Source organism: Anastrepha obliqua, chromosome 3, assembly GCF_027943255.1.
Source record: "Anastrepha obliqua isolate idAnaObli1 chromosome 3, idAnaObli1_1.0, whole genome shotgun sequence".
NCBI classification, from domain to species: domain Eukaryota; kingdom Metazoa; phylum Arthropoda; class Insecta; order Diptera; family Tephritidae; genus Anastrepha; species Anastrepha obliqua.
In genome coordinates, this window is record NC_072894.1 from 82,862,915 (window position 1) to 83,007,093 (window position 144,179).

The 144,179-nt window shown below is 36.6% G+C and overlaps 1 protein-coding gene across 8 annotated transcripts; it reads right to left on the reverse strand.

Annotated features, from left to right (window-relative positions):
* Nucleotides 1-38,754: 38,754 nt before the first annotated feature.
* Nucleotides 38,755-100,785, reverse strand: LOC129242477 (protein spaetzle 5). Of its 8 annotated transcripts, none has more exons than XM_054879138.1 (9): nucleotides 100,658-100,785; nucleotides 99,735-100,050; nucleotides 66,872-67,003; nucleotides 62,323-62,474; nucleotides 47,145-47,462; nucleotides 46,743-46,994; nucleotides 46,490-46,686; nucleotides 46,353-46,419; nucleotides 38,755-39,256 (listed from the first exon to the last, which is right to left on the reverse strand). In XM_054879138.1, exons 3-9 carry the CDS (start codon nucleotides 66,926-66,928, stop codon nucleotides 39,088-39,090), a joined length of 1,212 nt encoding a protein of 403 aa, XP_054735113.1. In that variant the 5' UTR covers nucleotides 66,929-67,003; nucleotides 99,735-100,050; nucleotides 100,658-100,785; the 3' UTR covers nucleotides 38,755-39,087. The 8 variants fall into 8 exon arrangements, with proteins under 8 accessions (XP_054735113.1, XP_054735111.1, XP_054735112.1 ...); XM_054879136.1 differs by having other exon boundaries at nucleotides 99,735-100,179; XM_054879137.1 differs by having other exon boundaries at nucleotides 100,588-100,785.
* Nucleotides 100,786-144,179: the final 43,394 nt, after the last annotated feature.

Sequence of the window (144,179 nt, forward strand, 5' to 3'; positions counted from 1 at the left end):
ACGGGGAGAACGTAGGTTCGAATCTCGGTGGAACACCAAAATTGAGAAAAACATTTTTCTAATAACGGTCGCCCCTCGGCCATGAAAAAGCTCCTCATAAAAATATCTGCCGTTCGGAGTCGACTTAAAACTGGAACAACATTAAGACGCACACCACAAATAGGAGGAAGAGCTCGGCCAAACACCTAAAACAGGGTGTACGCGCCAATTAGTATATATATATATATATAAAGTCTAAACTGTTGCTAAATTACCAAAACGCATTTCAAAAATGGAAGGATTTTGACATACTAATTATCTTAATAAAGGAAGTGTGGATAAAATGTAAATGTTAAGGTGAATCTATTAAGGGGTTACATACGACAAGCAGCGCCAAAAATGCGCTAACAGAAAAACTTTTTTTAGAAGGGATACCAATAGAAATAAGTATAAAAAATAGTATACATTGTTTATTAGTACTTAAACTATATAAAAAAAATTATTTTAATTTTTGTTTACAAAAATTAGTATATAAAAAATCACGTGACCCAAAGTAAAATGAAAAACAAGTTTATCCACGGTCTACATCATTTCTCCTTGAAATGTTGATGGATCTGTAAAAAGTAAAAAAAATCTTGTAAAATAAAGTTTTGGTTATAGTCTGTCGAGCTGGATTTTTGAATTTCGAAAAATTTTGCAATTTACGGCATTTTAAAAAAAGTATGCGTGTTACGTCATAAATGCCAACCTTTAATTATGTTTATGATTTTTTTTTAATATAAATATTAAAAATCAAATCTATAGAGAAAAATAGTTTCGAGAAAAACGAGTTTAAAGTATGACGTGCAGGAGCGCGTGGACTGCTATCTACTTAGTTAATGGACTGTAGAAGTTATAGTATTAGGAATTTTTTAATTCATTTAATTTTTTGTTTTTTATTTTGCCGTGAAAATCAAACGTAAAAACATTGTTGTTGATCTAGTGCCACTTCCTTTAATAAATGCCCCTTGATATATGTATACCTTTACAAGTCATATGCCTCCATAAAAAATTCAACAAAAAAAATAGGAAAATTCTTGATTAAAAACGTTACCATGGAAATTTTTTTAATGATTTTTTTAGTTTGGAGATCGAACTTCTTAAGAAAAATGTAATGACATTCTGTAAGCGAGTTTCATCCTAAAATCTTTAAATACAACTGCCAGAATACAATGCCTTTATTTAGCACTGAGGAATTGTGGTATTATCGTAAATTGCGCAGAAGGCGAATAACTCTATCGTGTCAAGGCATTCCACATTTTTCGAAATGCTAACAAGTTATGGCTCAATAACAACAAAAACCTCAGTTTTTCCAATACCCGCAATACATGATTTTGGACTCTCAACCGCTAAATAGAATGCGCGGTGGCGCACTGAAGAAAATATCATTGCCGTTAAAATGAATATTGCAGAAAATCCAAATTCATAGATTCGCCATCGTAGGCAAGAACTTGGCTTATCTCTATTAACATTATTGGCGAATTTTTCGAAAATATTTCGGACTCAATTGCATGCATTGCAATCAACCAGCAATCATTTAAAATGACAGTTTTGTAAGTAACAAAAACGAGTTTGAAGTCGATCCACTTTTCCACTAACAAATTAAGTATGTAATCATTCTGAACACGCAAACCTTGGGTAACTCTCAGTTTCTGCAGACGTCCGCACAAACGTCTATACTCCCCGCGAAAATATCAATTGATCAAGTGATTTTAAGCTTCTGCAATATTTTGGAGAACTCACCACAAAAAAAGTGTTGTAGGAAACAACTATTGGCGCCCCATTCCTAGCGTAAGACCTCAAAATGGAGTTTCGAAAGTCCACTCTGACGTACTTAAGATGTAGCCTTGATAATCAAATACGTATATTTTTTTATTTATTTTTTATTAAAAAGAAAGTATCTTAAATACTAATAGATTAAATAGATTTAACGGATAACATAATAATATATAACATAAAAGTATATTTAATTTTCATGAACATCCTTTGCTGGTTATTTTTTAGAACAATATCGAGACACACACCACAAATTTAAGTAGGAGCTCGGCCAATCATGATTGGCATATACCCAGTCTAATTTTCCTTCACCTTTAAGGATAGAAGGCCCACAGAAGGTTTAGGTAGATGTTTCAATAGCTTTTTTTTGGAAAGTCCCTTGGAATTAATAGCAGCGAAAGAGTACTCGTAATCTAAAGCCTTTGAAATTAGTTCAGTGATTGATAAACTTAGAAATCGGTAGTAAAATATTCGCAATAAAATGGCCTGAAAAGGATTATTTAAAACCTACTACACAAACCAGAACATGGTAATAGGGTACAGAAACGGATTTCTCATCGAGGTGCAGGACTCTCGGAAGCGCTAGGCAAGAATACAAATATACGTTCCCGCAACAGTCTTTTCTACGTAACCGGAATGACCCATATTTATATTTGGTCAGGGACTGTCACTTCAGCAGCATTCCCATATATATGTATGAGGAATGTTTATGCTGCCACAAGAAGAATAATATAAATATATTTCAAACGGAGATATACGCAATAGAACAAGAAGAGGAAGCCGAAGCCGCCGAACATGTGCTGGCATTGTGCCCAACACTGATGCATAAACGATACAAACACCTGGCTAAACAGAGGTGGAAATAAAACTCAGTAAAATACAACCAGTATTAAAATTTACTGAGGAAATTTGCCTAAGAGAAATACTCTAAGCCAAAATCAAATTTTTTATTAATTTTAAATTACCATAATAATAATGATAATAATAACAAATGCAAACATGATTGACAAGAGATATTTAATACAGGTTCAACATTTGACGACACTCACTAACAAGTATTGTAATTTTTTGAGTTGATATTTTTGGTAAATAGAAGCCGAGCTCTTTAAATCCTTCAACAAAAAGGTGTAGTCTGTTATTTGACTAGTGTTTACTAGTGTTTACCCTTGACAATATCTCAAGGGAATTTTATCAAAAATTACAACTTCTGGCCGCTGTATTCATTCAAGCTTTTACCCAAAACTATTTTTAAAGATCTAAAAGTGTTAAAAATTGATTGATAGGCTTCCGTTCAGTAAGTTAATCAAGCAACGGGCGGCTTGTTGTCTCATGGGCGGTACATAAAAATTAACTACGACTGTCGTAAAATTTGCCTATCTGTTTGCAGTATGGGGGTCGTGGAAGTTTTTATGTATACATTTAAATAAAAATTATAAACCTTCCATGCTCCACATGGAACCTTCCATGATGCACTCTAGTCTAGCTTAAACGTGAGCTTTACTCCTTTGTAAGATAAACTCTGTGCATATTCATCAGCTTAAAAGTGTAAAAAATGCATTGTTTAAGATTGTTCCATTCAGCAAAAATATTTATTTTTTAACTAAAGTGTTGCATGACTTCTAAATGTACATATATACATACATACATATCCTAGGTCTACGTGTTGCTACAGTGGCGCTTGAGCCGTTCCACGCACATTTTTCGACTTAGGAAAAAGTTACCAAACTGTACTATATCTGCATGTTATATGTACATATATCCATATTGCTGTTCAAAAACTCAGACTTCTAAATTTTCCTTAAACGTTTCAGCCTCCTCAAATTGTCACCCAATGCACTAAGTACAGAAGTACACCTTGACAAAAAGTGATGCAGCCAAAGTGATCCGCCATTTCAGGAATATCATCATCTCTCCCACTTCTACTCATTCCCTTCATTGTCTTAAATGCCTGCATGTGTGAGGTAGACATTTGCATTCGAAAATTTTCTGAAGTGGAGGTGTTTATTTTTAGAGTTATGTACCGTTACTATATGCTGTAATGCGCCGCACGCACCAAAAGCATAAATTCCATTGGGGATGGCTAAGAAAAATGGGGTGCACTGAATGCGTATACAAATATTTGTGCATGCACTCCATTGCATAGCGCAACATAGTCATAGTAATATATAGATACAATATGTATGTAAGAATGTGTGTATCGATGCTCATCTCGAAGATGCATGCATCTGAAGTTTCTGTGCAACATTGTTTTCTATTTGCCCATCAGCCCCAATGCGATTACAAGTAACGCGCGTGAAGTGTCTATGTGTGTAGGTGTGTTCGCGCCACATTTGCAACTAAAAATAGTTGGCAACAAAATGGAGTTGCCTGTGGTGAAGTGGTGCAACTGCACTCTCATTGGATAATGTAAAGTTTCAACATCGAAACCGTAGCCATTTATGCGACAGACAAATTGTGGCAGCGCGCTTTGTCGACGCACACTTATTTGTCGTATTTATGTTGCTTTGTGGCATGTGGCACAGATGTGAATATGTATACATATGTAAGTATGGTGCAAGACAGCCCAAGATGCTGCTGAGAAAGCCCTGAAATTTAAAAATGTTTTGCAGTATACAAAATGTTGGAATGGAAAGAAGTCTGAGTAATTTTTTGTACAGAAATTATGAGGATTTGTAAAATTTGCAAGACGGCTGAATGATTCCATACACTCATATTCATACACACACACATAGAAGCACACATTGTAGCCGCATATTAATACAATATTTTTGTCTGTATTCGGAAAGTTGTTTGCTTCTTCTCTAATTTGTTTACAAGGCACTGATCTGCAGTACGATCAGCAACGCACACAATTTTATCAGATGCAGTTGAACTTGAACTTCAAATCGACTTTTGCTCTTGTTCTATTTTCTTGACGGCAATAGAAGTGCCAGCATAATTAATGTGTAGGCAAAGTTAAGAAAAATATCTTTGATATCTTCAGTAGTACGCATCTTATTCTTTATTGATTCAACACCTATGTATACATATATGGCTTTAACCAGGTTCAAAAACGGTGCCATGCATTTTTTCTTTCGACTACTTTAGGTGTAATTAAAAACATTACTGCGAAAGTGAGAGTTTGTAGGAGCGATTCTAGCACAAATTGCAAAGCTGCTGCTAATCAGTTGCTTTGTCAATATGCTACATAAATTCTTTCATTAATTTATTTATTTATTTGCATATTTAGAAAAACTGTTTTCGAATAATTATTTTTACATGAGAAAAGTGAAGACTTTCGCATATGTTTCTTCCCTCTTTGGTCAAATTTTAAGTTTAGCCACTGGCCTTTCAATTGCTGTTGAACATTTACTATTCTAATCAACGAGTTAATGGACATTTTTAATTTTTTCACAAGTGCAGGGTGGTACCAACTCAGATTTCTTGTCGAATCATTCTCTTACACTAACCGTTTTTTCGGCTAAGCTGTTGTTCAGTATATAAATAAGTCGCGTGACTCCAAACATATTCCTGTAAAGCTATTTTTGAAGAACTTAGTTCCAGAGAAGTTATGACTATAATAAAGTAAACATAGCGCCTGCTGTATCAAAATATGTACAAGTCTTCCGTGATAAGAGTTTGTCGGCTAAGAATTGCACAAGGTTGCTGCATTAGCCGGTTTCAAGCATACAAAATATGCCGTTTCTGGAGATTGGAACGCCTTGCGTGGTAACTGTCTGTTTGATATGGATTGTGGGCTGGTCCTCTTTTTTTGCACAATCTGGAAACACTGCTACAAAACATTGATTGCTGGCTTTTGCACATTAAAATTAAAACTTTGCTGTGGGATGGTCTTTAGTTTCAGCAAGTTAACTCAACATTCCACTGACCGCTTATTCTTAAATTCGACCACAATAATTTAGATTACAAAAATTATAATAATTATATAGGTAACCAGTCAAAATTTTTAAGTTGTGGCACAAAATCCATTTATCTCATTTTTTCCAGAGAATATCTTTTCTAGATGAAAGGAATTTTATATTTTGCTAAATATACCTAAATAAACTTACAAATAATAAGATGATTTTTACGTTTTTTTTTCAATACCCACATAAAACCTGTAAATTTTGTAGCCACTGTGGTCGAATGGCTACCATTCGGTAGTGCTCGAAACCCCGAACAGTGTAAAAACTCCGAGTATATTTCTGCCATGAAAAAACATTTTCTCAGAAAAAAACCATCTGCCTTTCGAAGGTGGCATAAAACTGTAGGTTCCCTATTTGTGGAAAACATCAGGAGACGCAACCCACCCATAGGAGAAGGAACTCGACCAAATACCCAAAAAGAATTTAAGCGCCGACTACGTATCGCGCTTTTCAGAAAAAAAGTTTTTAACTTACGAAGAATAAAATATGTACATTCTCTTCTCACGTGGAAACTACACAAGCTTTTTGCAAGCTATTACATATATTTTGCCAGCATACGAATAATACGAGCTTTGTCACAACGCGTTTTGAACGTTCTAAGAATGTTATAACCTATTTTGAACTTTAAAGATTATAGTCTATTCGGAAAATAAGTATTTGCAAACCTTTCATATTTTTATGAATCAGAGGCTTTAAGGGGTTAGGCGTAGTCAGAGGCCCGAAAAATTATGGTTTTCAATAATTTTTTTTCTAGTTAACTGCTTTATTTTACAAAAATAAAAACATAGCATAAAAATAGCCTGCTTCGACTTGACTTAAGCAAAATTAAAAAAAAAAATTAATAGTTGTAAAAGTCATCGGTGCTTGTGTGGAACCCGTTTCTCCAGAAGTCCCTTGATCATCACAAGAGATTCATCTAAAATCAATCGGACAAGCGAAATTAGTTTTATTAATAGATAATTTCGTGCCTGATCAAAGCAGTTTTTGTTTTCAAAATTAACAATATGGTGGCCTCAGGAAATATTTTTCAGATTTTCGATAAAAAAAACCGACAAATAATTGTTTGAAAAAATCGAAATTTTTCCTTCGATCAGGCACGAGTTTTTTATATTTCAAAAGCAGTATACATTTTATTGAAATCTACCAAGCGGTTTTTAAGTTACAGTGATCACCAGTTCAAAAAACATAGTTTTGAGAAAAACACATTTAAAGTTTTGTTATCGAGCTCCGGAGCGCCCGAGCGCCATTTGTTACTTGTTGGAAAAAATATAAGAAAATGCAAAAAAAAAATGATATATTTTTTTTTAAATCTGACTACCGGTTAAGAAAGAAAATACAAATTTTTGAAGTGAAACTTCTTAGGCGTCGATGGACGAGCGAGAATGGAGAGTAAAATTTCAAGGTCATGCAACGTTTTGGGCATTTTCGTTCTGCGAGAGAGAAAAAAGATATAACGTAGAGAAAAAGGAGAGAGAGAGCTATACCTTATATATATCTAAGATATACTTTAGACTATTTTTCCTTGTGGTTGCTAATTTCCAGTGAGAAATAACACTGCCTACTTTTTGGCGCTTGTTTGTTAGTGTAAACTTGTAGGAAATATATTTCTGGTGCCTACTCTTTGGCGTTATATTTCCTTGGTGCCTACTGTTTGGGCGTTTTTTGGTCCCAATTTTTTGGCGTTTTGTTTCTTTGGCTGGTGCTTCTGCGTACTATAAAGTGTTATCCATTCCGCCGGTGGATTTATTGGCATTGCCTTGCGGTAATTTGTGCCGCTGCTGCGGTCCTGGAATCGCTGCGTTTGTGCGGGTGATAATCGCTCGGAGTAGTGCGCGTTGTTACCGCGGTTTGTATCCGGCGTTTACCTACACCGGTCGACCCTTCTCTGTTTTTTGTAAATTTTGTCTGTTTATATTATCTGAAAATGTTGTGAATTTATTTAGATATATATTCTTTCTCTCTCTCTCTCATTCTCTTTCGGGTCTCTCCCTCTTTCTTTGTATGCCTTGGAAGTTTCACTTCTGTTATGTGTACTACGCTACACGCACTTTGTTTTTATTGAAAAAGGAAGCGCAGAAATAAAAAAGTTCAGAGCACTTTTCATCGATCTACGGAACTACCTTTTCTAATGATGAAAATTATGATATTTAAACTACTTCACTCAATTAGGTTCATAAAAAACTGAAGTCAGGAGGTGTAATAGTTTTTGTTATTTGTTTCATTAAATAATTCTACGTGTGGCGCTTTAATAAGATTCATCACATCTGGCTTCTTCACCTAGTCTTTCCTATGAATAGGAATGTTAGCAGCATCGCGAGCCGCCTTGTACACTTTCAGAGCTGGAACAGTTCTGCCCATGACATGAACAAGTCAGCGAAGCCATTGTATTTATTTGAATCCGCCGCACTATGTCTATATCGTTGTAAAGCTTACTCAACTCATGGTTTCATCGCCTGCAGGATACGCCATCGCCGATTAGCAACGATTCACGATTCTTGCGCTAAACCTTTCTCCAGAAAGAAAAGCCATCACATCAAATGTTTTCTTTGTCCATTCCCCTGAGCTATGTACCAGCTCTGGCAGGTTGAGTGACTTAAAGAATATGATTTTTGTACCACCCGAGATGAGTTTACTTCTTGTAGGCAATTGCTCAGTCGAGTTATAAGTATTACTATAACGAAATGAGATGATACCGAGGGTTTTTTTATCATGATATAATAATAACGAGACTACAGAAAAGCGATATTTTCAAATAAATCGCCAGCATTGCGTCAGCCTTCCAAGTCAACATAGCCTACTTCCTCGGCTATTGCTCAGGTTCAGCTGGATCTATGCAGCCTCATTAGAATTTAGATCTATTGGAACTATGCAAAGATCCAAGTTCTACACTCAAGCTTTACATCCCACACCATTTTTTTATAAGTAGATACATTTGTTTTTAAATATAGAGTCACTGAGTCACCCCAGTACCTCTTCTGAAGTTTAATTTCTTACTTTCGATTTGCATAGTGAGGTGAAGCTTGTCTGGATTCCCACCCAACCAGCACAACGTTGCCAACCTCGCTCGGTGTACGCACAGTACTGTTACTTTTTATTGATATTGTGGGAGCACATACACGTTCCATGCACGTTCTCCACACATAATGAATTCTTTCTTCGTCTTTTATAGTTGATGAAGTTCTTTAAATGTATTTATTTTACTTTTATGTCAGCTGCCAGCCAACTACTACTACAAGTATGATATACACGCGTGTGTATGTGTGCAAGTGCTCTTCTTTGGACAACATATTTACGCGCTGACTGGACATCCACAATGGTCCGACAAGCTACACTTGTACAAATGGATATATGCTTTTTTACTTGGTTATGCATTTGCGCATTTTCACAATATACGAATGTCTTGGGCGCCAAAAGTGCAATGCAGAGTTGAAGTTGGCGGTTGGGGGTGTAAAGCGTTGAGAGGGGATGGATACGAATGCTCACAATGGCGCTCACAGTTGTTAACTGTCTTCCTAGTTGATTTTTCACTGCCAGCAACGTCATTATTGTTGTTTTTAATTTTTTATATGTATGTGCTTCATGTGTTACACACACATGCGTTTGTAAGGTAATTTTGTTGTTGTCGCTTGCTACCGAAGAAGTTGCGGTTACTCAGTTTTATTATTGCCTTTAGCATGCACAACAAAACACATCGCTCAGTACGATTTTTTCATTGTCTTCTTCTTCGTTTGTGCCTTGTCTTTTGTCATCCACATCATTAACAAGAAGGCAACCGGCGCGCAAACTCACATTTATTCAAGAAACGGTAGCAAATTGTTTGATTATCTTTCAGTTGCAGTTGTTTCATGTTTTACGATTTTTTTCCTCGTTTCGTTTTTTTCTATGTATTTTTATGCCTTCTTATTTGCCTTTCGCCTTCATTTCAGCTTTTGCTTGCTCCAAAACCGTTTGTATTCATTTTCCTCTTCCTGTGTTCAGAACTTTGCGGCACTACAATCTTTTCCGCTTTTTACATTTTTTTTATTTATTTTTTGGAGCTTTTTCTACAAAGTACTTCTATTCTTTCGTTTTGCTTTATGATGCTTATTCATTTTTGTTTTTATTTATTTTTTTTGTTTTTGTTGTGCTACACTTCTGTCGCTAGCTTCACATTATTTTTGGACTCATTTTTGTATTTTTTTCTGGGGAATTGCGCCAACGCATGCGAATAGCCGTTCAGCCCTCAAGAGGCCTCTGCTTGTTTATGTTCAGTGCTTGAGCTCTTAATTTCTTTTTATTTCATTTTTCGATGTTTTATTATATAGAATATTTCATTTATTTATTTTTTGTGCAAATGGCAGTGGTTGTTGTTGGCTTGTTGTTTTTATTTCTGTCCGAAATGTGACTTTGATTGTTGCTTCAACTGCCTCGGACACAGAAACACATAAACGCGGATCTGTTTTTTTTTTGGTAGAGTGCGCGTGTGTGTGTACGAGTTGTGCTTCAGGCGATTGTTTGCCGACAGCTGGCTTCACATGTATGTATGCATGTGTTGGTTGCAAGTTGAAATGTGTCACATTGTTTATTTTTGCATGATTTAATACTTTTATATCATTGAAAGTGTTTTTATTTTATGGAAATTCTTCACATGTTTTTGTTGTATTCCGAGTAGATATTTAAGTTCTTTGAAATCATGTAAAGGACAACAAAGTTTATGCCTATTAAACCTTCATATCAGCGTAAGTACATGTGAATTAGACTTGCATATTTCATGCAAAGAGTTATTATTGCTTAGTTGAAGTTTTTAGAGATTTATTTTAGATGCAGCTTTTATAAAGAAGCTATTGCAGAATATGGCTAGAAACCTTTATGAGACAGATCCGAATTAAAAACGGTTTGTGTCTGATTTAAATTTGATCAGAAACCTGTGGCGCAGAAAATAATCTCTAAGCCGAGAAATATGATTTCGGGAAAAAACATTTTTTACACATTTCTGCGTATTATACTTATACAGAAGTCAGCAGGTTTTCTTAAAATTTTCTATTAATAACTCTTTAAATACACATTTCCATACTTTCCGCATTTTCACGTAGTTATACAGTTTTATAACAAAGTACGACGTACATATGTAGCTCATTTGTCTTTTTACAGCTTTAACTGTGGGGGGCAAGGAGTCTCACAAACCACTGTGATCTCATAACGAAGAGTACTGAAAATGCTTTGTACGTTTGTATGTTAACATTGATAGTATTTTTTGGTTCCTTACAAATAATAATAAGTTATTTCAATACCAAATCTCTTCTTGAAAGACTTATTCATCGCCTTTATAGATTTGGTACTTCATCTTTACACTGAATGCTTATGCTATGCTCACACGGCGCGTAATTCACTCTCTAAGTAATTTGCCTGTTTCCATGGCCATTCGTAATTCACTTTAGCAGCTTTCCTGCTTGTTCTTGTTGTTTGCTTTTTGTTATTATTATTATTTGCTGTGAACATCGGTGAAAGAGAAAAAGAAAGTTGGAAGCTAAGATTTTACTCAATTTATTCTTTTCACTTTCCAGCAATAAGAAAAAGTCCAGTAAATGCTAGCAGGTCAATATGCTGCCAGTCAAATAGCCATATATTTCTTCTTTTCTCCACTTCTCTGCTCGCTATCTATGGTATCTGCTCGTATCACGTGACGAAAAATTCGCAAATTTGCACAAAGTTACTGAGCAAGATTCGCCGCTAGCGAGTATAGTTATTCCTCGTAAAACTGGTATAACTCACTATTTTACAAGCAAAAGTAATTTTGGGCGGCTCTATTCCAGCGCACCCAAGATATGTTTATTTATACCTGTTGCTTCATCTAGTCGCCACTTGCTAAAAAAAAGAGGCCTACTATGAGAAATAGTAATAGAGTTAAGAAAACTAGAATAGAATTAGGTCTCCTCCGCAATTTTTGAGTTGTTCAACAACCTCTCCGACATAATAATTTTTTCACAGTTTCTTTTTTTGCTCTCATTACTAAAATTTACAATTTCTTTGGTTATTATGCAACGTTATTAATTAAGACTGAATTACTTACAAAAGAGGTAATTCCCACTCAAAATTCCATACGGCAAATTCGTATGGTATTTCGTAGAGTAATGGAGAAGTACATTACAAATAAGAGAGCGAATTGCAAATGGGAGAGTCACTTACGTATGTGGGCACTAGTGATCCGAAAAAGAAATATCTATACTTAAATTTTGAGCCAATTAATTTTTTTTTGCTGTGACCAGAAAATTGTTATTCAATTTGCTTCTTGAAAGTCCACAAAAATGCTTCGGAAATAGTAAACTTTTGTGACTGATGCATAAACGAAGCTGCATAAAATAAATTGGACTTCTTTACTTCTTCATAATAATTTGTTGTAATTCTACGTATTAGCAATTATGTACATAAGTACCTTGTTTGCAATTTGTATTTGGTTAGTGCCGAACTTAATTTTTTCAGAAAAATGCATTTCCCAGAGAAAGAGTAGTTTTTCTTGGGCGTAAAAGTCATCAAAAAGGCTTGCACTAACATCCAGAACTGCCACTCTGCGGACGATATAAAACACTCATTCGACTTGCTTTAAAAAAATGCAAATCGCTATATTAAATCGAAGACCGACTATTTTGAATACCAAACTCGTTTTATATAATTTGTTGTTAAAATATTTGCTGTTTCAAACCAATAGTTTTTGAGTATGTAGTAGTACGAACGACCCATCGACATGGGATTAGGGTTAAAAGTAAAGATGGCAGAATATAGCAAAACAAGTAAATTAGTATGAACAAGCAATTAACAAAATCTGGATTTATTTTTTAATTATTCCGAACTAGCATATCAATGCTTAAAACTAAATTTATTATGATTAAATTATTAAAATTATATGTACTGATCGTGCCTCAAATCTTACTGTATAAAACTTACATTTTGCGATTTAATTAGACCGATTAATGAATTAGCTGGTTAGGGCAATCGATATGTAATGTCGATATTGCCTTAGTTACTAATTTAATAAGAATTCTATTTAGAGATTTTTTCTACTGAAGTTTTTTTCATTTCTCACAATACAGGTACTTCGTCGAGAGCAAAGTAAAAAAAAAGAGCACCTAAAAACGAAAAAAATGACTGGAAGTGGGAGCACAGGTGAATATCTATCATTGTCGAAAATGTACTCAGTGGTTTGTCAGTTTTAATATTTCATGCGATATGTAAATTTCACGTCGTTATCAATACACACACAAAGTCTATGTCACTAAAACAGCACAGAATCTTACACACCGGTAATATTGTAATTATTAGGACAATAAACACCCGGGTCTAAAACATTAATTGATAGAAAAAAATTCGAATAGCGGTCGCGTCTCGCCAAACATGGCAAACCCTGAGTGTATTTCTGCTATGAAAACGCTTTTTATAAAAAACGATTTGCCGTTCGGGGTCGGCTTAAAACTTTAAGTGCCTCCATTTGTGAACAACATCAGGACGCACGCTACAAATAGAAGGAGGAGCCCGGTCTAATACCTCAAAATGGTATAAAAGCCAATTACAATATATATATAACACATGGGGTGAAAAGTCCCGAGCCTAACAAAGAAAACACGTTTTTTTTGCTCAAGATTAGCTTTATTCATCAATGTAATTTCCATCAGGAACAACGCAATCATTCCAGCGCCGTTCTTACATTTCAATACCACTTTTGTAGAACGATTTATCTTTTGCCTCAAAATATGTCTCAGTTTCAGCGATAACCTCTTCATTCGCGCGAAATTTTTTACCGGCGAGCATTTTTTTAGTCTGCGAACACCCAGAAGTCGCTGGGAGTCAAATCGCTCCAATAACGCTATACTCGTACAATTAGATCACAAAGAAAATAATAATTTTAACGTGCCATGATGGTGATTAATTGTCATCGTGCCGACCACTGGGCGTATAGTGCCGGGATCAGTAAGGTGTACGGATTATTAAAGTCTGAACTAAATCTCCCAATGAAAACAATTATCCAATACGACTTTGAAGCGGTATAACTTAAGTGGCCGTTAAACAAAAATTTAGTTTCAAAAACGGCACCCTGAATAGAGATTTCGCCAAGAGTAGTTAGTTGCAACCCATTAATAAATTAAGAGGTGGGGAACAGGATCGGAGTTTAGAGTAAATAAGAAGAAAGCAGTTACAAATATTCAATTAAAGTCGATTTTTACGACACCGGGCCATATTATTGATATTTATGAAAATCACAAAGAGTAGCGGATCTACGATATTACCTTGTGGAACACCGGAAGAGGCAATGAGTTACTGTAAACTAAGATAGTATGACTGACCTTTTCGAATTCTTTCGAGAAGTATGTATAAACAGTCTTGAATTCAAAATGATTTTTAAAGGCAGACAAACAAATTTGCAAGATTTGTAACAGTTGAGCTACCAGTTTTTGCTAAAGCTTTGCTTGATGTTTGTTCCTCGTGATAAAAACAGAACTTATCACTTCTTTAACAGAAATCTTATTGCAACAAAAACTTTATTCTGCAGATGATCCGATAGGATGAAGCTCATTACTTTTATTCCGCGATGTGATATTAACTATCCTCAAGAATAATGGCTCAGTAGCGCATATTCATATTACTGCGTTAAACCAGGTGTAGTCAAACTGCGACTAAATATTTATAACTGAATTTTTTTTTTACTACCACAGCCAATTTAATACTATGTTTTCTTAAGTACCAGCACAAATCGATTATATTCTAATGTCATCTAGCAAATGTATGCTTCAAAATTTACAGTCAAATATTTTGGTTTTCGTGTTTACTTTGAAAATTAAAAACAGGAAAAGGACAAAAAGTAAATTTTGAACATTACCTGAACGACCCGGATTTACTACTGTGGGAAAAAAGTAAGGTAAATTTGGTTGTAAAATGAAAAATCTTTATTTATTCTTGTAAATCAATTTCATCCCCTTCAAAATAATCCCCTCTCGATGAAATAGACTTATGCCAACGATTTTTCCAATCCCCGAAACATGCCAAATAGTCCATTTCCGGTATAGCCATCAGCACCTTCTTTGATTCAACTTTTATCTCCTCAATCGACTCGAAACGCGTTCCCCGGAGTGGTCTCTTGAGTTTTGGGAATAGCCAGAAGTCACACTTAGCCAAATCAGGCGAATACGGTGGTTGCGGAACAATATGCGTGGAATTTTTGGCGAAATGGTCGCGAAGAACGAGTGCAGTGTGAGACGGTGCATTATCGTGATGCAAAAACCAAGAGTTGTTGGCCCATAATTCTGGTCTTTTTAGACGAATTGCTTCACGTAAACGACGCATAACGCTCAAATAATATTCCTTATTAACAGTTTGGCCAGGTGGAAGGAATTCATAGTGCACCACACCACGTAAATCGAAAAAAACTCTTTTCGGTCTGGCCTCGCCTTTTGCACGATATTCGCTTGATTGGTCGGTTGTTTCAGGGTCGTAAGCATAAATCCAAGTCTCATCTCCCGTAATGATGCATTTGATCTTGTCCTGATAGTCTGAAAGCATTGTTTCACACACATCAACGCGACGACTTTTTTCCAAGAAATTGAGAGTTTTCGGTACCAAACGAGATTTGACTTTTCGTAGGCCCAAATGGTCTTTCAAAATGGTTTTCACAGATCCTTCTGATATTCCGATCATATCAGTAAGGTCTTTAACAGTCAACCGACGATTTTTGACCACTAACTCCTTCACTTTATTGACGTGTTGGTCATCTGTTGACGTCGATGGTCGTCCGGAGCGCTTCAAGTCATCAACACGTTCTCGACCCTCTTTGAAGTCTTTGTACCACTTATAAACATTTTTCTGCGACATGGTCGAATCACCAAATGCCTTCTGCAATATGCTAAACGTTTCCGCAGCCGAAATTTCGTTCCGCAAACAAAATTTGATGGCACTTCTCTGCTCAATCAAATCAGACATTGTAAAAATCGAAAAATGCACTCTTGGTCGTTTGGTAAACACAAGCGTAAATATATTACTGATAATGACATTCACATTAAAGTTGGCCCAGATGTTATTAACAGTGCTGCCAACTCATAAAAAAAATAACTAGAGCGAAATTTTAATCCCGCGAACTTTGTCAAATAAATTCACCTTACTTTTTGCCCACAGTAGTATATCGGGCCAAGGACTGTCAGCAGCATTCCCCATATATGTATGGGGAGTGTTTATGCTGTTACAACAACAAAAACAACAACAACAACAAAGTAAATTTTGAATAAAGTTAATAAAATAAATATGATGCAAAATTTTAACAATTTATTTACTTTATAATTTTTTATACAAAATATTTCATATTTCGCATATCGCACGAAAATTTTAAACATTTCAAAAACTTTCATTAAATTTTCCAACTTTTGAATCAAAGAAAAATGATATGTATGCATTTTTATATTGTATATATATATAATTCGTGCGTGGTGCGGCCCTTTTTGCGTGTTTGGCCGAGCTCCTCCTCCTCTTTGTGGTGTGCGTCTTGATGTAGTCCCACAAATATATGCATTTTTTTTGGCCATTGATTTTTGGTGTGGCTCGAAATTCGGGTTTATTTTTGATCATTTTTTGTGTTGATAAAAAGCATTTTATTCTAACTCAAATGGATTAGGGTGCCTTAAAAATCCTTCTTCGTTTATTATACCAAAATCCCTTCTTCGTTTATTATATCGAAATCCCTTTCAATATCTTCAAAATGAAGCATTTGTTTTAAAGATTTAGATGGAAAAACATTCTTAAATTTCTTTTGATTTTAATTTGCTCAAAACCAACTTTAGTATCAGCTTGTGGTGTATTTAAATTTAAACTCGGTACTAAGCTAAACACCAGGTACTAACTCGACTATTACTAAAATAAGCGATGGTTTTTCTTGAACCTCTGTTTCGCAAATGTGGTTATTATTATTAAGTGCTAATAAATACCTATGTGCAGATTTCTAGTTGAGCAAATTCCAAGTGCTGATCTTCAGTTATCTACTTGCCTTATCCGGTGCTGAACAGAGAAAATGAATCAGAGCACTGTGTTCTATACGTTGTCATAAAGGAACATTTATATTTTATTTTTATTTTTAAAGTTTTTAGGTTTTCCACACTCTCCATATTTTTTCAACATCCTTAGGTGCCCTAATTGCAAAAATAATACATTTTCAGAAGAGTGTACGGTATAAAAATACCTTTAGTAGCACTCAAAAAAATGTTTCCAGATAAATATAAACGCTTCATATGTATGTATATACATACATTAGTCTAATTAAGAATACGAACAGAATTGGTACTGTGTAATTTCTAATATCAAAGAAGCAACCTAATATTAGCAAATATTTCATTTGTTTTTGAATTCAATAAATGAGTTTTTGGCAATTCGACAAATGTTTCTAAGTAAAAATATATAATTTTATGGCCCTTTCTCTAAAAAGTTTTTTAACACTCACTATTAGATTATATTAGATTAGGTTGTATTGCAGCACGAATGGTAAGACGAAAAAACCGATTTGAGGTCACACTTCCGCAAATCTTTTGGATTCTTTGGTGAATCTTAAGAGATCCGAAAGAGGAAGAGTATGAACTTTATCTATACTTAGTACATCGCAACCCAATAGCCTAAGTCTGATTCTAGAAAACGCCGAACAGCTACAGAGAAAATATTCTGCAGTGTCCTCATACTCAAGACAGGATAGGCATATTGATTTGTTGAGGCGTTGTGCCCTCTGATTACACCCACCAGTACACTCAGGTCGTTCCTACTAAGTTTTAGAAGATGGGTCGCTAATATCCTGTTTGGTTCGTTCACAAAGCTTTTGGCTACTCTGCTGGAGCCCAACTCAATCCAACGTCTTCTATGGGGAGACCTCATGAAGTCGTCGATCCATAACTGAATCGATGCAGAATTGACACCTAGAAAGGATTCACGGCCTAGTGGTATGCTTGCAGAGCCTTCATTAGTCAGTTAACAGCCAACTCGTTCCCTGTAATACCACAATGTACAGGCACCTTAATAAGACAAACTTTATTGTGTTTTGCAATATTTTTCAGTTTTATCTTTCCGTCATCGACTAATTTCGAAGAGCAGCTTGGGTTAGCAAGGTCCTAGTGCAGCTTGATTGCCACTACAAATTCGATTACTACTCCCCGCCACTTTTTCTCAAATTAATAGATATTAACCAAAAATGAAATGCTTACCAAAACCAAATAGTTTGCTATAAAAAGTGTAATATATACACACATACAGACATATGTGGGTAAGGGTATACAAGTGTTTCTTGTTTTCAAATGAATCTGTCCCCTGAGTAGTCTACTGGCAAACCTAATGGGACTACTAGCGAATAATGGCGCCAATAACTCGAGTGTTGCATTCGTCGTCAATTATTGCCGGCGCTAACGCCGTTATGTGGGTCACTTGTGCACTCAATTTTCACAAATGTAAGTATCCTTTTATTAACGCATGCATATACATACATATGTATAGCTATGTGTGTGCTTAAAGGCTTCGCCAGTCATGAATGGAATTTCGAGCTTCAATTTTGGATTTTTCTTTCTTATTTTGACAAACGAAATTCTCAACTATATATAAGTCCTTTGCAATTTCCACATGACCATATCATCGACCATTGTGTTTAATGATGAATAAAAAGTTTAAATAAATTTAATGTAATAAATTTAAATAAATTTATTTCAATGTGACTGTACAAACCTTCGTTAATCCGTTTGATATTCAGTGGCAGCGTTGCGTAATTTTAATTATCCTGCGCGCTCTTATTTGTTCTTGGTAAAAACTTTTTTGCACCGAAATGTATTTTTCCGAAATTATTCATTAAAATAAACGAATTAGGCTTGTAAACGAAAACGAGGGAAAGGGGGAATTTAACACCGGTTTAGTTGGCCTTTAAGAACTTAAATTTTTTTTTTTCAACTTTGAAATATTGTTAAATTGTATGCAGTGAAATAAAATAAAAAAAAAACTTTGGCAGTCTATTTGCTGCTTTGCACTTTTGATTTCTGTGTGTTATCCTTCGATTTGTAAATTGATGTTTGTTTATAATTCTTGATACAAAGACGCTCACTTTATGGTTTCAATTTTGAATTTCCCAAAAACTTTAGATGTATGTAATGCACTTTCACTAATATGTATGTATGTGTGTACGTAGATTTGCTTGAACTTTCACAATTTTTCTACGTTTCGCTTTGTTTGCAAACACAATTTCTAATATATTTTTTTGTTATTGTTGTTTGCCTTTTTTCGTTTCAGTAACACTGCACAAAATTTTTTGCGTAAAATTTTCATCACAAAAACACACACACAACTGGTTAATAAACTATTATTTTTGCATCAGTTTAAATTTATTTATTTTTGTTTATAAAAAAATAGTTGACGAGAATAATCTTCCTATGCGTGTACGAAAGAGAGTGAGGAGTATGAACGGCGGCAATTGTTGTTAAAAAATTCAAATTCAAAAAACGACGGCCGCTTCGCTTGTACGGTGCAAAAGTGTATGAAAATAAACTTTTCACCCCTTCGAAGGATACACTACAACTGCTCGCAGCAAACGGTCGCACGTCAAAACCAACCCCTGTTCCACATGCCACACTGTGTCAACGCAGTGTAATGCGCCACAACCACATAGCCAATCTGAGGACGAACGTACGGTCATGTTGCATGTTGCATGTTGAATGCAGTGCAGTGTTGCACTCGGATATTCGTGCTTTCCCTTGCCCATCCATCCAATCGTCTTCCGTTTCAAAGTTGCAACGGCAAATGAATGCATGTGTATTTGTGTATGGGTGAGTATATTTAGTCACGATTGTTCCGTTTTCTCTTAAACCGTCATACCTCGCAACAACGAACATGCTCGCTTCAATGCATCCCCACTGTGCAACATGTTGCTACGTTGTGGTGTGTTGTGAAACATTTAAAACGCAGCTTTGCTTACTTTTCCGATACCGCTCCACATTTGTAACTGTGTGTGTGTAGATATGTTTCCTTTTTGTGGTTGTTAATGGTTGTTTTTGCTTCTTGGGCTTTGCTTATGTTTATTGTGTTCTTGTTTCGCATTTCTTCTTCTTCTAGTTGGGACAGCAAGCAGCAGTTGGCGCGTTTATTTTTGCATAGTGGGTTATTTTCGAGTTTGTTTATGTCTTAATGTAATACCAGTTTCAGACCACAATGACTTACTTGAGCCTTTGTTGCATTGTATTAGGATAAATAACAAAGGGTACAAACTAGAAAATGCCATTTGTCATGTGTGTTATAAATATATTGTATATAAATATTAGTTTCCAAAAATATTTATTCAAAGAGTTATCGACCCTCGACTCTCTCTCACGTAAGCGATTATTTGTCAATAATCTAATAGCGCGCGGTCCTCAGCAGACACTAGCAAACTTCCAAGAGCATTCTGTAGATGTATACCTTTGTGGAAAATATTAAGACGCGCACCAAAAACAAGACGAGGAAATCGGCTAAACGCCCAACAATTATGCAGGCAATAATTATATATGAATAAATACATACGAGTATGTATGTAATATTGATAGGAATAAGGTAGACCACAGTAGCCGAATGGATTGGTGCGTGACTAGCATTCGAAAATACACAGGTTCGAAGCCCCGCGCACGAAGCACCTGTTGCTAGAAACAGTTTTTTCTAATAGCGGTCGCCCGTCAACAGGCAATGGCAAACCTCCGTGTATCAATATGACCATAATACCATGAAAAAACTCCTCATAAAAAACCACCTTGTGGAAAACGCACACCACAAATAGGAGGAGCAACTCAGCCAAATTCCCAAACAGGGTGTAATTATGTATTGTAGCATACTTATATTTTATGAATTGTTAATGTATTTATTTCTATATGGTAATACCTTCTACTTGTTAAGATTTAATTTAAAGTTTTCTTATATGGCAATGCCCTAAAATTGTAATGACTACTAGATGTCTTTTTTCAAACTCTAAATTTGAATTTTATAACAGGATTGCCTTTGCCTATAAAAAGCCTGTACCCTCTTGGAAAGAACACATTCCGTTTAGTAACCAACGGTGAGCAGAGCTTAGGTACTTGCCAATAACTACCTTTGTAGTGTGGACAGCGTTGGCTGGCCGCTGCAAAACAGGTGTTACTCTTGCTCGCACAGCTTACTAAACGCATTTGTTTTAGTTTTCCGGCGTTTTTATTACGGTTAAAAATACAAATAAATTAAATTATATTTTATAATAAAATAAATACGACTTTACAGTATTATATTATACGTAAGGTATTTGCGATAACTCATTATCTCATTACTGATAACACTAATATCGTTAGTAGTTACTATATATACCTGGAACGAGCAACAACACAATGTTTTAATTTAAATAAGAAAATAGGGAAACAAAGATTTTCTGACGATAATGAAATGAAGGTGACCGTAGAAAACTAATTTGAAGATAAATCCAAAGAGCTACATATATTGGCATCGTATGGTAGTTGCGATGTGTTAAGTAGAAAAGGAAATACAGGGCGCGTACGGTATTTGAGGACAACTTGAGAGTAAGTAGCTTTTATTTTGGAAAAATTTTATGGAATTTCACGCATTTTCTACATAGCATTGATTTATTATACTTATATATCTATAAAATCATTCAATAAAATTTCTATTAACTGCAATAACCTAATCGATTCGGGTCCAGAAACGATTGCGCGTCCAAATCCAATGCTCCTTGTTCATATTGACCATAATGGTATTAGTTGCAGCCATCAGAGAAGTGGTGGTAGTAATCCATAAGGGCTGTCATAAGTTCAGTGTTATGTGATCATGGTCAGCCACCAATTTAGTGTCGCATTCGCTTTCAATGAAGGATCAACATCTTGCTGAATATTAATCAAGGGTTTCGCTACTGTCTATAGAGCAGCAGAATTCACTCGAAATACTTGAGTAAAGAAAGCTCGCTCGCAAGGGCCCACATTGATTATGAAGGGTACTCGTCAATGGTCGCGTGTACTTGCTGAATAAATTTTGTAGATCGGACAGTGGCAGAATGTTCGTATTCTGCAACGCGCCTGATGCTTTCAATTCACGGCGAGCCTTATGAACAAATGAACGAAACACTTAAGAAAATTCAGGATTTCTAAATCGGTGTTATTGGCATACATACATATATTTAGACGAAAACTGATTCTGCTCTTCATTTCTTGAGTGTCTTATCTGAAAAAGAGCAAAAAGAAAAGTAATGGTTTCGGGGAGTTATAGCCACATCTATGTATGCGCTCAATTACTTGTAATAAATGAAAATCTTCGCACAACTTTTTGACGAATATTTGGCCACACAGATAAATTAAAATCACACTTGAATATGTAAATGCAATAGTGCTTCGAGAGAATGAAATGCTATGAAATAGAGAATTGCATCAATTTTTTAAGACATAGTTAGCGAAACAAAGCACTGTCCACTGTTATTTCATCTATTCGCAAAATCGTCGGTTTATTATTGTATTTGTATACTCTGGTATCTAAGTATGTATGTATGGTGTTGTGCGCTGCTCCATTTTTTCTTCCTCTCTTCTCTTTCACCATTCACATTCCACTTTGTTCCCATTCCAGCTTGTGCGACACAATTCCCGTAACATCATCTTCACTCGCTGCCAACCACATTTGCCGGCGGCCAATTGTGTTGGTTCGTTTGCTGCGTCATTCGGTTTGGTGGAAGTTTGGTTGCTTGGTTCGAACGACACACATCAATGCTAAAAACATACATTTATACTTCCACCCATACATATGTACGTATAATTATTGGATCAACGATATTGGTGTCATCGTTGCTTGGTTTGGTTCGGTTCGGTTCGGGTTGTTCGATAGTTCTCCAGTTAGAATGCAGTGAGTTGTACTTTATTATGTTGATGGTGTTGATATTTGCTTGTACCGTTATTTCAGACTCTTACTGCACAGTTGTTTCATGCAATTCAACAAAATTATTGTTTTTTATTATTATAGCTTCTTGTGTTTCCTTGCACTCTTTACCTGTTGTTGTTGTAGCTGTAACTTCACCCCTTTGCCTCATCAAATTCGGTTGAACAACCAAACCGGTTCTTGTAGTAGGGAACATTTTTGCATTTATCCTTAAATTTGATTATTTTATAGCTTCTTGACATTTATCAAAATAATCTTTATTCGAAATTTCCCATCACTTTTTTGGCAGTTGCACGAAATTTAAACTCTATTGACTTTAGGAAAAATTTTATATAAAAAAATTACGAATTACAAGGTATTCAGCAATCGACCAACCGGCAAACGAACTTGCCATACAACCGCTCATACATTCCTTGCTAATTCTGCCAAATTTGAACTTTTGGTTTCTGTGGTGCCAATATTCGTGCTGCCAAATACAGTATGGTGCAAAAATTGTTCGATCTCATATGAAAATAAGTAACGCAAATATTTTTTTTTATTAATTAAAAAAAGATTTTTTTTATTTTATTGAATTACAATTAATTAGTATAAAGAAACGAAATCATTCGTAAAAAAAGACAAGAAATAATTTATATTTTTAATGCCTGAATTAAGAGTTTTTATTGTCACCACATACATAGGTACATACATATGTTTGTTTGAATGTATATAATGTTGCACATATAGCCCAGCACGTGCTCAACCAATGAACAAAATTTAGTTTATTTCCCTTTACAGCAGCGTTTAATAGATTTTGTCGTGGTGTTAAATTGAGTTATTACGGTATTTTTTAAAAAAAGATAGAACCTAAAAGAAGAAAAACAGGTATGAGTTCAAAACGAATGAATTATTTGCACATTCTCAAACATGGCAATATAGTATACACTTTTCTGCTAACATTAAGAAGTACACTTACATATGTATGCATGTATGTATGTCCTTAAACAGCATTGACTCATTTTTGCACCATACTGTATCTGAATTTTCCTCTTTGATTTGATTCTTCAATTTCAATTATTTTGTTGGTGCAAAAATGCACTAGAACTGCAACTACCCTCTATGTTGGATTCTTTTGCTTTTGCATCACTTTCATCCCCTCCAGCGAAGCTATTGTATTATTCCTATTACTTTGGTAAGCAAGTTATTTTTGTTGTTTCCTTTTTCAATGGTATTCGAATTTTCCATTTTATTTTTCGTTTATTTTGCTCGTTTCCTTTGCATCCACTAGTTTGTGCTGGTTGTATTGTTTGTTGGTTCTCTAATATTTTTTATACTAAGCTCCCTTCTCTTCTCCCGTACAGTACATAAATATGTATGTATGTTTGTGTGTATGAATGCATATGTACGTTTGTGCATCACCAGTTGGCAATTTATTGCTTCTTTTATATCAGAACAAATACATAGGACTGCATTTATTTACGACTTCATACATACTCGTATATCATTCAATGTGGGCGTGGTAGTATATGAGTATGTTTCAAAATCATTAACGCTAACAATTATCATTTCATCGCTTTATCAGTTGCTTATATGACGGTTTAACGATACTTCCATTCAGATGCCTTAAATTAGTTCCCTTAATTACACCGACTGCGATTGCGTAATGTGATTGATTTTGAAAACTTGTGGTTTTTAGTGCTAGAATGGCTCAACAGGCCCGGGAAACAGAGATTAAAGTGGGCCGCAGGAAGGCGTAAGGCGTACACTTACAAAGTAAAAGTAAAATGTTATTAAAATATTAGTTTCAAATAAAAAAAGTTTTTGAATACTTTAATAAAAAAACATTTTAAATATATTTAAATACAAATATATAAATTTAAAAAGTTAAATAAGAAAAATAAAATAGAAATATTTCTGTTGGGTATTGCGCTGTCTGTACTCTTCTTAATATTGAGTTGGGGAATAACTTCACAGCGGTTTTTATATTTTCTTTGATTTTACAACAAACAAATCGTTTGCTGTTTGGCAAAGTGTAAGTATTCACTCGATAGAACTCTTTCCGCTCTACTATGTTCATTGTATTTTTGAGTTATTGTATTTAATTTTTTATTATTTATTAGTTTTGAGGGTTAGAAACTGAATACCCAGAAGACAAAAATCAACATTTTCGACATCTGCTCTTCTTTGCTTTCCATCGAGGTCAAAAAGTTGCCGAAGCAGCCCACGTCATTTGCGACGTGTATGAAAAGGTGTCATAGGCGAGCCTATAGCACGAAAATGGTTTGCAAAGTTCAATGGCAACTTTGACATCGATGAACTCGACGAACTCGCTGAAGTTTTGAAGGAAAATGGTTGGCAAACCAGTCGTGAATTGGCGCCAAAAATGAACTGCGTTCATAAGACTATCCTCAATCACCTTCATTCAATAGGATTTGAAGAAAAATGGGGAGCCTGGGTACCTCACGAGCTCAACGAAAAAACAAAGAAAGTTGCCTTCAAATTGGTTCTCAGGATCTCGCGCGCCATCGAACAACACGCGGTCATAAACAGTCCTTTTTGTACCGAATCATCACGGGAGATGAGAAATGGTGCCTATACATCAATATGAAGCAGGGTAAGGAGTTGTTTATTGTTATTATTATTATTTTTTTTTTTTTTTCAATAAATTCCTTTATTGCGATCAGTTTTATTCTTACTTAAAGCTATTTAGCTAAATTAAGAGACATTTATGGAATTCACCCAGTGATGCAACTATTTACTAATTTTATGATACATAATAGTATAGACTAATTTATTACGATATGAGGTTTGTTGTAAACTTTCTCTTGAGACTGGCGAAGGTTATAGGATTTGCAGTTATTTCTGTGACAAGGGGGTTTGAGTGCATTTGGAGTTGAGATTTGTGTGATTTAGCATACTTTCTTATTTCTTCAATTATTGTAGTTACTTTAAGATCATGATGAATTTGTGCATTTGTGATATAATAAGGAGTGTTTGAGATCATTTTGAGGGTTTTCGACTGGAATCTTGAAAGTATTTCGATTTTTGAGTCAGCTGCAGTGCCCCCAAGTTGGATGCCATATGTCCATAGCGGTTTCAAGATAGCTGAGTAAAGTGAGAGCTTACTTTCGAGAAAAACATGAGAATTTCGATGTAGTAACCAATATTGGTTTCTGAGTTTTATTCCTAGAGCCTTCCGTTTGGTGAAAATATGGGTTTTCATGTAAGTTTGCTATCAAAATGCATGCCTAGATATTTTGTGACGTTGGTTTATGGTATGATTATATTACTGAGCTTAACTGGTGAGCCAATTTTTCTATTTAGTGAGTGGTAGTGAGTAAAAGTGACTTGGGAAGATTTTATCTCGTTTGGCTAAATGCGCCATTCTTTCAACCAATGAGTCATTTTATCAAGTGCTTTCTGTAGTTTTTGGGAGGCTACATGGGAATGGGAGTCCATTGTGAGTACGGTAGTGTCATCCGCGAACGTTCCGTCTATTATTTTTTCAGAAGCTGGTAGATGGTATGACGCCCATAATAATGTATTGGGGTACACCAGCTGAACTTTCACTTAATTCAGACTATTCTTCGCATTGTTTTACAAGGCAATATCGATTTTGTAGGACTTAATAAATATGCAATAAAGTATTAGAAGAGTGTCTTTTATTTTATAGAGTAAGCCACTGTGTTTTTTCCTGAAACCGAATTGGTGATTTGGGATTATAAAGGGTGGTTAAATTTCAAGGGCCGATATTGAATGTGAACCACACCTAAACGTCAACGACACCGTTGGACTTCTTTCTTTGGGGTTATTTGAAAGAAAAGGTGTACGTCGACCAGCAACATTCCAAGAGCTAAAGGATAAGATAATTCGGCAAATTAACGGCATAGAACCTCAATTATGCCTCAGCGTCATCGAAAATTTGGACCATCGGATAGAGGTGTGTACCATAATTTGTTGCATACGTAATTGAGCCATACCAATATTATCATAATGAAGAGAAGTGATAATAATTTTCTAAAAAATTGTGTTTTATTCAAAATCAACACTGGCCCTTGAAACTTAACCACCCTTTAGATAAGGAACTATTTGCATTTCGTGGTCTTTGAAGGTATGCCGCCGAGACCACGGCGCTCATTTGGCCGATATTTTATTCCATACATAGTGGAAATATACCAATATTATCATAATAAAGAGAAATGACAATAACTTCTTAAAAAAATTGTATTTTATTCAAAATCAACACCGGCCTTTAAAACTTAACCACACTTTATTTCGATCTTCAATTATAGGCATCATTTTTTTGAGAAAAAGGGAGTGGGTGGCTCCAGGAGATACGCCAAAGCCGCGAGTCAAGCCGGATTTTGATCCAAAGAAGATCATGATATGTGTTTGGTGGGTTTGGGAAGGCACAGGAGAGGTCTCTAAAAGCTGGCTCAACATGCTAGGCGATTTTTGGCGGAACGGCATCAACAATGGGTCGGGAGGTGGGAAGAGGTTGTAAACAGCAACGGCGAATATATAATAGATGTAATTACTGTTTTTTGTTTAAATAAAAGTCTTCGGTAAAAACGATACTAACTTATTCCCCAACCCATACATCCCCCTTATTTTTTAATGTTTCCTCCCCGATTCGCTTCTTTAAATCTCCCCAAAGGTTTTCAATGGGGTTTAGATTGTGTAACTGGATTTGCTAATGCATAACTTTGACATTATTCTGTAAAAATCATTCACGTACTAATCATGAGGAGTTTTTTGGGTAATTATCTTGCATAAAAAGCCACCGAAGTAGCATATGAGGTGAATAGGTTCTACCCTATACCAAGAGAAACATTCCCAAATCATTTTGCTGCCGCCACTGTGCTTGACTGTGTTTTTGTTTTGTGAAATGTGGTGAGAGCTCTTGTCCGTTAGCTCTCTGACAATTCTTCCTTCAATTTGCTACGAGGAGCTACGAGCTATTATGCCTGGTTCATGCTGTATAATCGACGCCGTACAGTTGTCGCTGATACTACGTTTTTGGCTTCAGCTGCAATGGCTTTTGATGACTTAAAGAGATCCCACTTTTGGCAAGAGGCGCAACTAAATTATCAGTACAGCAAGTCGTTTTCTTAAAAGTGGGTAGAGCCGTCGCGGAAATTTAAAAATTTTTTTTTTTTTCATTTAATCAGTTTGCCAAATATGAGTTTCGTATTTCCGATATATCTATATTTAAATTTCATTAAGATATTACGCCCATAAATGGAAAAGTAGCGGGTACAAAGTTTATTTTGAAGATTTACAAATAATGTTATACTTGCATGCTCATTGGGATCCAAGTGATCCGTTCGATCAGTTGAAAAATGAAATGTCAAAACTTAAAATAAAAATATTAATATTTTACTAAATGTTAAAAGCCGTTTATGTATCATTTCATTTCTTTATTAAGTCTACGACTACCTGTGAAGGAGCATAATAAACTGCTCAGCAAGCAGTTCCTGTTAGGGTGGTACCGTAGGTCCTACCCATGCAGACACCTGCTTGAACCTGAGCCGCCTCCCAGGCACGTCACGTTCCGCCGAGATCCAGGACAAAACAGACCGACTATTACTGGATCGAACAGTGTACAGAGAGACATTCATCAGAATACTCTTACCACTTTCTTAAGCTCCCGATCTGCGAATGCCGTCATCGGAGTCCAACTACCACCCATTGCAGACGAAGAGCACCCATTGCAGACGAAGAGCTCCAATTTCCTCGCGTAACCTGAATACTGTAGCAGGTTAAATACCTACCTATCCGAAATTGACCCAGGCATACTAAACATATGTCCGGCATGTGAAGGCACCCCGCACGACACTAACCACCTTTTGACATGCCCCACTAAACTCACTCATCTAACGCTCCTCTCCTTCTGGATCTAACCTGTGGAAACAGCAAGTTTCCTGGGCCTATCGCTAGATGAGATAGACGAAGATGACCGGTTATTTACACTACACTGACAGGGCAATATGACTGCTACAACATCAACAACAACAACTATTAAGATTCAAGTCAACGGCGTAAAGTACGAATTTAGAATGTTTAAAACAGGTCCCAATGCCATGCTTAACTACATCAATAGTAGCGGGAATTAAGTTTTTTACACATACTTGGATATAATTTGTCGGGCTTATTGGCACTAATTATGTTATTCAATTTATTAAAAGCTCGATACCAGTGGATTTTACGCACACGAATACGAAGAAATGCCTGACCTGTCTTACGAAATTTTAAAACACCTGACGGAATACAAAACGAAATACGCACAGAAGCATAAAATACCCATTTAGCCACACATATAGACACACGTAAGTAAGTGTATAACATATGTATAGGTATCGTATATGTCAAAGAGCGAGAGTAAGTAAGTAGTTCACTGAATGTAAATGTTTTGGTAAGTAATTGAATTGCATGTATGTATGCAGTTTACCGTTATGCAGCTTAGTGACAATACACAGTTCCGATTCCTATTTTTGTGTTATTGTTGTAACCGCATAAATATTCCCAATACATACCCGGGGAATGCTGCTGAAATGACAGTCCTTGGCCGGATATAAATCCGGGTCGTTGCGGTTTCGTAGAACCGACTTTAGGGGGGACGTTCGTGCCCTCTTGGTCGTGGATGCCGTCCTCACGGTGGACAACAAGCGGATGCGGCTGTTAACTTCGAAGCAGAGTTTAGAGCAATTTAAATGAGATCCAAAGTAATTTTTGCGTTGAAATGTAACCGTTAATGAAACCTGGATTCATCATTACACGCCAGAGAGTAAGAAACAATCAAAATAATATATTTCTCTCGGTGAGTCGGCTCCAAAGAAGGCGAAGAAAAGGTGATGGTGTATTTTGGAGAGTTCGACAAATCATATTTTTTGGAGGGGTCAAAAAAGTGGCTGGAACGTTGGGGTAAGTGTATCTTTCTAAAAGTTTTTGAAAAAATGGTGTCTTTATTTCTAACACGGGTACTTATTGAACCCCCTCATGCTATTCGAAAAATATAGGTGTTTCTAAGATCTGTTTGTTTTTTATTTGGTTTACCATTTATTCCAATATTTTTGTAATTTCGATGTTAATTCCCTGACAAATGCTATAGACAATTTTTAAGAGCATAAGGCTCTGAGAAATGTGTACAATTGCGACGGACAAATGCTTAATTTAATTTACCCGATATGAATGTTGTTTTTAGTTTTTTGTGTTTTTCTGTATTGGTTTTTTTTTTTGGTGTTTTTTTTATATTTTGGTTTTTTATTATATTAAATCGAATTGATCAAGTTTTTAATAGTTTCTTTCGTAACTGGCTCAAAACCCTGAATTAAGGCCGCGGCTAATCGAAAGGTACCTCCCCGCGACTAGTCGTTTCTTTAGGGAATACTAGGGTGGTATTATCGTCCTTTGTGGCAAATACAGCTTTCATGTACAGTAGCTCATGTTTTATGAACACTTCGTGGTGAAGAACACACCACAAAATCTTGAACGTTGTTCTTGGCATGAACATTTCCATACTTACTTGACACTCTTTGGCTAGATATAAATCCGGGAGGTTCTGCTAACGTAGAGCCGACTGTCGTGTCTTAAACGTCAGCCAGTTGAACATCTCAATAAAATTTCTGTCGAGGTGGGACTCTTCGCCGTATTTATTACTTCTGCATACAATCTCGCCTAAAATACGAACTATGTACATGGCTCAAGATCGCTTCCATAAGTGCCAGTCATAGTATTTAGCAGACTGAAACTAGCCGAGGACGCAACATCGACTCTGATCATTTTCTTATTTCAGTCTCAGTGTAGCAAAACCGGTACCCATTATCGCAGAAATAGTTTGTGGTCGAAATAATGCAATAGCAACAAGCGTTAACAACTGGTTATAGTTCTTCGGGAGCACCAGCCAACAAAACGACATACGCGCTCAATAGGAACACATTTCTTAATTTATTGCTTCCGAAGAAGTTCTTAGATTGCAAGAACAACGGAACTGCTACAACAAGAACAAAACATGAACGCTAATAGGGCGTTGTTGCGATCAAGTGAAATGCAAGTTTCGTGGGAGCGAAATAGTGGGGAAAGCGGCCAGGAATAAGTGAGTGATGAACAGCTACAATGACAACAACAACATGCGCGGGAAGAGCGGCTTAGCAAGCCGCTATGAAAACCGTCCAAAAATTCTTCAAGGAAGTTGAGTGATTAAGATTAGTTTCAAGACCGGTGTGAATCCCTGCATAAGTAATGTGACAAGGTGGCGGCACGGCGAAAACTATAGCGAAGTTGATGCACCTGAGCTGACTAAGCAGTAGAGCTACAATGCCAAAAAATGTAATGTAAATAGGTCCTACCCAATCCACAAGAGAAAACACTGCAAACTGCGCTAGCAACTACGAAGTCAGTCTACCTAATAATGATTGTAAGATTATATCGAAACCAACATGCGTATAGAGCAGGAAGGTCTATGGGCACCGTTCTGTATGTACGAAGTACTTTTGACTGTGAGGAAACAGTTCTCTGTGCCTTCCCCGATATCGAAGGAGCTTTTGACAATGCCTCTCACTTAGGGATATGTTAGGCTCTAGAAAAGGGAAACGTGCAGATTCGCATCAGCTGCTACAGACTAGGATAGCCGAAGCCGCAATAGCGGGCAATACTATCCTGTTACAAACAAGTGAGGGGTGTTCGCAGGGGGGAGTTTTATCCTCCCTCCTGTGGAGCCTAGTAGTAGACGACCTGTTTCACTTGCTGACAAACAACGGAATCCGCTGTCAGAGATACGCGGATGACGTTGTAATTACAGCGAAAGCGAACACTCTTTGCGATATATGTATGATACTTATGCGAGCTTTAAACCTGACAAAAAGAGGATGTGCTGCGGTTGGTCTGGACATACACCCGTCCAAAAGTGATCAAATTTGAGAGAACCAAACGATCTGTGCCGATGGGTTGTTTTCCAAGCATCTGCCATCTGTTTATGTGCAAGTTAAACTTAGGCAGTAATATCTGGAATGAGCGTATTGCCATTATTAGTGACAGTCAGGTGGCACTCATAGCCCCAACGTCCTGTGAGATCAGATCCCCATTGGTACTGGAGTGTATCGAGAAATGTTCCTGCAGAAGATATGTATATGAACTTTGACGTTGAATACGCCGAGTATCGCAGATGGAATGATTAATTGTATGAACTTCACAAAGGCAATCAGAGATTAGTATATCCAATTCAGTATATCGAATTTATTACATGAGACGGTACATTGTCGTAATGTGATCCTCAAAGGTATAAACTCGGAAGCCACTTAAATTTACAGTATCCAAACGGCACGCACACACACATATACCTACCCACACAAGCATTTAGAGAGACAAAGGCACATACACAACGCAACAACGAACTAGTACGTAATATGTATAGTATACTGCTACAACACCAACAACATCACGTATAGTTGCAACAAATAAAGAAATGATGTTCGCGGCAATGCGTTACTCGGCGATCAAATTGTCCTGCCAAAAGGACATTCACATTGCCAGTTCAAATAACAAACAGATGCGCACAAATGCCACATACTTCATGTACACTTTTTTCTTTTTCTTGCATATGCGCGTATGTATGTTTCTGTTTACATGTACGTAAGTGCAAAGACATCAATGAAAACTTGCCTTGACTATTTGCTGTTCAAACACATGTGGACACATAAGAACAGATGCAAATGCATACTTGTTTGTATGTATGAATGTGTGCACCTACTTACGTACAAATTTCGTCCTGAGAGTACTTGTAGGTCGCGCGCCTATAAGAAAATACTCATATGTGAACATACGCACATACATACATACATATCCATCTATCAGCGAAGGAGTGCCATAAAATTAAAGAAGCAATGACAGAAAAGCGAAGCTCAAATATAGTACTTGCGTATTTACATATACGGTATATGTACATAAACACTTACATGCATACATACGCGCTTATATAAATAAAATATTTGAAGAGGAGTTGAATGTACTCCCGACTTCATTTGGCATAGGGCCTCAGAGGCATTCATAGTCGCAAAGTCGGAGCAAAGCCAAAAAGTTCTCAGCGCATCGGTGCATCTGGCTGGTGCAGTCGGTTTGCCCATTTGCTCGATTGTGCTGCGAACCGATACAACAAAAATGTAAGCAACAAGAAATATGCCATCGAAGGCTTCCGACAAACACACACACATACATATATGGCCCGTAGTATGCCAACGATGAAAACAAATGCACATAATTCCAAAGGTGTATGTGAGCGACGAGCAGAGAAGCAAAAGGGAGTGCGCAAGAAACAAAATGCCAAAGCAGCAGGAACAACTAACACCAATTTATATCTAGTTGCATGTGTGTGCGGATGTGCCTGTCGTGTGTACACCGTTGCCAACGAAATACCACATTAAAATAACGACCTTTATTGTTATTGTTGTTGCTGTTGTTGTGTATTTTGAATTTTCAGCTTTTCCGAAATCATGAAAGGAGCAGATGTTAAATTTTTTCGATTGTTATTGTTCCTGCTTGCTGGTTTGGCTGATTGGATGACTGGATGGCTGGTTGACTGGTTGACTGGAGGCCTGCTTGCAGCCTGCCAACACTGTCACTATAACAATCGCTTTCGATGATATTGCTGCTCGATGTTGTTGTTATACTAGCTGCCCTTATTTGGCTGTGTGTTAGCTGTGGTTGTCGTTATTGTTGCCGCTATTAGTGCTGGCGCTGCTGCTTCCTTTCGCGAGCTGATCGAAGGAACATTTGCACGTCGAGTACCAGCGGTGACCGTTGCGCTTGCTGTGTTTGCTATTGTTGTACCCAACTCGCCGTTGCTGTCGTCGGCTTTTGTTTAGTGCTGCTGCCAACATGCTCACATACATACATACATGCACACATACATGCATATATGCATACGCAGTAGTTATTGACGCGCCTTTGGTTTGCTATCATATTTAGTTGACTGCTTACGCGATAACTGATGTACATAGTTATTGTTGTTTTTGTTGCTGTTGCTGTTGCATTTACTACTGCTTTTGTCTGTTTCGGCATTGGCTTTCGTGCAGTTACTTTCGTGAAATAAACTTAATGACGTTCTTAATGATGGTGTCAATGCTTTCGTTGTTCTTCCTGTCGTTGCCACTTCGGCGGCGGCGGTTAATAATGTGAACTGTAATAATGAGCATGCATACATGCATACATTTGTGAATATATGCACACATACATACGTATTTGCGTAAGTACGTTTGTGTCCACATCCGTTTGCAACAATAGTTTTTTGCCCTTAATTATCTTTGTTGTGGGGAATGAATACTTGAGTACATCATTTGAGAGTTGTTGCTCCTTTTTGCACACGTCTTTGTTATTGTTCTTGCCGCTAACGATATTCGCACAGTTAATGATGAAGCCATTCAACGCTTCAATGTGCCAATATCCTTGAGAGAGGAAATTAAAAGGCACAAAACTTTGTAGCTACATAGTTTACAACAAATATCTATGTACATACATATACATATGCACATATTTATACGTAGATATGTATGTATATATTATATATTCGTATACAAATAAATTAATATATTTCAACATGCATATTTACATTTGTGGAAGTATTCTTTCGTATTGCTGTAAAATGAGTTGAAGGACTTATTACAAGGCACTTGAAGTACCCGCGCTGATGCCTCATTAAAGCTATCATATTTTCGCTGTTAGCATTTTTAATATCTACTTGTTACAATACGAAAAAGTACAACATTATTTCGCGCAAAATAAAATAAATAAATTGCATACAACAAGTCGAAAAATTTTCAGATTAGTAAAATATAAAGTTGAGTAAAATGGAATTTCATTATATGCAATATCAAAAGTTTTGAATGTATATATAATACAGGGTGTTCTATTTACAAATAAATAATAAATATAAATAAATACATGACGCATGGATATCTTTCAATCAATTTCAGTCACTGAACGTCTAAATTTTATTTTACTCAAATGACACCCACGGCTGGAACAACAGTATTCCCTTCTGTTATTGGGTATGGGAAAAAACTTCCGAATTATTAACGAATTATTTAAACAATTACAATAATTAAATATTGGTATGGGGAAAAAGAAATCCATTATTTTCTTGGTATATGGCTGTCGATATCTTGTAAAGTAAGTATCAAACAATTTAAAGTGTAGGTTCATTGTCAAGGAGACATGAGGAGACAACAAAAAATCTACTAGAGTGAAATCGCAGTTTAAGGCGCCGAATTTACATTTGCCGTTTTGACTAATGATTTAATTTTCGATATTCGTTTTTAATATTTCCCAACGACATATGTACATACATATGTTCAGGCGAGAAGCAACTCACCCAACTTGTAAAAGCCTAACCATAAACCAATTTCTGATGCATCAAGATTTTATCTTTTGTTTTTAGTTTTTCTTTTTTTTCAAGGTAAAACAAATCGATAGTTCAAATTCCAAACTTCTGACGGACTACTCTGTATACAGACATGCATTCATGTGTGCAAATGTGCATTTATTACTCACTTCTTTAGTAAACAGATCAAATCTACAGCGTATACGAAATGCAGATAAGTATTTTTTCTCTAGTCGAGTTGCGCAAAAAAGTAAGCTAAGGGTTCATTCTGCAGTACGCGTGGCAACAGGCACTTTTACATATATTTTTTAAAAGGTTGAACTATTTTCCAGACTCAATTTGTTTCTACATTGGTAAAAAGTTATATTTTGGATATATCAAGGGAAGACAGCATGCAAACAGATTTCATGATTATGCTTCTACAATATAGCTGTAATTCTGAGGCAATTGTTGGCAAATGTTTGAAGACTTATGTGGTCAGACACAGGCCAGGTCTCAGAATCATATAGGAGAATCCATCTTAAAAATAGTTTTTGACGATTTCAGATATGGTTTTGCCATAATATCTCAGAATTTCATATAAAATGGGAACTGTAAATCATTAAAGGTGTCATAAAATGAACAAAAACTACTGCTACAAATATTTGGTGAACTACATGTTTACGTCTTTTTCTTAACCTATCAGAAAAATACAGGGTTGGCCACATAACGTTTGCTTTTTGAACTACCTATTTTTTTGAGAATGGTAACACAAATGACATGTGAAATGAGTTCATAATTTACTTAAAGGTTTGACACTTACGAAATGGGACGCTTTACGCTTGAACAAAATTGGGAAATATTGAAAACCTATTTCCAAAGTGGTGAGTCTTCTACTCAAACTGTGAGAAATTTGTAAAAAAAATTCAAAAAAAAAGATTTGCCAATAAGACAGTTTGTGGATCAATTTGTTAATCGTGTTCGTGAAAGTGGATCGTTAATGGATAAAACAACACGTGAACGTGCTTCTATAGTGCCTACACCTGAAAACATTGCTGGTGTAGCCGAAAATGTGCGTGAACATCCAACAACCTCAACTCATCATGGTTCTCAAGAATTGAACATTTCGCGCACTTCTTTGAGGAGAATTTTGCATAAAGACCTCGGTATGAAGGCTTACAAAGTTCAACTGGTGCGAGAACTGAAGCCTAATGACCATCCAATGCGTTTTCGGTTCGCTCAATGGGCAGAAAATCGTTTGACCGAAGATGAGCATTTTTATCGAAAAATCATATTTTCTGATGAAGCTCATTTTCACATCGGTGGCTACGTCAATAAGCAAAATTGTCGGATTTGGGGCTCAGAAAATCCACACGTTATTGTAGAGAAGCAAATGCATCCACAACGAGTCACTGTTTGGTGCGGTTTTTGGTCTGGCGGCATCATCGGGCCATTTTATTTCGAAAATGTGCGAGGAGCCACGGTTACAGTAAATGGCGAGCGTTACCGTGACATGCTCAACGAGTTGTTTCCAAAAATTGAAGGGGATGACATGGACGACATTTGGTTTCAACAGGATGGTGCAACTTGTCACACTGCCAAAGTTACATTCGAACTTTTGGCTACCGTTTTTGAATTCCGATATCAATTGGCCGCCTCGGAGCTGTGATTTAAGCCCGTTGGACTATTTTTTATGGGGAGCCGTTAAGGACAAATGCTATGCGAACCATCCAGAGACGATTGATGCTTTAAAACACGAAATCGAAGTTGTCATTCATGAAATTGAAGCCCAAACAATCGAAAATGTGCTTAAAAATTGGGATGATCGAATGGCCTACTGTAAAGCCAGTCGTGGCAGTCATTTGAACGATATTATTTTTTATTCATAAATGACAATGTTCAGTTTTCAAAATAAAAAAAAAGTTTGAAAAAATATTGATTAGTTTTTTCTTTTATAGCCGATTCAAACAGCAAATTTTACATGGCCTACACTATACTATTCTAGAATTTAATATTATACTACACTCTTTTCAGTTTGTTGCACTGTGTAATTAAGCTGCATACAAATTGTAAGCCTACTATTCAAATAATACATTAAGAATATATGAAAAACGTTTTATAAATAGTACTTTCTTTAGTGAATTTTTACTACGCCTAAGAAAACCGAATACCCGTAGACTATTGACAAATATTTCGAAATCCCGAAACTGCCATTTATACAGAATATACATTCCTAGTGCTCGTCACATTAACAAATAAAGTGAATCTTATGACACACATACACATGCATATGCATGTTTGTAAGTATGTCGCAATTTTACATTTCTACGATGATCACCAGGATGCCGAAGGATTTTCATTTTCATTATATTACAGCGGCTATGTTTTTTCATCTACCTGATACGGTTTTCATCGTACAGACAAGTATTTACGTCTCTTACCTGGGTGCACGCTGTTGCTGTTGCTGATGCTGTGATCCCGTCACATAATTACACATACATGCAAACACTCAAGTCAGTTATTTTTTAAAACACGCGGTTGACATATTTTCGAAATTCGTCTCACACATATGTACATATATAAACAAAACGTAAAAACAGGCTGCTTGTTTTCAAAATCTTATTTGAGTCTATTGAATTCATTTAATTTAATTTGTTTTTCAGTTCAGTTCATTTCAATTAATTTCATTTCCTTTAATTTCCTGTAGATGTATATTATTTTCTTATTTATCTGACCAATTCATTTAACTTAATTTACTGGTATTATTTTCTTATTTTATTAGTTTTTATTTTCTATTTCATTAAAAAATTAGACATTTGGCTGGTAGGTCCTGTTTCACTAGTTTCGAAAAGCCGAAAACAAAGCCAGATCAAATAATCCTATTGAATCCTCGATGCGGTCTTTAAAAAACCCTCTCTAGCAAGCACATCTTTGGTGGGGATATTTCGAGAACCGAACCTCAAATTATTAAATTAAAAAAGTCATTGTTGTTGTTGTTGGTATTGCAGCTTCATGAGCAGTCCTTGGTCTGATAGTTTCGGTAACGCTGCACCAAGTCGTATCTACAGAGGTGGTGACATTTTTTAAATTAGGAAGAATGGAAAGAATGACAATGTAGGTCAAATTAGTTTGTCGCGTACTCATAACACAACAACAACTTTCCGTTATTCCATTTAAACATCATTCCGAATTAAAGGTAAATTGAAGAAATCAATTATTCTAATCACACTACCTTCTATAGATACGCCTTACGTAGCTCTGACTGTCGTGGGAACGATCACAGAGAGCTAATTGTAAAGGCTGCTGAAAAAGTTTCGTATTGCTTAAAAAGCCCAAAAATATTAACCCAACTATCTGATAAACTGGCAACGCGATCGGTTCGAAGGTGCTGTGAATTACTATGCTCTCCAAACTTGTCTGAGAAAACTCCACCTCCAACCCCACATTTGCTCTTGAAGCCATCAATGCATAAGCTGTGATTCCAGGCAGGCGTGCTGAATTGCTTGCCCCTGTCAAATGTCGACGAAAGCAGAATTCTAAGAGTTCTGTCTAACAGAGGTGGAAGAAAGAGGTGAATCTTAATATGCCCGAACGTCGTTTCCCTTAATTACCCCATTTCTCACAGTAACAACGAAAATATAACTCTCACTCTTCTCTTTGGAGTGTTTGGTGGCTCGCTGCAGTGGAAGGCTTATGTTTGTGTATGCTTTATAACATTCACGAAGATGTCTCGTCGCTAGAAAAATGTGAAATCTCCTTTTCGTTGAAATGACCAAGTGAAAAAAAGAACAAAACGACTCTCCTTTCAATTTTATATTCATTTATGCATCTGGTTCTTTCTAATAAATTGACATTAATATGATACATATTTTTAACATTCATTTGCTTTAAAATTAGGAAGTATTTTTCACTTTGTTTCCAAGAATTATTTGATGCTACAGATCGTTGGAAATGTTTTAATGTTTCATGATGTGGAGTTTTCGCACTTTTTTTATTGTTTACAAATTCGATTTAAACTACTTGAGTCTCCATAAATTAATTATTTAATCAATAAATAAAATGATTGCATACAAATTTTGGATTTAATTGCATGCCTATTCACTATCTCGTCGCCAGTCACTTGCAAATTCATCCAACGCATCCAATTCCTTACTTCGCTCAATTCGCAGCTATCGTACAAACGCAGCAGCTCGGAAACCAAAATGAGTCTGTGTAGAGATTCTGGCCGTTGGCCTGCAATGCAATCAGTCGTTTCTGTACGTATTTCTGTTCGCATCTGGAGTTATAACCGTTGGGCAGTTGGCAGAGATTCGAGCAGGTGTTTGATCTGCAAAGACGAGTGAGAAATTAATAAAACGAAAAAAATGCGAAAATGAAAACAAGCGCAAATAACGAAAAATACAAATAAAAATGAGGAAAACAACAAGTGCAGGTAAATAAAAACGCACACTTTAAAGGTGCAATAAAAGTAAGGCGAGAATGAGTAAACGAAGAAGAATAATGCCAAAAATGCAACAACAAAATGTGTATCGGCAAAGTTTGGAGAGTAGAGAGCAGAGTGTAGAGGTCTGCACGCAATTTTTGCTTTCGTCGATGCAATTTTTGCATACGTGCATACATATGTACATACACATATACGCACAGGGCCGCCGAGTTAAATCCGAAAACATTTTTTCCATCACTGTTAGTGTAGTAGAGTGGGATGTTAGTGTAATAGTGAGTTGAGGACAGACTGCTTTTCTTGGCGGAGTAAAACGCCCAAGGGGATGATTGAGTAGTTTGACTACAAGGCATAAGCCCTGACATTGAGATCTAGTTGCCTGATCTGTGATTACCTTTAAAACGGTCCTGATTACCTTCATTAATCAGGTTAACGCGAAACTTCATAATGCTAAGGAAGCTCTAAAGATTGCCACAACGAATAGAAGAAAAGTTGGCTCATGTATATAGGCGCATCGGGTACCGGCTGATGTAGGTCAGTTACAATATGACAGAGATTACCATCCCATTGTGTCCAGATACGTGCAAATAAGATTATGATGGCGGAAGTAAAAAGCTCGCAACGCTTTTCCTTTTTTTTTTGGCAACGAAGTTAACATATTTAGTTAGGATTATCCTTATGAAAATGGTCTACTAGTTTTACCGACTAGTCTTCAATTCCTGGGCAGCTCGGAAACCAAAATGAGTCTGTGCGTTTCCAAGCCGGCTTACCAGAACGGAATCGATGGAGCCAGCGCTTCGTATCTGTATTTAGTCCACAAGCAACACAAATTTCTTCGTTCACCTGGTCCGACTTTTCAACTTTGTCGTAGTGGTATACTGAAGAATGTTTGCAGTTATCTCTTTTCTACTTTTATTTTGGAACGCTGTAACACTAATTGGCTTCACCAAACATAAAACTGCCAAATGAACTTTTTTGAAACATTAAAGCACTTTTAAATCACCGTTTAATATATATACAGGGCCCGCCATCTATCGTTACGGATTTGAACTAGGTATTATTTGAAGAATGGTAACACTTAGCTGTCATCTGATTTGACAGAAAATTAGTTTTATTCTTCTGCTGAACGAAAATGGTTGTGTAAATGCTCAAAGAACGCTGGGAAATATTGCGACATTACTTTGAAAGTCATGGTAATGTTGCAGAATGTGTACGAAAATTACGTACGGCAATGGGAAGAAGAAAAGCACCGAATGAAGCGTATGTGCGTTACTTTGCGAAAAAAGTAAGAGAAACTGGGTTGCTTATTCTTATTGACAAACCAACGCGTGACCGACCAAAAACCGTGCGTACACCCGAAAATATTGCTGCTGTGGCCGAGAGTGTTCGTGAATCCCCAGGAACATCAGTTCACCGTGTTTCTCAACAATTGGACATTTCGGAGACATCGTTGAGACGAATTTTGCGTAAAGACCTTGGTATGACGCCGTACAAAGTCCAATTGGAATGAAGTTGTGTTCCATCATTAACCGGAAGGATTGTACTTCAAAATAAAAAAAAAAAACAGTTTGGAAAAATATTGAGTAGTTTCTTTTTTATAGCATTTTTAATTCCGTAAAGTTATATGGCGGACCCTATACATATGTACATGCATAGGCTGATGCAAATAAACGTCGTGAGATTTTTAGCGGAAAAATTCAGACTTTGCTACTTCACCAATATTTTTCAGTAGATATTCCTTAGTTTTACTTTTAAGATCAGTATTTCGCATTTACTTGTACAACTCTGCGCACATACATACGTATCTTCGTACATGCATTCATGCATAATTATGCAAGCATGCTGCATGTTGAACGGGCCGTAACAAGTGTTTGTTTAATTAAAAGTTGTAAGCATCTAAGGTATTTCACGTAGCTAACCTATGCAGGGAAGATTTTCGCGGCGTGCACAGAAATACATGAGCCAGGATACATGAGTCTTCCCCTTATCGGTATTTCTCCCCTCCTGTGGAGGTCCGTCCCCTTATTGTTTGGTTGTTCGCGTGGCTATCGCTTTTATATGTCCCCTAGCAAATCGTCATGTTTGTAATATCCCTTCGGTTCAAAGCCACTTTGTACGCAATTTTTCAGTTAGGGGAAGCTTCCATACACACACAATAACACTTAAATGCACTTGCATATCATCAAAAAAACCCGTGCAATCATATACGCACACTCCCTGACGCATACATACAGATATACGCGCGCACAAATAATCAGCAGGACCTCGGTTAGCGCCGCCAGGAGAGTTATTGCGCACGCGCATACTTTTTCTTTGCGATGACCCCATTTTTCCCAGTTATTTTTGAGCATTTTTTATAATTTCGTTTTTCACTGTTTTTTGAGGTGTTAAAATGTATTTAACCGCAGTTATTATTTTACTGTTCAAATAAGAAATCATAAAATATTTCATCCAAAAACACAAAGGGACCGCGCGCTCTATTAGTTCATATGTATGTATGTTTTGTAAAAGTATATTGAAATTCAAATTCTGTAAGTAATACAATGATTATGCCTATGCATTTCGGCATTGAGTACCCCTGTGAGCTGGGTAAAAAATTAAAGCTTGCCTGAGCTAATTTGATCCCCTGATTGATTGTTCGTTGAGGGTTAAGATTGTTTTACTTTTTTTTGTGAGTTTGTATTATTTATGTGTCAATAAGTGTGGCAACTAGTGCGGAATGCATGGAAAGGGGGTTTTTTGTTGCCAAAAAAATCAAACAGTACAAATTATGATTTCTTTTGTTTAGCAAAAGTCAGAAGAGTGCAAACAGGGGCATTTAAATAAAACTATTTTGGAATGCGCAAAGGTACCACATGCATGAATATAACACAATGCGTTTTATCCTATCCATTATTAAAGCTAACCTCAAGTGAACACTAACAAAGGGTATTGGCCAAATTCACCCGGGCTCCGTAGCCGACTGGGCTTGTGCATGTCTACAATTCGGTAGGTCTTGGCTTGAAGCCCACTGTGCATACAAAACATCAAATTATATAAAAAGTTAGGGTAGCTTGGAGAGGCTGACCATTGCGATACAATAGGTTGGCAAACTACTCATTCTTGAAATATTCAGAGTGCCTGGTGAATCTCAGAAGTCCCTTTAAATCATTATTTGCCAACTTGTGTAAGGGTCTAAAAATGGTTACTTTAAAAAGCGATGCCTATTGTTGCATTTTGTGTGGTAGTTACAGAAGAGTTGGGGTTGCCATAAGTAAGAACCTGATCACAACTTGCTTGGCATCTGCCATGTAGCTCGTCTCTATGCCTCTACAACCAATGGACCCTAGTGTGATGGATCTATTCTGCGTCAAGGGCTTGAATGTGACTGAACCAAGAGCTCTAGTTAGCGCCTAATTGTCACTAAATTTAAAGACATCTCATGGAGGTGCGACTCCGATTCAAGAACCTTTATGCTTTCGTCTGTTTTACTCTCTTGAATATTGTTTTTTAATAATGATTTTTAGTTAAGTAATTTATGGCGGCCGCCGTAACCGAATGGGTTGGTGCGCCGCTTTCATTCGAAATTCAGAGAGAACGTAGGTTCGAATCTCGGTGAAAGACCAAAATGAAGAAAAAGTTTTTTCTAATAGCGGTCGCCACTCGGCAGGCAATGACAAGCCTCTGAGTGTATTTCTGCCATGAAAAAGCCCCACATTTGCCGTTCGGAGTGTTCTAAAAGCGGTTAATTTCTCTAAGTGTGTAACAACATCAAGACGGTACAAATAGGAGGAGGAGCTCGGCCAAACACGCAAAAAGTGTGTACGTGCCATTTATATACATATATATATCTATATTACGGCGATGTATTTTAATAAAAAAAAATTGTCAAAAATCAATTTTTTCATTCAAATTTCATATTATTTAGTATACATTTGAAAATATATATGTATTTTGAAATAGAGCTGTATGTGAGCACATATTAAATAGCAAACATGAAATAAGTATATATGTATGTTTATATTGTTCTTTTTAGTCATCTTCTAATATATCCCGGGCAACTTGTGCTAAATTCTTTAATTGAAATGAAAAGTGTCTACTCACAATTTTTCATCTGCAGTCACGCGGGTAATTCGTACCAAAGCAAACGAATGCAGTGATTACCGAGTACCGCTGAATATGAATCGTGGCTTGTGCTTATGCTGAATGTTCAACGAGTTCACCGCACAGTAGGGAATACCATTCACTCATAGGTACACGGAGAACAGTGACTGATTCGTGGATAACTTTATCATGCCTTCATATTAGATAAGTTTTTATGAGAACCAGCAATGGAAAGCAACTCCATAGGGATTCACCCGCTCAAGGCCAAAAAGATGGTAGCAGTAGTACAAAAACCAAATTTATATGAGTTTTGTTTTTGCATTTTTGTGGTTTGAATATCAAAATTAGTTGATCACTTAAACAAAACAAATCACTTTGAAATTCAAACAGCCAGAGCGAAAGCTAAGGGTGCGACCAGAGTGAGCGCTGAAAGCCGAGCCGAGATTGTCAGTGCGATAAAGATTGTCAGTGCGATAAAACTGATTACATACAAATCAATACAAATAAGCTTGTGTATAACACAGTGAACGCCGACAAGAGCAGAGAGCAAAGCCGATGAGTGCGAGAAAACAGTTTCAAAGAGTTTTGCGCGCTTTTTTGCATTGTTGATGTTTTCCAAACTCTTTTGTGTTAATAATTGCATTAATCACACTAGGAGAAGCAAAATACTCGTCATCAGATGAATCCATTACCCTGTACAGCAATTTTATAAACACAAATGAACAACAAAATTAAATGACATAAGAGCAAAACACATAGAATAAACAGAATTTCAGCGCTGATTCTCGCATTCACTGTGTTATATACAAATTTTCTTCTCGCATGAAAATAAGCGTCAATAAGCTCGGCTCGGCTCCGCTCGGCATCAGCGCTCACTCTGCTCGCACCCTAAGAAACGAAAGGTATGCTGCACGAGACAGGGCTAGTTTACTTGCTCGGCAGCCCTTGGTCTCTGCGCCTGTCTGGTCACCGGGAACCAGTAATTCGCAGCGCCAGAAGCTTCAGACTTACCAAAATAATGCCCTTCGGACAGCGACGGGATGCCTCCTAATGTCCCCACTACAACAAGTACACGACGAGGCTCAGATGTTACATGTGAAGGAGCAAGCAGTTTCTGATAGGATGCTACCGTAAAACCCATCCATGCATACACCTGCTTGAGTCCGAGCCACCTACCAGGCATGCCAGAAGGCACATCCTCAATTACGTCGACGAGATCCAGGGCAAATCAGATCGACAATTATTGGACCGGACTGCATTTAGACAGACAATAAACGACACTCATCGGGATACCCTTACAACCTTCTTAAGCTCCTAACCCCGAATGCTGTCATCGGAGTCCAACCACCTCCCACAGCAGATATAGATCCCCCGTGAGACCCGCGTAACTCTGGCACATATACTATTTTAGCAGACTAAACTTCTACTTATCTAGAATCGACCCCGACATACTAAACATATCGCACCCTAAATACAAAAGGGTCACAACTCAAAATGTGCCTTCTGCTGAAATATGAACGAGACGTTATCAATAAAACGGTTCGCGGATGACATATGGCAAAAATAATTTTTTTGTTTTTTGGTAGGACTGTTATAAGCTTACATGGCAAATTTCAGCGTGATATGTCACATAGTTTGTTTTCTGTGCTACTGTAAACAAGTCAAGCTCGAGTGTGGAAAATTTTGAGTTGTGACCCTTTTGTATTTAGGGTGCGATATGTTCGGCATGTGAAGGCACCCCGCACGACACTAACCACCTTTTCACATGCCTCATCAAACCAACTCATCTAACACCCCTCTCCCTCTGGACCCAACCGGTCGAAATAGCATATTTCCTGGTGATTTACATTGCACTAACAAGGTTTCGTATTGCTGTTACAAAAACAACAACAAAAGAAACGAAGACCAAATCAGCCGTTTTAACTGAATTCGTAATTCAAAATCTCAAATTATCAAAAGCAATGTTTATAGGTTAATCAGCGGTCTGTTTGGTTCTGCTTCAAAAAATGTAAAATTTTTGATGAATTTGGTTTACCAAGTAAAGGGTTGGTCGTGACGACTTCTAGTTTTGTTTTGACGCTTCTAGAACAAATTTGATGAGATAAAAGGAAATAAAAAAAAAATTGAATCCAAAAACACAAAATTTGTGTTGATTTAACATTTATGCATACATACATACATTTTATATTTTTTGATATTGAAAGCTATTAAATAAATATATATTTATTTAGTAGGCAATTGAGTAGTGAAGTCAGCTCTCGGCAAACAAAACTAACACTCTACAAGGCTGTCGTACGTATGGCGCAGAAGCTGGGACGATGACGATATTCGGCTCTGAAAGTATTCGACCTGGTACCAGCTGGTAGTAGCGGAAGGCGGAGGAAGGCCTCCTCGGCGTTAGAAAGATCAGATGGAGAAGGACTTGGCTTCACTTGGTGTGCCCAACTGGCGCCAGTTAGCACGAGAAAGAAACGACTGGCGCGCTTTGTTAAACTCGGCCAAAATCGCGCAAGCGGTTATTACTTTTATTATTTTAAGATTTTATAAGAAGTGAGAAAAGCAGGTTGGGCATTGAAAATTTTTTAGTTACATTCGGAAACTATTAATTTGATCACTTGAATTAAGGCAAAATTACTCGAAGTATTAAAATTCCATCATACCGTTAAAATAATATTAAAATCGAAGTTTTTTTGCAATTAACGCAATTTTGCAATGAACTTTGCGCGCCTTTTCAGTGTAAAAACTCTTCCCAATAACGCATTTTTATATTTAGCCAAGACACGAACCGTTCAATCACATTTTTAATAATCTCATCAATTCATTTGAATTTGCCTCGCAGCTTTATCACCCTGTTTTTATTGCATTTATACTAATATATTTTAAGTTATAACAAACTTACGCGCACAATTCTGCTTTCACCATTTGCCGCGCTGTACTTGGCTCATTCACCACAAACATCCAATTTCCTAAAATAGAAACAATAAAGCTGCTATAATTGTAAACTCAACAAAATCACCACACACATCGTTAACTCACCTTTGTTATTGAGCGCTGCTTGTGGAGTAATAAATTGAGAGGTGGTCTTGCAAAGCGTCTCACGGCCGGGGCTTTGCCGTTTGGTGCGCGTTTTTGGGCCTTTGTTAGCGCCAATGATATCCAAGAGATCCATATTGAGTGAAACGTCGCGGGACAGTTTCGATGAAAATGAAGAGCTTTGGGAGGATGAAGAAATGCTAAGTAAAATAATACTGTTGAAAAAGAATAATGTTTAGTGCAGGGGCGCTACTACCTGCGTTTCGCACGGCTAGCTGTTGCTGATGCCGAATCTGTGTCGAATGATGTCAATGCCGCGGTAAAATTACCGCCTACTTCTACGCCTACCACACCGTCGATATTGCGTGAAATGCGCTTTAGCCAATAGGATGGACTGTCTGATGAAACCTTGTGTCCACTGCCGGGCGCTCCACCGTTTCCACCTAAATTATAATTGCTCACTTGATTTTTGTTCAGATGCTGGCCAGCGGAGGTGTAGAACAGAAATCTGTACGGAATTGATATTTTACTACGTAAATATACTGCGAAAGTCAAAGGTGGGATTTTAAAACTCACTTAGAAGTTCCTTCAACATAGTGAGTGCGTTTTTTTTGTTTCGTGTGTGTTTTGTTTGTTTTTGTATGTGCATTATACTCACGTAGGGGTCTCTGTAGTTTGTGATTTTGTGATGATGAACGTATTGTCACTACTGCTGGTTGGTCCTACTGCAACTCCACCTGCATTGCCGCCACCATTGCCTGGAGTACCGTATTTGTAGCCATTAAAGCCGTCGCCGCTACCAAGTCCTCCGTTTCCGCCGCCATTATACGGTCGCTGGGGTGAAAAAATAAATGCTGGATCATAGAAGACGGGCGTCTCGTGCCACGTCAACGCAGAGAACTCATCCCATGACTCATCGACGAGCAAATTTTTAGCCTCATAACCCCATTTGTGAACTAGATGCTTGATGAGATAACTGTAATAGTAATTGCGGAAATAAAAATAGTTACTTAGTTTGAGTAAACATAAACCAATGAATACTTTTACATACAACGATAATTATGCTAATTTTCAGTGGAACCATTACAAACTTTTATGACCATCAGCTTGGTATGAATGAGTGTAAAATGTTGCCAACTACACGACAACTACGTACATATTTAACGAGCCGCCTAGTGAGTGAAGGAGTGGTCCAATAATTTCAATTTCAAAACGTTGGGTCAAAAGAGCTTTGGAATTTGTCTACTATTTATCGAAGAGCTTAATGCATTTTGAATATAAATGGAAAAGATTAAGTCAATTTTTCATAATCTCACGAGTATATAAAATCTAGTTTGTCGCTCAAGTCTTTGGTTTTCACCTAACTTGAAGAAAAAACTTCAATTCAGCTTATTCGACTTCAGTTAAGTACATACATTCGTATATACCTATAAGTACAAGCACAAATGTGCGTCAAGTAAACAGTTAAACTATTTTGAAGTACATGAACCACCATTCCATCCGCTGCATTTTTGAATACTATAAAAATACTGTGCAATATGTTTTTCAGCGGCTTTTGCGCTGGTAGAAAGCTTAAACCTTCCAATTAACTGTGAAATTTAACTTCATACGAAATATATATACATTTATGTATATGTCAATCTGGTCCAAAGAGTATCCCGATTTAAGTACCTAGGATATTGGCTTAGCGAAACATAGACAAATGACAGAGAAATTTGCTATCGGATTGAAGCAGCGAGGGAAGTTTTCTTCTATTACAGGAAAGTTCTTTCGAATAAAAGTTTGAACATGAAATTAGGTATTCGGTACCTTACATGTTACGTTTGGTCTGTTTTGTTGTACGGTGTGGAGGCAACACTAAAGGTTCGAGTATGAATAAATTAAAGGGGTTTGAGATGTGGTGCTATCGGCGGATGATGAAAATATCTTGGACAGACAGAGTTAGTAACAAAGAAGTCTTAACGAAACTTAGAAAGGATAGAGAGCTGTTATTAACGATAAAGTGCCGCAAAACCGCATATTTTGGTCATATTATGGGTGGTCCTAAATATGAGTTGTTGCAACTGATTGTGCAAGGTAAAATCGAAGGCAAAAGAGGGATTGGAAGGAAGCAAATGTCTTGGTTACGTAACATAAGAAAGTCGACAGGATTAAGGACTATTGAGCAGTAGGATAAAACAGCCCGAAGCGGAGCCAATTACCATAATATTTAATATAATATTTATTAGTTTTGTAAAATGTAAAAAAAAGATAGTTATTTATCTCATTGATTTCCCTAATATTGCCATATTAAAAATAATTTATTCAGTACATTTTTTATATTGCCATTTCCGGAGAAATAAGTCAGATTTTCTTTATTAGGTTCAAAATTGCAAAAACACAGGCTTACAAAACGTTTCATTCCGCACAAGTTAAACGAGGGCCAAAAAATGGTCAGAATTCAACATTCGAAAGACCTCATTAAAGAGGCGAGAAAAGACGAGAACTTCCTTTACAACATTGCAACTGGTAATGAAACGTGGTGTTTTCAACATGAATCTGAAACTAAGCGTCAAAGTACCGAATGGAAGGCCCCAGACGAGCCACCACTCAAAAAATCGCGTTTGGAGAAGTCAAAAATCAAGTCGATGTTCATTTGTTTTTACGATTCCAAGGGAATTTCCCACAAGGAGTTCGTGCAAATGGGCCAAATCAATGAAGCGTTTGTTGCATCGCTTATAACAAATTTTGTTTTAAAATCGATAAAACGTTTACCGAAACATTTGAATTGATAATCAAAGTTTATAGCGATGATTGTCTATCTCGTGCCAGAGTTCATGAGTGGTTTATGCGTTTCAGAGATGGTTGTGAGGCCAGGAAGGACAATGACCGCACGGGTTGCCCAAAACCAGTAATCGCCGAAAACTCCATCGAAATTGTTCTTAAATTTATCAAAAATGAACCGAAATCATCCTTGAAATTCATGGAATCGAAGATGAGTATCTCCAAACATCGATTTATCGCATTCTAACTGACCACATTACGAAGGGTCGGTGCACGTTTCATTCCGCACAAGTTAACTGAGGGCCAAAAAATGGTCAGAATTCAACATTCGAAAGACCTCATTAAAGAGGCGAGAAAAGACGAGAACTTCCTTTACAACACTGCAACTGGTGATGAAACGTGGTGTTTTCAACATGAATCTGAAACTAAGCGTCAAAGTACCGAATGGAAGGCCCCAGACGAGCCACCACCCAAAAAATCGTGTTTAGAGAAGTCAAAAATCAAGTCGATTCTCATTTGTTTTTACGATTCCAAGCGAATTGTTCACAAGGTGTTCGTGCAAATGGGCCAAATCATTGTTAGTCGAATTCGCCCTGAATACCGCGAAGGAGGAAGCTGGGCTTATTACAGAATAATGCACCATCTCATCGATCTACTCTTATGACTGACTAGAAATCGCATTTTAGCCATCAATCACTCACCGTATTCTCCTGATATGGCTCCCTGTGACTTCTACCCATTCGGAAAATTGCATGTGGCTATGAAAGGAAAACGTTTTGTGTCCGTAGAGGCCATCCAAAAGGCTTGTACCGACATCCTGAAGGAGATTCCGGTCAATGATCTGAAACACTCTTTCGAAAAGCTTTCAATGTATCGAGACCACAGGGGACTATTTTGAATAAATTAACTCGAAGCTATCAGAACAAAGCTCCTGTCGTTTCTATTTTAGCTCAGTCTTGTTCATTTTGGACTTCCCCTTGTATTCGGTCAAAATGGATGTGTGGGGACAATGACTTTATATATATATACCTATGTATATAATTGGCGCGTACACCCTTTTTGGGTGTTTGGCCGAGCTCCTCCTCCTATTTGTGGCGTGCGTCTTGATATTATTCCACAAATGGACAATGACTTTACTGCTTTACAATTTATAAAGAAAGTGTGAAACGATGTGGAAAATAGTTTCCTTTTGAAAAAAAAAACTTACGTCCATTGACAATTTCCAAGATTTTTTATTACTGATTGTAATTGTCTACTGTTATGTAGTTTATTGACTGAAATGTAATACTAATTTTTATTTTCGTTATAGTTTCGAAATAGTATCGAATTAATTTAAAAATTAAAGAATTCTGAAATAAGAAACCCTTCCCTTTGAGCGGATATCTCTCTTGGGCGGACAAAAATTGACTGACGGTGAGTGTCCGCCCAAGGGGGGTCTACTATGTTGAATTCGTGGGAGCAGAAATTTTCAATGGAAATCAGTTTTTATCTGAGTGATTTTCTTATTGGGGCTGTTTATATGTTTTTTTTTTGTTTTTGAAAAATGTACCGCATATTTGCATAAAAGTTGGTTTTTTAAGCGATTATGTATACAATTTGTATGTATGTGTGAGCGAATTTTTCCAAAATAGTGTGCCAATACTTCTCCTTTAAGAAGTGAATGGCGAACAAATCTAAACCAGAAATAATACGGCGATTAGTGCAACAATTGATATTCTGCGTGATAACTTCGATGGCATACTAATCTCGACGCGTTAATTTCACATTCCTCCTATTTTTAAACACTTTGTTAATATAATCGCTGTTTTTTGAATTTAAATATAAAAACAAATATATATATATATTGTATATGAGAAGCTATTTTTGCCATAATTTTGACCCTGATTCGCGACCTAAATAAAATATTTACAGAAACATTTTCAGAATTCACTTGATGGCTACTTTCAGCTATTATATAAGGCAATATTACATATAAGCATATTTTTAATACGAGTACCATCTTAAGTTTAAAGTATGTATAATAGTTGTACATATCGACTTATAAAAACATGCCTTTAAAAAGCAAAAGGAAGATGTAACTTCGCGCTCAATGCGATTGCGTAGAAAACTCGCTTTCATAGGCAAAATCAAATAAAAAATCGAAAATCTCATTCAAGTCACGTGCCATCGAAAATGTAGAAAACGGTAAATGGGTGTGAGACTAACATACAAAAACAAAGCAAATGAAGTTAATCATAGGGTAGACCAGCCATCCATCAGTTTATTGTTTTGTGACGTGACAGACAGACAGCTTGACTAACTTTTTGGCGATTGGGGCAATAAAACTGGTATTTTCTGTAAAATACGAATAACAAACGCACTTACAAAAAACACAAGCTGTTGTAACAGGCTTTCGGTCATAACACGTTACAAATTGAGGATTTTACATCCAAAGATATGTGGACAAGTGCGTGCATACACGTATAGATTTACATAAATTTTACACCAGGGTATTTACCGATCAGCAGTTTTGACATGGACTTAGAGAAAAAAAGTCGGCTTTTCCAATAATAATCAGCCAAATCATTTGAATCTTTCCAAATATCATGCGCGTTTTACAAAAAAAAATAACTTTACTAAAATTTTTAATAATCATTAATTTGCCTTTCATTTGCTTTGGTTTGGCAGCCAACTAATTTCGAGTTACAGTAACAGCTGAACCGAATAACCTTTTCGGCGAAATATAAGCAGCCCTCCGGGTCCAAATCACTTTTCAAAGAAGGGAAGCAATTTTCATTTAGAGAAAAAATGTATGAAATAGAGAAAGAAATTTGAGTTTCAAAGTGCTTTCGCTTACATTTTGATTATAGTTTTTTATATAATAGTTTATTATAGGACTATGAATAAGTTCGTGCGGTTTTTTTTCGAAATTTGAAACTTTATTGACGTAAAATGGTTACAAATTTAATATTCAAAGTATTGTCCATCGCTTACTACTACTTTTTCCCATCTTTCTGGCAATTCACGGATTCCCTTTGTGAAAAATTCGGTCGGTTTTGCCGCAATCCACGAATCGATCCATTTTTTGACTTCATCGTAATTACGGAAGTGCTGGTCAGCCAGGCCATGTTGCATCGATCGGAAGAGATAGTAATCGGATGGCACAAGGTCTGGACTATACGGCGGGTGGGGTAGGACATCCCATTTGAGCGTTTCTAAGTATGTTTTGACCACTTGTGCAACATGTGGCCGAGCATTGTCATGTTGCAAAATAACTTTGTCGTGTCTATCGGCGTATTGCGGCCGTTTTTCTCGCAGTGCTCGGCTCAAACGCATCAATTGTCGTCGGTAGACATCCCCCGTAATCGTTTCATTCGGTTTCAGTAGCTCATAATACACAACACCCAGCTGGTCCCACCAGATACACAGCATAACCTTCAGGCCATGAATATTCTGCGCCGACGTCGATGTTGAAGCATGGCCAGGGTATCCATACGTTGCCCGACGTTTTGGATTGTCGTAATGGACCCACTTTTCATCGCCAGTCACAATTCGATGCAAAAAACCCTTTCTTTTGTGCCGTTAAAGCAGTTGTTCGCATGCCATAAAACGGCGTTCAACGTCTCTTGGCTTCAATTCATACGGCACCCAATGGCCTACCTTTCGGATCATTCCCATGGCTTTTAAACGTTTGGAAATGGTTGATTGATCAACTCCCAAAGTTTTTGCAACCTCTTCGTGCGTTTGAGCCGGATCTTGATCGAGCAATTCCTCCAATTCGGTATCCATGAACTTTGGCGGCGCACCCTCGCGTTCTTCGTCTTCCAAGCCAAAATAACCACTTTTAAAGCGTGCAAACCACTTCTGGCACGTTCGCTCAGCTAGAGCATGCTCACCATAAACTTCCACCAAGATACGATGACTTTCGGCTGCTTTTTTCTTCATATTAAAAAATTCCCCGCAAAAACACATTATTTGGCACGAAATTCGACATTTTCAAGTGTGGTAAAAATATTGTTGTTTACGCTTCAAATAAAAAACTTATACTGACGTTTGTGCCTTACGACAGTAGCTCTCCAATGAATGTTTGGAAATGTGGATCGATGGAATAATAATCAAGTTACGCCATCTGTTGTAAAACCGCACGAACTTATTCATAGTCCTATATATAGGAGTTGGTTGGTTCAACCATAATAGGAGTACAGTAGGTTCTGTTTTTATGCGGTAGATACGTTCCGCAAGAAACAGCATAAAAAAAAACAGCATAAAAAAAGCTACTAGTTCTATAGTAAAACTATAGATACGTTTCAAATGCTAAAACCGCATAAATCTGAAATAATGTAATAAAATCGCATAAAAAAGGGCACTAGTCCCATATTATAACTATAGATACGTTCCATAGGCCGCATGAATCTGTGATGAGTTTTTGCTTAGCTGGTTTAGAATCTTGTTTATATGTACAATTCCCGATAGGTCGACATGCATTTTGTAATTTAAAAAAAAACCGCACTATTTCAAAACCGCATAAAAAAAAGCCGCATAAAAACAGAACCTACTGTACTCACAGCAATTTCTTTACTTTGGCGGTTGTTATTTGGCAATTCGGCAAATTGAAAAAGCCAACTCCCTTTTTAGGGAAAAAAGCTAACTCCCTTTACCTCTTTTACATTTTCATATTTCAAACTCAAACCAACAAATGCCAATTTCCAAACAGCTGATTGTTATTTTGCCAACTACTGATCAAATTGTCAAGCTTGCCACCACGGCCCTTTGTTACTTGGTGCTTTCGTTGGACTTACTAAGTGCACGTAAAATTGCCAAATAACGAAGCATCGAACTCCGTTTGAAGACCCCTAATATGTCTGTACGCATATACAAGGTGGTCCATATATGTAGTGGTTTATTTTAAGAAATTCATGAATGAACAAAAACATTTTTTTTGATTGACTTACAATCTGTATTAGAAAAAAGGAACCTCGATTATTCGTGAAATATAAAATATATATATTTAAAATTCTTTTACATTAAAGTAGGTACAAAATTACGAGTGGCAATTACTCCATAAGCCGTGTAGTAGCCTGGCATCTTCTTCATGCTTTGAATCAGCTTTTCTGCGTAACTCGTCGACAAACACGACTGGATTTTGCGAACTTGGCGCACGAGTTGCTTTAAATCGCGGGCTGACTTTCTGGCACTATGCGTTTTCATAATTCTAATTTTCAATGGGGTTGGCGTCTGGGGCTGGGAAGGCCAGTTCAATACTGTGACGCCATTTGCTTGTTTTGTTGTTTGTCAATGAGTTTTTCTGAGCGCAGTGGGTGTGATGTCAGTCATCAGCATTTTTGTACACTTTATACGCTGATTCCACATCACAACAAACTTTTTTGATTTATAATCACTTTTCCAGCGAAGTAAGATATTTTCCCACTCATTTTTGTTTGGTTGCGTTTACGGGAAAGTTTCGAACGACACTAACCTGAGTTAGCACTGGTGTCGCAGCCCTTGACGCTACAAGAAGTTACAAGAAAAAAACCGGTTCTTTCCTTCTGACACAGACTGTATTTGAAAGAGCAAACATTTTCATTTTTAATTGAACACGATCTCTTTGCTCTTTGTGGCGATTTCTGGCTCTAGCTCACGAGTGGTTTTCCCGATAGTCGCGTTAAAGGCCGTTAATCGTTAATGGATTGTTCTTCACGTCACCCTTCAGAGATGGGTAACAGTGTCAAATCGTAGTACCGAGGTGGCCAAATCACATCGCCAAAATGGCTAATAACACGATTACCGAACTCGGTGCGCAAAAGATCGCTTGCGGCTTGGGCTGTGTGGCATGGCGCACCATTCTGCTGAAACCAAAGATTGCCCAAGTCCAAGTCTTTAATTTCCGGCCACAAGAAATCATTTATCATGCGTATGTAGTGCTCACCGTTGACTAAAATAGTGTTTCCAGCAGAATTTCAAGGAAAATCGAAGATATATTAGTGATGAACCTGGTTCAAACTGAGTTTGTCCGTTAGATGCTACCGCCTCTCCTAACTTTGGGTGTTTGAGTATGTCATTGGAAGATATTGAGAAGGGTATTTTAGCCCTAAAATCGTCCACAAAAATAGATGCTGATGGTCTTTCAGTCGTTCTTTTCAAACATTGTTCTTCTCTTGCTCTGCCCCTGAAGTTAATTTTCAATAAATCGTTAGCCTCTGACATCTTTATCGATGAATGGAAAATGATAGTTGTTACTTCAATTTTTAGAAGTGGTAAAAAAATAATGTCCGTAATTACAGATCTATCTGAATCTCTCGTCAGTATCGACTCACCATACCATCACCAGCTGGTTTTACTATAGGTTCCCAATTTAACCGTTTTCACTGAATACTGTATTGCAGCTTTCTCAGCAGGCCAACAAGTGGACTGTATCTATATTGACTATTTCAAAGCGTTTGATAAAGTATCGCACACAATTATATTAGATAAACTTATATATCAGGGATTTCACTCAGTTTTGCTAGGTTAGCTGCGATCTTACTTATGCAATAGACATTGTGAAGTTTCTGTTGATGATGGCGCGTCTGCTCCTCTTCCAGCGTCCTCTAGTGTACCTCAAGGTAGTGTATTGGGTTCCTTGCTTTTTGTTTTATTTATCAATGATATATGGGGTCGTTTTTTTTTGCCAGTTTTCCTCCTGTATGCGAATGTTTTAAGAATATTTTCTATTATCTTAAACTTGGCGGATTCACATAGTCTTCAAGCTGATTCGTACTCAAAAATAATCAACATCATTCCTACTTGTTATAAGATCGGTGCTGATATACTTCAATTTGTTGAAGAAATCAAAGATTTAGGGGATGCACATTTTTCACTACATTCGGCCACCGTAGCCGAATGGGTTGGTGCGTGATTACCATTCGAAATTCACAGAGAGAACGTTGGTTCGAATCTCGGTGAAAGCAAAACTAATAAAAACATTTTTCTAATAGCGGTCGCCCCTCGGCAGGCAATGGCAAATCTCCGAGTGTATTTCTGCCATAAAAAAGCTCCTCATAAAAATATCTGGTGTTCGGAGTCGGCTTGAAACTGTAGATCCCTTCATTTGTGGAACAACATCAAGACGCACACCACAAATAGGAGGAGGAGCTCGGCTAAACACCCACCACCAAACTATTTAAGGCGTACTCCATTATTGGCTTTATACGAAGGTATAGCCCGAACTTTGCAGACCCCTATAATCTTAAGTTGCTATTTACTCCATTTGTTCGATCTATATTTGGTTCGATCTTTTCTTTGGCCACCTTACCATCAATTCTCTATAGACAGAATCGAACGATTACAGAAAGTCTTTGTTAAAGCTGCACTCTCTTCCCTGAATTTCTCTGGCCTTGTCTCACGATATAAATCCCGGTTACTTTTAATTAATCTTAATAAATTAGAAAATATTGTAGAAGATTGATTTTGTCGCTATATTTTTTGTTTAATATTATCAAGGGTGAAACTGACTGTTCCACTCTTTAAGAACTGATTAACATTTCGGTTCCTACCAGGTCTTTGCGTAATAAATATTCATTCTATTTGAATAGGTTCAGAACCAATTATTCCTGCAATAATCATACTGCTCGCTCTCTACATGAACTCAATGAGATCTCTAATTCTACTGAATTAGATTTCACCTTAACTAAACTATCTTTTTCTGCTCAATTAATTCGTGTGTTGTAATTGAACTATTTGATAACGATATTTTTGTACTATGTATTCAGTATGAAAAATTGTAATTTAACGTATAAGTAGTCTGTAAAAGCAACTGTTTATTGATTTCAGAAATAAATATATATATATAAAAAAATGGGCATTTTATGCCATTGCTTCAAAAGAGCTGTCACTGTCAAAATAACATATGATTAAAAAAATCATTACCATATGGATTACCCTGTACATGCATTTGTATTGTTGTAGCTGGATGGGCGTTTGCGTGACTGCCACTGATGACATGACGTATTGGTAAATGGCAGCAAAAGCTTTTTTCTAATCCTGCTTAACCTACGGCACGCAATCAGAAACCCGCAAGAGCATTTCTGTTATGGAAAAGCTTCTCTTAAAAACTTTGTGATTCAGTAGAAGTCTACAACCACCACAAATTGGAAGCATCCAAGGGGTATTGGTATGATGAGCATCAATAAGATTTTGTATGAAAGAAAGGTGTGTTCGCGTGGGAACCCACACAATTTAAAAAACGCCCTAAAATCGCGAGTGGACAAAGTGCTCGAAAAATGGCTCAAATGAAAAACAATAAAATCGTTTTCAACCTCAAACGAGCATTTTTCCATTACTAGGAAAAAAACACAAATAGCAACCCCTGTATTACGGTGGTCCACAAAAAGAAGGGTGGTTAAATTTCAAGGGCCAATGTTGAATGTGAACCACACCTAAACGTCAAGTTTTTTTCTGCATTTCATTTGACATTTTTCAATTTCAGACAAACTTGATTTGAACTATGGAAAGACACACAATCGAGCAATGCGTTAAAGTTATTCAGACTTATTATGAAAACGGGCGTTCAAATCAAAATGCATATCGCGCACTTCGTGATTTTTTCGGTCAATTTAATCGTCCAAATGTGCGTACAATAGAAAAAATTGTGCAAAAGTTTGAGCAAACCTGGTCTGTAGGAGATGTGAAAACACCAGTACATGCTCGTACAGCTCGCACTGTAGAAAATATTGCTGCTGTTCGCGATAGTGTGGTTGAAGAGCCGTCCACCTCAACTCGTCGTCGTGCCCAGCAATTGCACCTCTCACGCTTGTCGTTGATGAACATTATGCATAAACACGCTTACAAGGTGCAATTGACTCAAGAACTAAAGCCTCTTGACCATTTCAAGCGACGTCAATGGTCAGAATGGTGGCAGGAAATGGCTACAGTGAATGACAAGTTTTCGAAGAAAATCATATTCAGTGATGAGGCACATTTTTACTTCAGTGGATTCTTTAATATGCAGAATTGCCGCATTTGGGCGAATGATAAAAACCAATGCACCCACAAAGAGTTGTTTGGTGCGGTTTATGGGCCGGCGGCATCATTGGGCAGTATTTTTTCCAAAATGAGGCCGGTCAGGCAGTTACTGCGAATAGTGTTCGCTATCGTGAGATGATAACGAACTTTTTATGGCCCGAAATGGAAGATATGGATGTGGACGGTATGTGATTTTAACAGGACGGTGCCACTTGTCACACAGCTAACGAAACAATGGCTCTTTTGCGCGAAAAATTTGATAGCCGAATAATCTCACGTCGCGGCGATGTCAATTGGCCACCAAGATCATGTGATTTGACATCGTGGGACTTCTTCCTTTGGGGTTATTTTAAAAAAAGGTGTACGTCGATAAGCCAGCAACAATTCAAGAGCTAAAAGTGGAGTTAATTCGGGACATTAACGGCATAGAATCTCAATTATGCCTCAGCGTCACCGAAAATTTAGACCATCGGATGGAGGTGTGCCGCGGCGGCCATTTGGCCAATATTTTGTTCCTTGCGTAATTGAGCCATACTAATATTATCATAATAAAAAGAAATGATAATAATTTATTTAAAAAATTGTATTTATTCAAAATCAACACGAGCCCTTGAAACTTAACCACCCTTTACATATCCACTGCTATATGTAAAAAAGAAAAGTATTTTTGTTTTAGTGCAATTTTGATATATTTAAAATCGCTAAAAATTATCATTACTAACGAAAATTATCATTACTAATGAAAAGGAATTCAAAAATTATCAAACTAGAAATTATAGAAATATATTCACTGTTTTCCATTTACGCGCTTACTTTATACTTATATAATATATATATATATAATTGACCCTTTTTGGGTGTTTAGCTGGACTCCTCCTCTATTATGGCGTGCGTCTGGATGTTGTTTCACAAATGGAGGGATCTACACTTTTAAGACGACTCCGAACGGCAGATGGTTTTATATGAAGCGCTTTTTTATGGAGCTTCTTCATGACACTCTGGGATTTGCCACTACTTGCTGAGGAGCGACCGTTTTTAGAAAAACTATATTATTTCTATTATTTGGTGTTTCATGCACGAAAATTCGAGCCTGTGCATTTCCGAATAGTAGCCAAGCACCAAGCCCACCGGCTACGGCGACCGGGGCTCATAGGGGCACTTTTTGAATAAATACTCACAAAGATTTAATTTTTTACTTTTTAAAAGAAATATCGTTTATAAGTAAAATATATTAGCTTTTAGCGATTTTAGATACAAATTGTTCTCGATACAAATTACATGGTACAGGTAAGCTTCTTGTCCTTTATGGCACCCTTCAACCTGTTTCCAAATAAAATCATCATTTCTTGCAATGTAGACCAATTCTGCGGAGTTTCATAATAAATATTCAGGATGTTTTTTTGTTTTGGATCACCTTAATACATTCATATGTATATATTGTTGTCCAATTCCTTTTTCAATAATTTCAGTTAGTCAACTGCAATCCTATTCTATATAATGAAAATATTTACTATTAATGACTGGTTATCAGCATTTTCAACCCCTTTAATCTGATATCTGACTGCAGAGATAGCGACGACTTTAAAAATTCATTTTACTCATAAATCGAACTAAGCGACTATAACAGACAGAAAATCGCTTTTTACTTCTAAGTAAGAACTTATAGATTTTACATATTAACTTGTATTTTCGTTTTATTTTCGAATATATAAATCCAGTGGAAGTAATCAAAATTTGTTACTTGTTTTTATATTTGCCGATAGTTGTTGATGTTTTTTTTTTTCAATTTCTCTCTTTTGTTGTTTGACAACTTAGCTTGGCGGCTTCGTTAGGCACTAAATATAATTCTTTGCCTATAAATTAGACTTATTTTAAGTATTTATTTTATGTAGTTATTTATACATATGCCTTAATATGGCGCTTTTTGCTTATCATGGCTCACTTCTGAATCGACTTTATTGACCAGATGGATGTCTAAGTGAATATTAAGAATACACAAATATTCAATATAAAACATAAAAATCAGCTTAGTACTGATTGAGTAGCCTACCTGTTCCATTTACCTAACACTGTGCATACCATATTTCCTATCCTAAAAAGCATCCGACTTTAAATTTTTCCAGAATTCCCATGACGCAAATTACTACAATCATAAAAAAATGCCACACCTTTTTACAATATTATTAAATATTTTTGGCTTGGTGCTTTGGACAGGTAAGAAACAAATTGGCAAAGTTGCAAAACAAATAAAAAAATTGGTGCCAACACCGTTGTCTTCTAATTGTTTAAGCTGTAGTCTAAAGTGGTTTTGCTAGGAGATTAGCAGATTTCGTTGGCCTTTGGTTAATTAGCGAATAACAGTGAAAAATTCGAAATTGGCAGCTTTATAAAGTTTTGTTCGTATGAGAATGAAAGGGAAATCATACGGCGGTAGAGTTGATTGATTTACATATGTATGTACGTATGTGGAAGCGAAAGGGAGTTGAAAGCCACAGCACCGCCCGTGCCACCTTGACACTTATAGTATATATATTTATTTATAAAAACTTTGCAGTTACCTATTTTAATATTCTTCCAACTAATTATATATACATAAACAGGGCGGGTCTATACATGAATACACAGATGACTCAAAGCTCGATGGCCGGGTGGGCGGAGACGTACATTCCGAACATCTTCAGTTTTCGCTTCCTGAACTCTTGTAATTTTTCATGGGCTGCATTGATGGCAATAATTAAAGCCATGACACTGATACAAAAGATGCGATGTCGGGAAATGATATCTACATCTTCACTGACAGCTAAGTGGCGACAAAATCCCACGCAAAGCAGTCGACCACCTTCAAGAAGCCATGAACAGTCTCACATTCGTAACAAGGTGACCGAGTCATTTCGTCCAAATGTGACATGCATTCCTAGCCATTGTGACATCGAGCGAAATTGCCGGCCGATGAACGAGCGATACTCGGCACCACTCTTCCTAACAAGAATACTGATGTTGGTGAACCCCTACAAACATGAAAACTACTTCCTTTGAGGAGATTTTGAAGAAAATCGAATGAAAGATGGCGTTACAAATAAACCTGAAAAATCGCCAAACAATCGAAGTCAACTCTCAATGCTAAACGCACAACATCCCTGATAAATCCAGAGCTAAGCATAGCCATAGCACACTGATTTCTGTTATAGCGCGACACTACCTTATAGGCAGACACGCTCAGAGGTTAGGACATGACTTCTGTAAAAGCAGTCGAAAACGAAGAAGTGGAAGGCACGATATCACACATTCTGTGCCACTGCCCTGCCTTACTTTATCCAGACGAAGATTCATCACTTTGGATAGATAATTTTTTAATTAGTTGGGAGCTGTCAGCATTGCGGAAATCAGAAGTCTTCTTACACATAGGTTTTATGAGAACAGAACAAGTACCGCTTTGCCGAGGGCTTTGCTGAGGGAAAAACGAAATATCTGTTGAAATCGAGGCGGCCTGCACAGATGCAAAATTTCCATGTAAGGGCCTATACTTTTGAAACAGTGCAGCATTTTAAGTACCTATGAGTTATGTTCGCATGTAGAGGTAATTCAACTTTCGCAGTCAGGGATCGCATCAACGCCGCCAACAAAGCGTATTACCAGTGGAACACGATCTTAAGAAGTTGGGAACATGTAACTACGAAGCAACAGCTCAAGATAGACCGCTTTGGAGGAGCATTTTGAAGGAAACTTTGACGCACCCCGCGTTGTAACGATATGAAAGAACAAATTCCGCATGATCGATATCTCTATGGTCTATTAGCTAGAGTGTCTCTCATAGTGGACCTATGACCACACCTAACTTGTTATATGGTATTCCATATACATACTATAGGTGCTTCAGCTATCGGCTGGAGCCAATTGTTACAGCAGATGAAAATTGCATTGTCAAATTTTGATCCTTAACATTGCAAATAGAATTATGTTTGATTACCCATTTTTGAGTTCAATATACCGAATTTACTTCAACGATTCTGTATATTTTTGAGGATTTTCGTCTTCAGCTTTCTACCAGCCAAAACAATATTGGTTTTTGGTAATAATAATCATGATTGACTTACGTTGGATAATTGTCCACGTGCTCGCAGTAGGTTCTGCCTGGTCGGGCGCACGATGGTGTTTGTCCCGGCGGCGCTGGTACAAACTGGCATGGTGGCGCTCCATATAAACCACACGATGGCACACTGTGCGCGGATGTTGTATAAACTAGTATCTGTGGAGAAAAGAAATTATGTACAAAAATATGAAATATGTATGGGAGAATAAATAACTAGATTTGATATTAATAAAATTGATAAACTTTTCTCCCGAAATAGTGCTGGAGATGCGGCCAATGCATGTATTGCTACTGCAACGCTTTCTGGGTATTAAATAAATAACTAAACTGACTCTTAAAATAATTTCGCATATATTGACTAATTATCACACTCAATGTATACTATACTCTTCCCACTCTATATGTTCAATGCAAATCGTCCACTGTTCTAAAAGTCTTCTTCTGTCAGCTCTTTCAGAATGCGTGTACCTTCTGTACCTGGGTAGAAATGCTTTGACAGTCAATGCAAAATAAGCTGGTTGTTGCGGGGATCGAAAGTTTAGTAAGGTGGTAGTAAGAACAACCAATTTTTCCTGCCACTGTACGGACTCTTTTTCCTCTCTTATTTCACAGAGTTCAGAAGAACGAATAGGTAGTCATTTTTGTCAGTTGTTTGACCCTTAGGAAGCCAATAAAGGGGTATAATCTCATGTACTTGAAAAAAAAGAATGATTGCTTTGAAGTTTGATTTCCCAGATTTTCGTTTCACTCTCGGTGAAGTTACCATAGTCTGCTGAAGGGCGATTGCTATTAGAAAATACGTTTTCTGTCACTTGATGTTTCATGTCAACAGTAGGTTTCGAGACCTTGCTTTGCCGAATGATTGTCACGCACAAACCTATTCGGCTAAGCTTCGACTCTAGCGAAAGTTACTTCTAAAGAAATTGTTATCAGTCTACAGACAATAAATGAAATTTGAAAAAAGGCGAGTCAAGAAGCACCAAGCTAAGGCGGAAAGAATAGAAGTGACCGAGAGAAAAAGATAGGATGGAATAGAGACAGAGACAGAAATAGCTAGTCCTGTGCGAATTTTCCATATTCTTTGGCGAATCTGAAAATATCCTCCAGTTTGAGAGATGGAGTTTAGTCATTCTCATGGCATCGTAACCCAAAATTCGTAGCCTTACTCCAGGTAGAACACTCACATAGAAAATGCTCAATGCTACCCGGGTGCTCTAAGCACGACAGGTAAATCGGGTCCTCAATGATTCTAATGATGGTCATATGCTGACCCCATGGGTTTGGTCCTGAAATAATACCAACCATCAGAAAACTGTCGAACTTTCCTCTAAAACTTGGTACAAAAAATGTTCGGTTTTTGTACCAAGTTTTAGAGGAAAGTTCGACAGTTTTCTGCTCGGGCTTGTCACAAAACACTTAACAGTTCTACTGGGCTCTAGACTGAACCATCATTCTTTTTGGAAATTGCATACATAATCGTTGATCCAATTCATGATTCGCTTTGGTCCCTGTGCTAATTCTGCACCATAAAAGAAGATTTTTTAGAGCTTCTCAAGGAAATTATTTTTTCGAAGTCAACCTTCCCGAGGTGAGTGATATTTTCACCGTTTGCTGAACAGCTGCAATGCTTCTTATTGCAATGTAACAATTCCTCGGAGCACAATCTAGTCTGGTCACTTAATATTGAGATGGTTAAAACGTCCTCGACATTACAATTTCCTATTTTGCCGCAACTAAATACATATGTGTTTTTAGGCCCTGCATCCAGTCGCCGAGACATCGATAAAGATTAGCATGATAATTAAAACCAAGCCTTATTCAATAAGGTGCATATAATTGACTGATAACTTCGGCTGTTAAAAATTATAAACAAGCGAATTAATCTTGCTTGGTAGAGTTTTCAATTTCCTTGGATTCGTTAATTCAAAATAAATAAATAATAAAAATTTTAAATAAAATCCAATGTTTGGTGAACAAATTTCGAGAAATTGGTTCTATCGAGGATGGAAAAAGGACTAGCAGACCAAAAACTGGACGTTCTATTGAGAACCTTCAATATCCATATCTCGACGTTCTCAAGAATTAGGTCTACATGAATCGACTGCTCATAGTGCGCATTTAAGGGGTAATATACAGTTAGAAGGTCGAAAAAAAGCAAATTTTCCAGAATTTTGTTTGAGAAAACTTTTAAATTTATTGATCCAAAAATGTATACATATATTATATTATCTTTTAACTGTATTGTAAGAATTAGTATTAGTAAAAATATGTAAATAATAAAATAAAAAATATATTTAAGAAGCTCGTGTTAAAATTTGTGACTAATCGGTTTAGCTGTTTTCGAGTAATGTTGGTCACCGACTTTCAGAACACCATTTTGAGAAAAACGCGTTTAAAGTTTGAAAAGCACTTTATATAGAATAAAAGCACTCTGAAACGCTTAAACGGAACGATATTAAATTTTCTGTGTGTATTCTTAAATATATGTACATTAAGAAAATAAAATAAAAAAAAATCGATTTTTTGAAAATTCTAACTGTATATAACCCCTCACATATAATTTTGAAAGATTATTTGAAAGATTACTTGTAATTGCATTCACACTTACATATGTACTATACATACCTTCTGCTCAAATATGAAAGAGACGGCATCAATAAAACGGTCCGCGGATGACATATGGCAAAAATAATTTTTTTTTGTTTTTTGGTAGGACTGTTATAAGCTTACATGCCAAATTTCAGCGTGATATGTCACATAGTTTGTTTTCTGTGCTACTGTAAACAAGTCAAGCTCGAGTGTGTTCTTTGAATTCTCTTTTATGACTTCAATTGTCTCAAAATGTTTTCCACGGAGCGGCAACTTGAGCTTGGGAAACAGGAAAAAGTCACATGGAGCCATATCATTTTTGTTCAAATAATCGCGAACAAGACGTGATGTGTGAGCTGGTGCATTATCGTGATGCAAGAACCATGACTTGTTGTCCCACAATTCCTTCCTTTTAAGACGAATGTTCTCGCGCAAACGCTTTAAAAAGTCTAAATAATATTCAGCGTTAACCGATTTTGCGATTTGTGCGATTTTCAAGCACAATTTCCTTTACTTTTCCGATGTTTTCGTCGTTTACTGATGTTGCTGGAATAACAAAATTTCAAACAAATTCTTTGAATTTCCATCGTTAAATTCGAAGAACACACTCGAGCTTATAAACAAAAAATTTATTTTTGCCATATGTCATCCGCGGACCGTTTTATTGATACCGTCTCTTTCATATTTGAGTAGAAGGTATATGCATTGGTATGAGTTGGGGTAAAAAATATCCCTCAATTTAATATGCGATAACTTTTTCATTTGGCAGTTAATAAATTTAATCAGTTTTTTTACATTTGGCAGTACGAAATTTATTGCGTTTAAAATTTGTTTTATGTACTGCTTTTGGGTTGTGATTCCTCAGTGGCGTTAACTCAAAGTGAACGTGCGACAAGGCGCATTTCCACCTCACTAAACATGTATGCAAAAGAAAGGCAACACCCAACAATGCTCGTGCAAAACATGAAACACCATTCCTTCCACAAAAAGTCAGCGTACGGCGTGCTGTTTAATTAGAATTCGGCCATATTTTTTTCAAGACAACAGATGCCGAGCGGTGATTGATAAATGGTTGTGGACCACGTCATATGAGTGCTTAATTTCAAAACTAGATGAACACGAAGAATAAGTCAAAATTTCCCTCAAATCTGGTGGATATAAGATATAATTTTTGATACATGAAAACATACAATTTCTTGCTTGAAATGGAAGCATGGCATAATTGATTCTTAATGCCACTCGTAAACAGCTGTTTTCTTTTAAAGCTGTTTTTTTTTACAAAGTAGACTCCCAATGTTTTTAAGGTTTTGTCCCATTGAATCTATATTTAAGGCAAAATTTAAAACAAACTCGTTGTAACAAATTCAAATCCATTTTTAAACTGTAAAAAGTGGAAAACACGTGCAGAGGTAGATTTACGCAAGATGGAGTAACTTTTACAACTGTCAAGGACTGGCGAGAAAATTTTATTGGGAATATAAATATATTAAAGATGTGGCAACCTAGAAAAAAAGGTAACTCAAATAAGTTGACATAGAGCGTCACCTGACTGTTCTTCTGGGAAATTTTTGAAAAAGCCGGTCGATTTTGAGTTCTTAACAATGTAATAATTCACTCACACAACTTCTAGTTTAGCGAATGGCGAATGGCAATGTCGTGGCAGCGTACTCCAATTGTAACAATCTGGGCATAACTTTTGACATACATACTAATTTTAGCACTGCATAGAAGGCCTTGTTTTTATTAATGCACCAACAAATATTACCAAACTCTCAGAAGCCAACGAATGAGATACAGATTTGCGCTACCTGACAAACACAGAATTAAGGTCGCAAACAAATTAAATTTACCTATTCCTACATATGTATATATTCTATGGCTAGTTGATACTCGTAAAAATACTACAGACATATGTGCAAACAGCTTAAAAGCCATAAAGTACGCGTACGCACCATTCAACTTACCACATAAATAAAACTAAAGCCATAATTACTATAGAAGCGAGAAATAATACTCTTCATTGTGACATAGATGTAGTAGATATATCTACGTGTGGTTTATGCATCTGTGTATCTGATGTTGCTGACGGAAAACAGCTGGAAAGAGGAAGCATAAAAAGAGTACAACTCTTTGTTAGTAAATTGATTGGCAAACAATTTTGTAAACATTAGCATGGACATGTGACAAAGGATAAGTAAATAATATGTAATATTGTATATATTTAGTATGCAAACAACTTAGTGCAATATATGTATGTATGTACATAATAAAAGTAAGTGATTAGAGTGTGGGTAATAAAATTGTTAAAGCTCATGGTGCTGATTGGAGTCATATTTTGTTATCACAAAAACAACAGACAAATTTACATACATACATAAATATTATATTTTCATACTTGTATATTTCAGCATTATATATTTATTTATGTATTTAAATACAAAGCCTATGAACAACAAACTCTTACAGATTTCACAAGTTTAGCAAACAACAAGAGAAAAATCAAGCTCCAATTGTATTCATTAAGGGGGCAGATACCTTTAAAATTTCGAAAAAAAATTTAAGTATTTCTTATATTATAGATCGTCAACCGCCCTGGGAGAGGTTGAATTTTCATGTATTCAAACTTTAGACGCATTTTTCTCAAAACTATATTTTTCGAATTGGCGTACACGATAACTCGAAAAGTTATTGACCGATCACCCTGAAATGTTCACACATCTTTTTTATGATACTAATTTTTATAATTTTTATTTACAAGTTTTCGAAAACTTTTCGAAAAAATAATTTTTTGGAAGCAAAAATAATAGGAAAATTCGCCCCAAAATTCTGTTTTTTTAAGCATTTAATTCCACGAGTTTTTTTCCATTTTTTTTAATTCATATAGAAATTATGACATTAATGAACAAAAAAATTTTTGGTTTTTTGTATTCAGGTCACTGACGCCGATGCTACAATGCCCGCCGATTGAAAAGCCCCGCTGCGACCTTCCGGGAGAATTGAATGTACATCCGCCATTTTAAATGATTAAAATAAAAAAAAAATGTATATTATTTTAATGTATAAATAAACTGTATGCCAATTTTGAAAAGATTATATTGAATTCTTCATTTTAAATAATTTGAATGAAAATCAGGGAAAATATGGCCGTTTACAAGTATCTGCCCCCTTAAGGGCGCGAAGAACTGGCGTTTCGGACATAGTTTGTCTCAAAAAGTACGTGACGGATAGATTAATGAGATGGCGCTTACCGTGGTACCGTTACTTTGCTCTCAGTGAATTTCACAATGAGTGACGTCATAATATATTAACACAATTGGTGACCAGTATGGCCAGATTACCATTTTCGTAACATGATTTAGCATTTTGTTTTGTTATTTAGTTTCGGAGTTTTAGTTCTTTCTTCATGACATTTTTCTAGCTTTTTCTAATTAAAATTTAATGTTTATAATTTTGTAAAATATACATTTTTTAAAAATTAGTTCAATATTTCACTCAGTTTTGTTTAGCTTTACTTTTTTTTTACACCATCTGGTCACATTATCCGCGATTGCGATTATTGTTGGTGTTCTTCTCCTTCCAGCAGTCAAATCTCTCTCTCGCTACTGCAATGTTGGCTAGCTTTGGATATAAAAACGCACTCAAATGTCCATTTAAAGAAAATAAAATACCAAATTTTTATTGAATTACTTAAAGAATTTTGTATGCGTGACAAATTGTCTTTAAAATGTGCACTCTTGCCCGCACCTAATCGGTATTCACAGATTCTGCAAGAGCGTTATACATGGCAGATGGGAGATCTTGCCAATTCATCTGCTTTTTCGTTAACTTCAATATTCCGATGGCCCGGAACCCAGATTTAGGTAACATTATGGTAAGGCTATTCCTCCTTTGTTCCACCACAATAGAGGTTGTTGCAGCTGAATCCAGTGCCTGGATTGCAGCTTGGCTATCCGAAAGAATAGCGATATTGCCCTTAAAAGAGAAATCTGAGATTAGTAGCCTACAAGCTTCCCCAATTGCAAGTATTTCCGCCTGGAAGACACTGCTGGCATTAGGGAGACGCACAGATGTTTAAAAATTTAAGTCTATAAGAATACCTATGTATCAGCTACAACACCACAATCCATTTTAGAACCATCTGTATAGACTGTAATGTCGAAGTTGTTTAGCGAGAATCCCTTATTCCATTCCTCCTTAAATGGAAAGAGAGTGGCAAAATTCCTATAGAATGTTACCGTCTGGACGATGTAGTCAGTCCTCACCGAGATCAACTGAGTTTGTCACAATAATAGACTTGCATGGCCATAAGTTTTTTTTCCAGCGACCCGCTTCATTTAGCCTAAATGCACTCATGGTGCAAAACTTCTACTTGAGTGTCAAAATATTGCGAAAGCCTCCACTGATAATATCCGCCAGTAGATGACAAGCATTGGTCTTTTGTTAGGGGGAAAAAAGGGCATGTCAGTCTTATTGAGTAGTCGGAAGAAGACACAGACAGTAGCTTTTAAAGCTGGAAAGTACATAACGATCTGATTGTGGTTATTGTTGATAGGCTAAGCCTCGAGAATGCTAAAAACTCAACCGGTATGGAATGCGGTTGTAAATATATTTACAACGAAGGCTGTGACAGAAAGCAAAATGCTCAGCAAGAGCGAAGAAGCACGTACAGGTTAGACCTGGTTTCGTTGACCCACTTGATGGAAGTTTGCTATCACAAAGTCCTATATAAAAAAAATTATACATTTACACACATAACCATTTACTCACAAGTCTATAAGAAGGTAGGATAAAAACGCCATATGCTAAATTTTAGGAGAAAACCAAGACACAATTTTTGAATTACGCAAGTTTGTTTTGCGTGTGATATAATAAAATGTGAGTGGTTTGGTAATAACTCATCATGTTCAATGAAGCGCTCAACAAAAGAGAAAGCGAAATTGCCCAAAACAAAGATAAATGCTTTAAAATTATAATAAAATTATTTGAACAATGAAATTGATAAAAAAGAAAACTTTTTGTTTTTGCATTAAATCTAAAAGAAGATGTTTGCATTAGTGTTTGTGTCCTCAAACAAATTGTTAAACAAATTCAATTATTTTTGAAGTCTTGTGAATTGTTTACTTCTTACGCAAACTAAATAAAAAGTCATATCAAACTTCGTCTCCATATTTTTTTTTCTTTTTTACACTAAAATATAGTAAACAAATTTATGAGAAATGAATTTTTAAAATTTACCTGGAATGATATTTAGTTAACTTTAGTTAAATCACGAGAAATGGCCAATGGAAAATTTATTATAGTAACGAACAAAGGTTATTGCTGAGTAAAACTATAATTTATAATAAAACATGTTGAAAAGATACTAAAATAATTTTGAGTTTATTAATTTAAAAATACATTTTTTCGCAAATAAAATCGTAGAATACGCAATCTAGATTAGTTCTCTAAGAGAGTCTTACCTTGTGTAATTTGTATTGTAGCTCGTGATATAAAAAGGATAATAATAACGAAGACTCCTGTTTGGAATGAGGAAGGCAATCAATATCGCCATTTATCACGTCAAACATAAAAGAAAGGTAGGAGATTGCCCTTCTGCTTCCAAGGGGCTTTATTAAAAATAGGACGGGATTTGTAGGGAGGGATGGGATCAGAAGGCGGCCGCCGTAGCCGAATGGGTTGATGCGTGACTACCATTCGGAATTCACAGAGAGAATGTAGGTTCGAATCTCGGTGAAACACCAAAATTAAGAAAAATATTTTTCTAATAGCGGTCGCCCCTCGGCAGACAATGGCAAACCTCCGAGTGTAGTTCTGCCATGAAAAAGCTCCTCATAAAAATATCTGCCGTTGGGAGTTGGCTTGAAGCTGTAGGTCCCTCCATTTGTGGAACAACATCAAGACGCACATCACAAATAGAAGGAGGAGCTCGGCCAAACACCTAAAAAGGGTGTAGGCGCTAATTATATATACAATATATATAAAGGCATATCCAAGAAAGATCTTTTGAGTATTCTCGATTCTATCAATGAGAAGCTTATGATGAGAACTCCAGATAAATTCAGCATTTTCATGTTTGAAACGAACGAAGAACGATATCTGTTGCAGTTTCAAAGTATACGGATCTTGGAAATTGGAACTATTTAAACGCAGAAAACCTAGATTATCGTACGATTTATATGATAGGCTGGTGTGATTGATGAACGCGAAATTCTTTAATTTCATCGACATTCTTAAGACCAGTTCCAAAGATGCCAGTATAGCCTTCTATTCCTGCAAATCTATGTTCCGCAAAAAAATGGGTACCCAAGCCACAGGACGTGCTGTGGATGTACAGCGTAATGGCCAATTTTAACGTATGGATGCCTGGTTTGGTGGAAAGCTCTTCGGAAGGTCTATAGTATCACTAAACTAAGGAGGGGGCAAAGGACTGCACTTACTTCCCATCGACTTTTACGTTATTTCCAGCGCGACTCAAAGTGCAATCAGATTAAAGGAGGTTGGCCTTTGGAGGCAATCTCTCAAGGAACATGGTAGCATTTTTGGATAGTTAACACCTTATTTGTACGAACTTCAGACAGATCTCTCCATCCGCAAACTGGAGTTTGAGGGTTGTGCCAGGGCAATCTTTCCTAATAGGCAGGATTGGATCGAGTGGAAAATCTACACCGAAGCTTGTAATCCTGTCTTCACTAATGGCTCCAAGATGGAATCGGGAGTCGGAGTAGAGATTTTCGCTTAATCAACCAATCTCCTATCTATCTTCTTTCAATTGCAGAATACTGCTAGTATTTTTCAGAAGAAGTCTTTGCGACCCTGTAGGCATGCAAAATGCGTAGGGAACGTGAGAGAGAGGGAGATATTAACATTTTCTCCGATAGTCAAGCCGCAACCAAGCCTTTGACGACGCTACCGTGCAGAATCACACTAGTAAACTCCTGTAAGAAGGACATCAAATATCTTGGGTGCGCTGGTAACATTTCTCTAACTGGGTTCCAGAACACATGAACATGACGGGAAATAAAATTGCTGATGAGCTTGCTAGGAAGGGAACTGAAATTGCCTCAGGGACCTCCTACCCGGTCATCAGCACCCCCCTGACAGTTGTTAAAGGGGAACTGCACTAATTATTTCTCAGGAAAGTGAAGAAGGCATGAAGCTCCATTTTTAAATGTGCTATTTCGAAAACCCTGGCGGCCACCGTAGCCGAATGGGTGGGTGCGTGACTACCATTCGGAATTCACAGAGAGGTTCGTAGGTTCGAATCTCGGTGAACCATCAAATTAAGAAAAACATTTTTCTAATAGCGGTCGCCCCTCGGCAGGCAATGTCAAACCTCCGAGTGTATTTCTGCCATGAAAAAGCTCCTCATAAAAATATCTGCCGTTCGGAGTCGGCTTGAAACTACAGGTCTCTCCATTTGTGGAACAACATCAAGACGCACGCCACAAATAAGAGGATTGTTTCATATACAACCACAGGACATCGTTCACGAAATTCATCCTGCGAGAATCGGCAGTCATATCGAGGCTTGATATACCAGCGTTTCGCAGAGGCTAAGTACAGTGCTTTAATATCAAAAGTTGAAGTAAACTGATCAATGTACTCCTGTCTCGATAATTCGCATCGAAAATCACAATAAATTACCGCACTAAAATTTGTTCGAGTTAATTTCAATTTTTAAGCGAGATGAATGTTTCAACTCACTAAAAAAGGCCAAATAAAGCTCGTAAGTGCAAACATTATGTATAAGTTTATGCTAAAAAATATCAAACTTTTCGGTGAAAATGTCGCCCAGCTCATCACTCCCAGTGTTACAAAGGCTTATAATATGAAAAGCAACCCTCGTAGTTATTAGAAGTACAAGAAATTGATTTAAAAGTGCTTAGCGCTGCTATTTATTATTTTTAAATTTTTATACATGTCGTATGAGTGAAATTTCACCTTTCACAACTTAGAGAATAAAGTTAGTCTTTGCAAACAACATCTTTAAGCCATTCCATTAGAAAACACGATTTAAATTTACAATGCACTTTAGTAATAATGAGAAAAGTGCCGGTTGAGGATTAAAAGTTAATTATTTTATTATAGGCAACTACCACCTTGATCAAAAAGTTCCCGAAATATATTCAGGAATTTCAAAATACCAGTTTATTCCTAAGAATTGATATTATCGGCTTTAAAATTCTCCCCTTGAAACATTTCTGGAACACTTTTCCCGGTATAGCTAAAAGAGTCGTACTCGATTTTTTCATTACTTCCTTTCGGCGTTCCCCGTAGTGGTTAACTCGGTCAAACAAAAAAAAACCACTGGGAGTCATATCAGGTGATTTATAGGGGTGTTAGATTGTATTCCTTTCTTTCTTGGTCAAAAATTCATGGAAACTGATGTATGACGGTACGTAATCATTGTACAAAATACACGAGTTGTGTTCCTTCAACTCACTTCAATTTTTGCAAATAAATCAGTTGACTTAGAGCATCACCGAACAGTTATTCCGGGAACTTTTTGATCAAGGTAGTACTTAACTATGGGTTTACAATTCGCAATCACTTTTTAACTCATTAATTTTAGTTTTTGCTATAAATTACCAGTTAATATAATACTTGAAATAAACGGTATCGATGATTGAAATGGGCGGGTGCTCGCTAGGCGCTCATTAAGGCAAATAATTATTAGTTAAGTTTTAATAACCACCAATAGCCTTTCATTAGCTTTTTGTTTGCCTACTTATTGGCATAGCTTTGTAACTTCTCAAATCTTGCATTTAATTGACGGGCGCCATTGCGCGAATACACAAATAGAAATTGCAAAATGCAAGCAAGTGGGCAATGATAAAAAAGTGTTAAAAGTGCAGTCATGATTCGATCGGCACTCAGCATAAATTAACATCAGTTGCAAAGTAAATGCTGTCACTTGACTCTAACGACTTTTAACTACTTTAACTACATAAATGCATACGAGTATTTTTCTTTTTGCACATGGAAAGGTGACAATTTCGGTTTTAGTTAATTTTTTATTTTCACTTCAATCAATTTTTTTTTGCAATTTTTTTCGAGGGTTCATTGTCACATCTACTCACTTCATTCGTATGAAATGTGTAGGTTAATTGCCTTGTTTATTGCACTTTTATAATGAACTTTAGTACCGCATGGCTTATTTGGTATTCAAATAATATCTTTGAAGAAAAATTAAATGCTTGTTGTGCTTTGATTTTTATGGGATTTTTTCATTGTACCTCAAACTATTTAAGTTACCTAATGACTTGTGTGTAGAATTTCAAATTAAATTTCATTGATGTAATAAAAATCTTATCTACATTCCACTTCGTCATTTTAACGTAGTGCAGTTTGTGCAATAGTGGGTCAGATCTGTTTTGAGCAGAGGTATGCAAAAATAAACTTGAACAAAATGATGTGGTAAAGGAAGTGCACATAAAAACCAAAAATAGTATATATGCCAAACCAAAAATAGTATATTAAGTTCTGCGGCTCACGCGATTTTTTCCAGCATCAGGTTAAAGGAGTCATCCAGTCTGAAAGCTCGTTAGGCATCAAACGGCTCGGAGTGGTCCTTCGCAATTCTGATGGCGCCACTGGTATTGAGCAACGTCATTTCAGATAGCGCGGCATATATATGGTATATATATTTATATATGTATAATTGGCGATCTCCGAATGGTAGTCATGCACCAACCCATTCGGCTACGGCGGCCGATAAGTAACTTCTTTTCGTACTATCTAATGCAGCTTTAAAAAAAAGAATATTTGGCAGATTGTAGATTTCGCAGGTCTAATGTCCCACTGATAAGGTCCAATCAGTTGCTTTTTTTGGCCACAGACAATACGCTCGTTAAGCACTTTTACGCGATATTTAGAAGGCTAATCCTACGGTAATTGCCGCAGATTGCAGGATCACCCCTCTTAGGGATTGGACAGATTAAATTCAATTCCAATTAGCAGGCATGTTTTCATACGACCATATTTTGTATAGGAGCTGAGGCAGCCACCTTATCATCACCTCGCCGCTATGTCCGTCGGCTCCCGCGGCTTAATTGTTCTTTAGCCGCGTTAACGCTATTCTCAACTCGTCATGGTTAGATTGCGGAACGGCAGTTCCGTCGTCAACGATTGGGGTATTGGGATATTCACATTCTCTGTGACATACGCAGCTGTCAGTGTTTAACAAGTTCGAAAAGAGTTCCCTCCATAATCCTTCCATCAATCCAACATGATCGATCTGATTTCGCGGTTTCCGATCAGAAGCCAGCCACGTAGCTTGGTGTATTTTTTTAGGAAGGACCGCTCTAAGAAAAAATGTTATGGCTTAATATCTGAACTGACTTTTTTTAATGGTTAGCCAATTGCATCCAAAACAATATCAACTATTAACGAAACAAATATTATTATTATTGTGAGAGGATACAGCACTGCGACCTGAAATATCTATTGTAATCCTTGCATAGATTCAAAGTATTTGTTTTTAGTCAAACTCCTGTAATAAATTTCCTTCTCTGGTAAAATATTTTTACCCAGGCATTGTTTCGATTATGTATCAGTGCTGAGTATGTCGCCAACACATTTTTGACGGCTTCAACTTACTCCCTACAGTACCTGTAAGTTCCATTGGAGTAGATCCCCAGATTATATATCCATATGTATATAATTGGCGCTTACAGTCTTTTTTTGGTGTTTTTTGGGTCGAGCTCATCCTCATATTTGTTATGGGCGTCTAGATGCTTCTTTTCAAATGGAAAGATCCGCAGTTTAAAGCCGGCTCCTAACAGCAGATGGTGTTTTTTTATGAGAAGTGTTTTGTGGCGGAAATACACTCGGAGGCTCGCCATTGTCTGTACGAGATTTCAAATCTGTACACTTCTGAATGGTAGTCACTCATCAGCCCACCCGGCTACGGCAGTCAAATATTTTCCAAATCCAAACCACAATGGCTAGTTACGCGATTGGGCAACTAATGAGAACAGTTTATTATGCACGACTTGAGCATATACTTAATATTCGCGTAGGTATCGTGAATTGGACACCAAGTTCGTGCCGTTCGAGCCCGCTAAGTTTTTCTTATGGGGGGGTTTTTTTTGAATAAGCCGAAATCGGCCGATGCTATTATAGTAAATTCACGAAAGCCTTACAACAATTTGAGCATGCAGATACATCGTGCCCTAAGCCAAAGTCTTCCCCATGAGGGAACTCTACTCGTTTCATGTTCGACTTATTTATGACTCTTAACACCGTCAACCTTTCAGCGCTACTAAAATACATTAAAAACTCCACAAACATCGGTGATGGAGAGGTGGTCGACGAATTATTTATATTGTACGAAATCAGCTGTAATACTTTGAGGTCAAATATATATAATTTTCTATATTTCAAAGCTCTCCAACCACCAGAAGGATCTTTACTGAACTTCACGCTAATGAAACTTATGCCCGAAGGTAAACGATGATCCTTCCAATTATTCTCGCTTCTTCAATGCACGGAACCTAATTTGGTTTACACCTCTCACGTAGCTGGTTTTATTCTCTCAACCCGCCTTTTTGGAAAACCTGAGAGATTTCATGTCAAATGATCCAAATATTTTGGATATTGTGGTAAATTTTTCTGAAAACTGCTTTATTTGTATGGTTGATTATAATAAGAAGTAAACTAAAAAAAAAATTCACAATTTTCGGATTTATCCAATATTGCAAATTTTACTGTAGGGTTCTTTAAAATGAAATATCTTCGGTTCTTTCAACATTTTTATAAAGGCTTTCTTTTCTAATTTTTTATGATAAAGTAAACTTTTTTTTTAATATGTTGTATATATTTTCTTATTCAAAATTGTTTGGGAGAATTTTTTTTTGTGATTTTTGAAAGAAAGACTACTCACATATTTTTCTAATTATTTTTTAATAAGTAGCTGAGACTATGCTCTGTAATCCCTACAAGTTTCATAAAAGCTGCCATAAATTTTAGAGTTATATTCAAATACGTACGTAGTCGAACGGGTTGGTGCGTGACTAACATTCGGAAGTGCACAGGTTCGAATCTCCGTGCATGCAACACCAAATGATAGAAAAAGTTTTTTCAAATAGCGATCGCCTCTCGGCGGGTAATAACAAACCTTCGAGTGCAATGAAAAAACTCCATGAAAAAGCTTCTCATTTCCCGTTCCGAGTCGGCTTAAAACTGTACGTTTCTCCATTTCTGGAACAATATTAAGACGCACACCACAAATAGAGGCTATAGAGCTAAAGAGCTTGGCTAAACTTCCAATAAAGAGTGTCAGAGCCAATTATATAGGTATATAATACGAACAGCAAATCAGTGCAAAATACTGTAAATTTTCGTGTAACATATTCGAAGTGATAGGGATCGAGCCCTTGAACCAAGAACTGGCTTGCCATGCCCAAGCATTCCGTATATCCACTTCATAAATTATTGAACTGAACTTAACCACAAATTAAACTCCAAGTTAACCTAGTAAAATAAATGAAATAAAATTTAATTTAAAAACCGCAATAGCATTTAACAGCTCATACGATCGATTTTTTATAATGAAGTACTAGAAACACCTTAGCCGCAGGCAAGTAATATATGTAGGCTGCAAATATTGCCTGTAATGACTGGGTAATTGACATAGAGGCTGGTTAAATATTCATCATCACAAAAAATGGATTACTTTCCCATGTATTGTAAAGGTGGAATATTTTGCGCTGTTGAGAATTTTGATTTGTGATTGTGCATAAAAAGAAATTTGGAAACAAATAAAACAAGTAAGGAAGTGCTAAATTCGGTAAGAACAGAACTTTAAATACCCGCGCACAGTTTAGTAAAATTTATTTTGGGCTGGCCGCTAAGTTTTGGAATCCAACAAACTCCATGTGTTATAGGCTATAGTTACAGCAGACAGACAGATGAGCGGAAAATGTAAGCCCATGTATGGTATAACGAGGAGGCGTGGTTTTATACAATCTCAATAATTATTATGTCGGATCTAAATGAGGTGGCGAGCAACACGTGGTGGTGGCGCCTCCCTTTTTCCAAAACTTTATTTTTGACAGATATATTAATTTTTTTTGTTGGTTTTGAGAATTAACTTGACATTAAAGGTTATGGTGGTTGTTGACCGATTTCGCCAATTTTCAATACCATCCTATTTTGGAGAGTAATATGCGTGCGAGCTTGGTAAGCTGATAGAGGCTGCTGGTGAACAAAACTGATGTTAGCTCTCACGTCCGACCGTATGCCGCAGATCTTCCTGTCATTAAGTAGAAGGGGCCATAGACAGCTGGTTGGACTGATGATGGGCCACTTATTATGGGCGAAGCACATGCAAAATGTAGGCATATCCGACAGTGCGCTCTGCTCAGCATGTGGAGAGAAGGATGAGATGGTGGACTACTTTCTGTGCGTCTGCCCGCTCTGTTTGCTTGAATCAGGCTTGAGGTCTTTGGCCCTGATATGTTAAGAAGCGACCACCTTGGCTTCTTACCACTATAAGATCTACTCAGATTTCTTCGGAGGTCAGGTGGATTTAAAGAAAATAAAAAGGGGACTTGAGTGCAGTACAATGGACTTAAATTTGTCTAATGCTTGTTAGTTTGTCTCGAAAAAAAAAGTGTAACGAGTTTCATAGAAATATATGGATTTTTGCTGGAGTTATCGTGCGCATGGATAGATATAGCTAAATTGACTCCACTGATCATTCTCATCCTTTCGGTTTATATTTGTACGACTACACAAATCTATCTCGCTTGTTCTATACTGCCACATACAACCGTTATGTGAACAAAATTCCAATACCCTTGAGTATAAATGCAGCCAAAAGGCAATTTCTTTAAGCAAGAATAAATTACCAGAAAATGTGATACTTATCACACAAATAGTAAAGAGCTCAATTTAATATTCGCATACCAATGTGATACAGTTATTCATAGATAGTAGTTATTGACGTTTTTCTGTGGTTCATTGCTTTAATAAAATTATTTGCCATTAAAATTCAGCATATAGAATAAACAGGATTTCATGAATAATTAAGAATGCAAAAAATAAATTTATCCAAGAATTTCAATATTTGTTTTTGTTAGAATACAGGTGTACCGAAAACGATTATTTCATGGCAAATGGTTGGACAGCAGGGCATATATTACTTTTAGCCAAGTGTTGTTAACTTTTAGAGTTTTGTAAACAACTTAATTCGGAAGAGAATGATTTTATGAAATAAACAACAACAGAAAAGTGACAAGTGAATGCGTAAACCAATAAATGCTGTTCAATTACGAGCACATAGACTTGACAATTGTCTGGTTAATATGTTCATTAGTGACGTCGATTCAAACAAACGCAAAAAATTAATTGACATTTCAAAGTTCACTAAAACTACTTTCAACTGTCCAGTGGTTGGAGAACTTATTTCAAGTAATTATTTTGTGTTATTTGCCAATTCACATACATACATGTATCTACATACACATACATGTTCATATGCATGTGCATAAGCACATAGTTCATAATGATTTTTAAGCCAGCATAAAGTGTTTCTTTGAAAGAAAAACAAAGCATTCCCGCAGTATACAATATATGGTCCTCCATGCAATATACAAATATGGTCCACCAACAATACTTTCAACTTCCGGGAGCAAAACAACTTAAATTGAAGTCATAAGAATGTGGTCCAACCTTAATATTATTTATAGCTCATTTCCTATGCTCCACAAATAAGCTACTACCCAACTGTATGTACCTAGTACCGGACAAGTTTTACTATTTTAGCCTTCGCATATATGATCATATTTACCTGCATACATATTTGCATATATCCACATATTTATGTAAATATAAAGGTACGTGCATATCTTATAATAAATGGGAATTTGGCAAACTTAGCTCAAACTAGCACATTTTGAGACAGTACCAGTCCAATCTCAATGCCCAACTGCTAACTTCCCCTGACGTAGAGCTATGCTAATGACTGTAGCAGATACTTTCTGCATTTTGAGCTTGTTCCGGGTGGTTCATTTGACACTTGGAACTCAATTTAATTCAACAAAATTTTATATAAAAAACGCATGCATGATTTTCAGAAAATCTTTTTATTGGAAGAGTGAAGCTTTTCATTAAACCTGGAATAAAATATCATTCAAATGATTTGTACGGCTAGTTAATCCGGCCAACCTAATTTTTTAGTACATTTTCAGCACTTTCGGCTCTTATGAAACCTCGACTCAGTTTTTCTGATTTTTCATCCACCATTATCCTATAAAAAATATAGTAGAAAATCGAATGTAAGTCTCACTGTGCGGCAAGTAGCACCGTGCAGTTTCAATAAAATATTTTCATCACTCTCTGGAATTTGTATGTAAGTAGTAGTTATTGCCGAAGGGCAGGAAGTATTTTTCATTAAATTGATACTTAATATCGACAATGGGATTTGAATCCTAACCCATCCAATGGTAGTCACGCACAAACCAATTCGGCTATGGCGGCCACCTCTTCTAAGTGGGTACACAAAAAAATCGGAGTTGGCCATTGAGTGTAATGGTCAAAAAAGAATGGTCTGTTGATACCGCTCAATCCTAATCGGCACCTAACAAGCGCTCGTTATTGGGTCCTAAGCTTTTTCATGAGGACGTGAGGATTTTCCGGTACATCACAGATTTCTTTTGCTGTGAAATTTCAGATTTTTCGCACATCGGACCGACTGAAAAAAAAGGTAATTTAAACTATATTTCTGGTAACTATATAGAGGCAATTAGTAGGCTTAAAAATAAGAGTTGTGGCAGCGACGCAATCTATGCGGATGCTTTCCATTTGAATACGACCGGCCCATTCGGGTCATGTTCTGCGATTTCGATGTAACTCAAATATGTTGCTCTCTGGTCAAATAATGAGACACGTATTTTTTTGTTCGCCCGAAAAATTTTTTTTCAAGAGTTATCGGCAATTTTGTTTTTCGGCTCAAAATCGATTTTTTGTAATTATATAAGAAAACAATTTTTTTAAATGCCCATAACTTAGTCAAAAATGAACCGAATTTAATAATTCTGAGTTCAAAATGATCGTCATTATTTACACGAGCGACTTAATGTAGAAAGCATTGCAAAAAAGTAGTTGAACATTTTTTATTTAGCAAAAAAGAAAAGAAATTGAAATATTTTCGAAATTTAATATTTCAAAAAGTGTATTTTTTTTTTTATTATATTACTTTTTCCAAATCAAGAAGACACCTCAAACTTCAATTGAACTGAATGCCCAGTAGCTAAAATGAGTTGTTTTTGAGTAATGAATTTTTGAGTAAAAAACATGTTTCGCACTTTTTGTTTTTTTGAAAAAAAAAATTTTCAACTATTTTTTTGCAATTGTTTCTACATGAAGTCATTTGTGTAAGTAATGACTATTATTTTGAACCCAAAATCATTAAAATCGGTTCATTTTTGACTAAGTTATGAGCATTAAAAAAAAAATTCTTATATAATGAAAAAAAAAATCGATATTGAGCCAAAGAACAAAATTGCCGATAAATCTTGAAAAAAAATTTTTTCGGGCGAACAAAAACATACGTGTCTCATTATTTTGACCAGAGAGCAACATATTTGAGTTACATCGAAATCGCAGAACATGACCCGAATAGAACGGTTGAATTGCAATGGACAGCATTTGCGGAATTATTAACATATAGTGGATATGAACTCCACAAATGTATACATCAATTACTATTGCAAATATGTTTACAAGAAAAACTGCCCACACGATGGAAAGAAAGTATGAATGGACCAATACTTAAAAACGTGATAAAACCAAGTGTGAAAACTTCTCTCTGCTGAATACATGCTACAAAATATTTTCAAATACTCCCTACAAAAGCCAAATGAAAAAAAATATCGGCGACTATCAATGCGGCTTCAGGGCAGAGCGATCAACCATTGGCCAATGTATTTTGCTGTTCCAGATATTTGAAAAATGTAAGGAATACAAAGTTATGCTAAGTTGCCCTCTTATACATATATGCATATTGAGCATCATTTAAAGATGTTGGGCATACCTTGTAAATCAGTACGCCTAATTGACATAACTTTAGCAAACACTTGGCCAAAATTGAGAATCCAAGATAATGTCACCGACCGTTTTGAACCGATCTCAGGTGTTAAAGGGAGATCCGCTTTCAACCCTGCTTTTCAACCTAGTACTACCCGCTGTTATAGATCCCGGAGTCACAATTTTTTGCAAATCTACACAAATGTGTGCCTATGCGGATGGCATCGTGATTATAGGCAGAAACAAAGACGCTATGCAAGAAACATTTTTGTGTCTAGAATCGTATGCTTGGATACGAAGAAAAAACCGAGTATATGGAAGATGCAGCGCGCAACACATAACTTACAAATCGGCAGCTGTAGTTTTGAAATAGTCAATGAATTTAGGTACCTTGGAGTTGTGCTGAATGCACAGAGAGATACCTCTGTTGCCATACAAAATAGAACAATAAGTATTACTTCCCGCATACAAAACTGATGTAGTCGAGATTACTTTCTAGAAACCGGAAACTATGAATATACAAAAGATATATGGTATTCATATTCGAAGCCTAAGCGCTGAGGCCTACTAAAATAGATGAGTTAAATTGTTTTAAAAGAAAAATTCTAAGAAATATATATGACCTTGAAGACGGTACCTGCGCATTCGGTACAACGACGAGTTGGACACACTTATCAGGGATATAAATGTAATCAGGTACATCAAAGCGCAAAGGATTCGATGGTACAGCCACATTCGCCACATTCTACGAATGAGCAACGATAGAGCTATGAAAAAAATCTTCAAAACAAATCCACAAAGCGACAGAAGAAGAGGCCGACCCAGAAAGCGATGAAGAGATGACATTGAAGGCGGCTTTGGAGCTATGGGGATATCTAATATCAAAAGCTGATGGCCGAGTGGCGTAGAGGCTAATTGTAACGGAAGCTATGGTTCACCACAAACACGCCATGGGTAACAAAGGCACAATTTTAAGTCTTTCCGACTCAAATAAGCTCCAGTCGCGGCTTAGCCTTCAGCTAAATTTTAATAAATGCTTTCCGTTATCATTTTTTAAGTCTAGTCAGTAATTTGCTACTTCATATTTAATTAAGGAATCGTGTCTCGCCTTTATAAATTAAGTTTCGCATCCGGGTGTAATTTTTTATTAAAAACTCATATTTCTGAGTCAATAAATTATAAAATTTGAAAGCCATAATCCTCACTTGACTTCATATGCAGCTTGGATCATACCTTTTATTCATACGATCACGAATTAGAGATGTTGTAAGAAACACAACCGCCTCACTATTTTTGAGAATTTCGAGTTCAAACTGTTCCACTATGCCTCCATATAGCATCAACTTGTTACTGGTTCCGTAAAAAGTAACTAATCCACATGAGTAACTGCAGTTGTTCTGTTTTTTTGTTTTTCTTTTCTTCGAAACGACCTATTCATGTGGGGTGCCATTGAGACAGCAAAGACTCAAAACACTCAACCATTAATGGCCACTATTTTTACAATTTCAATATCGAGTCATAATATATGTATATATATATACATACATACCAAGATATGTACTCACTTATTCTCGTGAGGGCGTGTATAATGCGCTAATTGATTTTGGAAGGTAATTAATCAATTCTTTTCAACAGCATAGAATTGAGGGTGTCATGGTGCGGAAAATATACTAATTTAATACAAGTGGTTTAATATATGTTAAGTAGTAGAATGAGAAGTACTTAATGTAGTAGTTTTATTTCTGAAATACAGTGTACGCCATAATAGTCAGGTCAATGGAACTATTGAAAAACTTTGACAGTGTCCTTCCTTTTAAAATTTATTTCAACTTCCAAAAATAATATCGATTAACTAGCCGTTGTTATGGGTAGGGCAAAACTGTTTTCTTTTTTTTTTTTGTTTTTAGCATTTTCGTATCACATTTGTGTATTTCTCGGGAGCAGTCGCAGCTACTTCCGCTCTACTGTTTCATTTAAGCTCTCCTATGATCTTTGGGTTGTTCCCAGAATGAAGGACGATCTAGGCTAATATGGAGATCTTAATATTCAGTCAATATCGTTATTTTTCGATACGACCTGGCACTTACGATGCAAGAAGGATATTACTGGGTGTGATATGGCCGTTTTATTGGCGAACTGACTGACGAACCTACTGAGGAAAAAAAATGCATTTGCTATTGTAGTATGAGAAAGCGAAACACCATTCTAGAGATCATTCCACTAATCAACTGCATTTGGTGTAGTATCTAATACACTTCATGCCGGTACAATATAGTGCGATCTTTTCAATCTTCAAAAAGTGCGACAACATAGCATAACCCCAAAAGCAGTGCTAAAGGACGTAGGTACTAAAGAATGGAAAAAATATCGCAGGAGATTTCAAAGTTAAAGAAACAAAGACTACGAGGGTTACTACTTAACTTTTGGGAAACTTAGAATTCATGCAATTAAAACTAATACTCACGTATTCCTCCATCATACGATACACCTTTTGGCAGTCTTACAATACCAATTAACAATAATATCCGGCACAACAAAATTCGTCCTGAAGCGATTTGCGTCCACAATTGCATTCAGAAAACTGGCCAGCTGCGGGGACTCATAGCTTCAAGACCAAAACTCGAAAAGAGTTGATTAGTAAACTGCTCTTGCATTGCATGAAAACCTTCACGCTTTAAGTTAGCTTTTCAAGACGAATGTTTAAAATACCTATGAACAAACTCAAATAGCTCTCGTATGATAAATTGCTCTAATTACGACTGTCATTAAAAATTCCAAACTTAAAAATTATATTTAAGATGGTAGTAGTCGGTCTGTACGACTAACTCACTAGACCTTACAGATTCGTTGTGATACCACTGTACGACACGGGAACCTCATTTATTTTGCTTCGTGGAACCATTTTGTGGTTCTGATAAAGCACACGATTGATTCCATCGCCACGTCAGACAGTTCCATAAGAGAATTGAAAAAATATTTACCTAGAAAACCTGCTCTGATTTTAGCTAACACTGGACAATTGTAAAGGAAGTGCTCAACTGTTTCTTCCTTTTCTCCATCTCTACAACTTCAACAATATTTATGGCAGAAAACTCCTAGTCTGAAGGAATACCTGTCAAATAGCCCTGACCTTCGAGATATGCTCTCCCTTTCGCAATTCCTTTGTCTTTTTCTTGTTTATTTGCGGCCACAGTAACTTAGCTGTTACGCTTGTGCCTCATGGACAATGTTATTTATTATGGTAATCAATGTAATTAATTATTAAATTACTCGAGGTCTTTGGTAACCCAATGGTACTTCTATCGCTAAGCAGTTGAAGAGTAGTACCTTTCCTGGCCAGCTCATCGACTTCATAATTTCCCTCAATATATCTGTGCCCCGGAACCCAAATAAGGCTGACTTTGAATACGACACTAATATTTTTAAGGGCTACCCGGTATTCCTGTGCAACCTTTGCTGTGTGGCACGTAGCGCCGTCCTGCTGGAACCACATGTCGTCTAGGCCTATATAGTTCAATATGGGCCATAAGAAATTGGAAGAGTCACCACGTCTAGAGTTGGGTTTCGGGAATTTCCCGACGGGAATTCTCGAGAAATTCTCGATATTTTTCCATCCCGAATCTCGAGAATTGAAATTTTTAGCATTTCGGGAAATCCCGAATCTCGAGAATGTTTCAAGATTTCTCGAGAAATCCATTTTTTTTTTAATTTTTGTTGTCAAATATTAAGAGAAAAAACAATTCTTTCAAAAGTAAAAGAATACACATACATATGATTAATACCTGGAAACACCAAACTGTAACGGCCATTATGTTACAAAGAATCGCACACTACATACTGTTTCGCAGAATCGCATACAATTCACACCATAGTTTCAATTGCTATGCGAAAAGCCACAACAGTATAACTGTTCCATTTGTTTGTTTGTTTGTTTTTTTTTGTTTTAGGGTGACTACAGAGTAAATGCTAGATGCGTTGCTATGCTATGTCGAGGGAAAGCACTGTAACATCAAGCTAATGAAGTTTAGTTTTATGTGTTTCTTATATGTAGCAGCAGTTAAGCAATTAGAAATCCTTTAAAAATAGTCAAGCAATTTCAATTTGTTCGCAGACTTCACAGACGACGTTTGTAAATTTATTTTTTATAGTGAGCGGGTGCATTTCATTTTGTGGTACCTGATTAAGTATAAATTATACACCGTATAATAAAATATTTTGTGGTCCAAATATTACTTATTTTTAAGTTTTGAAACGACGTATCGTTGACTGTGAGTACCGGTTAGTTACTTCCTTTAAAAAACAAAATTTAAAACAAATTTTGAATTTTTAGCATTAAAAATCATGAGTTCAGAATACGAATACGACCAAGTGTGGCAGCTTTTCAAGCGATTTGACGACGAAGCAACATGTTTGAAATGCAATAAAATCATTAAATGCAAGTCATCGTCAACATCTGGACTTCACCGTCACATGGAGAGGATACACGACATGAAGCGAAGGGAACATGAGGCTCCAAAAGAACAGCCACCAGCCAAGAAGACTCGAACTCTTCACAACTTTTTCAATACTTCTTCCTCGCCTGAATCGCTTGAACAAATTGTTGCAAAATTGGCTGCAAAAGATGGAATTCCAATAAACGCGATAACAAAAAGTGAGTTCATTCGTAATAGTATCAGCCGCTTAGGATTTCATCTTCCAAAGTGTCACAAAGCTGTTCTGGGTTTGGTTATGAAGTACTGCACGAAAATAAAAAGCGATTTGAAGATCAAAATTGAAAATTTTAAATCTGCACAGCGTAAGTTCAGCTTGAGCATCGACGAGTGGACAAGCGTGCGAAACCGACGTTACATGAACATCCATATATATTATGACGATGGACAATCTGACAACCTTGGCCTGGTTCGCATTCAGGAATCATGTCCCGCTGAAAAAGTATATGAGCTCGTAAATGCAAAGCTTTCAGACTTCAATATAAAACTACAGTCCGACATCGTGGCTATTACAAGTGATGGTGCCAGTGTCATGATCAAATTTGGGAGACTATCACCAGCGCATCAACAGCACTACAATCACGGCATACATTTGGCGGTCATGGAGGTAATGTACCAGAAACGAAAAGTAATATAGCAAACAGGATATACGATAGTGACGTAAGCGATGGAGACGATTTGGATGATAGAGGCTCCGATGAAAATGAAAACAATGCAGCCAGTACTTCATTTTTCGACATTAATGCGGAAAACGCTTCCGATGACGAGGACGACAATATCGTATTTGTTGCTGACAAGACGGTCACTATAAAGTCTGCATTTGAAATCGTAAAAAAGGTTCGCAAGATAGTTTTGAAATTCAAGAACTCGCCTGTACGGAATGCCATCTTGCAGGATTATGTTAAAGAGGTCGAGAAGAAAGAGCTTTTCTTGCTGTTGGATTGCAAAACACGTTGGAATAGCCTGGAAACTATGCTGGCCAGATACATTTGCATCAGCAAGCATGTTCGTAAGGCGCTCGACACTCTTAATTTAAATTTTATGGACACTACTGACGCAGAAGAAAAGTATTGCGAGGATATCATAAATGCTCTTAAACCTATAAGTGTTGCTGTAGAAGCACTTAGTCGCCAAAATGTGAACTTACTTGCTGCGGATTCTATTCTCAAATTTTTGTTCACAAAATTGGAGAATCAGCACACCGAATTGGGCAATGAGGGTTAAGCCAACATCGACTCAAAATGAGAGGAATTTTTCTACAGCGGGTAATTTTGTGTCCAAAAAGCGTACGCGATGGTCAGACGAAGCCATTGACAGTCTGTGTTTTTTAAAACACCATTTTGGGAAATAATATTTACAATCACTTTTTTCCCCTATTTTAATAAGTATAATCTTGAATTATTTTTGTTTTGAATTTTTTTGTAATTATTTTTGTTTCACTTTTTTGTTTGCAATAATTGAAATAGTAATATTTTCAAATATTTTTTTATGTAATTTATACTTTAATAAAAATAAATAAAAATAATATTTAATGAAATTCATTGCTGTAACTGGTTTTAGATTTTTTTTTTAATTTTTTTGGAAAGTTTCCCGAATTTTCGAGAATTCTCGAGAAATCTCAAAAATTATTTTCGGGAAATCCTGCATCTCGAGAATTGAAATTTTCGTTATTTCGGGAAATCCCGATTCTCGAGATTGGGATTTTCTCGGGAAATACCCAACTCTAACCACGTCTACCGAAAAATGAGGGAAATGCGCACAAGGTTTGCGTTAATGAACACTCATTTTGATAATAAAGTTTTATCATTTGAACGCGCTGTTCAATCGTGTAACTTGCCATGATGATTTGGTATAAACAACTGAATAATAAACAGAAGATTTGACAGATGTCACCAAAACAAAATGGCTGCCACAGGGCGCCAAAATCGACCGCGCCAATTGAAAACCCCTTTAGGTTTTGTTACGGCATGCTTATTTAGGTAACCCCTTTTTTATAGTTAGCCTAATAGATGATGCAGTAGTCTGGTAGTCGAATGGATAGTTCCAGTCCTAGTTCCTTCGAAAATACTTCATAGCCAACCTTGTTGTCTAGCTTGGAACCATCTGTATATATCTGCTACTCTCTTCTTGACGGTATGCTCGTCTTGAAGAGTCTGTCGAAAGTGAGTCTAGAAATGGAACTTCTTGTTTGTGACTATTCAGAGTGTGTAAAATAGAGGCACACACTCTTAAGTCTAAGATTAGTGCAGGCAAAATGATTAGCACTTTCAGCGGTTTATTTGGGGTAGTCCTTAAAACACTATAAATACTCGTACATAATGATCGTCTTTAGTCATTCCTAAATATTAGCTTTCCACGTGAGTTTCCCAAGTACTTGACAATCTCCCTCAAAGGAACCTCATCATGAATCGTGGAACCTCAGCTGAACAACGCTTCGAAATTTGTTCTCGAATTTGTTCCCGAAGTTCATTCTGCATTCAGCAAGCATTTTGCGAGGTAATTGATCGTTTTCGCTCCAATTTAACTCTGCTCGATTCAAAACCATCAACAAAATAATGAAATGTGCGTACCGAAGAGAATATTGCTGCTGTGGCGCGAAGAGTTGAAGAAGAACCCGAAATGACGATTTGTCGTCGTTCTCAACTTGTTGGGCTTTTTACTCCGACGGCTTGGAAAGTTTTATGTAAAGATATAGGCTTGCGTGCCTATAAAATACAGCTCCTGCAATAATTGAAGCGAAATGGCCATAATTTGCATTCCATTTTCGTTCATTTACTAGATTTGGTATTCAGATTTATTTAGAGAAGTGGTCAAAAATTGGAGTGATTTAATGGGCAATGTAACTTGTAGCCGCAACGGACAAATGCCGGATAACATATGTATGTATATTAAACAATAAATGCCATGAAGTTATATACCAGATTACAATAAAAAATATGCATTCCATTAATATTTCTGTTTCGTGTTATCATTTTATGCTTTCAAGATCTTAAAAATCCACCAGATATATCTCTTCCGGATTGATCAAGCCTCTTTCCTGACAATGTTGTCAACAGAAAATTGTGCATAATTTCGTCATCAGAAGGCACATTCAGCAACACCCACACTTTTTTCACACACCAATTCATATTATAGTGTTTTTGCCTTTTCAATACCAAATCTTATTTTTTGTTTTTTTGCTTTTGAATTTCAATGGCGCACTTTCCATATAAAAGAATTCCGAACTTGCGCTATGAATGGAAAACGTTTTTTCAACATCGTATGAAAAAAACTGGCAAAAATCAACCCGATTTTTGAGCGACTTAAAAACCAATCTTTACTCTACTAAAATTGATTGGGTTACAAAATTGCATGCCCAGATGTTTTCAAAACATTCTGATTAAAATGTTAAAAATTTGTATGACAATATTTTGCAATTTATTAAGTTTTTTGCAATGTTTTTTTCAAAGTTATTTGAAAGTTTTTATTATAGAATGGACTATATTAAAAAAAAAAAATTACGAATAAATTTAGCATCGAAATTCCGTTAACATTGTAAACAGATAAAGTTATCTCAGCACAAATTTATATTCCGGCATTCGTATACGCATATTCATAACTAATTAGATAAGACAAGTGCCTTGGTGACGCATAATGTGTGTAAGAGTAGCACTTATTTATAATTGCTTCTCTTGTAAGAAAAATAAATAAATAAATTAGCATTTACTTTGTAAATACAGAGTACGATAAACGATAAGGCATCAAGGTTTTGGCCAATTCTAACTGTTTGCCCTTTTTTTCATGTTCATTATTTGTTTATGAAAGTTTTTGGTCTATCACGGGGTCTTGAGCTAAAAGAATTGTAGTCCAGTTTTGCAGTCTTGGAGGCCTACCGTCATCCATGCGGATGATGTGACCTGCCCATATGATGCGTTGCGACGTGATAAATCTTAAAATATCTTCCCCATTGCAGAGACTTAGCAGCTCCTTATTGTGCCTGATTCGGTACTCATCATCTTCTTCGCGTATTGCGTACTTTACGCAATATTTTGCGCTCAAATATTCTTAGGCGCTCCTCGCCCGCAAGAGGCATGCTCCAAATTTCTGTGCCGTAGGTCAGCTCGAGTCGAAGAGATCTCGATTTCAGGAGATTTATGTTAGTGTAGTATACACGATTCGCCGCCATTATTCTGTCAGATATACAGTCCTGCATGTTGTTGTCGTTACTTATTAGTACGCCCGGATATGTAAATTTGGACACACTCGCAAAACTGAAGTCTTCGATGTTAATAACGCCAAATGCTTTCCTTTTCCCTCATCTATTTGGTTTTGCTTTTGTTTATTGTCAGTCCTACCAATCTCGCATTTTTTTCTATCGCTAGGAAGATGTCATCTTCGTAGCGTCTACCACGGGCGATAATGACTATATATGTAGTCCGCGTATGCTATAGTCACTTTGTCGCACTTAAGTGATTAATTCGGCGCCAACTTTCAAAGTTTATGCCAAAAGTAGAAAAATTCCACAAACTTTTCATTCCAATTCCACGGCTTTTAATTAGAAGTTCTCGAATAATTTTTGGTATGGAGTTTTAAAGCTTATCGAATTTTACTACTTATACAGTATAATAAAGTGAAAATTTGAAGTTGCTTAAAAATTCCGCTATATATACATATGTACATATATAAGTAGTACACGTGTTTTCCTTGACACTGTTCGCAGTTTCTCCATTTAAAAATGCAATAAATTGCCTATAATAAATTTCTAATCTTTGTTATAGTTTGATGCTTGTATTTATATGGTTTTTATTATGAAAAAGATATAATGAACATTCCAAAAAAACAAAAAACAAAAATAGTTAAAACTCGTCCACCACCAGGGGTGGAAATTAAACTCAATAAAATAGTTCAAATAGGAAAATTTATTGAGGAGGTTGGGCTCAGAGAAATACGCTGAACCCTTGAAGGCGCACAATAGATCCTTCAGGTCTGTGAATCATAATAATAATAATAGATGTTGTTAAATCATAATAATAATAATAGATGTTTCGTCGCGGAGTGCAAGCCCCATGTATCTTTTTTATATGCACTATATTTATGCTTTTGTATTTCTTGTTTCCTCTAACTCTTGCTTGTCATTCGTTTGGCCATTCACAATATCCTCAATCAGTTGATGGCCATTAAGAAATTGTGCAAAAGCAATTTTAACAATCATTTCAACACTTGCTATTATCATTCGGTTTTTAGATAGTTTTTTCTGTGCAGAGAATACAATTTTTGACAAGCGAGTTGACAAGCTATGGTTTTCAACTCTGAATTCGCTATGAACTTTTTGTTGTTTGTTTTTATTTTCGGCTTGTCTACTTAAGAAAAGCGTTATTGTGTTTTATTGTGTGGTAACTTTAAACAAATCGTAAAATCAAGCATTGGAACATAACCATTTGCTGATATATTGGATTTTATCTCGCTGTTTTAGCTGCTGGCTGATCTCGACAAAGCCGGCTTTGGCCATGATCACTTGACGTGTGTGTCTGTATTTTGAATCGGCGTATTTTGGCGTTTGCAAAAGTTTTTTTTGTTTTTGTTTTTATTTTTTAACGCTTACGCCCAATAGTTTTTAAGCAGTTTCTAAGCCATAAAATTTGGCTGATGAAGTAACAAGCAAATGAATCAACAATGCGTTGCTTGCCAAAGAAGGGGAAATAATACAACACACAAACATACTTTGAATATGCTCATATATGTATACGTGTATATATGTACATATATTTGTATTTGCTTAAGTATTTAACAATAAATATGGCGCTGTGCGGGTGGTTGAGTTATTTTAATAACGCTGGGGTCAAATCAATCAATCTTTATACTTAATTAAGTGTGAACATTTTAAAGTTGTGCCTTTTCTTCTTCGAAATGGTTAATTGGTTTTGGTATGATAACCTTCAGTACTAAAATTATTCTCACCAATTTGGCATTGTCACAGATTAGTGTCAATCTACCTTCCTAGTTTCCTTCAGATTTCCTATTTTCGCAGATTTATGATAACTGACTGCCAAATCACGAACTGAGTTATTTGTTGACTTGTCTTCAGGTTTTTTGTATAATACCGTCAACTGGTTTTTAAATGTTGCAGATAACATACCCAGTTAACGTAAGTTTCTTGTTGAAGAACTACGCATGCATAACCGCTATGTTACCTCTGGTTTATATCAATCAGATTAGATCTGCTATTATAGACTAAAGCAACACAAGGTGAGGGCGTTAAATCACTTTGAATACAATAAAAATGGCATTTGGCGCAAAGTAAATTTTGATAATTTTTCGGAAATTTTCTTAAGCTTAGATCTGTTAGATTTAGCTTAATAACTTCTATATTCAGAGACAAATTACTATCTGAATATGACTGCAAATTATCGCTAGCCATACTTCTGTTGAAAAAACATCTGGAAATCGCGAATAAAAGCGAACGAGTTATCAACAAGATATTCAGTTTACTCTCTCAACAGAATCTCCATGGCAACCAATATACAAGGTGGCACAGAATTATTCACCCTATCAGAAGATTCATAGTTTTTGCACTTGTAAAGTAGACAGCTGCAGTAAAGCTCAAAATAAAGATTTTCAATACTCAAATATATTTTTTTTTATGTAGTAAAAAAGTTATTCAAAAATAAATGCGACTATGTGGCAACATGTACGATTCCTCTAATTTCTTTAATTGTCTCAAAATGATTTCCACGAAATTATGCCTCGTAACGTTAAGTCAATGCCAAGAACAACTGCACAAAATCACGTCCAGAATATGACCAGTCACTAGAACTCAGCAGAAAAGGTCAAAAGTGGCTCAATAGATTTACAAGAGGCACAGGAAAATAGGTTATAGCATTTTGATAAAATGATACACGGAAGATACTTTATTTCGTGCACGTTTAGAATAAATCTAGGATCTTATATTTCTTGTAGATAACTAATTCGCGCCCTTCATTCCCAATCAAATAAAATTTGATCCATTTAAAGTCATGTCAAATACAATATTTAACTTGGAAAAACTGTGGTTCCATTTCTTCAAAATTCATAGCTAAATGGATCTTTAGCAGTTGGGCAGGAACTCGTTTTCTATTTCTACTTTCGATGATTTGAATTAATTTCATCTATTTTTTTACAGCACATCTTTTGATAAACATTTAAGATGTGATATATAAATAAAGGATCTTTCAAAAGAGACGCCTACATGTCAGTAGTGAATAATTCCTGAGCTTATTTTACGTTATTTTTCACATTTGTCAAGTAGTCAGATGTACAATTTTACTCAATAGAACAACGCGTTAAAATTAGTGAAACATATTATAAAAATGGTTGTATAGACGTCACATTCGGAGCGGCACAAGGATCAATTCTCGGCCCCGACTTGTGGAACATTAGTTAGGACGAGATATTCAATATGGAATTGTCCGATTGTACCTTACTAACCGGATTCGCAGACGATATCGCAGCAGTCATCACAGCATGAAACCTGGAAGATGTTCGTAAAAAACTTAACCAAGTAACGATACGAATACAAACGTGGCTAGATTCACGTGGCCTCAAAGTAGCCACAGAGAAAACGGAGCTAATACTTCTAACCAAGAAGCACATGCTGTTAGAAGTTGGCATGCAAGCTTGCTCAAATACGCTAACCACAAAAAAGTTTTAAAAGATCTAGGCATAAGACTGGACTCAAGACTAACATTCTGAGCCCAAATAAAACACGCAGCAGAAAAAGCCGCTAAGCTCCTTACTCAGTAATACATACTCGGTAGACTGATGGCAAGCATGGGAGGTCCAACCCAATCGAAACAAGAAATAATGATGGCTACCACGCTCTCCGTTCTCTTATACAGAGCTGAACTGTGGGCAAATGCGCTATAGGTAAATCACAGATGCAAGCTCTTAGCATCGGTACAACGAATGGCAGCCCCGAGAATTGTGTCCGCCTACCGCATAGCATCAGGGCTAGCTGTTCAAGTAATGAGCTGTTTAGTACCGATAGATTTACTAGCTTTTGAAAGGAAAAGTTATGGGCATTAAAGAAAGAGGGAATGGAAGAAAGAGCTAGCAAACCTACAGCACGTGAAATAAGGGATGAAACGCTAAGGATATGGCATGACCGCTGGATTAACGAAACACGTGGCAGATTGACGGCTTGACTTATAAAAGACATCGCCACATGGAACAGCAGGAACTTCTGTGAAGTTAGTTTTTATACAACCCAAATGCTTTTGTGGCACGGGTATTTCCAGAAATAGCTGTTCAAAATAGGAAAATGCGAACATCCCACATGCATATACGGTTTTGCCGCCGAAGATGACGCTGAGCACACATTCTTCCAATGTATGTGTAGGGAACAAGAACGTCGAACGCTGAAGAATGCAGTCGGTCACAAAACTACTGATTTTAGTAACGCGCTAAGTAGTAAGTTGCGAAGAAACGTAGAAGATCTTGAGTGGTTTCGTGGAACGAATTCTCAGTATAAAAAGCGGGACCTGAACGCATGCACATAGGCACAGACCTTTGTAATGAGGAAGATGGAACGCCACTCTGAAGTAATGCGAAAGCGGTGCCAGGGTGGGCGACGGTTCCAAACGAGGCTGAATTTTTTAGTCCATGGGCATACCAATGCTACGATGGCAGCTTGCCCCCTCATCCGCAAAAAATAAAAAAAAAGTTAAAAAATGGTCGGTTTTTAAGAACAAAATATCGCAAAATTCGTGACTTTTTTATGATAATAAATGACTCCACGAATAAGTTGAAATTTCAAAGATCGGTGGAAGAATTTCACGAAACTGGTTCTGTCGAGTATAGAAAAAGGACTGGCAAATCAAAAACTGGATCTATTGAGAATATTACTGTGTAGCGCAAAGTGTAGCTGAACAAACTTCAATATCGATATCTCGATGTTCTGAACAATTAAAGATTCCTGAATCGACTGTTTGGCGGATTTTACTCGTACCAGTAGACGTGCTCATGGTCGACATTTAAATGACTTAATATTTCACATATAATATTTAAGAGCTGTATTTTGAATAAAAATAGTGAAACCTGAAAGAATCTAAATGTTTACATTCTTCTATTTCAAAAGAACATCTAAGGGCATCTTTTGAAAGGTCCTTTAGATAGTATGATCATATATGATTTGCAATGCTGTGATATCATGATATGGTAAACACAAATATGATATGGAACTAATACATAGTATAAAGTATTATATGTTCAGAATAAAATTGTTGAACGTACTTTATCGGGTGGAGTGATATTAGCGAGCGATATTCGTAGCAAAATTTCGTCCAATAAAATCGAGCCAAAACGAAGTTCGCCCAAAAAGTGAAAAGATGACTCCCAAAATTGTTCTATTAGTTCAAACTATTAAAGTTTTAACTATTATGTTTACAACTTGTAAGACATGTCTGCTTGGGAGGCAAAGTTTGCGAAAAATATTTACTTACAATTTTCACTGACAACTGATTTTGTTCAGCGGCGGCAGCCGCAAATAAAAAATTTAATTTATTATGAACAATTTCCGTCAAACACACTTCGTCTTCGCTTTTGTTGTGTACAATCTCAAATACTGCACCGTATTTTAATTTTGATAGCGAACTTTCGTCCGACAATGTTCGCTCAGTGATTTGATTCTGTTTAAATGATAATGTGATGCTGAGGTGAGGTATAAGCGAAGGGTTTTCCAATACCAGGTGTTACAGGAGAATGGATTGCTCTATCGAGAAATGGTTAACGATTTTTTTGGCCGCAATTGGATGGTATTCATCTGGACAACGTTTTTTTTTTCAACAAGACGGTGCTACGTGCCACGAAATCATTGATCTTTTAAGGGGAAAGTTTCCGGACCGTGTTATCTCTCGAAGATGTGATCACAATTGGCCATCGAAGTCCTGAGATTTAACACCTTTTTATTTGACTTTTTCCTTTGGAGCCACGTGAAAGAGAAGGTGTAGGCCAACAGCCCAGGCCAAAATAACACCTCTTATTAAAAACCCCTATACTATATTATCATCGGATAATGTTGGAATATTTACTCCATAACGACCTACCCAAGGACATTGTTCAAAAACCAATAACATCAAGTGTGTGCTTGTGAAAGAAGAGAGGGAAATCAATAATATTTTCTTGTAATAATATTGTATTTATTCTGCACTGTTGTCTAGCTGCTTTTAATTTATCTGTGTTCTCAAGGTAGTCAAAATTGTTGTGCCAAGAACTCTAATTATTACAAATCGTTCAATTTAATTATTTTAAATACAATATATAATGTGTGGAAGTGCTGAATTTTTGGTTTTCCTGGTTTAAAGTATGCAATGTTTTCTCAGGGTGTATGCCATAATTTTCGTATTATAAAGCGACGTTTTTTTAGGGAAAATGCGCCAATATTTTCAAGTTTTTATATATATGATATATATAATTGACGCGTACACCCTGTTTTGGTGTTTAGCCGAGCTCCTCCTCCTATTTGTGGTATGCGCCTTGATGTTGTTCCACAAACGGAGGGATTCTACAGTTTCAAGCCGACTCCGAACGGCGATATTTTTTACGAGGAGCTTTTTGACATACCACGCCATTTGCAAAATCTATAAATCTTTAGACAGAGTGATTAATTTTGCGCCACCACATACATTGCTGGGTGTTTTGGCCGAGTTCTCCCTATTTGTGGTAAGCGCCTGCATGTTTTTTCTACAAATGAAGGAACGCACAGTTTTATGACGTTTGAGGAGTTTTTTCCTGGCAGAAATACACTCGGAGGTTTGCCACTGCCATATTGCCATCAATATTTCTCCAGTTCACAAATCGATAAAAGGCTTCAAATAAACCAAGAAAAGTTTACGACAATGTCAAAAATACTTTGATCACTTGTCAAGGAATGACCCATGCATTAACTCTCCAGAAAGTTATAACAAATATATGAAAATATAATTTTTTTTTTGAAGTTTTGAACACTAATCAAACTCACGTTTCGTACTAGTTCGGTTTAGTGATAATATATAAATATAAGTTATAAAAATTGCTGTTTAGATTCGCATAATGTTATATGGTGGCTACTTTTGTGCTTTATAAAAACAAAGCTTTATTGCACTTAACCACAGTTGAATTTCAAATATTATGTGAATAAATTATAAAATAACAATAACAAATAAATAGACATTGGGAAGCGCGAAAAATGCTTGCAGGTGGGTGATTTATTATTGTTTCAAAAGCCACTGTTCTCATTTTAACATACAAGTATTGCAAATAATTGTACAAGTGTAAGTGTATGTGTGTAATTAGTACATCGGTGCATGTTTATGACGCATGAACATTAGGGTGGCCCAAAAAAATAAGCATTATTTTTATGCTACCCCGTAAATTAGTTTTATGGGAAACAAAATTAAACACCTATTTTTTACTTAATATTTATCCATGGCGCTATGTAGATAACCACTCAATTCGCATGCGAAAAATGCACTTTACGGAATTAAAAATGCTATAAAAAAAAACTACTCAATATTTTTCCAAACTGTTTTTTTTTATTTTGAAGTACCATCCTTCCGGTTAATGATGGAACACAACTTCATTCATATGGCTACCTCGGCTAGCCATGCACCATCCCATACGATCGGTCCAATTTTTCAACACAGTTTCGATTGTATGCGGCTGTATTTCAGCTATGACATCGCGTATGTTGGTCTTCAGTGCATCAATTGTTGCTGGTTTGTTGGCATAACACTGGTCTTTGACGGCACACTAAAGATAATAATCCAACGGCGTCAAATCGCAGCTCCGAGGCGGCCAAACGATATCAGAATTTCGGCTGATAATGCGATCTTCGAAAACAGTGCGCAAAGGATTGATCGCAGCATTCGCTGTGTGGCAAGTAGCGCCATCTTGTTGGAACCAAATGCCGTTGGAAAAAGCGTTCTTTGAGCGTATACACAACCATTTTCGTTCAGCGGAAGAATAAAACTAATTTTCTGTCAAATCAGATGAAAGCTAAGTGTTGCCATTCTTCAAATAATACCTAGTTCAAATCCGTAACGATAGATGGCGGGCCCTGTATATATTATACATTGCGGTTTGACTATTATAGATTAAACTCATTTAAGTGAGTTGCATATTTTCTTTTTAGCGTCTCATAAAATAGACGCCATCGAGCTTTGATAAAATACCACTATAAAAGTAACTGAAACTGGAACTTGAAAGACCATCTATTATGAGTGGGCGTAATTTATGGTTCAAGCCCTTTCTCTCAATTTCAAATCTATTTTGTTTTGTTTTCGGTAAATGTCTTTTCTGAATGGGGATCATTTTATAATAAGAAGTAAAATACAATAAAAGGTATGATAAAAAACCTAATTATTGCCGCTTTCATCATTGATTGCTCACCGTTTGATTTCAGGAAGATTTCCTGTTTTATGTAATGCCCACCCGCCTAGAATTACAATGAGGCATGCCGAAGAATCAGTAAGGCCCGAATTAGGCAGGCCTTACTGAGGCACGCCTCACTATTACCTTACCAGGCCCACGTTAGGCAAGGCAAAGATTGTCATGCCAGAACAATACTAAATTTGGTTGTGGTCACGAAAATCTGTGGCAGTGTCTACTTAGGCATAAATTGGAATCCCTAACTGATTTGTAGAAGGGCATCCGGAGTATTACCGAAGTTCGGTTTTTCGAACCTGCGCCTAAAGAGGCAGATGTGTGGCGATACCTTTCGGGATTTGGGCCTAGTTTGGCTGCCTTATGAGGCGCAAATTTGCAATGCGGTCTGCCTTATTTGCTCCTAATCACCGCCTTACCAAAATTTCTAGTCGGGCATGTGTCGATTATTATGACTCTGCAGCAGGGATCGCTAAATGGCCTCACTTGCAGCATTTTCGAAGAAACGACATAATGATGTCACCACTCCCAGATATATACCAGTGGATGCATTGGAACAACATCAACACGCACGTCCCAAATAGGAGGAGAAGCTCGGCCAAACACCCAAAACGGGTGTAAGGGCCAATTATATATAATATATATACATATATATTTGACTGGTCACCTTTTTCAATTGTTTGAAGAAATTGAAAAGATACTCTTTCATTAATTATTTTACAATCCGGGTAATTTTTTCGAGAAAGGTGCAAAATGTGGTTTGCGATGGACCACACTTTAAACAAGGGAATTGCCAGCTTTTATATAATAAACTATCTAATTATATAAATAGTATATACAAAAATTTAAGGTGTGTAGTTAATACTCGCAGTATATAAATAAGATATCAAATTATTTTTCTTAATTCAAGCTCACTCCCAAAATCACTTACGTTTTCTATTCCGTTCGGGTGCAGCAACTTACGTTTTGTTCACACTTGGCGCACGCTCTTTATTAATTATTAAATCCACGCACGTGCCAGCCAAAATCGAGCAATATCCAATTCGAAGAAAACCAAGTCAAACTTTTCAAAAAAACTTGGTGTGTGAAGGCAAAATAGTTTACAAATTTTACTTCACTTCGATTAAATTCGAGCCAGACCGTTCACTTTTAATTGCTGCTTTAAGTCAATTCTACGCACAGCTGCTACAATATCCGCACACTAATCACACCAATTTCTCTTGGCAATTGCCCATTTAATTCAATTACTAAAGGAAAATTACAGATTTGAAACACGCACACAGCGTTGCGTAGGTGAATTGCTTTTCGTCAAATTTACAATTGAATACAAATAAGAAATTTTGCTATGCTCGAAAAGCGAAAAATGTTTGGGGTTTCTTGAAACACAGTTGAAAAAAAATATATATTTATGTACATATAAGAAAGAAGAAAAATACAAAGATATGTATATACTTAAAACAAGTTTAAGTATTTGAAACACTGTTTTATTTATTGCAAAAAATGCAAATGAATTGTTCGGTTACGAAATTTGTATTTTAACAATTGATTTTCGATTGCCATCACGCGCTCACGCTCCTGATGAGTCGAACAGCTTTTATTTTTTGTTTCTGGTTATAGTGAAACACTTTGATTCGAAAGTAGACTAAACACGTTTTTTTATAACTTGCAAATAATTCACTTGCAAAGCACTTCAGCACAATAAAAAATAATAACAACACGTAAGCATCAATTGAGTTGAATTTTTCCCATGTCAGGGTAAACATTTGCAAAACTTCTAAACTAACGCTTCAATCGGGCTTTTTAAACACTTCAACTTAAAAATATATTTCAATTATATTTTTGTTTGTTTTGTACGTGTGACTTCTTGTGTACGAGTATTTTATGCGACGCGTATCCGCAAAAGCACGTCCGTCCAGTTCGCTGTGTGTCGACGCTTTGGGCGAAGCATGCGTTTAGGTCGCTCGTTGTCACTGCTCACCGTTGCCAACTTCGAAACCAACTGACGGCCGATGCGTTTTTCGGCCAACGGTATAGACCTTTTTCTCGCTCGCTGTAGTAGAACAAAGTTTATTTTTTACTTTCTTATTTTTTTTTGTATTTAACGTTTGCACATTTATGCTCACTTTAGCAATGTTCAGACGACGTTCGCTTGGCTATCTCAGCGCGTTCGAGTAATTGAACGCGTTTGCTGCTTCAGTCTTTCCTTTTGTTTGAGTGTTTCGGAGCTTAGGGCGCCCTCGAGACGCTCGAGCACAATGTAGGCATAGCTTGGTATATATGTATATATATTTATAGACATACATACATATGCATGTATTATTTTGTACTATCGCATACATGTATATCTGATTACATGCACACATCTGTTTGCACAAACGTCTGCGTGTGTATGTGCGTGTGTGGCTCATAACAGCGTTGCTGGTGGGTAGCGATATGCCGGTTTGGCAGCGCATTGTAACAGCTGTTACAGCTGTTTTGCTACTACAAACATATGCTGCTTTTAGTTTTAATTAAATTTTGTGTTTGCTTTTTATTTACTTGCTTTTTTGTGTTTTTGTGTTTCTGTCTGGCGGCGTCGATGGCTATGAACTGGTTTTAAGCTTTTTTGTTTTACTTAAGTAGTATTAATTAATTATTTATATTTTTTTTGCACGCGATAACTCTACTCTAATCCAAAAATTGTTGAAGCGTAAAATTTCATATAACATTAAGGTGGAGCGATAGTTTATGGAAACATGTGTTTTTTGTTATTGCATAGCATCAAAATGTCCAACTAATCCTTTATAAGAGTTAATAAAATTCATATTAAAAAAGATAATATTAATATTATTTTTACGATAACCTTTTGAGGTGCCCCACTCACCAAATTTGGAAAAAGAACACACAATTTTTAAAACTACTAATAAACTTAAAAAATATTTAATTTTATGTGTCTAACTTGGTTTTAACTGGCGTACTAAAGTATGATAGTCGTGACGGCTATCTCAGCCGAATGTGTTCGAAATCTCGGGCACGAACACCAATTGATAGAAAAAGTTGATTTCCAGTACCAGTCGCCCTTCGGCAGATAATGTCAAACCTCCGAGTGTATTTCTGAAAAGAAAAAGTTGCTCATAAAAATCCATCTGCCGTTCGGAGGCGGCTTTAATTTGTAGGTTACTGCATTTGTGGAAAATCATCAAGACGGCCACCAGGGACGAACTCACTTGTCATACACTTTTTATTCGTCACTGAAAATCATTTCATGCTATCAAAATTTCAATAACACTAAATCGCGTTATAAAACCCCTAAACACTATCAACAACACAAGTCAATACAAGAAAATCTATAAATGCATGCATGTACAGAATTTTACGAAGTGAAAATGAAAAGCTTGAATTAAATAATTTTAATATTAATTATGTCGGGGGCACCTCTTAACATGCCATGGGACAAATAATATTTTGCACCTATATTTGTGGGATGGAGAGCCAATAAAAGAGCCATAAAACACAAAAAATTCACCTCACCCTAGCGTATATAGGGTAATATACCTATATTTTGCTGGTAAATATATATTTTATTTTTATTTAAGTGCTATTACACTGCAGTTATACGTATTGATAATAATGAGATTTTTTTTAAACAATAAGCAAAAACAAAACAGGTGAAAATTAGTCACTTTCTCTTAATATACTGAAGATTTTTTTCAAAATTTTCATAGGAATTAGCAGTAAAGTAGTGAAAATGTGGTGAAAATAATATTCCGACTTTTTATAGTGATATTATCTATGCCTGGCAAAATCCTTGTATGATGCAAGAATTGCAGGTAGAAATGTTTACTAATCCGTGCAATGATGCTGCAATAAAACACACGCCACCTACATTAGGGCGGGTCAAATTGTATGGAACAATTCGGTTTCTACACAAAATTATAAGAAGATAGTCCAGTAGTGTATAGCTCTAAGGTCAATTTATAAAGAAATTACAATTGTGCTCACATAATAAAACACTTCAACCTTTTATAATACTCGAATATTTTTTAGGCTAAATTTTTTGTGTGTATTTCACAAAAATTTAACGAATTTCAAAAACTAGTCATCAAACTTAAAAATTTTTTAATTAGAAAACTTCGTAATATGAAGTTTTATAGCACTTCAGTTTGAGTACAGGGTGCCCGGTGGCATTGACGGAACCGCGTTAACTTCATTATTCGTCGGTCCGTGTGCAAGAGAGCTGCTACCCAAGGACTTCCAAAAAATATTGTGCATGAAATATTGAGGAAGGCTCTTAGACTTCATCCCTTCAAAATTCAAATCGTGCAAACACCAAAGCCTGATGATTACAATTTGCGTAGAAATTTCTGTGGAGTTATATTAGAGCAATTTCGTACGGTAAATACTATCTTCTGGAGTGATGAATCCCATTTTCTTTTAAATAGAAGTGAATATAAGCTAAATTGCCGTTATTGATGACCTAAAGGACAGTACTCACTATTAAAACATCAGCAGCCACTTCACACTCCCAAAGTGACTGGTTGGTTTGGTTGCCTTGTCAAGCAATCTAATAATTGGAGCTAATTTTTTTTAATCTTCGAGGGCAACCAATTTCTGTAGATGGTATATCTTATTGTACGATTATATTCTGCCAACAATGAGAGAAAAGACAGATCTTCAATACACACACGTGGTTTCAGTAAGATGGCGTCGCACAGCACACGGCTAGAGAAACCATGGCAATACCGCGAGATTTCTTCCCTAACAAACTGATAAGCCATTTCGGTGGCCTATCATGGCCACCCAGGTCGCCTGGTTTTAACCCCTTTGAACTTTTTTTGTGGTGGTACCTCCTTAGTAAAAAGTCTAGGAAAGACAGCGCTCATTTCAGCACTAAAAGGAAGCATCGTTCGCGATTTTAATGGCGTCCCGACTTCAATTCTGCAGCGAGTGGCATGGAGTACGGAGGCCAGTTTCCAAGAGTGTATCAAACGTAACGGTCAACATTTAAAGGAGATAATTTTTAAAAATTAAATCCGCACTTGTCTTCTTCGTAATGGTTATTGAAATAAACTTAAGTAATTATTTCTCAATTTAGCTTTTAATTCCTAATTCTGCCACCGAACACCCTGTACATGTGCAAATGCATACGTGCAGATGCTTTTGGCCATCTGGATAACATTGATGCCCGATCATCTTTACAAGCCACTTGACAGCTCTCTACATCATCGGAAAGCGATTGCTGATACAGCTACAGTTCAAAAACGCTGGTAACCACATATGCCTCGTGTTGTTGTTGTAGTCTTAGTTACCAACTGTGATGTCACATTGATGATGCTCCCAAAGTCAACGGCATTTTTTTAGACTGACGGAGCAATTCAGTGCATTCAGTCGGCACCCTAAATATATGCACATTTGCATACATACATAAGTATTTCGACACGATATCGAATTCGGGTTTTTGCATTGAGGTTTTTCTATTGTCTTTTGCTATTTTTAGAAAGTTTATGCGCTGTTTTGTAGCCGTTATTTATTGAGTTTTTATTTTTTTGTTGTTAGCTTGCATGTGTACCCTACCACCTGGATCAAAAAGTTTTCGGAATATATTCAGAAAATTCTAAATAAAAGTTTATTCCTCGAAAGTGATATTATTGCCTTCAATTGCCACGCACTTCTGCCAACGTTTGCTTGGTGTCGTAAAACTAAACTAAATTAAAATATAAAGACGTGCCTTACTATCTATGTAACATCAATAGGGTTCAAAGAATGAAAAAAGTTGTTTTTGCGCATTGCTTTGCGTTAGGACTTCACTCTCGATTAATTTTGTTTTCGACATAATGCACGTTGCTATTGATTCTCAATTCTTACTGGAACGTATTAAAAGCTATAAAGAACAACAAAGCCGCGGGAGCCGACGGACTGGCGGATGAGGTGTTCAAATATGGCGGCGAGGAGTTGGTAAGGTGTGTGCACCAGCTCCTATACAAAATATGGTCGAATGAAAGCATGCCTGCCGATTCGAATTTAAGTGTACTCTGTCCAATCTATAAGGCAATATCGCTAATGAGGTCTTACCAAGCGTATTGTGTGGAAGGTTGAAGCCCACCATCAACCACTGATTGGACCTTATCAGTGTGGCTTTAGACCTGGAAAGTCCAGAATCGACACACACCATTTTTTGTTTTCCTTTTTAAAGCTGTATTCGAAAGCACGAAAAGGAGTTGCCTATATACCGCGACGCTTGAATTTCTTATCCCCACTACCAGCAGCGCCATCAGAATGGGGAAGGACATCGCCCAGCCGTTTGATACCAAACAAAGTATTAGACAACCGAATACTGGAAAAAATCTTGCTCCGGCACAATTTTTTATAAGAGCGTACAATTGCTGGAGACGATATTGACATCATCGGCATTAACAACCGCGCTGTTAGCTCTGTTTTTTTTTTTGAACTGGATAAAGGAGCAAAATGAATAAGTCTGGTGGTGCACGAGGACAAAACGAAGTACCTCCTGTCATCAAAGAAATAGTTGGTGCACTCGTGTCTCGGCACCCACGTCACTGTTGACAGTTACGATTTCGAGGTTGTAAGATACTTCGTTTATTTAGGAATCAGCGTTAACACCGATAACAATGTTAGCCTGAAAATCCAATGTAGAATCTTTCTTGTCAACAAGTACTACTTTAGAAGTAGGCAACTGAGTAGTAAAGTCCAATTCCTCTCTCGGCGAACGAAAATACAACGAAAACAAGCTCCATAAGAAATTAATGAAAATTGCACTATTTTTCTGAAGTAGCAACAAGGCCACTAAGTAAAAACCATCACCAACCAAACACACCACCAACAAAATCCACCATAAATAATATTAGTGATAAACGAAGCAATAAAACCAAAGAAAATGCAGACGACCACAAATAAGAAAAAGTTTTTTTTTAGTAGCGGTCGCCCCTCGGTAGGCAATGGCAAACCTCCGAGTGTATTACTGCCATGAAAAGGCTCCTCATAACATCTGCTTTTCGGAGTCGGCTTGCAACTGTAGGTCCCTCCATCAAGACGCACATCACAAATAGGAGGAGGCGCTGGGCGAAACTCCCAAAAAGGGTGTAAGCGCCAATTATATATGTATAATCTATATGTTTACAAAAGCACATATTTCCATAACTGCAGGAAACATAAGTGCGTTTTTCCTAACCTATTCAATATACGGACACTGCACCAGAATACGTATCAAACACCAAATCATGCTGCGGCCAGGAGAAGTATCCACGCTTTCCCCACGTCCCACGTCCGTGCTTTCAGCAATCGAGATGCCCGCTACGCACTTCCGAACATACGTACCTCCCTTAACCGTTGTTAGTCACATGAACAACTTTCCACTAGTTGAAAAAATTCGCGAACTACTTCTAGAGCACAAAGATTCCATAAAAATCATGTGGATTCAAGGGGATGCCGATATTCGCTGAAACGAGAAAGTTGATGGGCTTACTAAAGAAGATACCAAACAACCTTTGCATCTATTCAACACTGCTATAAAAATTACAATCCCAGTGGGAAAACGTCAATATATTCATTATACGTAAACTCAAAATATTTGCTCCCCATCAAATTGGACCCACACTCACCACACATGCACACCTTTCAAAAGACTCCGCTACACAAAATTGCGTTTTTTTAAGGCTCTACTGACAACACTGTTCTTCACCTTCTGGATGTATGTGCAGGGCTCAAATTAATAGGAAATGGAGGTTCATTTAATACCAAACCATCATCGTACCACCACTGCTTTCATACACATATTGGTGCAACCGAGGGTGCTAGATTACAATGTTTGGTCATCTGAAGTAAAATTGTGAGATTTTTTCATATATCATCAACATAGTAATCATTTTTTTGTTACATCAGCAAATAGCTGAATCCTTCAAAATCGCTGAGAGTCGGTAATGTTGAGTGTAAGAGTAGCCTCGTATTAGAGCACTTTGAGAGAAAAAAGTTAATATTTTAGCATAAAAAATTTGATGAACTCGAATATAAAATATTTTATTAAAATTTTATAGTTTTTTCCAATTCTCAATATTTTCTATTTTTTTATAACTTAAACCCCATTTGAAAATTTGTTGTCCAGCATTTCGCAAATTTGTGCGTGTTCACATTCTCATTTTGATTTAACTAAAAAATAGTTGAATAATGAATATAGCCATTAAAATTAAATTGTAATCAATTCATGAAAAACTACTGTCAGACTTAATAAGCGGCGCCAATGTCAACCACAAACACATTAATATTATTTTTTCCTACAAACGCTTCTTTTTATTTTTTCATACTTTTTGAAAGCTGTTAAAACTTCCCCAACCGCATGCCACAAGAGCTAAGGCAACAAGAATCCGCCACAATGACTAATCAGTCCAGTTTAATGCTTCGTTTCGAGCATCTTTACCTGCGAATCTGTTCGAAATGTTTGCTACTGTAAAAAAAGCCGGAATATTAAATTTATGCCAACGTCTTCGCAAATAAGTTAATGTATGCAAAGTTTTAGCTTAACAAAAACAAAAAAACAGTTTGGTGATAAAAAAAGTTATACATATTTAAAAACTATATGAAAGCGAATGAAGAACTACAAAATTGAAGCAATGACTTGAAAGCTTATGTGAAATAACCTTCTAGATGGTAAAACAAAAGGCAAGAAGCTCATGCTAAGGCTTGGCTATGCACAAAAAAACATCATATACCTAGAAAATTAATATATAAAAAAGTACGATTTTTCAATGAAAGCGTGTTGGGTGCGAATGAGTAATTTAAAATTTGCTAATACCTACAAGGGATGTTGCGAATGTCGAATTTTTGTGACGCGGATGTTAAGTATTTTTGAAAATGAATTCAAGTAACTTAGGTAATTTATAATAGATAAACGAAAAACCGAACATTTAATAATGTCTAATGTCCACACACAACCTCCCAGGTAGCCATGAAATGCCGTACATCTCTTAATGAGATGACTGCGACATTTCGCCCAAATGTAGCATGGATTACTGACCATTATGACATCGAGGGGGATTATAGAGCCGATGAACTAGCGAGACTCGGCACCATCCTTCCTAACGAGAATACTGAAAATTACGTTGGGATACTCCTGCAAACATGAAAGCTACTTCTTATTGAGAAATTTATTCTTCAGTAAGATGCATCGAGGATTTTCATATAAGGAATTCCCATTAATAAAATGGAATGTAATGCATTTTAGATGGTGCGTATGTCCGGGAAATATAGAATATTTTTTACATCTAATGTCTCTTTTTTTGTCATAGTAACGGCTACTTTTGCGGGGAATCGCTTTCTTACAAATTTTAACTATTATTAATTTTATGCGAATTGAGACAACGTTCAACAGTTTTGAATTACTCCTGATTTTAGGTATCCTTCGTGGTCTGAGACCTATAAGCAAGAATAAAATACTTGTAATTTTCTGAATAACTTTTACTTGTATAATACCATATATTCGATGGGCAGCGGACTGCTGCTTGTTGGTGAATACTCTTCACGAGGAAATATAAAATACCCAGAGGTCAACTCCTCTGAATAGTGGGCGCTCCGTTGGTGCTTTCTGACAAGGTGAAGTACCTAATACTAATCCTTGACAGTAAGCTAACGTGAAAGCCCAACATTGAGGACAGAATAAGAAAGGCAACAATCGCCTCGTATGGATGCAAGGACGCAATCGGCAAAAGATGGAGCCTTTCGCCCAAAGTTGTATTTTGGCTCTATAATACCATAATAAAGCCAATCTTGTTATATAAATTCGTTGTTTGGTGGAACTCACTGGAGAGGATGACATCAGTTAAAAAGCTGGAGAGAATTCAAAGGTCTGCACTCATTGGAATCAGTGGCGTGCTTCGAACTACTCCTGTATACGCATCGATATTCAGCGCTAGCGCCGACTGGCTCCCGTATGGCGTGGCAAATGGCAAGTTAGAGAACAACGACGTACGGAAAGACCATATCTCCAATGGAAGGACGAAGTTGAGGAAACCCTAACATCGCTTTGCTTAACAAATTGGGTAGTGATTCTTAATCAGGCCATATAATTAAGTAAGTAAGTAAGAAGTAAGTAAGCAATACACAAACAAAATTCCTTTAGCACCCCAAAAAACTGATAACACATTTTGGCCGATGTCCGGACACAAACTCGTTTCGGACCTGAATAACCAGCTTCACACCTTGTTTTTATTTAGGATCATGGTACTATACGCAAGTCTGATCCATAGTTATGAATCGGCGCACAAAAACCACTCTATCCTTTCAAAATCGCTCTAAATGTTGCTGAAAGAGTCGCATTCGATGGGTTTTTGTTCCATTGTTAGCAAATGCGGCACCCATTGTCCATATAGCTTTCTACAGCCCAATATTTCAATCAAAATATTACTTATACTGCCTTATGAGATGCCTAGGGCTTATACTAAATCTCTTTCAGTTATTCGACGATTTTCCAATACAAAATCCTGTATTTTTCTACTTTTTTTACTTTGAATTGAATAAAAGTAATTGTCCAAACTAAATTTATGGCCTTTTTAATTGGTTACACTTCGAGTGCTGGACCCTGTATTATATAACTTCCAACTACATACCTTTTACCTCCAATTTGTGGTGTGTATCTTGATATTTTTTATTGACATAAGTTTTGTCGAAAACTTGGTTACAGGTAAGTTTGTTTTCCAGCAAAAGAAAAAATGCCTGCAGTCTCCAGCGCTTTAAGATACGCTTGTTAGGGTGTGCGAATTTTCCACAGTGTATTTCTTGCTGGAAGCAATCCCGAAACGAAGGGCGTGTAAAAATTATTAGGTGACCATAATTGAGTCCGAATATTCCATTATTTAATTCCTCCTGCATATGTTTCGAAATAATTTAAAACATTAAAGATGTATAAATATGCATAAACAAACAATAAATATATTATTTATGAATACACAAAGCAAAAACTTATAAAAGAGCAAACTATCAAAAATTGTGCATGAATTATGGATGCTAAAAATAACTCCCCAAACTAGTAGATCATAAATAATCGATATGGGCCAAAGGTGGCTTATAAACTTCCGCAATTGCACATATTTCGAGTTTTTCATAATCAATAGCCGAAAAAGTTTTGTATTGTAAATACCAAAAGTTTTAAAAAGTGCAGGTGTACTTTTAGAAAATCATAGCGTGTGAATAGCTGGTAAAGAATAAAGCACATAATCTTGTTCGAAAATTGGCTAATTCGCCCACCTGCCTTGCATAGGTATGCGCGCACATGTCAGCCATTGTGCGAATTCGTGACATGTTCTATCCTATAGTAATTTATGCTTACATACTAATTTATCTCAATGCAATTAAAAGTGTATCACATTGCGAGTGCCGACACGGAACTATTGAATATTGTCAAAGGGGAGCAATATTTATTTGAGAAAAAAAGCAAAAGTGCGCGAAACAAATAAATAAAGTTATAAACTACATTAATGGTCAAGCGGCTTTGAATTTAATTTCCAAGGTGTACATATGACCGTGCATGTCAACGATTACAAACGACATATGTAGCAGTACAGACAAAAATTAATGAAAAATGTGGCAAGTCAAGCTGAAGTGTTTTCTAAGTGGCCACATACCTTCAAATGACAAGCTAAACACCACAAAGTATGCCATTCTGTGGGTTATTGGTGTGAAAGGAACAAGAATTCAGCTAATGAACGTGCCCGTAGAGTACAAGACTAATGGTTTTTCAATTCAATTTACAGCATTTGCTTTTACTATACGATTTCTGTTTTTATGATTTGGAAGGAACTCAAGACACGAGTTCAACGCATCATGGCTCCGATGTGGTATTAAAATTTCTGATTGACGAACACGTCATAGTGAAATTGTACATCGTGACTTTGCCGAAATGATGGACAGAAAAGGAATCTTTGATCCAATAGTCTAAATTTCATTGTTGGAAACATTTTAGCCAGTAAGCTGCAAGACCACCTCCCGATTTATAACCAGCTTCTTCATTCCACTTTATTTAAGATTAGATTTTTTTTATTCACAACGAAATTTCGCTTAAAATTACAAATTCCTATACAAGATACAATGGTTAGCGTTAGGTTAGGTTAAATGGCTACCCTAGCTTGGGGTCGACTTGGACAAATTTTTAAAATTCGTCCGACAGCTTCTGCAGAACGAACTTGAAGCAATCCCAAGTCTCACTGCATGGACACCTAACGGACAATGTCTGGTATGGATACCCACTAAACTTGAGAGCTGGGGCTTTGTTAGCCTTAGGAGTTCCCTCGAGCGACCCCGATCTACCCATGGCCAGAAGGATCTCGCGACCTTGCACGTTTGCGAACTAGCCCGGCGCTCGCTGAGTTGACTCGAGGCCCATCTTTCCAGGAGCAGACCATAGGTTCTTAAGGGAACCCCAATCCTCTCATTTCGCGACGAAACTGTCTCTAAAGTTGCCTGTCTAGCCAGCTCATCAGCCCAGCAGTTTTCCTTTATGTCGCTGTGACGGCGAACCCAAATGAGCTTGATATCGAAGTATTCGGATGCAATCGAGAGAGAAGCCAGACATTCACCGACCAATCTCGAAGCACAAACAACGAGTTCAATGCCCTATTTGCCGCTTGATTATCGGAGTAAATATTTATTTCCTTAACTGTAGAGATACAATTGTTACAACTATTCAAAATATTTAATAAAAAAAATTTAGGCGTCCAACACTTCGTCCATCGTTTCGGTGGTTTATTGGCGATTGGTTCAATCTTCATGATCTTTAATCAAAAACCAAAACACAAGAAAAATTGAAATTGGCAATATAATCATTTAATAGGGTCTCTGATCCGCATTCGCCTCTGTGCATCACTGAATTATTTAATATAACATCATATGAGAGCGACCCACTTGCGCGATTTTGGTGAATGATTTTCTATGACAGGAGCTTTTTTTATTTTTGTATTTTTCTATTGGGTATTCAAATAGGATTTTAAATATAGTAGTAATAATTTGCAAATCCATTACCTTCTTGTTATAAAAAATGTATCACGCAGCATTCGCAAAATTGGTGGTTGGAAATCGCAGTAATTGTGGATTGACCTTGTTCGATGGTGATAAAACATTTCAAAGAAACAAAATCCATGAAAAAAAGAAGAAATTGGAACGACCAAAACTGTTTTCGGATGCAGATGAACGGTGGAGAGTGCAACAAATTAAGAAAAATCCAAATTTAAGCGCTCCTAAGCTCGTAACAAAAGTCGCCCAACACCTTAATATTAACTGCAACCTTAAAGGTATACGTTTAGTGTTGCGAAAGGATCATTATGATGGAAAAGTTGCATCAATAAAACCTTTTATCAACGAGATTAATCGACACGGGAGAATAAAATTCGCAAAGCGTCATAGGGATAAGGATTTCGAGATCTGGAAGCACGTTTTGTTTGCAGATGAAAGCAAGTTTAACATATTTAGGTCAGATGGGCAATCATATGTGTAGAGAAGACCTAATGAAGAGTTGCTGGAAAAAAACTTACGTCCGACAGTTAAACATGGGGGTGGGCCCGTAGTGGTATGGGGTTGTATGTGTGCTGCTGGTACTGGAACTTTATGCCTCATTAACGGCAATATGGACCCCAAACAATATCTAACAATTATGAAAGAAAATTTGGTTCAAAGGTCTGAAAAGCTGGGAATTAAGGACGATTTCCAATACTATCAAGACCACAATCCCAAGCATAAGGCACTTGATGTCCGTCTATGATTTATGTACAACTGCCCTAAAGTACTTAAAACACCTCCACAATCTCCAGACATCAATGTAAATGAACATCTGTGGGCTCATTTGGAAAACCAACTAAAAAGCGTGTTATTAGAAATAAGAAAGGCCTAGAAGATGCTATCAAAGAAGAGTGGGGTAAAATAAGTTCTTTAACAGACAAGAATGGTTGAATCCATGCCAAAAAGACTGAATGCTGTGAGAAAAAATAAAGGCTTGCCGACAAATATTAATTTATGTTTATGTACGAATGAGTTGGTGTTTGTTAATGTTTTTTGTAGTTTTGAAAAATACGCTTGAAGAACGAAAATAAATGTGGCACATAAACGCATTAGTTTTGCATTTGAATATATATTTTTTTATTTAATGTCATATCACTTGGGTGTCCGAGTTCTTTATTGAGCCACTGTATAAGTATATGTAGAATAAATAATTAATAGTAAAAAGCTTAAATCTGGAAAAATCTGCACCTTACGTGTAACTTGTTTATAAACAGCATCAAATGGGAAGAATGTGGATAATTAGGAAGGGTCAGGGAGCATAAAAATTAGTTAAATAAATAGTATAGCAGCTTGTACATACTTTATAAGGCATAACATTTTCTTAGCTCTCTTTCAATGCCGATGGGAGGATATTCCAATATCGAAAAGTGTATCCAAAGAATTGCCGTTCGGATACTGAAGAATTAAATTTCGAATATAATAGCTGTGCGGATCAAGTTGGCCGGGTATAGTGGAATCTTCAGGTACTGACGATTTTATGAAGCATTGCGAGACATTTTGCGTTTAGTAGATGATAGTGCAAAATGAGATCGCGCTATCTACTGTTGTGCAGTACATTGAGTTTTTTATTCCATACACTGCAAAACAGTTGTGAACCATACCAGAATGTCGGTAGCATGTAACTTTTGGCAAATTACATCATTTGGGTAAAATGTTGATATGGGCATGAAACACCAAAATTATAAAAAAATATATCTCTAATAGCCGCCGCCCCTCGACAGGCACTGGCAAGCGTTCGATTATCTTTCTGCCACGGAAAAGCGCCTTATGGAAAAACCATCAACCTTTCGAAGGCGACATTAATTTATAAGTCTCTTCATTTGTGGAATAACATCAAGATGCGCCCCACAAATTTGAGGAGTAGCTCGGCCAAAGGCTGTAATCACCAATTTATAAAACATTCAGTAGCCCACAGGGACCCTAGCATTCCATACATTTAAACGGTCGCACCATATATGCTTTTTGACCGAGTGAACGCAGCGCTTTTGGAAATATTTAGTGCAACTTGATCACCTCTCTCAAGAAGATACATAGGATACATACTGACACGTTCTTAGTCCTTATTTAGGTTTCTGATACATCTGTTCATGGAGTCAGGTGGGCTCACTGGACGAAAACTACGAAACCTTTGTAGCCCTTCTCGATTATTCTAAAGCATTTGATTTGTAGGCTTTAAATCCTTTAAGCGCTGATAAAGGTATCAACTACTTTAGAACGACAGCGGAATGCAGAGATAAAGAGAGGCATATTGTAGAGAAGGCAGTGGTCCACCCAGGACTATAATGGCGATATGATGATGAAATAAATAATATATATAGGGGCAATTAAGAGTATTTAAATTTATTTTTTTATTTTAAGTTCTACTGCTCTGATTTTAATTTACATGAATGGATACATCACATCAGGACAAATAAAATGAGGGATCGCGAATGATGCCAATAAATGAAGTCAACAAATTGAAAGATTTTAGTTAAATCTATTTGAAACAGTTAATGGCATTTTATTTTAAATCAAATCCTTTTTGTTATTTAAGTTTACTAAACTTAAAAAAAGATCATAATTTGGCCAAAAATCTCTGTGAAGAGGTTGAAGTTGTTTTGAAATTTACATTTTTTTTTTAAACAATAATATGTTTGTGATACATACGAGGGCGGTTCAATAAGTAACCATATTTGATGACAGAGGACGTTCCTGAGGGAAGTTGGTGTTAGCATCGTGTGATTTCATCTATCTGCTGACTGATATCTTAGCTTGGGTTTTGCAGCTATTCGAGTACGACGTGCTTCGTGATTTTCGCTAAGATCGAAAAAGAGCAGTATCGTTCGGTAATTCGTTTTTTGTTTTTCTATGGGGAAAAATGCAAGGAGATAAAAGCAAAGTTGGATGCTGTCTATTGCGGTGCTCAGCCATCTATGACTACAGTTAGATATTGGTTCAACGAATTTAAACGTAGGCGAAGACCCATTTTTAATGAGGAGCGACCAGGACGCCCGGCGGACGTGGTTACCGTCAGTCCACGACATAATTCTCGCTGATCGACGAACAAAAGTGTGAGAGGTAACAGAGACCATAGGTGTGTCGATCGGAACGGCAATTAATATTTTACATGATAAGTTGGCGATGAAAAAATTGTGGGCCCGATGGGTCCCCCGATTGTTCACAGTGGACAACATGCGGATGCGGCTGTTAACTTCGAAACAGTGTTTGGAGCAATTTAAGCGAGATCAGAAGGAATTTTTACGTCGAGTTGTCACCGTTGATTAAACCTGGATTCATCATTACACAACAGAAAATAAGCTACAATCAAAACAATGGATTTCTCCCGGTGAATCTGCTCCAAAGAAGGCGAAGACAGTCCCATTGGCCGGAAAGGTTATGGTGACGATTTTTAGGGATGCGACCGATTTTTAGAAAAAAGGAAGCACGATCACTGGCCAATACTACAGTGAGTTGTTGGACCGCTTTCACAATTGAGGGAGACACCTCCGCATTTGGCGAAAAAGAAGATGCTGTTTCATCACGATAACGCACCAGCACATTCATCCAGAGGTGTCGCCATCAAACTAAATGAATTCCATTATGAATTGCTGCCGTAACCCCCACATTGACCCCATCTGGCTCCCTGCGATTTTTTCTTGTGAATTTTTCTCTGAAGAAATGGGCCGCAAGAAAAAATTTGGTTCAAACGAGGAAATCATCGCCACTGTCTGTATTTTGGAGAGTTCGAAAAATCCTACTTTTTGGGAGGGTTAAAAAATGGCCGGAGCGTTGGGAGAAGTGTATCTTTCTAAAAAGGAACTATGTAGGAAAATAAAGAACAAAATTGGAAAAAATTGTGTATTCATTTCAAACACGCGTACTGAGGTACCCACCCTCGTACATGTACATAAAATGTACATAGTAGTTGAATTGAAAGTTTTGAAGAATTTATGAAAAGAAATTGTATTTTTAAACTTATTTCAGAGCATCTACAGCGTGTAGCCTGATTTTAAGTGTTTTAAATGAAGATTTTGGCGCATGTTTTACATTGCCCTATATAGGTATGTATATATACACACTTGAATGACATTGGAAAAATACAATGTTTTTTCTATCCAAATAGTTTTGTTACGTAAGTAATATATTAAATAAAATCACCGATGAGTTCTTAGAAAAATTATATAATTTTCAGTGGAAAGATATAGGTATTTATCATAAGCTTTTCATAAATGTTGGCTCCAGCTAAGACCTTGCGTCACGCACACACAGGGTGCTACAAAATCTTAGAATTAATAGAGGTTTGTGTATTGGCTAGTTTCGAAAAACCGAATTCCAAGCAAACTTTCGCATTCACTGTTACAACTAATCGCCATCTATACTCTTCATATGTTGATACGTGTATGCATGAATGTTTATTATAAAGTATACACTGGTGGCAAAAAAATATACCCTTGCCTTCGTACGTATTCCATCACGCTGTCAGGTCTTCCTATGGAGACCTGCGAGCTTAAAAAAAATTAAAACAAGAACACGAAAAAACGGTGAAGCACTGCAACCGAAGTATAATAGTATGAAGCTGTTAGTTGTGCCAAGGCCTAGGGCTATTCTACCAGATCCATCGAATTATGTTGATATTTTGTTAAACGCCATGTTGCTTTTGCTACAGAGGAGTTACCGATAACTTGGCGCTTTCAACAGGATAAAGAACATAAGCACGACCCTCCCGGAGCCCAAAAATACACACAGTAGAAACTCGATTCTTGCACGTAATGAAAACCGGGTTCGCTGCCGGTTCCAAGTTTGTCGCAATTACTGAGGTTTTACCCATACAAATTACACTAGTTTTTCTATCTGATAGGAATCCAAGTTTATTCGTTTTTATTATATGAATAAAATACACTTTAACCCTTTGCGGACCGAACGCTCTTTACCGTTTCGTTCCAGCAGGACCGAGCTGGATTCGTAAGTGCGTGCCATGTGAATTAGTGAGGTGAATTAGTGGGTATATAAAATAAAATTATAAAACTTTTAAGCGCGAATGCAGGGAGAAATTTATATAAACATTTTTTTGTTGTTTACAGTTTATAATTAACTATCGTATGATAACGTTTAAAACATTCTCCAACATGCAGTCCCGGTTGTCTCTCGCATGTTTCGCATACATAAGAAGTTTCTTCGCTGCCACCTGGAACTTTTCGATTGGAACAAACTGCATAATCCTTATGTTTACGCTGGAGATGCAGTGTAATGATATGCAATTTCCCATTCAGTCGTTGTTTATTGTCGGTAGATGACGGTACTCCACGTTTTACTGTCATTCGGAAGTTCCCCACAATTGTTTGTGAGAAATGTTTTTATTGGTGTTCGGAGATGTTTTATACAAAACATAAGCATTAATTATTGATACTTCGAAGCTCCAGAAAAAACAGTTTTCTCCAGCATTTTAGTGTTTTGCGGAGGAAGCAGTAGATTGCTGTATTCTGGTCAGCTATCATCACTCTCGAATTCAATATCACCACTGTTGTACTCTGTTCATTTTGTTGTTAGCTATATTCTTAAATAAAATTTTCTTGTCAAAATGTAAGTTTTGAAAATGCCTGCTACGAGTTCGAACTGTACACTGCTCTGTACTCGAAAAGACTAAAGCGAAGGTGTGAAGTTCAAGATTTATGGCTCATTTGAAATTTTCTGTCCCGTAGCTCTTATCTTATAACGGGTGATCAATCATGAGGTGCTTTTTTCAATAGTTAAAAAAAAAACAAAAATGTAAATTATGTTCAAAACCTTTGTTTATCATTTGAAAGGACATTCTTTGACATTTACTTTTTGAATATGACTTCATTCAAATGTTGGCCGCAACTACGCTTAAGGTGGTCCATTCTGAAGGTCCAATTTTCAATCACTCGTTCGAGCATTTCGACTGGTATGTCGTGAATAACACGCGTAATGTTGGCTTCCAGAGCTTCAATCGTAGCTGGTTTATCAGCATAGACCTTGGACTTCACGAATCCCCAAAGAAAAAAGTCCAAAGGTGTGATATCACAAGATCTTGGTGGCCAACTCACAGGTCCTAAACGTGAAATCAGCTGCTCTCCGAAATGACTTCTCAATAAAGTCATTGTTTCACGAGCTGTATGGCAAGTGGCTCCGTCTTGTTGAAACCAAATGTCGTAGAGATCATTAGATTCAATTTCAGGTAGCAAAAAGTCCGATATCAATGTACGGTAGCGAGCACCATTCACAGTTACGTTGCGGCCATCATCATTTTTGAAAAAATATGGACCGATGATTCCACCAGCCCATAAACCACACCAGACCGTTGTTTTCTCTGGGTGTAAAGGTAGCTCTTGAACCTGTTCTGGTTGCTCTTCATCCCAAATACGGCAATTTTGCTTATTGACGTAACCATTGAGCCAGAAATGCGCCTCATCGCTGAACAAAATTTTGCTCGAAAACAGCGGATCTTCTTCAATCTTTTCAAGAGCCCAATCGTAAGCGTTGTTGCGGTGTGAGTCTTTCCATGATGAAATGCCAAACGCTGTTCAACAAATCCACGATGACAGTTTGCCACAACTCTGTAAAAAAAACGCAAATGAAAAAAACTCCTCTTAATTGATCACCCGTTATTATTTAGTCTAAAATTTAGACATAGTAAAACATAAATACGAGTGAAACTTGATACAGGACGCGACAGAACACAAAACTATGTCGAGCCACACGCGACATTGACGTGCTAGAACGAGAACCAATGTCGAATGCAACTTAGATCTTTTTAAGAATGTAACTAGTCCCTCCAGTCAGACATTATACAAATTTTCCAAGTTTTCAAAGCAATAATCGCCAAGATATTTGGCACGTCTTGTTTGCCTGCAAGGCATTCTCAGAGCAGGTGCTGTACCGACTCAATTTCTTCTTCATCTCCACAACTCCAGCCATTGGGAGGTACACCCATTCTACTGGCTAGAGTGCCTATAGTGCAATGACCCGTTATTACACTTGTGAGGACGCTAGTAGCCGACCTGTTAAATCTAAGCAGACATTTTTTCTTTTAAGTTTCAGTTTTGGTAACTGAAGACTCGGTACCTTATATCTTCCAGTGAACAGAGCTAGTTCGGTATTGGCCGGGTTTACCATTATACCGTTTGAGGTCGCTCACTTAGAGAGTTTCCTTAACGCTGATTGCATGAGCCCGCTGATAGTCGAGAGAATGTCATCAAACTACGTCGTCCGCATTGGCAAAATGTTGATAAGTTCTATTAGATTAGAATATTTGTAAATAAATCGTTTTTAAAAGTTTTTATTTGCGTGTGTTCCCAGATGCGCAAGTGCAGCGGTCAAATACTTACCTACATGAGCAAGTCCTCGTACTTTACGTCTTCAATTACACGTAAGTTGTGTTTGTGATTTAACAATTTTTAAGACTTTTGGTTTACAGATTTCTTATTCTGCACAAGTGCAACATTCGCAAATCTACAGGAATAAGAGCAGCGTTCCAACACCAATACGAGCAAGTGCGCCCATCTTCCACATTTTTCCGCCACGACGCACAATGAGGATTTTTTGTTCATAAATCCTATTATTAAAATCGGTCAATAATTGCCTTCTCTAGGTTTTATGAACAAAATTTGTCGAAAAATCCCCATTGTGCGGCGGTACGCAAAGAACGAGATATGTTGTCCCATTGCTCCTGTATGCCGGATTGGTGTGTAGTACTCTCTGAGAGCAGGAGTGAGAGTCGGGCGGCGAATCTTCTGGTTGCCTGTCGCGGTTGGAGCCTTCCGATGTCGAATATTCTTTGCGTAGTTAGATGTACATTTTTTGCTGCACAGAGGCGGGTGCGCAGTTTGGCTGCAACAAGGTAATGATCCGAGTCGATGTTGGGTCCTCGGATCGTACGTACATCTAATACACTAGAAGCGTGTCTTCCATCTATCACAACATGATCGATCTGGTTTCGCGTTTTTCGATCAGGAGACAGCCAGGTAGCTTGGTGTATTTTCTTATGCTGGAATCTGGTGCTGCAGACTACCATGTTTCGCGGCGCAACGAAGTTGATCAGACTCTGTTCGTTACCGGATGTTTCGTTGTTCAGGCTAAAATTCGCGACTGTGAGTCCAAAAATTCTTCCTTTCCCCCCTGGCATTAAAGTCATCAAGCACGATGTTTATGTCGTGGAGGGGGCAGCGTTCATAGAAACGTTCCAGGCGCTCATAGAAGCAGTCTTTGGTCGCATCGTCCTTCCCTTCCGTTGGGACGTGAAAAATCTCGCTTTGATGCAGATAATTGTGGGACGACAGTACTAGGCGACGAAATCTCTCTCCCACAATAAATCCAACACCGAATTTGCGCTCCTTTACAGGTCAGCCTTGTAACCAGGTTCAATGCTCTTTTTGCCGTGCCCCGTCCATCGCATCTCTTGAATGGCTTTTTGCTCTCACGAGGATATCAGCTAGCTGGACAGAAGCACCTTCCCTATTAAGGGACCGGACATTCGAGGTGCATGCCCTCAAATCATAGTCCTTAGTTCGTTTGTAGGAGTCGTCGTCAAAATAAGCAGTTCTCATCCGAGGCTTTGTTGTATATTTCATTGGGGAACAAATGCAGCTAAATTCGTTTAATCAAGAAAAATAACTTTGCAAATCGAATTGGTAACTTTCATTGAAAAAATATAGTTAACCAATTAACTTTTGTAGAAGAGAAATTTGTTTTCTAATTTCTAAAAACACCTATCAATTTTTAAAATTTATGTTTATAATTTTTTTGGTGCCTGGTACTTAATTAAGTACATCTTCAAGGGAAATTCTTTATGATATTGGTTTTTTGTGCCTCATATTTATATGTATGTTTGTAATGTAAATTATTTTATGCTTGGCCCACTGTTGCTATTACCATGCTTAAGACCACAAGAGCAAAACGCTTACCTGATAGTTGGAAGAAGAACTAATACAACATATTTATCTACAAATAAGCGAGACAGGTGGATAAACAGCGTAAAGGAGAATGGAAAATGAAAACAATCGGAAATTATGTGCTTTTCTTTCTCATCACGCTATCACAACAAAATCAGGAAGAACAGAAGAAATGCTCAAATTAAAAATAAACTCAGAGGCACGACGAAATGGACAAATAAGCAAAGGGAAAAATAATTACCAGCACAACAAATGGCTGTGACAATGAAAAAGCGGAAAAATGGCAAAGCTTAAAGAGAGCCACGCAAAAAAAAACAATGTAGAGAGAACAAAGTACCAAAAGCAAGAGCAATTGAGAGGGAGAGGGAGAGCGAGAGAGAGAGAGTAATAAGCTATCACACTGGGATTTTCCAATAGCGACGATGAGCGGAAGGAAATGCCGAGCCATTCGCATCGATTTGGAAAATTGGATGTGTGCGAAGGTTAGCCAGAGAGCCATTTGTCATTTGTTTTTACTTTCGCATGTGTTCGTCTATTGAATTCGGCGTCCGCTTCCGATGTGTGTTGTGGAAAACTTGCGACAACTGAGGGACACCAAAGTTTAGTGGAGTAACGGCCACAGCTGCAATCGGACGTCGGTAGAGCTCAGCTACGAACGAATGTGTTGGGGTGCTCCCAAAAGTAAAGGCAAAGTCAGGCAAAAATAATCCAAAAAGAACAAAAATTAAGAAAATATCTATATTTTTGGGGAGAAGATATATAGAAAAAAAGTGGTTTTGCCTTGAAAATTGGCAGCAAAACACAATGCAAGAAAGTAAAGAGTTTTAGCACGAAAAAGAATTAAATATATAAAAAATCAGTAATTACAGTGAAAAAAAGAAATATATACTAAGGGCAGTGAAAATATTTGAGTGAAGAATATATATACTGTACATGTGTATGTATGTATGTATATACTTACGCGTGGTCAAAAACCAATTTCAAATTAAAATTTTAGAACGATTTTCGAAGAAACGACGAGCTAACGAATGTGCTGAAAAGGTAAAAATAAGTCAACAAATTAATATACTTATACTAAATGATAGAAGAGTGTGAAGGCCTACTTAACCACATACCTATGTACAAACATATTGGCAGTGGGAACGAAAAAAGTCAATTTCTGTTTGACAAGCGAAAGGGCGACATTAGCAAATATACGAAAAAGTGTGTGTATGTGCATCCTTAGTTTTTCTTTGGATAGACAGCTTTGAAATTTGTATTAATTGAATAGTTTTTACACTACAACTAGCGATATTTTTTTAGTTTGAGTTAATAAATTGTGTGAAATTTGATTGGGAATTGTTGAGCATATGTGCCTATATGTTTTATACGAAATAGTATGAGACCTTAAAAACCAACCGCGACCAGACAAACAAACTTTTTAAAGTGGAAAGGAAAAGAAAAATGATGTAAAAACAATGCATTCTGCTTTGGAAAAATAATGAAATAATAGAAATAACTATTGAATAAAAATTCGTCTACAAATCTGAGACACGGAAAAATCAAACACACATACATATATATGATTGTATTTAAAAGAAATGTAATCTCCCACTTTTCGATGGAGCAAAAAACATTAAAAAACATACATTAATAAAAAACTTCCCTGCTGATACTACGGATGCTTACTGAACTCACATTTTAAAGCTATGTTTTATACATCCACATGTATGTGAACATACATATATTTCTGCTCAAACGATTTTATGTATTGTGAAATGACAAAGTGTGAGGAAATTTGTCCAAGAGAATAACGAATACTACAATATAATAAAAGAGTTAAAGTGCGCGTATGAAGCAAATAAATATCTAACATACAACAACAATATTATAATTTGTACAAAATGCAGTTGTGAAAATATCTATGCAAAAATGTCTCCTCACTCATCTATGAAAAACGAACGAATGAATAAAAAGGGAAGGGGCGATCAATCAATAACGACAAATTAATAACTTTCCAACCCTTCGAGACAACACCAAAAGCTAAAACAACTACAACGTATTTGTGAAAATGCTAAACGAATGTAATAGAAAATGGAAAGAAGCGAAAAGGATGTATGACTCTAACAAAAAGAGTGAATAAGGAGCACAAAGCTTGCTCAACTTATTGTTTTTGGTAAACGAAAAACAAGAAAAAGCAAAAGTGAATGAAACGCCGCTCCTTTGGGAGCAATATAAATAATAAATACAAACAAATGTTATGACAAAAATGCAAAGCCCAACACAAAAATGTAACAAAGTCCGTTTGTTCTTGTGTGTGCCCTGATATTAACTGTTTGCGTGTACGCTTTCGACATGTACATGAGTAACATAGATTTTACATACATACATACGTATATTTAAGCGCATGCATACGTATAATAAATAGTTATGTATTTATATAGCCCTTCAATTGCACAAAGCTAAAAAAAAAATATTATATATGAAGTGAAATTGAATTTATACGGGTATTGAATTTGAGGCACAATTTCCTATCGACACGTATGTAGTGATCATTCGATACCCACTGGGTATGCATATTTTTACTTGTTTCTGGCGTCGGAGCATAGTATTGAGTACTGAAAAAATATAGAGTTAAAAATTTTAATTATGAAAATTAGAAAACTTCTTTTATTGAACGAGTATAAGTTTTCGTGTTGCGTTTGAGTTTTACAAAGGAAAATGCACAAAAATTAAGAATTGCGCATTCGCAAAACATGTTAAGCTAAGAATTTATGCTTAATAGTGGCTATAACTTTGCCATTGATCAAATACTGCAAAAAAGTATCGATACCTAGTACCAAATTCGAAAAAAAACATCGAATATAAAAGCTACTTGCTTGGGGAAAAACTATAGAGTATTTACTTACAGGTAAAAGTATCAAGAAATCACTATACGTATGCTTCGTCACTTCCGGTGGTCTGTTTGAGGGGTTAGCCCAGCGTAGTGGCGGAAAAAAGGCATATTATGGACATTTTTTCAGTGAGGCAATAAGAAAGGGCAAATGTTCTTCATCCAACCAACTGCACCTGCATTCAAAACTTTCACAAATAAAAAATTCCAAAATTGTTTATATTGTTTTTAAAAATTCATCCGCATTTTTAGTTTGAATATAATTGTTAATATAAAGTTACAATTCCACGTCTATCGGCCAAGATTTGTTCCAGTTGCGTGTCCGGCCGACCTGAAAAATTTAGTTTCGAGAAAAATGCGTTCAAAGTTTTCGACGCTCATGGTACTGAGAGGGACTGCCCTAAAATTAAAAAAAGTTTTTGGGCAATTTAGATATTAATTCTTTAAGTTTGTAATTTACAAGATATAAAGGCATTTTTTTAGAAAAAGGAATCGTTTTTAATCCACAGTGGCTTATTAAGAACTTGAAATTATTTTTAATTTTAATTTTAATTTTGTTTTTCTTATGAGAATCAAAAAGTGACTCTAAATTCCTGATGTCTTTCATGAATCAAATAAAAAGGTTTTTTTGCGATACAAAATTTTAAAGCATAAGCTTTAAAAAAATTGTTAATGTATGTACAGTTCAATGATTCTTGATAATAAAGCGAATAATAACAAAAACAATATCATTTTTTATGACTCTATTTTATTGTCCATATAATAATAAAATTAGTAGATGATTAACTTTTTATTCTTCTTCTTGGCGTTATAAGCCCCTAAGCGCTAACTGATGCTAGTATGTCTGCGGCATTTGACTTCACTAATGAGCAAAAGTCTATCAATCCACCACAGAATCCATCTATTAAGTAAGGACCGCCATCCTTCATGTTACTGTGCTGTGTAAAACGAAAAAAGAGCATACATTCTGTCAAAAAATATCGGAAATTGTTCATTTAAAAAGCGCGCCTTTGGTTGGTACAACTGTCTTCTATAGTGTCGCTTTAATTATATAAGTCAATGGATATGGATATGAATAAAAATATCGAACAAAGAATTTGTCTTAAATTTTGTGTCTTTGAACGGGATTTCGTGTGCCGAATCGTTGAAAATGTTGCAGAGAGCCTATGGTGAGTGTGCTTTGTCAAAAACACGGCTCTACCAGTGGTCTAAGGCTTTTGCAGAGGGCCGAGGAGGATTTACCCCGATTTGGTCGCCCATCAACGTCTTCAACGAAAGAAAACGTCAACAAAATCAAGGGAATGGTGCTGGAAAGCATCATTTAAGTTTGAGAGAGGTAGCTCGTGACCTTAGTGTGCCCCACGAATCAGTTCGTAACATTTTGCCGCATCAATTGGGCATGAGACGCGTGGCTGGTCGACTCGTTCCTAGAGAGTTGAATTTCTTTCAAAAAATTTGTCGGAAGAAGGTGGCTGAAGACATGCTTCAGCAAGTGCATTCGGCCCCACCGTTTATCTAGCGCATCATAAATGGTGATAAGACGTGAGTATATGAGTTTGACTTGGAAACCAGTCAACAGACGGCTGAATGGCGCTATCCACATGAGCCGAAAAGTGAAAGTCGTGCTACTTGTTTTCTTTGATTATCATGGAGTTGTGCCCTCGTAATTCTTTCCAAATGGTTTTACAGTAAATAAAGAATATTTAAATATTATTTGGAAGTTATGTGACGTTTGAGATGTAATGTGCATAGGTGCGTAGGAAACGGTCCAATTTGTGGAAAGAAAACTCATGGATCTTGCGCCATCTCATATTGTGAACACTTTTTTGGCCAAAAACTCGACTCATCGAACAACCACCCCATTCACCTAATTTAGCCCCTGTAACTTTTTCCTTTTCCCAAAACTTAAATTGACACTCCGCGCACGCCGCTTTAAATCGATATATGCCATTACGGAGAATTGGCAGAAGGAGCTGAAGAAGATCTCTTCAAACGACGACAAGGCCTGACACCTCATCTGGTAGCAGACGACTTGTAGAGGTCCTTCCCAGTGTCGTTATAGCTTTCTGTTTCCCCCAACCCACCCCCCCCAAATTATTTCTGCAATGATACACAACTGAGGGGATAAGTGGCAAGTAGGTTGTTGTATCTCTGGCGGAGGTTGTTTATTTCTTCGAAAACTGTCGTAACTTTTAGGTCGCAGTGCAATATCTCGTTTCGTAAAAACCATGACGCATTGGCACAAATGCGGAGCACCTTTGACTGAAATTTGATTTTGCAGCTGAGCCCCATAATTGAACTCCATACGTCCATAACGGTTTCAGAATAGATTTGTAGATAAGCACCTTATTGTCTAGTGCAAGTGCTAAATTGTAGCCGACTAACCAGTGTAGTTATCGCAATTTCAGTCCAAATTGCTTTCGCTTTAAAAATATATGCGATCGCCAATTACGATGCCGGTCTAATAGAATACCTAAATATTTGGTATTGTCTGTTTGAGGTATTGGAACGCTGTTAAGAGATACGACAGGACATGAGCCGTGTCGAAGTGTGAATGTTATCTGCAGGTCTGCCGTGAACCAAGTGTACAAGACGGGGCCTATAATACTTCTATTTTGTAAGTATGATTTAATCAACATATAAAGTGGTGCGGTAAACTCTACATAAGCTTGTATAGCAGGCCTTCATGTCAAACTTTACCGACGGCTTGTGTTATATCTGAAAATGCCGCTGTAAAGTATTGCCTCCTCTCACGTGCTTGTCTAGCGAAATCATACACACAATTAACTTACTCTGTGGTGGAGTGATACTTACGAAAACCAAATTGATGAGCTGGAATGAGATTCTTTTACGCAATTATTGGATTTATTAGATGTAACAGGCAATATATACACTTATTGACCTGTAATTGGAGACCGCGCTCGGGGGTTTCCCTGGCTTTTGTATAAGGATGATTTCAGCAATTTTCCACTGAGTTGGGAAATACTCTTGCCTGATCATCGCGTTAAATGTAATGGTGGGGAATTTGTATCCACATATGGGCAGTTCTTTTAAAACCTTACTAGTTATTAGATCGTAACCTGGTGCCTTTTTGGTTTCAAGAGTTTTGGTTGCTGCGTATTCAACTTCTTTCCATGTAAATCGTACAGTCGGAAAATCCATTTGAAACGGATCTGAGAGAAATTCGTTAACTTCTGAGTCTACCTCCGCACTTTGACTCGGAAATGGTTGGAAAACATTTGACATATATTTGGCAAACTCTATTTTATCTCCGGCTGTGTTATACTGAAAAAAAAAAAACATTTCGCGGAATAAACCTTTGGTAATATCTAATACAAAGTGGCGCAAATTTAATCGTCCTATCGGAAACTTTATAATTTTTGCAAATGCAGTCATACGCCAATCATATTTGTCCCTTTTGTTAAAATGTAAAGCTGAAAGTCAAGATTTCCACCACTCTAAATTTCTTAAGTAAATGATTTCGTGAAGAATTTATTCAAAAATGAAAATTGGATGATTAATTTTGTGCCACTTTGCTTATGCAAGAAAAAAATTTAAAAAAATGTCTTTCATTTTTCAGTTATAGAAGTTATTAGGTATTAAATATGCAATATTTAGTTGATAAACTAATATGTGCTGTTTAGCAGTTATTTTTATCATAAGTTCTATCTGCACACATATTCCTTTTTACATATATACATACATACCTACATATTTATATGCAAACAAAATTACACAATTAAACACTTCCACAGCTTCAGTGTCAGTCACTGAGTTTACACGCCACTAGTTGGCATCTTTCTTGGCGCCTTCAGGTTTCCTCTTAATGACACTTTGTTAATTAGACATACCCATAAATTCATCCCGTGCCGCTATTAGATCGTCTCTTTATTTACACTTTAAAATTTAATAATTTATTTCATACATTAACATTCACAATACATGCACATGCACAACTTTCGACCTATTTCCCCCATCAGTAAGTTCACCTGCACTTCGTTTTTCATCTCCCTGCGTTGGGTGTGCTCTTTTGTCTAAGGTCAGCATACGCATAATGAGGAGACTGAAAATGATGTGTACAACATAAGCGGAGGGAGAAGTGAATGGGTCAAAAGCTTTGTTCTTCTCATTTGTAGTGGCGTGCTGAACTTGATAATGAGACGTGCTATTGTAGGAGTATTATTGGGTATAAATAGATTTTTTATATTTTCGATGTCGCTCGTAATACAGATGCATGCACATGCATACTATATGTGTCTGCGTAGTTACATGTGTATTTAGTTTTATATTTTTGTTTATACTTTTGTTTATTTTTTTCTAATTCTGAACTTGATGCCATGGTTATGATGCCATTCCGCCTGTTCAGATTTAAATTTTTGGATAGCATAGATGCAAACATATACAAATACAGCACATTAGGGCGCGTGCATTAGTGTTGTACAAGTTATTAGGCGGAAAAAATACACAATTTTACTTTCGAATAATTATCGTCAATAATCATTTTCTGTTATGTGAATTATTTATGCTTTGATTTTTCGAAAATCGTGTTACATTTAGAATATTTGCCTACCTGTCTAAATTGTGTGAGCGCAAGCATTTTGGCCCACCCTGATGGCGACATACTAATGTGTTTATTTCTGTTTGTTTTATGTAATATATTTGACTCGCATCAGCGGCAATTCCAATAAATTCTGATTATTCTTGTTAATAGCTTTTCCTCTATTTTCATGTTCCAATGATAAACTTACACACAATTATCTGTATGCGTGTGTGTTTGCACAATCAACCTCTTAGTAAAATAAACTTGATCTTCTTCATGTGCCTACACACATAATGGTGTTCAGGAAATTGCAGAAAATGTCAAATTGTATTGCACAAATAATTCGCCTTTTGTATTGTATATATTCCTAGGTATCTAAGAATGTATCTCTAGATATACAATTTAGTTGCATGAGTAGGTGTGGCTTTCATGGGAGAGATATTTTACATAAAATTTAAGGCTAACGCTTCGTACTTTTCGGCATTTCATTACACGGAAAAATACAACTATTTGCTTTAATTTGATAAAGTAGCGCAAGGTGATTAATGGAAAAGAAAATTGTTAGACTCATCATGAATTTCTTGTGAATTCCCATATTATATATTACAAAACAAAACAAAAACGAATTTTGGAACTTTTTTCCTTACTCTGTTTTTGTTTTGCATTGGAATTATTAGAGAAATTTGTGCACACACAGAATTCATTATAAGATTACTTTTACCTCGCTCAAAGTAAATACATCATTCAAAGACCATCTAACGGCCCTCTTCTTTATAGGCTACAGATTCTTAAGAATATTTCATACCGAATATTCTAAGCAAACGTAGAATAGAATTGTAAGGGTAAAATAAAAATATGAATATTTTATAAAGGGTGGTTAAGTTTTAAGGGCCGGTGTTGATTTTGAATAAAATACAATTTTTTTGGGAAATTATTATCATTTTTCTTTATTTTGATAATATTGCTATAGCTCAATTACGTATAGAATGCGTGCCTTGGCGGCACGCCTCCATCCGATGGTCCAAATTTTCGATGACGCTGAGGCATAATTGAGCTTCTATACCGTTAATGTGCCGATTTATCTCATCCTTTAGCTCTTGAATTGTTGCCGGCTTATCGACGTACACCTTTTCTTTCAAATAACCCCAAAGAAAGAAGTCCAACGGTGTCAAATCACATGATCTTGGCGGCCAATTGACATCGCCGCGACGTGAGATTATTCGGCCATCAAATTTTTCGCGCAAAAAACCATTGTTTCGTTAGCTGTGTGACAAGTGGCACCGTCCTATTGAAACCACATATCGTCCACATCCATATCTTCCAATTCGGGCCATAAAAAGTTCGTTATCATCTCACGATAGCGAACACTATTCACAGTAACTGCCTGACCGGCCTCATTTTGGAAAAAATGCAGCCCAATGATGCCGCCGGCCCATAAACCGCACCAAACAGTCACTCTTTGGGGGTGCATTGGTTTTTCGGCAATCACTCGTGGATTATCATTCGCCCAAATACGGCAATTCTGCTCATTGACGAATCCACTGAGGTGAAAATGTGCCTCATCACTGAAGATGATTTTCTTCACGAAGTGCGCGATATGCATTTTGATTTGAACGCCCGTTTTCATAATAGGCCTGAATAACTTTAACGCATTGCTCGATTGCGTATCTTTCCATGCTTCTAATTGAATTAATCTGAAATTGAAAAATGGCAAATGAAATGCAGAAAAAAACGTTTAGCTGTGGTTCACATTCAACATCGGCCCTTTAAATTTAACCACCCTTTATATGTAAATTACGACACCATTCATATTTAGCCCTTTCGTCAAAATGTAAATTTACTTAAGTAAATTATTTCGTGAAGAATTTATTCGAAAACAATAATGGATGATTCATTTTGCGCCACTTTGCTTATGCAAGAAAAAAATTTATAAAAAACTGTCTTTCGTTTTTATAAAGGGTTTTTCAATAAGGGCGGGTAGATGTTGAAATGGAATAAAATGGCGTTTGCTGTGTGCACGTAACGCCGTCCTGCTGGAACCACATGTCGTCTATGTCCATATGGTTCAATATGGGCCAATGCGCACAACGTTTGCGTTAATGAACACTCATTTTGATAATAAAGTTTTATCATTTGAACGTGCTGTTCAATCGTGTAACTTACCATGATGATTTGGCATAAACAACTGAATAACAAACAAAAGATTTGACAGATGTCACCAAAACAAAATGGCTGCCACAGAGCGCCAAAATCGACCCGCGCCAATCGAAAAACCCTTTATTAGGTATCAAACATTAAAGCTGATTACACTGGCTTACAAATAATTAACAATTTAGTTTTTACCCAATTCGCATGAAAAATCGTCGGGGAGTCCTAAAATCCGCAGAATTTTTTCAATTATGTCTAAATTTTCTTCTGCATAAGTAAAGCTCAGGGAGGAAGTAAAAATCAGGCGCAAACAAATTCTTCTAGAACCATTTTCTAATTAATATACAAATTTTGTACAATATAAATCGAGAAATTTCACGGTTTGCAAAAATACAATTTTTTTTTCGTTCTAAATATCTTGGACAATTAAGCAGAATGGAATTTGATCGGTTACGGATTCTTCAGATATTATACACTTCTATGAGTAAATTTTTCCTTTGATACAAATCATTATTTGACGATATTTCGAAAACTACATGGCAGATAAAAAAATGATGTACAAGGTGCGCCATCTTTTATGTCGGTATGAAAACATTGAATAACTTTGAAAAAAACAACTGATTTGTACAAGTGAGGAATTTTTATTGGGTTTGGTTATTTTCAATTTATTAAAACTATTGTTTGAATACAATATCAATCAAGTGGCCACCTTTATTAGCAATCACAAACTGCGATCTTTTTTCTGCGTTTGTCATCACCTTGTCAAGCATTTCGGGTTTTATAGCGTCGATTTCGGTTGTTGCTGTATAAAGCGATCCATGGTTGAACTTGTACTCAATTGGCGTATCGAAAACATGTATGTTAAAGTCGATTGGTTGGTAAATGACAAAATTATTCTGCGTTTACATACCGACATAAAAATGGCGCACCCTGTAGATTCTCGTAATAAACGACCGATTTGTGTAAACTAGTGTTATTGAACAAATGAAATACAGACCGTAACATAAGATTATAGTCATAAATACCTGGAGCAGGTTAATCAATGAATTGGAAATTTTATTCACTTTAGCTCTTGGGCGACGCTACAACTACTAACATGCATTGATTTTATTTCGTTTTCGACGACGAACCTTGCTGGGCGAGGTGCACCTTTAAGGTCAAAAATGCCGCACTCAGACAACACTAAGTCCATTGAACTGCACTCGGGTTCCCTTTTTAATTTTCTTTAAATCTACCCGACCTCAGAAAAAATCTGAGTAGATCTTGTAGTGCCAAGGAGCCAAGGTAGTCGCTTCTTAACACATCAGTGCCAAACACCTCAACCTTGACTCGAGCGAAGGCCGGGCAGACCCACAGAAAGGGGTCCGCCGTCTCATACCCTTTCCGTGTACTTCGCCCATAGAATGTGGCCCGTTATCAGTCCAATAAGCTGCCTACATTCCCTTTTGCTTAATGACATGAGGGTCTGCGACAGTCGGTCGGACATGACAGGTAACATCAGTTTTGTCCATCTGCAGCTTCTCTCAGTCTGCCAAGCACACTTGTGGGTTGAAGTAACTCGTTTGCTAACCGCGGCTTTGATGGCTGCAGAAAGGAGTGGCAGAACGGACTCCAGACAAAGGAAGTTCACTTCAGAGCTAAAGAGTCCGTGGGCTCGTTACCCGCGATACCCAAGTGTCCCGGTAATCATGTTAGCATCAGGATATTATGTCTACCGACATAGTTCAGCCTGGATTTACAGGACTCAACTACCCTTCAAGTGGTTGGAGGGTTGGCTAAGGTCATAAGCGCAGGTTTGCTGTCGCTGCAGACACATACAGATCTGCCTCTCCATCTGTTTTCCACAAACAAAGTACATTGCTTCTTGAACAGCATGCATCTCCGCTTGAAACACAGATGCGTACTTTCCAAGAGGAAAGTGTAGTTTTGCCCCCCAGAATTCCGCCGCAGAACAGCCGGAACCGTGCTGGAGCCAGTCGTGAAAATGCGAAAACAGTGTTTGCCAGGCTCATTTTCATAGTTTGACCAGCACCACACTGTATCTGTTTTCTAGTACGACTCCTGATGGCGTGGAGTCAAGGGGCATGAGAAGATCGTTGGATCGAAGTCCTTCTATCTTGTCTAATGCCCGACAGGCGCCATATCAATTCTCATCGTGTTTCAGCCTGAGGATGGCCTTCAAGGCCTCTCCTTGGATGAAAACATCAAGAGCATCTAATACCGGGTCTGAAGTAGTCGGAAAAGCTCCGGTGCAACAAATGGCTACAGTGCGTTGTAGTCTCGATAAGGTCCCCCTGACTCCCACGATGGAGAGTCGACTCACCCAGACTGCTGATGCATAGGTGATAGATAATAGCTCTTATCATATCTGTGTAGACCCATAAGATTTTGCTAGGAGAAAGATCGCATCCAGAAGGCTGTCAGTGCGTTGGATGTCGGCACCATAAACATCATTGACAATTTCAGCGGTCTGGCTTGTGGTTATTAAGAAAAAGCATCGATTATTAGTAATAACTGTTATTACTTACGATTGATGTTGCTGATATCAATGTCGCCTAGCCACACGTTTTCTTGAAAATCAAAGAATCTACAATTTAATGTAGCATGCAATGAAATGCCGTCAGTTTTCGGAACAGATCCTTAGAGTACGAGAAGCGGTCAGTGTTGGAAAACTGCCGTAATTATGTCTGACATGCCACCGAGGAAAGTGATTCAATTAAAATTGACATTTTTCTTTTTCAAAAAAATTAATTCAATTTGTAAAATTAATTGACATACACAAAAGAGGAGAATTTAATGCCGAATCCCTTACATGCCGACCTTTTAAAACTGTGCACGCCGTACACAAAAGCTATTACAAGAAAATATGGCAAGCATACTAGTGATGTGCTGTAATTGTATGCCAAATCCTTAAAATGGAATTTGAACAATTCGTGCGCAGTGTTGGCGCACTCAAAAGAGACAGTTTAACAGCGAAAGTGGCTGGAAAAGCTCGGTTCAACACACGAAAAAAAGACAAGTTGATTTGTGCAAAGTGCGTGTAACACGCCATACTAAACAGTGGACGCCAAGCTGGATGGAGTACATTCAGGCAAGCAGTCATTTGAAGTACTCGGAGCTGTGTGGAAAGCCTGGAAAACACAAATGCATTGTTATAGCGGGGTAGCTGTGATAGTTGCTTTTTCTTTTCTATAAAATCACAGAGAGAGAGAGAAAGTACGAATGCTTTCCAAGAGCTCAGTGGACACACATCTACAAGTAGAGAGAGCTCACAAGTAAAATTAAGATATTGTCCTACGAAGGTATTTTATCAACGAAATGCTCTCTGAGCCGAACTTCTTTCAAGTTAGCTAACCATTCAGGCATTTTACATTTTATGCTCCCTTATGAATTCGGTCATTGTCTCGTTTGTGCTCGGTGCAAGCTCTAATTGGAAGTTATGTTTTTGGCTGAAACGTTGGTCAGTTAGCAGGAACACGTCAGTGCGTCGGGTGTAGTTTGTTAGTTAAGTTTGACAGTACGGCAATTTACTCGGTGATATGTTTTGAGCAAAGACAGAATTATCCTTTCCTTTCAAATACTAATTCATCTATAATCGCTGAATGTAGTGGTTATGTGCAAGTGAAAAAATGATATTTCTTTGGAAAATTAACTAAACTCCTTAAAAAGGTGAAGAAGTGCGCGAGTAATTTGAATTTTCTTTATCACATTACTACATCGTTTAGGCATACAAGTGTAAAAGCCTTCAAAACTAACCTCAGCCTACTCAGACTGTTTTTCTGCTACTACAACACTTTGCTGCGCAGTAAAGCTGTTTACTATAACTCCGCGTGGGGGAGTACATTTAACATTCCAGGATTTGCTGCAGGACGTATTTATGTACGTATGTGCGTATATTTGTATAGATCTTTGACATGCTTCTGGAATGGTTACCTCTGCTGCTGACCTTCCTCGCATTTTCCACTATGCTATTCCATTGGGATTTTGGTCCATTACAGTTTGGTTTCGTTTAACGAAAACTTTGGTCTTTCACTAACCAAAAATACACGAATGCATATACGTATGTACGATTTCTCTCCACAACTAACATACAACTCGCGTGTAAGCGTTCATTCACGTTTTCCTTGGAAGCAAAGTAGCAATGCCAATGGCTTCTATGCTGCCGAAAGTTAGGCGTGTTCAAAATAGGGAGCCAGCCATCACATCCGCACGAGTTGTCTATGCTGAAGTATTTGACAAGACAAGGGCAACCCATTTACCTACATACACACGTACATACATTGGTACACGTACGTATACGTTTATTATCAAGCTGAATGCTGCCAAGCGCTTAAAATTAACATAATGTGAATGTCTAGTTTAATGGCATCGCTGAGTTGATCAGGAAGCCTTTAAAAGCGTGTGGTTTCCATTAATATTTTCATTTTAGTTTGGCGAATGTATTGAGTTCAGCAATTTTCACTGTCAAGTTTATAGAATGTTTGTTTATGAGCAAATCGTAATTCATTTTGCTTTTAATATATTTTCTTACAAATCGTTTCAACACATGGATACTTGAACAATACAAAGAAAAACAAAGTTTTGAAAGTTTTTTCGTCTAATTTTGAAGATGCAAATGGTTCCAATACTAAACTTATACCCCTGGGCACTGAAATAAATGCGCACTTGTCGGTCCAACTTGAAGATTTGCTTGATTTTATCAACATTTTCGACATAGTCGAATTATCCTACCAAAATGTAATAATTGGTTTTCATGCCTAGCTATTACATTCAATTTAATTCATATTGGGTATATAGTCAGAAAAAATTTAGTTGGCCGCCTGTTTTAACTTTCCCTTTGGTCGTAGCATATAGTACTGAAGCATGTAACGAGATTCCTCTTTTATACCCGCGCCCACCTCCCTCATATGACGTTAACTTACAAAAAAGGAATCTTAGTTTTAAGATTAATAGAAATGATGAAGCAAAAAAAAAAAACAATACGACGCATAAAACTCAACGCAAACGCGCATGTATTCCTAGTCATCTCATTTTCAATAGACTTAAATATTAATGAGATCGAATAAAAAGTACGTGCACTTTTTATATGTTAAGAATAAACTTTTGTTCGTCCATCTGATATTACAGGCCACAATTCTAATTTGTTTGATTCTAAAAACTAACAGTCAGGCCAATTTAAATTTTACTAAAATATGCGCGGGTGTATCTGTTGTTGTTGTTGCACTATGAAAAGGCAAATAAGAGGTGTGTCCAAAAAGTAAGATGAATTCTCATTTTTCTCAAAAAATATTTATTTATTCATCAATTTCTATTTTATCTCCTTCAAAGTATTGTAGTACCCCTCAGATATATTGTAATACACTTGTGTCAGCGTTCTTTCCAATCCTCGAAGCAGTTCTGCTATGCACTTTTTGATATGTCCTTGAGCTCTTTCAGCGATTCGGTTTTTATCTCTTCAATCGTCGCAAAACGCAGTCCTTTATGGGTCTCTTCAATCTTGTGAACAGGAAAAAGTCGCAAGACGCCAAATCTGGTGAGTACGGTGACTGAGGCATGATAACGATGTTGTATTTGGCCAAATAATCTCTCACAAGCAAAGATGAGTGAGCAGGGTGTTTTTTTCGTGCTGCTTCACGCAAACGGCGCATAACTTCAAGGTAATACTCTTCATTTACCGCACGACCTTGTAATCGAAGATAACAGTAAGCAAAACCTTGACATTTGATCGAACTTCGCGTCTTTTTTTTGGCTTGGCTTTACTGGACTCTTCCATTGGGATGATTGGGCTTTGGTTTCAATGTCATAGCCACACACCTATGATTCGTTAGCAGTTATGACCCTTTTCAGCAAATCTGGATCATCGTTGACGTCATTCAACAATTCCTGAGAGATGCGCATGCGACGCTGTTTTTGGTCAAATATGATATGTCGACATCTTCAGCAACTACTCTAATTGTGATTCGACGATTCTCCATAACAATTTTCTTCATGTTCTCAACATTTTCATCGGTTTGCTGTTGTAGATGTGCTGGGGCGTCCAGAGCGAGCGTCGACATTCACTTCTTCGACCTTCTGTGAAAAGCTTGAATCACTTGTAACATTTTTTCACTCAGAGTACTCTCACCGTATGCTACTATCAACATTCCAAGTGTTTTTGAGCACTTAGTATCATTTTTTACACAAAATTTAATGCAAGTTCTTTGATCCATTTTATTCGATAGCAGAAAATCGCCAATCACGCAAGGCTCTTGACTTATTTATGCCTCTCACAAACTTTAGATTGTTTGCTATATCGCTAAAACCGTGAACATATCTTCGAGACGAGTGTACCAACATAAAAAATAATAATAATTGAAAGTCGAATGTACATAGCTGGCGAAATTTGAAAATTCTCCTTAGTTTTTGAACACACCTCGGAAATATTAAAATCCAAACAAGAACACGTTTTTAAAACAAACCTAAAGTTGTCTACTGAGTGAAAATCGAAATTGCATTATTATGGCTCCAATACATGGATGCGTGTGTGTATAGCTTCGCCGATTTACCAGTTTCATTAAATATTAATCTCAGCTATGGTAGAATATATGCAGACGAAATTTTCGACCAAGGCTCAATTGCGCAATTTGACTGGCAACCATTTCGAAATTTAAGGAATATTTTTTTAAAGAAAATTTATTCCATTCCTTTTCCTCTATTCGGACTTCCTAATTTAAATGTGAAAGTGCTTACAAAGTTTGTATGTAACTTGGCTATTATCGTTTTATCCTCCTCGTTTTGCTCGACTTCATTGACTTTAAAATTTCCATAAATGGCATAGCTTTTAAATGAGAAAACCAGCTTTGTGTTCCCTTTATCGTTCTGGAATTTCACTATGTATATTTGCACACATTTATATAATATCATTCCTAACTCTTTCGATTGTCTGACATTGTGGCTGGCCATTGGGGCCATTATTATATTTTCTTTTTGTTTTTTTTCACGCTTTCGCCCTTTGTTGGGCTTAACTTTGCAAGTGTGGTTCTATTACAATGGTTAGCTGCATTTTAAATAGTATTAATTTATGCAAATCTTTTTCTTTTTTTCTTTCAGTAAATGCGAAATAAATGTGCTGGAAATGTGGCTACGCGAATTGCCTGTATAAGTGAGGTTTAATAATTGAAATGGTTTGTTTTATGCTAATCTACACATTGAAATTTAAGCAGTGATTTGAAGCATATAAAAAGTGTTAAATGTGTAAAGGATTAATAAAGCAAATATATAAAAAAAGTAAATAGATATATAATTCACAAATATTCCGCTTTTCAACCCTGCTGTTAACCTGCTGCTGCTGTTAAAAACAAAAACCTACGCGCTTTCTGTGAAGAAATACTCATTATGATAGCTATTAGGTGTATAATATACATATAACTGAGAAGCACAAGGTAAGTGAGACATTTTTTCTAGAAAAATTAATTGTCAATTTTGTTTTTGAATATAAATAAAATAATGTAACATCAATTAAATTTAATAGGAAGGAAATTACATAATATTGAACAAAGAATTCCAATACTACTTTAAAAATAATTACATATTGTTTACATTTAACAGATTGTAATTTAAAAATGGAAATAAAAAAATTGTTTTTGAATAACATTGTTACCAAATAAAAAAATTATCTTAAGTGATGAAAATCTTCTTCCTTTACGCGCTCCTTTGCTTGTCGGTTTGTATACTGCGCTGCAGCTGTCCAGTTCACAAGTGTCAAATATGATTGACGTACGACGCACTTCGCAAAAATTACAAATCTTTCAATAGAGTGATTAATTTTGTCCTTCACTTGTTTCTCTCTCGCATTTTTTCTTCACTCTCCCGTTGTTTTTTAGGCAACTCTCTAAGTTTTTTCGTTATTTATTTTTTGAATTATTTACGTGACAAGTAATTATAAAAAATTAATCCACTACAGATAAGCGCTGGCTACTAGGGGCTTGGGCAACTCTCTAAGTTAATTTTAAGTTAAGTTCATTTTGGCTAAATAGCCAGTTGCTCTCCAAAATATTTATTTATTTCCTCTTATTTATACATTATTAATTTATTAAGATGAAAAATCAAAGAATTTAGTGCATCCTCGTATGAGTAGAGTAGCGCAATGCTCCGTATTTGTTAAAAATAAAAAACAATAATAATTGGACGTACACTTCTCCTCCTATATGTGTCGTGCGCCTTGATGTTGTTCCACAAAAGGAGGAGCCTACAGTTTCAAGCCGACTCCGAATGGCAGATATTTTTTATGGGGAGCTTTTTCATGGCAGAAATACACCCGGAGGTTTGCCATTGTCTGCCGAGCGGTGACCGCTTTAGGAAAAACTTTTTCTTCATTTTGGTGTTTTACGGCAAAGCCACGCACCAACTCAATCGGCTACGGCGCGCACCAATTCGGTATTTATTAGTACCAGTCAAAATTGTTACACATATTTTATACCTCAGATGCAAGGACCTTGTAATATCTTATGACATTTCTTCCCAAAGTTAGGTTACAGAATCTTCAGTAGTAAACTACAAAAACGGCCTGTGATAGATATTCTTCCAGAGTTCCAGAATTTTAATTACATTACTTTCCGCTTACACTGTACTCCAAGGGGTCGAGAAAATCAGTTTGCTTTCAGCGAAGTGCACTTTAAGCCAATGTATTCAAAATCACGTATATTAAAAGTTGAAAATTATGAATTTTTTATGTTTATTTGGTATTAAAAAATCTTCCGATTTACTTGGTTTTCTGCAATTCAAATGTCATGTAAAATATCCTTTTTGTTGATGTCGTTTTTAAGATGTCCTTACTCGGAATCATTAAGGCAGATTTGAATAATTTTTTACTTATTTTAATTTAATTCATTTAAAACAATTTATTTTGCTTATGCCTTCGATTAATTATTAGTTTTAGCATTACTTTAACGAAATCTGGTTAGGTTTTTAATTTCAGAAGATCCAGTTCAGAGATATAGTGGTCACAGCAAAATGACTTTTTTGAGAGGAACTCCCGGAGATCAGTTTTAGCTCCTTTCAAAATAAATATTTTTACTAATACTAAGTCTTAAAATATAGTTAAAATATAACTTAATATGTGTACAAATTTTTAGATCAACCAAATTAAAAGGTTTCTCAAAAAAAATTCTGGAAAATTCGCTTTTTTCGGCATTCTAACTGTAAATAACCCCTTATTATGAATATGCTGGCTCAGTAATGCTTGGTGGTCACTAATATATGAGGTTGTGATCAACAGATAAAATATTCTATTGATCGACTTCTTGGGTTAACTTATGCACAGAATTTATACGCACGATCAATACCAACATCAACGTAGTCATTAAAGTTTCTTAACACTTTTAAAGAACCTTAGATTTTTTTTATTAGTGATAACTCACAGCGAGAAAGAAACTTCTGGCGCGCTTTGTTAAACTCGGCCAAAATCGCGTAAGCGGTTATCGCACCAATTAAGAAGAGAAGATAACTCACAGCTTTCTCTTTGCTGTTCTAGACATACACAGACATTTTCTACTAGAAGTACTGGCATTTGCTCCTCCAGATTTTCACACCAGCACACGTTTGACCTTTGAAGCGAAACATTTTTTTTGGATTTATGTAGTCTATAAAACAAGCCAGTCTCAACACTATTGAAAATGTCCTCTTTTCTGAAATTTCAGCTGATATTCGGTGATTTTTGCAACCAATCGTTAACCAAATCCATGTTCATCACAGCCGACTCTACGGTAATTTTTGCCAGAGTAACGCCGTACCATTTTTTCAATTTTGTATACGTTTCACACCTTGCTGTAGTCGTTTAATAATGTCGTACTTCGCTTTTAACGAAAATGACTCTTGTTATGATTCGATGATCCATTTTGAGCTTAAGAGATTTTTATGAGATTGAAATAACTTTGAAAAATAAGTCGATGCCTATTAATGAAATAAACAAATGGTTGAACAGCTGGCAGTTCTATGATAACTGAAACTCGAAGAAACAGAGGACTAAAATGTTGGGGCAGCTTTAGACAGTGCACTAAATGAAGTATCGATTTTGCATATAAACTTAGTTCTAGTAAATTAAATTAGTAAATTCGCCTTGAGCGACGAGTCTCGAAAATACGTATCTCGCTATTCGCGCGCTGCTTTTTGATTTGGTTCGTCTTAACCTGAATATCGTTTAAACGGAAAGCACTGCCCTTGTAAACATAGCCAGTAAATGCACGTGGTTATCCTTCTCTCTAGATTGGGTAATAGGTATGTAACTACTTGAAAATTATATCGCATCTCATTCAGTCATAAATTCATAATGGAAGTAATACGAATGTGAAGTCATAACGTAAGTACACAGCTACGAGCGTAAAGCGATTTGAACACACAAATGGCTATTTGTACATCCCGGGGTGTAAGAATGTATGAGCTTGTGCATTGGCATTTCTATCACTATTTACGATAAGAGAGAAGGTCAATAAATTTGTCTGCCTTCGAAAAGGTTTATTTGACATTTAAGGCGGTTGGTCATTAGTTATCTCTATCGTTATTAACTGTATTGTGGTCGTTCAACTGTGCTGTTCTGGCGCTGTGGTATGTAAAATTGGTTTAATTTTGTAAGTAAGTTAAGAGTAACAACTATCCGGAAGGGTCCAGGCTCAAAACTGTGAGCATGAACACCAAATGAGAGAAAATATTTTTTTCTAATAGGAGTCGCCCTTCGGCAGGCAATGGGCTGCCACGGGATGCATCTCATAAATGAAAAGCTTCTGATAAAAATTAAACCACAAATTAAAAGAGGAGCTCGGCCAAGCATTTATCAAAATGATGCATAGGTATACAGTGGCCCAATAAAGAACTCGGACATACATAACATGCAGCTAAAAATTTTGTAAGAAATGCAAGTTAAATATTTTTATTTTTATATTTTTCTATGGGGTATTGAAACAGCATTTTAAAAAATAGTAACAATAAGTTATAAATCCATTACCTCCTTGATATAAAAAATTGATCAAAAAGAAGTCGGACATCTGGCATTATTGAGATTAGTTGGTTCTTTAAAACGGTTGTTTGTTAAATAAAAGTCCAAATTATAAACATGGGTAGACAGCGTGGACAAAGCTCAATTCAAGTCAGAAATTTAATTGTTAGTCATGCTGAAAAGGGTAAAACTGTTCGGGAAATCGCAGAAATTGTGGATTGACCTTGTTCGATGGTGATAAAACATTTCAAAGCAACAATATCCGTGGAAAATAAGAAGAAATCGGGACGACCAAAACTGTGGACGGTGGATAGTGCGACAAATTAAGAAAAGTCCAAATTTGAGCGCTCCTAGGCTCGTAAAAAAGTCGCCCAAAAGTTGCCTTTTTTGTCATGTATTTTGCTCAGTTTTTATGTTTTTTTTCTATGTACGAATGCGTTGAAGTTTGTTTAGGTTTTTTGTAGTTTTGAAGAATACGCTTGAAGAACGGAAATAAATGTGACACATAAACGCATTGGATTTGCATTTTAATATATATTTTTTATTTAAAGCCATATCACTTGGGGGTCCGAGTTCTTTATTGAGCCACTGTACTTGAATGTATACATGAAATAAATAAATTTTGACTCCAGTGGTTAAAGATTTATCTTTGCAATTACCTGAGTATGATAGAACGATATGTTTTAGCACAAATAATTCTTTTTTTGACAATATTTTCTTCAACTTGGAATAATATTTAAATAAATCTTAAATTTTCGAATTTTGTTCCATATTTTCGTGAAAGTAACTATAACTTTGCAGTATTTTTATTTGCCTCAAAGGAGGCAGCCGACGCTATTTACTGTTTTGTGTATTCCCGTATTGTGGATCAATTCCCTGCCTAATATTGCTTACATTGAATTTTTAAACTGTCAGAATTCATAAACAAGTTGTCAAGTGCGCTTGAGTACTGTTCAACTAGCTTATTTTGACTGTCACTTATTTTTTGCCAAAGATATTATATATATATTTTGTGTGCAATTTTTGTGCCGGCAAGTTTTACCTAAAATCTTCGTTTGACAATTTAAAAGTATAACAGTGCTGCTTTTGGTTGATCACTCAATAAGAAACCATTTTTAAAGACAGTTGCATCAACAACACTTTTGCCATTTGCGTATTAAAATCGCCTTACGCACCTACGTATGACTTCCCTTTCACCTTTGATGCTTGCGATATCAATTTAAATTAGTTACATACCTATTACCCAATCTAAAGGGAAGCCTGACGACGTGCATTTACTGGCTATGTTTATTTTTATTTCCCCCAATGAGTATCTCAATCAGTTGTGAATCATTTAAAGAAAATTTTCCGAAAAAGACTTTTCTATATTTTCTTAATATTGGACATCGCGCCAGGAAATATGCAAACCTGTTGCTAAATTAAAATCGTTTTTACTATACAAGTTCTTTAAATCTCTAATCCAGACGACTTCTTTCTTAATAAAAATTTTGGACAGATAATGTGGCAGCCGATTTTGTGAGTACATAAACAAAATTATGTACATATACTTAAGGGACAGTTCTAAAGTGAACAAATGATTTTTTTGCATGCCAGTTTCCAAAATAAGTATGTATGTAAGCATATGTGATGGTAGCTTCAGAATTCGAAAGTCCTAAATTTACAAAAGATATATTTATTTCTACAAAATTAAAAAAAAAACTGTGCCCAGTAGAAAAACCTTATACAAACATAAATATACTTTTTCATGAAACATGTTTTCTTATACAAAAAAATTAATTATCTTTGTAAGATCTCTCATTATAAATTTTGCAAAGAAAATTACATTAACACGTTCACGCCGGCGAGTACCACCGGTGGCCCGCACAAGATTGCTTCATGCACGCTGCTTCATCCACCATTAAGCAACTGGGAGAAGTGATTTCACCATAATTTAAGCGTGCCTTGGTATACAACGGTATCAAATTCCAACTGCTAAGCGACAAATTGAGTTTCCAAGGCGGATGAAAATACGATTACATAACTTACTGCACAAAAGATTTAATAGGAATGCTAAATCCACGACCGAAAAATAAAAATTTGGAAATATATACATAGACGTCAGTTCATGATCGTTAGCATTGAGTATAAGCCCCTTTATTTGCTCTCTGCTAGACAGCTGAGTATCAATTAATTGCTATATTCTTTATGAAATATGAATAATAACAAAAGTGCTTAGTGAACTACTCATTTTTGTTCTTGTCTCAGGAAAAAACTGAGTACTTGCTCATTGTGATGTTATATCTCTTTTCCTCTATTGTGCACATACATAAGTGAAAAATATATCTCCTTTTCTCTAAAAAGGCAAATCAATTTATCGTTTTTATGCTTACAATGTAATCACTGCGGACTAAAAAACGACTCATTGCTCTAATCACAAACACCTCAGCATCTAAGGTGCTCAGCAGTGCATTGTAGGGATATTGACTGGGAGGCAATCTTTCCAACGGGAAAAAACTGTCATTGCCAAACCGATAAATGATTAAAAAAGAAATTTTCCTAAAAACACGTCGCAAAAAAGATAAATATTATTTTCAAAGTGATTGCTGTGTTGTGTTGCCCAAACAATACCCAAATCACATCCGCTCACCGTCAATGTCAGCAATTTAATATAACATTTTATGCACCTGCCTGATGAAATTTTTGCTCAAAAATCTGGGATTATATTTATATAATTGGCGCGTACACCATTTTTTTTGGGGTGTTTGGCCGAGCTCCTCCTCCTATTTGTGGTGTGCGTCTTGATGTTGTGCTACAAATGGAGGGACCTACAGTTTCAAGCTGACTTCGAACGGCACATATTTTTATGAGGAGCTTTTTCATGGCAGAAATACACCCGGAGGTTTGCCATTCCCTGCCGAGGGGCGACCGCTAATAGAAAAATGTTT

Excerpts from the sequence above, each read along its gene's own strand:
- LOC129242477 (XM_054879138.1), bottom strand. The coding sequence starts at position 66,928 with ATGAAGAGTATTATTTCTCGCTTCTATAGTAATTATGGCTTTAGTTTT. Across the intron at positions 62,475-66,871 it reads GCTTTAGTTTTATTTATGTG|ATACTAGTTTATACAACATC; the intron begins GTAAGTTGAATG and ends TTTTCTCCACAG. Across the intron at positions 46,420-46,489 it reads AGCAGCGCTCAATAACAAAG|GAAATTGGATGTTTGTGGTG; the intron begins GTGAGTTAACGA and ends TTTCTATTTTAG.